Below are 130,913 nucleotides of genomic sequence, written 5' to 3' on the forward strand. Positions count from 1 at the left end.
TTCACCCTGTGTCAGCTAAGCTTTCTAAAGAAATAAACAAACAAACCATAACAGATTGAAAGATACTTTTCCTCTACCGCAATCAGCTTGTGGCTAGAATGCTTTGTATATGCTCTGATGCGCTGAGCTTTCTCACTTACATTTGGTGTGTAATTCAGTGAAAGAAAATATCTCTGATGATGTTTTGGAAAGAGGTTTGTTATAAGCAGTGTAAAAGATTTGTTTGTGCAGAGATTTCTTCCCTGCTCTTTGCTAATGAAAATAAGCTGCGTAGGGCAACTTCCATTCTCACATGTAATATCATTTTGATGATGTCAAGGGGAGGGGGCTATGTGTGCTAGGAAATTAGGGTGGCCCTCTACACATTAGTTTGAGTTCACTTGCCTCCTTCTTTTATTGACATAATAAAATTACACATGGTATGTGAATGTGGTTAATATATATTCAGGGATATATGCAAAAATGCATATGTTTCTATATGCTGGAGTCCTTTTCAACATGGCTGTTTGCCATTGTTGCAATGCCCCCCCTGTGGTGCCCTCTCGGCTCAGCACCTAGGGTGGGCGAACCGGCCACACTCCCCTAAATTCGCCTCTGCTTACAGTGTTATCCTGCTGGGTTCAAGAGAGCTTACATCTATGTGAATGGGATTGCTGGCTTATCTTACCTTAGCTACTAAAGGTATAGGGACCCCTGACCATTAGGTCCAGTCGTGGCTGACTCTGGGGTTGCAGCACTCATCTCGCTTTATTGGCCGAGGAAACCGGCGTACAGCTTCCGGATCATGTGGCCAGCGTGACTTAGCCGCTTCTGGCAAACCAGAGCAGCACACGGAAACACCATTTACCTTTCCGCCAGAGCGGTACCTATTTATCTACTTGCACTTTGACGTGCTTTCAAACTGCTAGGTTGGCAGGAGCCGGGACCGAGCAACCGGAGCTCACCCCGTTGCGGGGATTCGAACCGCCGACCTTCTGATCGGCAAGTCCTAGGCTCTGTGGTTTAACCCACAGTGCCACCCGCTACCTTAGCTACTAGGTCACCTTTATTGTGACCTTTGATTCCTTACCCAAGCAGACATCCCAGTTGCGACAAAAGTACTCTTCATATTTCCCATAAAACATCACTTATAATGAAGGAGGTGGTGTAGTGCAGGGAAAAAACTCCGCTCCCCACCTCAGATTAAAATGCAAGTGAAGAATTCCTTTCTGGCACCATCACTCATGAGCGACATTAAGTCTGTAGCAACCTCTCATCTTCTCCATTGACCCTGAAGGCTGCTGCATAAAATAACCTTTCTCAGTATACTGATAATCTCTGCAATAAAATATGTGTGCGTACTCTAGTGTATGAATTCCATTGTATCTGGGTTTTTTCCTGTCACAAACACCAAGCAGCTGATGAATTGTGAGCTAACCCTGGCTTATGGATCTGGTGTGGCATTTTTATTATTGCCTCTAATAGCATTTTCTACTTATACCATTGTTTCCCCCCCTTAACCTAGATGTTATCTTTTTATATTGTGTCCAAGCCTGTAATTTTATATCTCTAAAATGGTATTCTCTGGGAAAACAGATTTCTATAGCGGTCAAACTAGCCTCTTCATCAGGGCTCTATGCAAAAATGTCGAACGCCTCTTTGCATGACTAAAGGGCACTGGTTGCCACAGAAACTACTACCTGTAGATACTTTCAGAAGGCAGGCTAAAAGGGGTAGATGTACCCATTGGAGGTGAGGTCATTGGTGAGTGTAAGAGAACAATAGAACAGGCCAGTCTTGTCTTGTCTTGTCTTAGAATGGAATGGGAAGAGACACAGAGCCTTGACTTGCTTACTTGCTTTCTGTGCTAAATCTAAAGTTGTGGTTTTGACCCCCAGCCAAAACCTAATGAGGAAGCAAGACTTATTAGAGTGCTAATGTTGTGACCCCTTCCATCTTATGTTCAGCCTGTGTATATGCATGTAAATGAAGCCATAAATCACAAAGACACCAGTCTCCAGTGCCCTTCATGCCAAGGAAATGAAGCCAACGGTATTTGTTAGCAGCCCCAAAATATCACAGAGACTGAGGTGCATGTAACAATATATGGGCAGGTTCCTAGTGTCAGGTTCCAATGTTTATTTTCCATTGGGACTTTGAACAGTAGTTATTGCTGTTTTGTAGGGTCTCATAGGGACTCGTGTGTCAATATACATTGTTGTTTGTCTTGTACTCGGCTTATTATAACCCTTTCTTATGGAGATAGGCAGGAGAGGAATCTCTTAAATAAATAAATAAAATCCAACAGCATTTGTCTTCATCTTATGGATGATGTTATCTAATGATGGGCCCTCCAAAATTCCAGATGTACCCATTTGTTTTCTGTTTATAGAAATCTCCTAGGCAATTTCTGGGCATGGTTGGAACAGTTTTGTATCCTGGTCATGGTTTTTTTGTTATTAAATCTCCAAACATAGACATTCGGCAGCTCTTTAACATGGATTTCAGGTCAGCACAAAGTCATAAATGACATTTTATATTGCACAATTCATATTGATATACAGTAAATGCTTGTTCTAGTGCCCTAATACAATAGTTTATATGTGCAATTTCACTTCTGTCTACAGCAAAAAGTGCTAATCTTTCTGATTATGACATATGATATGCAATATGGAGAGATGCAATAACATATTGCAATTACATTAACAAAACGAATCTATAGTCTTAATTTGCTGACCTGGTATAATACTGACAGAGGATTGAAAATGTAGCAGAAAAGATTAAACTGCCTGTCAGGATTTTTATTTTTGAAACGTTTCCCTTTTCATTTTGCAGATCTTTTAGAGGGTTTCGTCTGAAGTTTTAATGTCACAATGAACTAGAAGTGAAGCCAGCCATCTATTTAGAATTGACTTCATCATTAAGGTTGCTGCTAAAACCAAAAGATAAAGTTATGTTGAGAATATTTTCTAGTCCACCATTCCCAATGGTATTATAGTGCAGCAAGTATGATTTTATAGGCACCATAATCATAACAATGCTGTCTGGAGGACTGAGAGCTCACCTTACGATACTTCAACATTAGAAAACGGACAGGAAGTCTTTCCAAATAGATGAGACCGCATGATGCAAAATTCGACATTCACATTGCCATGTCTTTGAACTTTGTTCTCTATCAGATACAATTTCCTTGGCTGTGTTATATAGCAATATGGCAGTTAGCAGAGCTCTCCATACCCTGCACCATGAGAATATTGAAAGCCTTCGAGTATGACACAGTTTGGTGGGGTTCATTGAGAAAATTCAGCTGCCTGAGAAGTTATTTTTCAAAAATATGACAGGTTGAATTTGCTATTTGGCTTTTGAGGCACAAACCAAGTGTTTACATAGAATGGCTTGGGCATGTGCAGAGATATGCAGATATATTTCCTGTACTGAAAAATTAAGGCAGTGCATGGAAAACAAGGCCCTCTTTACATTGAAGCTGTGTACACACCATACATTTAAAGCATATTTAAAGCACGCCCCTAGTGAATACTGGGAACTGTTGTTTACCTGTTACAGAGTTCGAAGAACCTTTAACAAACTACAGTTTGAGGTAGTTTCTTTGATTCTTTGAGGTAGGGAAGTGCTTTTAATGTGCTTTAGATGGATGGTATGTATGTCACTTTGGGACACATTCACAACACACATTTAAAGCATTCTGATCCCATTTTAAACATTCACAGCTCCCCCCCCCCCAATTCTGGGAGCTGTTGTTTGTTAAAGACATGGAGAGTTATTAGGAGACCCCGAAGCGGGTTAGTCATGCTGGCCACATGACCCTGAAGCTGTACGCCGGCTCCCTCGGCCAATAAAGCGAGATGAGCGCCACAACCCCAGAGTCGGCCATGACTAGACCTAATGGTCAGGGGTCCCTTTACCTTTACCTTTTATCCCCACCACAGAGCTACAGTTCCCAGAATTCCCTGGAAAGAGGACTTGTTTGTTAAACCACTCTGAGAACTTCAGTTCTGTGAGAGGACTAGATATCTCCCAGCATCCTTCTGTTCTACAGTTAAACCAATGCTGCATTAATTCTACCATTTTGAGCTATTTCAATTGGTTTTGAATGACAAGAGGCACTGTGTTAGTGGCAGCCATGACTGAAACTGTCTGTGAACTAATTTTCTTCTTCACAGAATGCTGTGGGAAAAAATAGTTGTTTTCAGTTTTAACCCTCATAAATAACTATTTTTCTTTTGAGGGGGAGGTTCCTGCTTTTGATGGAATGTATTTGGGGGCAGGGGCAGGGAGGGGAGACAGGTAATTAGAACAAACCCTAGGGCCATTTCCTCTACTGAAGGAGTTTGAAGTGAATGCATGATTTCAGTAATGAAGGAAAACAGTTGTTGAGACTGGATGAGAAACTATCAGAGGAGCTAAATGATTCCTCTGCTTCCTTTTATTTTCTCATTTCTTTTAGACAATTTCCTGTGGCCTTTGAGACAAGGTGACAAGCTGCAGACAATGTGAGTAGCTAGCACTATCCAAGGCATTTTGGTGAGCCAACGAGAGACTATATTATATAAACACAATAATTGTGTTAAGCAGCAAATGCCTTTTCTCCTTCTTCCTATGCTTCCTACTCCAAGTTCAGCCTAGAGGATTAATTGTTCTCTGTGGAAGCATAAAACGGAAGGGGAAGCATTTAACATTCTCCACCAATTAGCCAGGAGAGCAGTAGTGAGCTCTGGACTGCAAAGCTTTGCCAGAGAATATTAGCTTTGCAGGGCTGTGCTTTGTGATTATCTTTTTTCCTTTTCTCTTAGTGGTGATGCCGTTTGCGGTACGCATTCCCTAGAAAGGTCTGCCTGTCATCCTACTCATTTTAGTTGGACTTTTTTATTTGCTGGAGCATTTTATGAACAGTGACTCTCTGACAGGCACGCTGACTCTAGGGGGCACAGGTCTCCTCAGCCCCCTCAGTATTTGTTTGAAGGGGGCCCAGCCCCACAATGCTGAAGGGGCACGGCGTGACATCACAGAAGGCTACACCATCCTGCGTGGTGTTGGGAGACATGTGCGACATGATAAATGTGCAATGTACACTGGCCTCCTCAGTCTTGGGGGCAAACCAGCACCTCTGCTGTCTGACTTTATTTACTGAGAACTTTTAAAAATCCTGTGTAATAGTTTTCCTTGCTGTTTTCCTCTGGCATTTTATCACTTTCATTTTTTGTTGTTGCTAGGATATATAGTTTGAAGTAGGGATGGATGGATCACTTTTGGTCCATTTCATTTTCACACAAGTTCATTCATAAATCTGCTCTGTGCAGTTTCCACATTAACTTGCATATATCTATCTATCTATCTATCTATCTATCTATCTATCTATCTATCTATCTGCACAACAATATTTTTTTAATTCATACATGATCACAAAGTACTATTCAAATAGTATTTTATTTTAATGTACACATTTCTAAGCATATTGGCCTGTTTACCACTTAATGCTAAATCATAGTTATTGTTAACCATAGTTAAAGCTGGTGTGTCTGACAAATGAGCGTGTAAACCTCACAGAATTACTAAGCGAGCAGTTTGATTTTTTTGGCCACTCTTTATTCACAGCTCTTAACCATAGTTAAGGAGGTCCATACTACCATGTAATGCTGACCTAGGGTTAATCTGAACTAAGGTTTATAAACCAACTACAAACCTTGGTTAATGAGCAACCTTTAACCATAGATAATACACCACAGTTAAGCTGACAGGCTGAGTTGAAACATAGCATTAAGCCTTGCATTAATACACCATAGTTTAAAATACCATTGTCTTCTGCAGACCAAGGGTGGATCTACATACAGGAAAAAACTTACTATAATTAAGTCAGAAATTAAATTGTTATAAGAAAAGAAAAGAAAAAACGCTATGAAAAAGCACATAGAAATTTGTTTTGCTCTTCAGAGCCATCTGGTGTTGCATGTTTATAACACATTCAAAATGCTGCTTTTTTTTTGCTAATGTAGCTGAGTCCCAGGTCATTGTATTTCTAAAATGTATTGAAATGCATTTTGGTATGCTTTTTAGGCTGAGACCTATGAACTTAGATGAATTTGGCCAAGTGAGAAAGCCAAAGGATGTTTATGTTCTGATTAACATATTATTCCAGGAGATCAGGTCAGTTGCATCAAAATTGAATTCCTCAAGCATACTTGCCTGAAGGAAAGGACAGCAGAAAGGTGTGTTTCAATTCTGTGCACAAATTTTATGTAAATTCTGCTTTGTAATAAATTTTGCTTTCAGTATTTCTGTTACCTGACATAAGAAATGACGGGGAAAATTATCTTGAATTAAAACCATGAAACTGTCTAGAACCAACTATTTATTTGTACAGGGTGCCTTTTTATACATCATCAACACTTTTGCCTGTGGCTAATTGTACAGGAAAAAGTACCAATGATGCCTCAAGCTGATGAAGCAATAACTCCCTTTCCACCATCATAAAAATGATTGGGCACCAGATTGAACAAAATAACAGGTATAATAATAATAATAATAGTAATAATAATTTATTATTTATACTCCACCCATCTGGCTGGGTTTCCCCAGCCACTCTGGGTGGCTTCCAACTGAATATTAAAAACAGTACAGCATCAAACATTAAAAACTTCCCTAAAGAGGGCTGCCTTCAGATGACTTTTAGAAGTAAAATAGTTGTTTATTGCTTTGACATCTGCTGGGAGGGCGTTCCACAGGGCATGCGCTACTACCGAGAAGGCCCTCTGCCTGGTTCCCTGTAACCTTACTTCTCGCAATGAGGGAACCGCCAGAAGGCCCTCGGCACTGGATCTCAGTGTCCGGGCTGAACGATGGGGGTGGAGACGCTCCTTCAGGTATACTGGACCGAGGCCATTTAGGGCTTTAAAGGTCAGCACCAACACTTTGAATTGTGCTCAGAAACGTACTGGGAGCCAATGCAGATCTCTCAGAACCGGTTTTATGTGGTCCCGGCGGCCACTCCCAGTCACCAGTCTAGCTGCCGCATTCTGGATTAATTGCAGTTTCCAGGTCACCTTCAAAGGTAGCCCCACGTAGAGCGCATTGCAGTAGTCCAAGCGGGAGATAACTAGAGCATGCACCACTCTGGCAAGACAGTCCGTGGGCAGGTAGGGAGCTGGTACCAGGTGGAGCTGGTAGACAGCTGCCCTGGACACAGAATTAACCTGTGTCTCCATGGACAGCTGTGAGTCCAAAATGACTCCCAGGCTTCACACCTGGTCCTTCAGGGGTACAGTTACCCCATTCAGGACCAGGGAATCCCCCACACCTGCCCGCCCCCTGTCCCCCAAAAACAGTACTTCTGTCTTGTCAAGATTCAACCTCAATCTGTTAGCTGCCATCCATCCTCCAACAGCCTCCAGGCACTCACACAGGACCTTCACCGCCTTCACTGGTTCTGATTTAAAGGAGAGGTAGAGCTGGGTGTCATCTGCATACTGATGAACACCCAGCCCAAAACCCCTGATGATCTCTCCCAGCGGCTTCATATAGATATTAAAAAATATAGGTATTAAAAAAAGGTTGTTCCGCAGAGGAACATTTAATCAGGCTGTGGAGATTATATGCCTAAATCACACAACAGAAATAGAGGAGTAACTATCTGGGCCATTAATTACAGCATCTGTTCCATAAGCATAATGAAGGTTTGTTTGTTTTGAAAAGAACACTTATCTGTTGCTATCTGTACAAGTGAGACCATGGGAATTGCATTCATTCCCATGTCCTTCAACAACATTGCTGCATAGTGGGAATTTTATTCTTCTTGCTGTTCTGAAAGATATCTAAGGCTGAATAAATCCACTTGGAGTCTAGCTTCTGTTGCATGAACACAAGATTCAGCTTAGCACACCTGTGCTTATTGTCTAATGCAAATACTACCTTTGTGTAGCTGTAGATCTTTAATATTCCAAGCGCCATCTCCAGTTGCACTATTTAGCAGAAATACCTTATGTATTCACAGAGAAGAGGGCCTTTTCTGTGGTGGTGCCTTGACTTTGAAATGCCCTCCTCAATCACCACCACCACCAACATCATCATAATTTTATTTGTATGCCGCCTTTCCATAGTTAGAACAATGCTCAAGGTGGCTTACAACATGACAAGATTTACATAATTACCAACATAACAAAAGTCAGAGACAATAAATAAAACACATCAAATGGAAAACACTTTCCACATAAATCATAAAATCTAAAACTAAAAATACAACATTAATATAAATTTGGACAACCAGCGCTGACATTACAGCTTAAGTTTTTCCTGGTTCTCCCCTTCAGTTTTTTTTTGTTTTGAGTCTGCCTCTTATTTTTGTTGTACGGTGCTGTGCTGTTTTTATATGGTATTCATAGTTTTATTTCTAAGGCTTACTGCATTACAGGTCCAGGCAATGTATATAAGGCACCAGCTGGAGCTGAGTGGATGCAGAGACAGCAGCTTGCAAAGCTCACTCAGCAAGGCCCTGGGAGCTCTCCAAGGTCCTGCAGGTGGTTGGGGTTCCTGGCTGGGCCTCTTGACATGATACCACTGGGTTTCCCCTGCAAGCCTTTTGCTCTTGTAGACCAGGACACCACTCCTCTTCTTCAGAACATGCCATCTTCTTGTAACCAGGTCTGATGCTTTAGGTTTGCCTCCAGTTTAGAGAGCAAAATCTGTATGGAGACAGTGTTAACTGAAAACTCACTCTGCTCTGCTCCCTTCACCATGCAATCAGTGAACCTACCGAGGGCATTTTTGAAAGGAAAACCAGATATCCTCAAATGGTTATTTTTGCTCAGAATATTGTCCTTGATGCTGTTTAGGAAGTTGTTAAGTTACTGCACATATGTTTACTAGAGTTCAAGGGATACAGCAGGTAGCTGGTAGCAAGATTTTCCTGCAAGTCCCGTGGAGCATATGATTCTTGTTTTGCCATAGTTAAAATTATAAACCAGGGAAAAACATTTTTTGGCCCGAGGGCTGCATTGACTCATGGCCAACCTGTATGGATTGCATGCCAAAGTAAGTGGATCAAAGGGGTGGGTCTAAAGCAGGCAGGCATAGGCAAACTCGGCCCTCCAGATGTTTTGAGACCACAATTCCCATCATCCCTGACCACTTGTCCTATTAGCTAGGGATGATGGGAGTTGCAGTCCCAAAACATCTGGAGGGCCGAGTTTGCCTATGCCTGGTCTAAAGCAACCACTTGCTGGTTCTCTTTCAGTAGTACAGTCGTACCTTGGAAGTCGAATGGAATCCATTCCGGAAGTCCGTTCAACTTCCAAAATGTTTGAAAACCAATGCACAGCTTCTGATTGGCAGCAGGAAGCTCCTGTAGCCAATCGGAAGCTACAGAAGCCTCATCGGATGTTCAACTTCCAAAAATCGTTCGAAAACCGGAACAATCACTTTCGGGTTTCAGTCGTTCAGGAGCCAATTTGTTCAGGAGCCAAGGCATTTGAGATCCAAGGTACGATTGTAGTATCACTCAAGGCAACTTCATGTCATTCTGTGCCATTGCAACATTTCTCAAAGATAACTTCACTTTTGCTAGTGTCCTGCATTGCTTGCATGGCAAAGCAACTCCTCTCTAAGCTGGAGATGTGATGAGATTGTTGGGATTCGCAGGATACTGGATAAGTCTGCAGGCTTCAACAGGATGATGCAATACTATGCTGGGTCAGAGTGACTCAGCAGGAGTGTGATTAGTGTAATTGGCTATCACCTGTTTTAAAAGGAAAGCCTGTTTAACAGGTGGTGTGGTGGTTGTGCTGTAGTGTGGTGGTTGTGCTGTAGTGTGGTGGTGCTGTGGTGGAGAGTATTCGTTTGTAAGTACTCTGTATGGACTGTTTCTTTTGTAAATGCCTGTATATAACTCACATTAAAAAGGACTGCACTGAAAAACCTGGAACTCTTAGTGCTTTGCTGAAAACGCCGCGTGGAATACGCGACAGGGTTATGGGCCCAGCACGCTTCCGCTGCGCAAGAGTACAGGTGGCAGTTATCTAGCCGTGGGTGCTGGAGGTGAGCTGCAGGGATGGAGCAGTCCAGAACTGGCGTGTTGCTGGAGAAGCTGACGGCCATGAACTACAGCACCTGGTCGGTCCGCATGCAACACTTCCTCAAGCGTGAGGGCCTGTGGAAAGTGGTGGAAGAGCCACCGCAGCCCCCTGAGGAGGATGAAAAGGATGAGAAAGCTTTGGCTACGATCATCCTTGGAGTGGACGACAGCCAGCTAGTCTACGTAGCTGATAAGGTGACGGCAAGTGAGGCGTGGAATGCGCTCAAGGCTGTCCATGTGCGAGAGACAGCTGGCTCACTGATAACACTGACCAGGAGACTGTACCGGTGTCGGAAGAAACCGGGGGACTCCCTGGTAAACCACCTAAAATTCCTAACAGGCTGTTTCCAGGAGCTAGCCTTAAGAGGGAGGCCTGTGGGGGAAGAGGACAAAGTCTTTATAGTCCTGAGTTCCCTTGACGACAGCTATGATATGCTGGTCAACTCCCTCGAGTCTGTAGAGACTGATAAGCTGACTCTGGAGTACGTGACCGGACGGTTGTATGCAGAGGAGGACAGGCGTGCAGAGCGAAAGATGACCTCAGCCCAGCTGTTGGAGCATCCCAGAGGGAACAACAGCCGGGAAGAGCAGAGGTGTCGGGAGCCGGAGAAACAGCCAGGAGGAGCTGCTGCAGACCAGCCGGTGGTCAACAAAGTAAAAAGGTGTTTTTGCTGCAAGTCCAGTGGACATCTGCTTCGGGACTGCCCGAGGAAACAACAAAAACAGCAGAAACACAGGAGGCAGCAGAGAGAGTCTACCGCTTGGGTGTCTGCAGATGGTCAAGAAAATGAGGAACTGTGGGTTCTGGACAGTGGAGCTTCTCAAACCTTTTGTAAAAGAAAAGGATTGCTAACTGATACTAGGGCTTCAAACAAAAAACATGTAAGTCTTGCTACGGGCCAGAAAGCTAATGTGGTTTGTGAGGGGGAGGTTGTGTTCCCACAGCTGGGACACACATTCAGGAATGTGTTGTGTGTGCCTAGTTTGCAAAACAATCTCCTGAGCATTCCTGATTTGGCAAAAGCAGGCTTTGAAGTAAATTTTGTGGGAGATCAGTGCCAGATAAAGCAAAATGGGGCAGTGTTGGCAAATGCTAACCTTAGAACTAATATGTATGTACTGCAGTGTGAATCTAAGGTTGCAAATGTGCAAAATGTCCCAACCCATGATATGTGTATTCATCTCCTGCACAGGCGTTTGGCTCATGCTAGCTATAAGGTGCTAAACAAAACATTGGAGTTGTGTGGGGGGATGAAAAACATAAAAAGTTGTGATAATTACTTAGACTGCAATATCTGCAAGGAGGTTAAAAGCAGGGCTTGCCCAGTAGCAAGAGCAAGCCAGAGAGAAACAAAAAAACCACTGGAGTTGATTCATGCTGATGTAACTGGTCCTTTTCCACCTAGTGTCTCCCACAACAAGTATTGTTTAATCCTAGTGGATGATTTTTCTAGATTTGGCTGGGTCTATCCATTAAAGCAAAAGTCTGACGTTGCCCAAACTTTGAAGTTCTGGGTAAGAAGGGTAGAAAGGCAACTTGGTGAAAAGGTGTCCTCTATTCAATCAGACAGGGGAGGGGAGTTTATGGCAAGCTCCCTAAGAAACTGGTTGCGTGCCCAAGGGATTAAACATAGGCTTACCAATGTGGCCACGCCTCAGGAGAACGGAGTAGCAGAGCGTAGAGGAGGTGTCTTGCAGACACAAATGAAAGCATTGTTAGCAGATGCAAATCTTCCAATTAAGTACTGGGCTGAGAGTATTAAGACCGCGAATTATATTGGGAATCGCTTGTGGTCAAGGGTACTAGATGACATACCCTATAAAATTCTCTATAACAAAAGTCCCAGTTTGCAACATTTAAGAATCTTTGGGACAAAGGCATGGGTTGACATACCTGTGAAAAACCGAAGAAAAGGTGGGAAAAGGGCACAGCAGTTGCTATTTCTTGGGTATGAAAGTGGTACGAAAGCCTACAGGTTTGAAGATGATAAAAACCTTTTGAGTTATAGTCGATCAGCCAGCTTTAATGAGCAAAGAAATTGGCCCAAGATACATGCAAACCTGCTGCCAGAAAAAGTTTTACTGCCGAGCATACCTGATAAGGCAGCTGAAACAAAGTTAAGAATTGGCAGCACTCCCAGAGAAACTGAAAGGGAGGAAGTAAAGGTTGAGCATTTTTCTCCAGCTGCTAGAATGGAGCAGGGGAGAGAAGAAAGTGCAACAGGGACAGGAGGAGGTAGATCTCCAGAGTCAATCCACCCCAAAAGCAGTCCTGAAAGTAGCCCAGGGGGTGAGATTAATGAACCAAGGAGGTCTGCAAGAAGTAATAAAGGTCAACCTCCAGACCGTTATGGGTTCCCAGCCACCATAAACCAGGTTTGTGTAACTGAACCAGAAAACTTTGAAGAAGTGCAAGAGTTACCTACTCTAGAGAAAGAGGCATGGTTAAAGGCAATGCAGGCAGAGTATAACTCTCTGCTAAACAACAATGTGTTTGTACCTACAGAATTGCCTAAAGGTAAAAAGCCCATAAGCTGTAAGTGGGTTTTTAAAGTGAAAAAGCTGGCTGATGGTAGTTGTCAGAGGAAAGCCAGGTTGGTTGCACGGGGCTTTACACAGAGGAAAATGATACATTATGATGAAGTGTTTGCCCCAACAGCAAAGGCTGAAACAGTAAAATCAGTTTTAGCAATGGCAAGTCTGAGAGGGTTAAAAGTTAATCATTTTGATGTTGCCTCAGCATATTTAAATGCTCCTATTGACGCCGAGGTATATTTACAGCAAATACCAGGTTATGAGCTAGAAAAGGACAGCATGGTGTTAAAACTGCAAAGGGCACTATACGGTTTACACCAAAGTGCACGTCTATGGCATGAATGCATAGACACAACTTTGAAAAAGATGGGATTCAAACAAAGCCTGGCTGATTCCTGTTTATATTCAGCAATGGTGCAAGGAAGTGTTTGTTATTTACTTTTGTATGTTGATGATATCTGTCTAATAACAACTGCACAAAAGCAAGTGTCTTGGTTTATAAACAGCCTAGGTAACAAATACAAACTGAAGTATTTGGGGGAGATTCAGAATTACTTAGGAGTAGAGGTTCAGAGAAATGAAGAGGGTGTTTACTCTATGAGTCAAAAGGGAAAAATCGAAAAGTTACTGAAGACATATGGAATGGAGAGGACAAATGAGGTTGACACTCCCATAACTACCCAGTACAAAAATGAACCAGAAGGGCAAAAATGTGAGAATGCAACAGCGTTTCATTCTCTGTTGGGTTCTCTGTTATATTTAAGTTGTTGGACAAGACCCGACATAACATTGGCAGTGCACATGTTAAGCCAAAGAAGTGCAGACCCGGCTCAGAGAGATTGGGTAGCACTTAAAAGAATCCTAAGGTATCTGAAAGGCACAAAAGATTACAAACTGGTGCTGGATACAGGATATGATCAGCAAATGTATGCATACACTGATGCCAGCTGGGGAGACAGAGAAAATGGAAAGTCTACCACTGGCTATGCCATATATATTGGAAATGCCCTGGTTCAGTGGAAATCCCAGAAACAAACATTTGTTGCCACAAGTACTTGTGAAGCAGAGTACTCAGCCATAAGCGAATGTGTATCACAAATAGAGTGGTTTGCTTGCCTAACAAAAGAGCTTGGAATACCTTCTGAAATGCCAATCACTGTGCTAAGTGACAACATGGCTGCACAACAACTTGCTAACCAACAGAACTTTAAGAGCAAGAGTAAACATATTGCGATAAGATACGGAAATGTGAAAAATGCTTTGGAAAGAAATGTGTTAAAGGTACAGCACTGTAACACAAAATGTAATGTGGCAGATTTGTATACAAAATGTTTGGATGCTCCTAAATTTCGAGACTTAAGAGAATTATTGGGTCTCAAGCCTTTGACTTAAGGAGGAGTGTTGGGATTCGCAGGATACTGGATAAGTCTGCAGGCTTCAACAGGATGATGCAATACTATGCTGGGTCAGAGTGACTCAGCAGGAGTGTGATTAGTGTAATTGGCTATCACCTGTTTTAAAAGGAAAGCCTGTTTAACAGGTGGTGTGGTGGTTGTGCTGTAGTGTGGTGGTTGTGCTGTAGTGTGGTGGTGCTGTGGTGGAGAGTATTCGTTTGTAAGTACTCTGTATGGACTGTTTCTTTTGTAAATGCCTGTATATAACTCACATTAAAAAGGACTGCACTGAAAAACCTGGAACTCTTAGTGCTTTGCTGAAAACGCCGCGTGGAATACGCGACAGAGATGTCATGGGCAACAGCCACTGTCTCATCAATTGCTAGTGAACAGAGCACAAATTCAGATGCACTAGCTTTCAGAGACCCTTGTGTCAGCAGTATTGCTAATTACCCAACACAATGTCAGAAAGTTTTGTCTGAGACTGGCATGATTGCATTTGCATCAACATTCATTCCTTTACGAAATCTCCTTCTATACGTAAACTCAATATCTTTTCAGTGATAACAGAGCACTGGCTTTGCCTTCATTTGGTTTGTGGGAAACAGTCACCAAATGCACCAATAGAACTGAAGAAGGGGCAATGCTAGAAGCAATTCATCACCTGTTGTGAGCCACACACTGTCAATCAACCATATAGACATACACATCCATATAAATGAAAAGATGTCGCTAAATTGCAATCTGCTATAATACGTTTCCTTGATGTTCAAAAGGAAATTGTTTTCTGACATCTAGATTTTACCTTTTATCTCAAGAGTAAGAAATTGGAGCAGGCTGACATGCAAGCAAATAATTTTGGAGTCTTATAGCTTTTCTTCCAAACAATGTGCTGGTTCTCCCAGAGGTCAAACAGTGAGCCAAATGAAATGCAGATCGATGATCTGTTTTTCATTTGGCATGCGAATGTGCTAAGGGAGGGTGACTTTAAATCCCCTCACATTGCAATTTGGGGAATTCACAGTCCAAATATTTCAGCTGTTGCTAGAATGCTTTGAGGTTAAAGGAAATTGTTATTGTTTCACTGCACATTTCATAGCCCACATACAAGAAAGGGCTTTGTATTGCTTTCTAATGGGACTTTAGTGCCCTCAGAAACACTAGAATGACAGTCCTGAATATGCTCAGCATAATCGATGCCAATAATGCTGTGAGTCTTTTCACCATGGACATTTGTATGGCAAACTGGTCTAAGGCCACTCATGTAGGCAACAAAACAGCCAATGGATACTAATATCTTTCCACATTACTGAGGTAGAGCTGTTGCTGTATTGCTGATTTTTTAAAATAAAAAAATAGCCCTATTTATCTTTGATACGCAATGCAGCAGAACAATATGTAACAGATCTATCTCCCTCAATATTTGAAATACTATATGTTTGCTGATTTCTGGGTTAGCCTCTTCTGAGGCTACTTTTTCCTACTTCCTTTCATGACACTGTGCTATAATGTATCTCCTGCCAATGTGCCAAAGACACATATCATTGCTTAGTTTAATGAACAAAGAATGGATATCAAGAGAAAAAAAGCAAGTTTCAGCCTAGCACGATATTGAAAACTTTTATTCATCTGTGGAAAAATTAAAGAAGGGCCTGATGTATTTTAATCTTTATTTGGGATTTGATATGTTCTGTCACATAATGTCTCTGTCACAGAGATGCCTATTTTGGAACATCTCTCTTGAAATAGGTACTTAGCCAAGAATCTCTTGAGTAGCTGAATCCAATCTTTATATTCACCGAATGGTCTTTTGGTAACCTTTGTCTAGAGCTGGAGGAGCCAATGTAGGTTGCTGAAATACAACTCCCAACAGCCTCAGTCAGCATGGCTGCTGGTCAGTTGGGAGTTGTAATCTAGCAGTATCTCAATTAGTGCTGAGATAGAAACATGTGTGACTAGGATGCATACTGAATTGGAATATCCTGAGATTCTTTCTTGGCTGTCCCTATGAAATCTTTGCTTGCCTTCTGACTAGCTTCCTTCCTTATGGCTTCATCACCACCTTGGTCTACGGATGTAGTAAAATGATATGGGAATGAAATAATAAAGTCCTGAGATTGCAGAATAGACTCTACTGATTCAGACTGCAGTCTCCTTGATCATCCCTATCAACCATATTATTAGAAACCATTTATAACACACTTGTCATTTTTCCAAATGCTCTGATGCTCTAATTCGGGAGTAAATTTAGCTTGGCTCGAGAGTGTGTAGTCAGCTACACACTCTCGACCCAAGCTAAATTTACTCCGGAATTATAATTCCATTAGTCCTGAAATGTTAGCTGTCAACATTAATGCGGAAAAATAATTTCTATTTAATGCCAACATATGCTCTGATACTTTAACTTGAAAAATATAACAAGGTCACCCCAGATTAACTTCTGAAAATCTTGTATGTTCTTCTGATCAAACTTTTTGAATGTCATTCTGCTATTACTTTGACATTTATTTTTAAAGAGTTTAGGAAAACAACATGCTAAAATATAGGAGATATAATGTATAGAAAATAAATCACAGTATCTAGATATAAACAAAGTGCAAAATCTTATGTATGTGGTACCTTATCAATATCCCCCTTCATCTCAATATATTGATGTGAAAAAACAAAACAAATTTTTATTTGTGTGCTAATTGTTTAAATCTGGTCTGGAAATATGGACATAAAATTACGCACACATTTGTTTTTGCATTAAATTTTTATATGCATGACTGAAAACCAAATTTTAATATGAATCAGACTCATAGCTGTTCATGGTGTTTAGCTGCAAGTATTAAGTATTAGTATAAAAATAATTTAAAACATTTAAGACCTCTACTGCAAATATCTCTCAGCATTATGACTAGAAATCAAAATCAATTTAACAACAACAACTTTGCTTTTTTATTCATATCCCACCCATCTGGCTGGGTTTCCCCAGCCACTCTGGACAGCTTACAACATATATAAAAACACAACAAAACATCAATAAATAAATAAAACACCAATAAATAAATAAATAGAAACCACCACCACCACCACCACCAACAAACAGTTTACAGTTATACTCAAATTAAAATAACCACCAACCCCAACTAAACATTTAATCAACAACAACCCGACAAAAACATTTAAAATATTGATTTATTTTCCATCTTTCTAACGCTTACACCACTTAAAAACAAATGAAGGCATAATATCACAATAAAACAACAGTGTCAAACAAAAGACATAAAAATGCAAAATGAAGGAGACAGGCACAAGGGAGAAAAACCAGCTCTTCTGATAAAAGGACACTGCCCAGCAGGGCAAAAAACCAGCCGGAATAATAATAATAAAAAAAGGCTTTACCAGCTTTCAGAAGACAGAAAGAGAGGTAAGAAATGCAAGTCTCATCACCCTTAGACTCTTTGAACAACATTATATACATACTGTATATTTTAAAACACACACACACACACACACACACACACACACACACACACACATTAAAACTGTACTTACAAAACACTGAAGCCATTGTGTTTTCACATTCCCCTGTTTAGCTTTGGTTATTTTAACAGTGACATGTTAGAATGAAAATGAGTTTTCCATTTATTGTGTGGTCATTGCTTAAAACAAACAAAATGATGGCAACAGCCATGTGCATACTTGCCGACTCTGGTTACGAAGTCAGCAAGTATTTCTTCCTGTGGTTTATGAACTGCATAAAGCTTGGGCGTCCCACTTTCTAACACATCAATTTGTGCTAATTACCAGTAATAAATAGTAAGGTATGTGGTGGCAGATGTCAATGTAATAAAGACGAAGCCATTTTTTAAATTAACAATCTACCCGAATTAATTATGAGCAAGCTACATCACAGCAATATAAACCACACTTTCAAACTTGGTCTGGGTTTTATAAGTCATGACCTCTGAAAATTCAATTACTTCTTATTGTAATTGCTCAAGGAAAAGAGATGTTAATTGCTTTCCCTTGTGATATGGAGGGCAATAGCTCATCTTAAAGACCATCTGACCAATATCCCCATTTCATCTCTTGCTTTATTTTTGTGACCATTATTATTGTAAGATGTTAGAAATGCAATTATTAATAGGAAAAGAAACCAGTTTACTACAGAACAATGTGTAGAATTAAAGGTGGCATATAGTAGAGAAAGCAATGACAAACCTAGATAGCATATTAAAAAGTAGAGACATCACCTTGCCAACAAAGGTCCGTATAGTAAAAGCTATGGTTTTCCCAGTAGTGATGTATGGAACTGAGAGTTGGACCATAAAGAAGGCTGATCACGAAGAATTGATGCTTTTGAATTACGGTGCTGGAGGAGACTCTTGAGAGTCCCATGGACTGCAAGAAGATAAAACCTATCCATTCTGAAGGAAATCAGCCCTGAGTGCTCACTGGAAGGACAGATCCTGAAGCTGAGGCTCCAATACTTTGGCCACCTCATGAGAAGAGAAAACTCCCTGGAAAAGATCCTGATGTTGGGAAAGATGGAGGGCACAAGGAGAAGGGGACGACAGAGGACGAGATGGTTGGACAGTGATCTTGAAGCGATCAGCATGAGTTTGACCAAACTGTGGGAGGCAGTGGAAGACAGAAGTGCCTGGTGTGCTCTGGTCCATGGGGTCACAAAGAGTCGGACACGAGTAAACGACTAAACAACAGCATAGTAGAGAAACTGCAGAGAATGGTGTTGTAACTTGAGGATACTTTTGTGTTGTTGGCATCTCTCTGTCTCAATAGACAATGTACACCTCCAGGGGCGAAGTCAAACTGTTGGGTTGGCAGCACCGAAGTGACCTCCTGGGCCACAAGCCTGGGCAATGTTCATGAAGGCCCTGGGCTGCCCAGACAACAAGACCTGCCTCTTGGCCTCACTGATGTGTTCCAAAGGAAAGCAGAGCAATACGTTTGGCACCAGTTTCGCTGTAGGAGTTGCCGGAAGGAGTTGTACAAGGCGTCATCCAATTGTCTTAGGGACTATGCTCTTGATTTGTGTAGGGTTTACTCCTTAGTCTTTTATTCTCCCAAAGATATCACACAAGGCAGCAGAGGGTACTTCCACAATCACAACCAGGGTTTGTGATTCAAGGACCCGCCACCCGCCTGCTTGGGGATAAGAAAGACGTAAGGGCACAGTATATAAGGTTAATGGGCTAGAAAAGGCCACAACTTTATTGATTACAGCATGTGAGAGGTATTGGCTTAGGCATTGGATAAACAACAGAGCTTGACTCCACCCCCTCAGGGAGGGGTGAGTCTAACAAGGGTTAACCACCAGTAGGGGGAGCCTGTTGATGCAAATACAACTGTAAGCTCTCCCCTGATGTCACCGGGGGTCATGCCATGGCCCCCAGCCACCAGCAGGGCATCAGACAGGATCCACGACCGCCAGATTCCTTTAATGGAATACTCGTTGAAACCCGGCAGCACAATGAGGGGAAAGAGCTGCCGTGGCCGCATTTGAGCGGCTAAACCCCGCCCCCAAGCTTCCCTACAATTGGAAGACTGACTGGGGAGCGTGGCACGGCAGCAATGACGGCAAGCAGGGGCCGGAACGCGAAGTGCAGGAACGGCTCCAGATCACAACCCTTCCCCTCTGGGAGGAGGAGAGGCTTTTTCTTTTATCATGCTGGGGACCTACATTAGGAGATGAAGCTATTCCTCCAGGCTGCCCACACCCAACACAAATATGGCAGCTGGGTACAGCTGTTAGGGACAAAGAGGGCATGGGGCCAACAAATATGCCTCTGCTCTCCCTGTTGCGAAACTGTCATCACATGAGCGTGGTTCTTAAAGTTGCCATGTGCCTATAAAAAACTTCAAAGGGAGACTGTAGCATGGAGCTGCCAAACTGGAATTCATTAGCAAATCTGGCACTCTAGAATTTGAGTTCAACAAGTCCCATGGGGCAAGATCACAACAGAAAATTGCTGCCTCACTTTAGGTGAAACAATAAATAAATAAAAAAATCCTTTCCGTAGCACCTTAGAGACCAACTTAGTTAGTTTTTGGTATGAGCTTTCGTGTGCATGCACACTTCTTCAGATACCACGAAAGCTCATACCATCATACCAAGATGCACACGAAAGCTCATACCAATAACTAACTAAGTTGGTCTCTATTTATTTTGTTTCGACTATGGCAGACCAACACGGCTACCTATCTGTCTCTTTAGGTGCTTATTTTTAGTATTATGATGCCCTCCCATTTGTTTTCTTGCTCACGATGGTTTTGTAAACACTGGTGCTAATTAGGATTTATAAGGTGTTTAAAATTTGGTTGAGTTTTTATGTGATGTTGCATTGTTTTGAACATGTTCGCCTCACTTGCTTCTTTGTGCTGTTTTAATGAATTAAGTCCACAGAACTGGATAACTTGGCCCACCCTATCTCGAGTCAGTTGGGCAGGACACTACTTTGAATTTCACCTTCCCCATAGTTCTTTGTGATAAAATTTCAGTACAAAATAATTATTCGCTACAGATTCTGTGTAATGGGAGTATCAGAGGCTCACAACTCCTGCACGTAAGGGTGGAGCATTAATTCAATACAGCATGCATTTAAAACTGAATCTATCAAATTTGCACAATCAGAAACAATTTTGTTGCTGTTGTTGCATTATGTATCTTGTGTTTTCATACTCTAAACCACCCTGTGATCTTCAGATGATGGGTGGTATATAAATCTTAATATGAATAAGAATAACCTACCTGACAGGGATCATGTGAGGATAAAGTGGAGGTGGAACAACAGAGGGTAAGCTCCTTGGATGTAAATGAAATAAATGAAGTGAATTCACTTTCATTGTGTTAGCGTACCCTAGAATACTCTTGGGAAATCACTAGCTTATTGAATGCTCTTGAATTCCTGCTTCGTTTCTTTCCTCATAAGGCAAATTCTTATATTTTCTTAGTAGTTCAGAACATAATCAACCAACAGCAAGAAATACATAACACTAAGAGTTTCATTGGCAGTAAAAACCACCAAGCTTATTGTAGCTATATTTAGTGAGGAACATATCTTTCCATGTGTCCCAGAATGCCATAGAAAGGGATTTATCTAATACTAGTCTTGCTCAGAACAGATCCACGCAAATTAATGAACCTAAGTTAGTTGTGTTCATTAACGTCAATGGATCTACTCTGTGTAGGACTAGCATTTGATACGACCCAAAATAAAAACATGTTTGTGTGTACAAGACGTGGATTGCATTCAGTCAAGTCCTACTCAGGCTGACCTACTGAAATGTATGAACCTAGGTTAGTTGTGTTTATTAACATCTGTGAGTTGACTCTGAAACTGCATACCCATCATTCTAGATTCAGGTAGGTAGCTGTGTTGGTTTGATGCAATAAAAATAAATAAAAATAAAAATTGTCCAGTAGCACCTTACAGACCAACTAAGTTTGTTCTGGTATAAGCTTTCGTGTGCATTCACACAAAATGGTATCTGAAGAAGTGTGCATGCACACGAAAGCTTATACCAGAACAAACTTAGTTGGTCTATAAGGTGCTACTGGACAATTTTTTTTAAAAAAAAATATTTTTATTTCGACTGCATACCCATCACTTATTTAAAGCACGTGACTTATTTAAAGCATGTGACTTCCCTAAATAATCCTTGGAACTGTAGTTCCTTATTGGTGCCCTGTGAGAGGCAAGCTACAGTTCTCAGGATTCTTTGGGGGAAGTAATGTGAGTTAAAGGTATGCAGCTTGAGTAGGTCTAGCATTAAAATACAGCTCTATGCTTCTAGTTCTGTCTCTTTCCCCTCATTCAGCTTATCTTGTGCTGTTTCATTTTATAAGAGCATTTGCTTTGAGGACAGCTATCATTAAAATGAAATAATGTATGTGAATGAAAGAAAAGGACAGAAGGCCACTCAGTAACCCCTGATTTCTTAAAATTATGTTGTTCACATTAGATTGCTATCGGCTGGTTTTATGTTACTGCTGTTGTTGTTAAGAGCTTAAAGGCATTCAAGGAAAACAAGCAGAGCCTATAATAAAATGTTGCATTGTCAAGCATTCCTGTTCAGGATTCTTGCCAGACAGCCTGACATACCCTTTTCCCTAGGATATTTCGTTCCATTTCCCCTTACTTTGGTTTTAGTTCCCTCACAACATTCCAATGGTTCTTACTGAGCTCTTTTAGGGTGCTCCTGTTTCACCTCTCATTATTTTTTTGAACTTCTGCAAGTCTTGGGATTCTGATGATACCACCCTTTGTGTGTGGATGGTACAATTTCACCAGACTTGGAGCTCACACCCACATTTAAAGCATTCTTATGCAACTAGAACAGTTGTGGCTTCTGCCAAGAATTCTAGGAACTGTAGTTTTCAAAGTGTGCTGACCTCACAGAGTTACAGTTCCTAGTATTCTGAAACAACAGTTGCCAGGATTTGCCATGACTGTTAAAGTGGTACAAGAACGCTTTAAATTTATGCTGCATTTAGTCTGTTGCTAGTATATATCTGTTGTGGGGTCTCTTTGGCCCTTCAATGTTGTTGAACTACAACTCCCATCAGCCTCAGCAGGAAGAGATGATGGACACTGCAGTTCAGCATCATCTAGAGGAGCAAAGGTTCCCCACAGATAGTAAATAAAATAAAGCTAGCCTTCCTGAAGTATGGATAACTGAAACTCTGAAGTAGATTTCATAAGACATAACTACATTGCTCTAGCAGGAACCCAATAATAAAGGTCATTTTGTTTACTAAGGAGTCATCATTAAAAGCACAATGCCGTGCTTGTCTGCTCAGATGTCATAAGAACAGCCCCTCTGGATCAGTGCAAAGCCACATCCAATTCAATATCCTGTTCTCACAGTGGCTGGCCAGCCAGATGCCTAAGGGAAGCCAACAAGGCAGACATAAGTACCCACTCGTGCTACCCCAACAACTGGTATTCAAGGGCATATTATCTCCACTACTGGAGGTAGCACACAACCATGCTGGCTAGTAGACATTGGTGGGTTTATCCTCTATGGTTTTGACTAATCCCCTTTTAATGCTATCCAAACTGGTGGTAGGAAAGCTTAACTATGCACTGTGTGAAATGAAATACTTCATTTTATCTGCCCTGCCATTCAACTCCATCCACCTTTCCTATGGCATGCATAATTTTATACACCTCCAAGTCCCATTGAGTTGAGTAAGAGTTAATCTCAGGTAAAGGGATGCGGGTGGCGCTGTGGGTTAAACCACAGAGCCTAGGGCTTGCCGATCAGAGGGTTGGTGGTTTGAATCCCCACGACGGGGTGAGCGCCCGTTGCTCGGTCCCTGCTCCTGCCAATCTAGTAGTTCAAAAGCACATCAAAGTGCGAGTAAATAAATAGGTACCGCTCCAGCGGGAAGGTAAACGGCATTTCCGTGTGCTGCTCTGGTTCGCCAGAAGCGGCTTAGTCATGCTGGCCACATGACCTGGAAGCTGTACGCCGGCTCCCTCGGCCAATAAAGCGAGATGAGCGCTGCAACCCCAGAGTTGGCCACTACCGGACCTAATGATCAGGGGTCCTTTACCTTTTTAAATGTGATTGCAGATTTAAAGTTGTGTTGACATTAATGAGACCCCCCCCCCAGTGAGTGAATGTAGGGTTGCTACGTAAGTCCTAACAGTATCACAGGCACGATTGCTGCTTCAACATATTTGAAGAAATGTGTGGAATATTCATATCTAATCAAAACCAGGGAAGAGTTTCTCTATTTGCATATTTTACCAAACCAGTTTAGGATTTCAAAAGATGCTGTAATGAAGTTTTAGAATTGGCACTCTTATCAAAAAAACATTTTGGATCTAAAAGCTTACAAAAATATTTGTTTCACTTTCAAAACATATACACCCTAATATATTAATATCAGTCTTCTTTTGAAATATAATGATGTTGTTGTGTTACTCCATGTAGTCTTTGAAGATCTGATCCAAACGTGTTACTGCCTGTTTCATCTGTGGAACACATGGCTTGGAAAAAATACTCCTTTTGGAATCCAAATACTTTTTCCAGTAAATAATACTTCACAATACATTATGCCTCAAAGTGGAGTTTATAGCTACTTCAAATATGTTATGAATTGGTGTATACCCTCATAAGTGACATCAAAGTCTTTAATTTCAAATAAGGCCAGTAGAGTCTGAAAGCCATCAGCATATATCTGCTCTTGAAAAAGTCAACTGGTGTTTATGAGAGAAATCCTGGTCTAGTTCCTAGTTAATGACGATATAGTTTTTGCAAGATTTGGGTGAACGTGGTGAAAGAGAGCTATTGTCAAAGGAGCTTGGTATAGGAAGCTATAGAACAAACAATGGCTGAATTTTAAGTGCAGCAGAGCAGATGGTCCAGCTCTAAGCTCTCAAAGTTGACAGAAATGAATACCCCTCAAAATTGGGTGAAAATACTTCTGGAGAAGACTTCTTGCTGACATTAACTAGGCTGATGCTCTCAGTCAGAGTGGTGTGCGTCCCTTTGTGATGGTGTTGTTTCACACCAGCCCCAATCTCTGCTGAGCAGTGGCAAGATTCCAGGGAGTTCCAGGCGCTCACCTAGGGCTTGTGTTTCCTTTGGAATTCAGGCACAGCAGAGACCATAGTGTCTTTAAGATAGGTGGTTTTATTTACACACATCTACGCCTGAGCCTATTGTGGAAAGAGTTCAGAGCATTCACACCTCAAGAGGGGTTTGCTTCCTGCAGGAGTGCAGCATTAGATTCAAAGGCAGTAAAGCAGCTATCTCTGTGTCTCTTGTAACAGCCTGCTCCAATCAGCCTGCATGACTTCTGCTTCCCTTCTTCCCTGAAACCCTTGCCAACACAGCTTCCCTTTCTGCTTACATTATTGCCCACCCCCCTAATTCTGAGAACCTCCTCCTCTGTGCCCAGAGTCATTTGCCTTGTTGATGGCAGCCTTTGTTGCTTAATGGCTTATTCCCGGCCAGCTACATCAAGCTAGTTATCCTAAACTTAATCCAGCAGTGATTGGCACAGTTTTAATCAAACCTTGATTAATCCCAACTTTTACTAATCCCAGGAATCATGGATGCCCCTGCACCAACAAACTCTGCAGCCTGAACACATAAACGGTATGTTACTTTCCCTTTCCATACTAATTTAGAGTGAGGGTAAAACATCAGTCCTTTCTGATACCACCATACGCTCAAATTGGATTGGCTAACTGGCAATGTGATGTCATCATGTTTCATATATGATTCCTGATTATTTGGAATTGAAGAGGGGGAGACCATGAAAAAGAAAATGGATTTGAGCAATAGCAAAAAAAGAGGCATTATTAAGAGGCAGTTCAGAGGCCTGAAAATATTTCTTTCCCCTTGAAGATTCGGCAGCCTGATTCTACATTTTTGGATTAAGGTGGCATGATCTTGTGTTTTTTCCCTGCCAAATATGAAAAACATATTCCACATGGAGAACCAAATGTACAGTTTCTCTCTCTCTTGTTCTTCTGGTCTTCAGTAAAAAAAAAAAAAGCAAGCAAGCTCCAGAGATAAACCTAAACTGACAGATTTCTCCTTCTCTTCTTTCTAAAGTACCTTGCCCACAAAGGTGTATTAGCAATTGGGTGGTAGCTATTTAAATCCTCAGGACTCATAGAGGGTGTCTTGATGAGGGAGGTATACCATTGCCTCTTTCAAAGTGGCAGGCACTGCCCACTCCTGCAAGGAAGCCTTTAATCCCCCTTTGGAGCCACCCAATCAACTACCTTGGGCGAGGTTGTGCAGGCTGGGATAGGCATGGGTTGACAGAGCACGTATTTGGCCCCACCATTTGAACTTGCTGGACTGGGAAACATTTCGTCTTGAATGAGAACACTTTCAACTAACAAATATTATTTTTGGCTCACAGTATTTGTTATTTTCACTTGCCTCTTTTTTTAAATATACCAAAAGGTATATATTTAAAAATACTCTGTGGGACAGGATGTCAGAACATGGTGTTCTGAACTAAATGAAGGGATGGGGACGAGGTACAACATAAACAAACTGACAGAGACCTGATAAGTTGTTTATTATATATCAGAAATTGAAAAAGGGCCTATCCTTTAAAATAAGATAAAATTCTATTAGCAATTCTAAAACTTAAGCTAATACTGTCATTATGGTGTTACAAAGTGAAACAGACACAGCCTGCTCCTTTTTATTATTAAAACTTGATTCCTCTCCACTTTCTGAGGCATACTGCCTTTCATTCTTTGTTCATCTAGTACTGGCTCACATTGAGACCCCTTTTCTAAAGCAATTTGAGTTTAACTTGATCATACATTCCACAGACAAGTAATGGAGCCCAAGGAGACTCTAAAATTTCCCAAACTTGCTGTTATGTACTTTGCCCTGTTAGAAATGTCTAGCAATAAATTTCCTGCTTGTTCGTGGTGATGGACGGAATTCCAGTCTACATATTGTCACGTTCTGTTTGACAAACAGCTTCATCCAGGTCCTTGTCTCCTTGAAAGCCACAATTGCATACCCAGGCGCATGAAACCTGCAACCTGGTGTGTGGTCAGTCAAGGGTAGAAATAAGACGGGGTGCTGGTATTGGGTTGAAATAGGCTACAACTTTATTCATTACAAATGTAAGCAGGCCTAGGCAAAGCATTAGGTGTGTATCCAGTATCAAGCAACCTACCTGCTGGTTGATCTGTAGGGTGGGTTGACCCTGGGTTGAGAATCACCCCTTGACATACATCAAGTGGGATGATCCTGTCAGGGCTGTCACTGTATCTAATGACAATCAGAGCAGGAGGCTCTCGGGTGTGGCCCACCTTTATAGAAATTATGCAGAACTGGTGGAAGTCAAGTCTGTGGCAGCAAACCCAACCCCAGCACCTTCTGATTTGCCTATTTGAATAGGCTTTCATGCCAGAACCATGTTTGAAGGCTCAAGCATCCCCCAACTGTGTGTGTGTGAAGAAAATGGCCCCCAAGACAGTAGCAACGGAAATGGATCCACCACTGTACCTTGTTGGACAATCAGTTCAGAAATCTGGGCTAGCACTTGTAGACTTAATGATTTAATCCAAGGCCAGGGATGGGGAGACCTGTGACACACCAGATATTGCTGATCTCAAACTCCCATCAGCCCCAGTCAGCAAAGGCAATGGTCAGGGATGATAGCGATTGGAGTTCAACATCTGGAGGACCAGAGCACCTCTATCTCTGTGCTAGAAGCAAGATGCATCCATTCCACAGTCAGAGATACAGCTTCTAGAGACCCTGTTGAGGATGCTGAACTCTGAATTATAACAATTTTATTTTACAGATTTATTAAATGCTTGCCAGAAGTTATTGAAACAGTGATAAAATACAAGGTGATAAAATACAACAAAACCATTTCTAAGAACTCATAAAAGCAATAAAACCATTTTTTGTAGTTCTACAATAAATATTTCATACACTTCAGGGGAAGTCTTTTTAAACAACAATATCTACAATAGCCCTCTAAATGTTAAGCTGCTAGGTGTCTGTCTAATTTCAGCTGGTAATTGATTCCAACAGGGCTGGAGCTGCAACAGTAAAAGCCAGGTATTTAGGGCATGCTAAGCACACACATGTGCTACTCTCAGCAGTGCCCCATCTGACAAGTGCAGTTGCTAGGCAAGGATATATGGAATGAGGCATCCTTTAGGTAAACTGACTCTACCTCTAGAAATTTACACACACACACACACACACACACACACGTTAAAAAGGCATTCATCAAAGGCAAAAACAAATAAACCAGACAGTGATTTTTCAGGGACATGAACCAAAACAAAGGACTGTCCTTGGACAACAGAGACAGTTTTACTGTAGGTAATGAATATTCAAAGTTGTTTGAAAGCAGCTTGAAAATTGTACCTTCATAATTCACTGCACGGCTTTAATTTGTTGCTTTTTTAACCACAGTAGTAATTTTTCCAGCTGTATGAGCCAACACACTTGAAAAATACTTAAAAAAACTAATTATAATTCATCTAATTATTTATATGGTTACAATAATAGAAAAATAAGCACAATTTATCTGTCACAACATGCTTAGAATATCCATAAAAACTGATACTGTTAAGTACATTTTAGTTGTTTATTTGGCATGTAATGCCATTAATGTATTTTATTAAAAATTATTTGAGGTTTATGCTAATAAAGTATACCACAAGCTGCATACACAGTCCAATTTTTCATCAGAGATCTCCACATTAAAATTCCTTCTTCCATTTTTTAAAAAATCAGTTAGAACTGTTTCTGCATTCCTTGATCAAGAATTAACAGACTTTAGAGAGCAGGCTGTTTTTTTTAGTTCAGATAGTAAAAGCTTTTCAAATATTGCTAAACCTTTGCTTACGTCTGCATCTCTCATGGCATGCTGTAAACAACCTCTAATTTGTAAATATTGTAAAAAGGGTATTTTCTCCCATTTATTTGGTAATACAATAAATAATCCCATGTGGCAGAAAGTCATCTATCTCATCATTGGCACCACCCACTTGAATGCCAGGCAGAGGGCCAATGGGCAAGCAATTATTGCTCCATCTTCTCTCCACCACTGTAGTCTGGGCTTGAGTGAGAAACAGGTCAGCCATCAAGCAGGCTGCAATGGCAAAACAAGGAGCAGGCTTTATCAGTGCGCTCCCTACAAGAGAATGGGCCCTTGGCAGATGCCAACCTATGGTGACCATTGGCACCAGCCCTGAAAGAAAGCTGGCCCGTTCTTTTCATCTGACTTAACGTGTTGTTAGAAACCATTTTGCAAAGTGGGGTCTTCTGAAACTACCAGTAAGGGCTGTCTAACAGATGTTGCAGAAATTTCCCTGCAAAGAATTACGGCAAGAGGCAATGAGGGAATTTGATTTTTAAATTATGGAAACAGGATGCAACATTGTTAAAAGCTTGGCACGGTGGAATGTACACAGTGAATCCTTCTCATATTACCATAGGAAACAGAATCTGTGGTCTTGATAATAAAAGGTTTGGTTTGGTTTCCATTCAAGCCACTCAGATTTCATATTGAGATTTTGGCTCTGAATGTTATCCTGTGTCAAAGGAGGCCATTCCTTTCAGGGCGGTGGAAATACATTGGTTCATTTGGGATGTAATGCTATACCATAATTTAGAATGTGAGTGAGCAGAAGGGAGCATTTGGCTATCACATTCCACCCTCTTCTCTCCTCCTACGCCATAGTGGCTAAGCTGAAGAGTTCAGAAACATCCACCCTCTGTTTAGATTGTGGTTTAGGGAAACAAAGCAGGGCTGAACCGTGGCTTATGACCTTGGCATGTTAACAAACCATAGTTCAAAACAGGGATAGTCAATGTCACTACCCTTCAGATGTTGTTAGACTGCATAACTCCTACTAGTTCTAGTCAGTAAGGGATAATGAGAGTTGCACTGTAGTTCAGCAACATCCAGAGAGCACCACACTGGCTAACCAATTAACTTCCTCCAGTCTGAAGAGAATGATACATTCCCACTTAGCTGAAAACAGAAAGCAGACAGCTGAAGGGCTGTGCCTTTAGCCTAGCCCTCACCATTGTGGGGCTCCTTCCAACTTCCTGTGTTGTGGTGTAACTTTTGCAGCAGGAAGCCTTTTCTACTTATGGAGGCTCCTCTCATGTTTTAAGAACCCTGGATGAGTAAGGGCTTGCCCACTCTTCTGCTTGTCCTGTGCCTTGAAAGAATGGGTCCCAGTGGTTTTCCGTTTGATCAGCGCTTTCTAGGCATGGGTCTGAGTGATTTGCCTTGCTCTTTTCCCAGGGAAAACCTGCTCTTTAGTGCTAAATCAGAGCAAACGTCAATCTGGAGAAAATCCAAATTGCTGTTTGCTCTGAATGAGCACTAAAGAGCAGTTTTACCCAGGGGAAAGTGGCAGGACAGGTGTGTGTGTGTGTGGCTAAGCCATTAGGCTCTTAATCATGACTTTTCGTGAGTACAAATGTTTCCTGATTGTTACAATAGAATTTGAGGGGGACACACGAGGAGGCACATGATGATGCGGGATGAGGCTAAAAAGCAGAACATCACAACCTTTTCCTACTAACCTTCCTGGCTGAAACACTGGAATAAGGTGTACATCAATCCATGGAGGAGGGGTAGCAGGTAAGGGAACAGTTATTCTAGTGAATTCCACTTTTGGAATAACGGTAGTCTCTTACTGACATATTATGGGCCCCAGATGGAGATTTTTGCCAAATATGACCTTTCCTCCCCTTTTTTATTTTAAATATATCAAGTTGTCAGATATATAATATAACACACCATCAACTTTCTCAGATGCACTTAATAATGAAATTAGTTCAACAGACTTGTACAATCGTACCTCAGTCTAAGAACAGTCTTGTTAATGAACTATTTGGGCAACACACTGCGCAAAACTAGAAGAAGGTGTTCCGGCTAGCGAACTTTGCCCTGGAAGACTAATGGAAGCCGACCGCTGGAAGGGCACCGGCACCAGGAAGCCTCAGTGGGGAAGACGTGCCTCAGTTTAAGAACGTTTTCAGTGTAAGAACGGGCTTCCAGAATGAATTAAGTTCGTAAACAGAGGTTCCACTGTATTTTAAAAAGATTTATCTGTGTGAATGACTTGATGATCAGAACTCTTCATGATTCCGCAGCATTCTAAAGTATTCTCATTTCTCCCCCACTCAGTTTTAAATACACTCCTAAAGACAAATTATGAGCCTGTGCTTTTGTTTCTGTTTTACTAATATGGCACTTTCAATTATTTTCATGCTTGCTAAAAGGACAAAGGTCTTGCCCTGTTTTATGGATTTAATTACATACTGTAACAAATTTTAGAGCAAAAAAAATATGTTTTATATCTGTGCAACAAAAGTGACCTCATAATGAAACTATAGATAATCCTCTTCTCTAGCAATTAACTTGAAGAAGGCTTTTAGCTCATTTTTAGAAGTATTTTTAATTGTTTTCAATATAACATTAACATTCCATCAAATAAGTGTGTAGGTTTATGTTACATTATTATTATTATTATTATTATTATTATTATTATTATTATTATTATTAAAATGCCTAATTATAAGGTGTGATTTTCCTGGAGAGTCTAGCTGGGGAGAGAAGATTAACCCTTGCCCCAACCATGATATTAGGCTTGGAAAAAACTTTTCTGCTGCAGCCAAATTAATTATGTGTGAAGATCACTGTGCATGGGGAAGGGAGAGGTATAGCTACCTCTCTAAATGTGCCTTCTCACATCAGATGCTCACACACCACAATTAGGATTGATAAAGCCTTCTGTTGGCTCCAACTTTGCTGCATACCGGATCAAGAGAACACAGGTTTGAAATAATGCCACCAGGAACAAACCATCTTATGGGTGGCACAGAATGAGAAGGGATGTTCCTGAAGTCCAATTTTGTGTACAAAACTGCAACCCCCAACAAATACAGTCCATTAAAATGTTGTTTGCCCAGCATAGGAAAGCTGTTGCCAAATGATATTGGATTAGACTTACTAGCAGATTTATGGCTCTGTGGAGGCACTTAAACTGTGGATTTAGCTGCCAGGCTGTAATATTAGGTAGAAAGCTAGCAAAGCATAGCTGCCAAGTGTCTAAGGAAAGTCCTGCTGGATTAGACCAGCACCCTGTTCTTAGATGCCTATGGGAACCCCACAACCAGTACCTAAGTGCAGCAGCACTCCCCACTGTTTGTGTCCCCACCATGAGAGGCAATTTCCATTGGCAAAGTCCTTCATGCTTAGCAAGCACTGAGAGGTTAGCTTCTGAAGCTATGGCCTTTGCACATGCCAGTGTTCTAAATGCTTTCTTGCGATGTTTACATCTTGGAAAAACACATTAAGAGATAACGGTAAAGGTAAGGTAAGGTAAAGGACCCCTGGACAGTTAAGTCCAGTCAAAGGTGATTATGGGGTTGTGGTGCTCATCTCGCTTTCAGGCCGAGGGAGCTGGCGTTTGTCCACAGACAGTTTCTGGGTCATGTGGCCAGCATGACTAAACTGCTTATGGTGGAATGGAACACTTATATTCTCATGGTAGTGACTTGACTAATACCATCCTATGACCTCTTGACAAAAATAGATCATAGAATCATAGAATCATAGAGTTGGAAGAGACCACAAGGGCCATCGAGTCCAACCCCCTGCCAAGCAGGAAACACCATCAGAGCACTCCTGACATATGATTGTCAAGCCTCTGCTTAAAGACCTCCAAAAAAGGAGACTCCACCACACTCCTTGGCAGCAAATTCCACTGCCGAACAGCTCTTACTGAACTTAGACCTTGGACCAAGGGAGTCCAGTTCTCTAGACTAGTATCACACTGTCTCTTTTCTGTTTTTGCACAGTAAGTAACAGACTAAGTTAGAAACAAGAACAAAAAAGTTATGGAAAATAGATGAGTAAACAATCACTTGTGCGCAAAGGAAATCTGCCACCACTCTCTATGGCAGCACATCATACACCCTGCTAAGGAGAAACGTTAGTCTGCTGAAATCTATCCTATTTCAGAAGTCATGAACATCTGGAGAATTCACCCAACTTCATGTAATGGTTTTGAATGGCAAGTGCACAATGCAGTTGAGTAAAGTACGTTTTCTTCTCTCTTAATGTGTTGTAGATTTATAAATTGAATTCTCGGGTGTAATCATTTATACATGCCAAACATCTCATCAGTCTGGACTTCCTCCACAGTAAGGCCTGTAAGTTCTGTATTTTCCTTCCAGAATAGCATATGTTTTGACTTAATATGGGTGTTTTCAGTGAAAAGTACTAATTGTTTATACAGAGTCTAAGGCTTAAGCCTAACGTAAAGGTTACAGAGTGTTACAGTGGGTAGCTGGGACTAGTAGTTCTTGATAAAATGCAGAGTCCAAGATTTCAGTTTATTGTCATAAATACTGCGCTTTCCAAGTTACATTCATTTCTAAAGAGCGCCACATATTTCATTTTTATATTTAAGACTGCTTTTGTACTTTATGTCCAGTCTCACTCAACATCTCAGTCCTTATGGCTCTGAGACAAGCCATAGCTCTGAGAAAAGTGGTCTCAGCATGTCCATGTATAAATAAGAATGTCTGTGTTGGGGTGTACAGCAACCACATGATTTGCCTTCAGAAGCAGCCCAATCTGTTTCAGATCTGGTCTGTGTCATTCTGAATTGATTCACTGTTTGGGTCTGAATCTGATCTGTCAAATCTGAACCTCTGTTTATGATGGGGAAGCTTGAAATGGCTAAAATGATCTTCTCCTTTTCAGATGAGTGGAGAAAATTTGTAGGCAAAAAACCCCCAACAACATTCCAGAGTGGGTTAATACCACCAAATTTCAGTGAGATCATTTGGGGGCTTCAATGCAGAAAAGCAGGGGGGGGGCAGAATGAAAACAAGTGAATTTGAGTGTTATTTATTATTTAGGAAAGAAGCAGGCCACCCCAGTAGAGTAGGTCCGCAACTTATACTTGGCTCTCACAGACAAAACTCAGAGGAAATGGCAACCCATGTGCAGATCAACTCTACACTCCAGCAACTTTCTCTGAAATCAGTGTACTGTAATTGGAGTGTGTTAGGAAAACAATTCACTGTGACTAAAAGTAAGACCTGCTCAACAAAATCTCCGAGCTCTCCACCCCTCTCCTCTAGTCTCTACCTTCTTCTCCCTAGATAATATTTTACCAGTCAGGTTGCTTAATACTGATATACAGAAATCTGATAATATACTGGAAGTTGATTCAGGTCCAACCATTCTTATGTGTATTGAATCACGTCTCAGTTGCAATTCACACACTATATTTTGTTCTGTTCTATTAGCATTGGAGATGCTTATACCTCTGCATTTCTGGGAAAATGTAACATAGTAGCACACTAATTCACTCGTGTTCTGGTTGATGTACTGGGGATCCCATTTTAGTTGGGACCTATGCAATAAATCCTTTTGCATTGTTTGTTTTCTGAGAATGTCAATGAATGAACAACTCTGGCATCTTTAGTTGTTAATAATTATTATTAATATTATTATTATTATTTGTGCCCCATCCATCTGACTGGGTCGCCCCAGTCACAATAGTTTTGCATATACCATTCCATCACATGTATAAATCATATTTCTGTGATTACTCTGTAAAGACTATTCACTCACAATAATTTATGACAGTAACAAGTCCCACCACCCTGCCACGGTGGAGCTTTCTTGTGAAATATCCCCATGGGGCCAGATTTCTAGTTGAACAATAAAAATCCTCCTAACATTTCGGAGAATATGACTGAAGCCAGATTCTACCATTCTTGTCTTCACAAGGTATACCTTACTGTTGAGTGGAACAGCAGCAATACCTGGTCCTTATTTGGTATTGGATAGTTCTGTCTGTTTTGTATTATCTCATGGAGCTATTCAATCACAGTGTAATTGTCTTTGCAAAGTCTTTCAGTAACGCAGCCCTTGCTGTTGTAATGGTGTCTGCCTGATTTACTATCTTCTTGTAGTATGTACAAATATTATCCAAACACAGTGCTTCAGTAATATACAGAATTGGCATTTCATCAATGTCACATAAATGGAAGGTCATTTGTGAGATGTTCATTTCTCTCCCTAGACTGTTAGTGGTGAAGAAATGAATCTTTTAAGCTCCCTGCAGAGTGACTCACTGCACCAACTCAAAATATGTTATGGAAAGATAAGAGGTTCGGGTTCTTTTTGTGCTTCAATGGAGAAGCACCCAAGGTGCAGAGTAATATGAGATGACATTTTTAGGTGACTTTACTTGTTCTGGTGCCGTGCGTACTATTAGAGGAAACATTTTTTTCTTGTTTCTTCAGAATAAGTGTCCTTTAAAAAACCCTTATTCCCTAGATTCTCAAAATAAAGTAAAGCTGCCTTGCTGTTGATGAACTTGCTTCCATTCATGTCTTGTTATGTCTCTGCTGTTAACTTGTATAGCTGACCCTACATCTATTAATATATACCTGGGATGGGGAACTTCCATCAGCCCCAGACAGCATGGCCAATGGTTAGGGAGGATGAGGGTTGAACTAGCCACCCCTGGTCTATATTATATTGTATACTGTCAATTGAGCAATATCCTGGGAGCAGAGCAAATTGTCCTGGTTACTTGAGATCCAAAATACAACATCATGTGCACTGAATATTGTAGCTGCATTATTGAGGAGACTACAGTGGTCTTCACATGTTACACTCAATGAGTGTGCAGTCTGTGTAGCTGTGTACCTAATTGTTCAGGTGTACACTCATACAGGCTCCATCTAAACTATACATTTAAAGCCATAACATAGCACTTTAAAATAATTCTGGAAACTGTAGTTTGGTAAGGGAGCAGAGAGTTGTTAGCTGACCCCTATGCCCCTCACAGAGGTACAATTCCAAAAGTTCTCTGGGAAGATGAGTTGACTGTTAAACCCTGAGTCCAATGCCCATCAGTCCAAGTCAGCATGGACAAAGGTTAGGGATGATGGGAACTGTTGCCTAGCAACATCTGGATGGCCATAGGGTTCCTAACTCTGCCATAAATAATCTGAGTTTACTTAATGACTGCCCCAACAACCCTATCTGTGTGCTGCTGCTATGCTGGTTTTTAAGATGCATTGTGATATTGATTTACTGTGGATTATTTTATGAGTTTTGTTTTTAATTTTCTTGTGAATTATGTTTTTATTTCAGGCTGCCTTGAGTGGGATTTCATCTTAGCAAAGTCCAATTAACTAGACAGATAAATGGACTGAGAGCTTTCTCAGAAGTCATTGTGTGCCTATGTAGTTTGTTGTGGAGTTTGTTGCGTAGACTGTCTTTGCCCAGTGAAAAGGATGCAGGCTGCTGTAACTACCTGGCCAGGTTCTTCTGCCAACACTGGGACTTTAAAGGGAAAAAGTGCATCAGTGCTGCTGATCAGCATCTATCTGCTGGGGAAGCAGGATAGTGCGTTGGGAAGGTGACAGAAACAACTGTTGGTGCTGAAACACCTGTTGCAACATTTTGTTGTGGTGAAGAGAACAGATTGCCTGGACAGCAGTTGCCATCTTCTTTTCCCAAGGCCCCAGGGATCCTGGCACTTGCCCAGTTATGCAACATACTTGGGTTCTTCTATAGTTGGCCAGGACAGCCTTCAGTCTTTTCTCCCTCCTTCCTGGGCCTGTAACAATAGGAGATGGCAGGGAGTTTGTAGGCTGCCAGCAATTTCTGGTTCTAGTTTGGTAGGCCACCTTGGAGCAGACCTATTTTAGGGGAAATAATTTCAGAACAAACTTCCAAGTGTACTTTTTAGTTCAAATTACATGGTACCATGAAACTCCCTTTCCCCCACCTGCATAGCCTTGTTATTGTGTGTTAAGATTCCCTTTTCCCTCCCCTGAGCTCCATCCCCGTACTGTATTATTATGGAATAGAGGTAATTACCATTATAATTCTGTCAACACCATGCTGTATTAGACTGGCATAGGGGTATTTATAATGTCCCTATCAGCTTGATAGGTCTCTTGCAGGTTTACATGAAGGTACAAGCAGGCTTAAGAGGCCTACATTTCGAATTGGCTCATATTCTGCACAGTTCTTTTGCTGCTGTGCTGTTCCCTTCTAACAAATGCATATGGTGTAGACAGCTCAAAAGGATCACGTGGGGAAATTGTCCTTATGCATAAAACCACATAGAATGAAGACCCTGACTATTCAACAAAAGGTGGAGAGTGTGCTCCTTTATAATATTAGCCACTGAAGCGGCAACTTCCAAAATATACCAGTAAGTTATGGTGACAACTGAATGGTATTCTATTATTATTCTGAAATTATGGTGCAAACACTAGTCCATGTTACTCATAATTTGGTAGATGACATTCTAATCTGAGGCAAAATTGAATTTGTGCCCTGGGATGGTTCTTGGAACACTGCATCAAGATGTATTTTATTGACTTGTAAATTGAATGTAAAAGGCCGTTCTTGCTTTTTAAAGGTCTAGTGTGATTTTTCACAGCACTTATTTCAGTGGCTGAATTCCAAGTTTGCCCGTGCTTGCATGCTTTTAAGTGCACCCCTTTATGGGACTTTTATTGATGTCAGTCGCACTTATGCTTGGAGCCCTTTCATGCATACCATTTGTAGTACTGTACTATACGTGCTGAGGGTTTATTTGTTTATTTTTCTGCATGCTTCCACACAACAGTGCTATCATCCCATCACTGCTCTGTAATACTGCAATCATCAAAGCACTTTCCCTTCTATTCAATAAAATAAAAACCAAAAAACAACAGCCAACCTTTGTGAGAGCTCTTAAAGGGTTCCATGATATTTTCATTGTGTGGAAGGTGCCTTGTGCAATTTCCCACATTTTGTGTCATTCAGAGTTGAAGCAAATTCCATTTCATGCCTCCGTCCCCCTCTCAATGAGAATTGTCGCCCCAAATATTTGGAAGATGCCAAGTTGGGAAACACTGGCCTACTTCACTCAAGGCTATCCCTTTGTAATACATTTGGAAGGAAACTAGAAAATTGTATGGTTAGGCATGACCTCTATAACTAAATAAGAGTATTTGTACACAATCCAGTACAAACGTAAAGCTCGGTATTCATAAAGTTACGTTCATTGATTTCAGTGCTGGAGTGCAGCTTTGGAACTAATATTTCCCACCCCCACCCCCATGACTCCAATGCAGTGGAACAACCTTAAATCTTAGTAATTCAGCTTGTTGTTTCTTTTTAGTTTGGCAGTTAAATGAAATAGCACTCCAGGCTGGCTCAGTGATCTGCCTGTTCCCATCTTCCACCCCAACTACTGTGTGAGGCAGAGCTGTAGCAGTGACCCTGCAGCTAAATAAAGCCCCATTGGGCTGAGGTACAGAGTTAGGATTGCTCCCCAGTGGCATAGCGTGGGGGGTGCAGGGGGGGCCGGCTGCACCGGGCGCAACATCTGGGGGGCGCGTGCTCGCACTCACAGCTCTCTGCCCCTACCTGGCTCACTCACTCTCTCTCACTCAGTGCTGGCTGTGCGAATCCGATCCGAGCCGCCAGGTCGCCGCCCACTGTGGGGGGGGGGGTGCCAGGCGTGTGGTGCGGAGAGAGAGCGAGGGACTATCTAGGGAGGGGGCGCAAATGGGGAGGGGGCGCAAATTACTTGCCTTGCCCCGGGTGCTGACAACCCACGCTACGCCACTGTTGCTCCCTAAGTAGAAAATAAAATTAGCATTAAAGCTCTAGTTCTACACAAATAACTATTTCCGTCAAACGCCTGTTGAATTAAAAATTAATAGCAGACCTGCTTTCTGTTCTGTGAAATGGCACATTGGAATAACATACCTCCGTTGTGACAGCCAGAACATAGTGTTTCTTCTTTTTTCGAAACACAAGCTGCTGTAGTGAACTTCCTTTCCACGCTATTGAACTAATATGGATTTTTTAAAATAAAAAAACCTTTATTAAAGTAACCATATGTGTACAAAGAGGCCAGATTCTGATTATGTTAGTTGAACTTAGATCCCATTGGAATTAATGGAAGGACTTAGTCATAACTTCAGTCCCATTGATTTTAATGGGAACTGAGTGCTACTCACTCAGTCCATAAAAATACTATGCTGAGAAACCATCTTGATTATTTCACTTGTTACGTCTAACAATGACCTGATGTTATTAATTTCTATGTCTACAGACACAGTTTAAGAACTGGAAGTCAAGGAATTTATTTCCACCACTTTCTCCTTATCATAGATGCTAGGGGACATAGAGTTGAAAGAGGAAATAGAAAAGAACACTACCCTTTCAACTTCCTCCATTACTGCTATGCAGTTTTCAAGGGGCGAAAAGTTAGCCAACCTCACCAGTTGATAGTGGGGGTTCATGTTTTAGCTCTCAATGCCTACAGCTACTCCTAGGCCTGTCCTCCAAGACCAGTATCACCTTTAGTAGTGCTGAAATGGTGGCCAAAGCAAAAAAAGAAGTCACATTGGTACCACAAGACTGTGGTTTGTTTTGCCCTAATGAACCAGAATTGCTAGGCAGCCTTAAATGATGGCTCATTGTTGGCTTATGAATCTCGGCTTATTAGAGCAGAACAAACTACACTCAGTGCTTTGGACATAATGTTAAGCTATCCCATTCCTTGTTTGTTTACCTGCTCAAGCCATGGGAGAAGTGAAGTGAGAGCAATTAGGCTGCATGTCTTAGCACACAGCTTGTGCACAATATGGCTTATTGAGCCATCCTTATCATTCTTAGCTTATCTTTCTATTAAACAATGGTGCATGCAGCATCAATTGATGACATATCATTTGCTGTGAGTGGGTGTGTAAATCCCAAACATTAATAATTATAGCAGCTTAGTAAACACTGTGGTGTGTTTCCTAGTCTTTCTCACGCTTAGCATGCATGGCTCGGTTCTTTGCGATGGAAGTCTGTCAACAAATGAGCTCACTGAAATGAACTAAAAGGCTCGTGTTGACATAATGAGTTTGGGATAATTTCCAGTCCGCATCACATAGGCAGCAGAAATTAACAGAAGTAATCTAAGACAGTTAGCTTCATTTAGGCCCCAACCTAAAAAAAAAGGGAGGCTAACTCTCAGAACATCATTGTCTAGGTATATAATGGGGTCATTCTTACATTGTAAGCCTCTGGGCAAACCATTGTTTATATTATTTTAATTTACCCTTTAAAATCTTTAACAAGGAAAAAAAATATCCAGCTGCTTTGAAGCATTTGACATGCTTCCCCAACAAACGCATGTAATATATTTAAAAGCATACAAAATCCCTTAGGAAATGATTTCTCATAATCAGGAATTTCCTTGCAAGACGTTGCTCAACTGTTCTTCTTAAGTAATAATTCTGTTATGTATGGAGGAGTGCATGCTTCCATTTCCTCATTAGAAACATCTTTCTTTTGTTGCCTGTCTTTGATTGTGAAACAAGAATCGATGAATTATTCCAGGCATGATGCATCCCACATTGCTTTTTAAATCCATGGTCTCATCTCTTGTTGACTTCCAGTGGGCTGCTACTAACCTGTCAAGGTGCTCATCTTCACTGGGAATAGGGTCGAATCATGAGGTGCACCTGACTGCCACAGGCCATATGATCTATAACAACAACAACAACAACAATTTATTATTTATACCCCACCCATCTGGCTGAGATTCCCAAGACACTCCCAATCGAGTGTTAAAAACAAAACAACACTAAATATTAAAAACTTCCCTAAACAGGGCTGCCTTCAGATGTCTTTTAAAAATAGGATAGCTGATTATTTCCTTGACATCTTAGGGGAGGGTGTTCCACAGGGTGGGCGCTACTACCAAGAAGGCCCTCTGTCTGGTTCCCTGTAACCTCACTTCTCACAAGGAGGGAACCGCCAGAAGACCCTTGGCGCTGGATCTCAGTGTCCGGGCTGAATGATGGGGGAAGAGACACTCCTTCAGATATACTTGGCAGAGGCCATTTAGGGCTTTAAAGGTCAGCACCAACACTTTGAATTGTGCTCAGAAACATACTAGGAGCCAATGCAGATCTCTCAGGACTTGTGTTATATGGTACCGGTGGCCACTCCCAGTCACCAGTCTAGCTGCCGCATTCTAGATTAATTGCAGTTTCCAGGTCACCTTCAAAGGTAGCCCCACGTAGAGCGCATTGCAGTAGTCCAAGCGGGAGATAACTAGAGCATGCACCACTCTGGTGAGACAGTCCGCAGGCAGGTAGGGTCTCAGCCTTTGTACCAGATGGAGCTGGTAGACAGCCGCCCTGGACAAAGAATTGACCTGCGCTTCCATGGACAGCTGTGAGTCCAAAATGACACCTAGGTTGCACACCTGGTCCTTCAGGGGCACAGCTACCCCATTCAGGACCAGGGAGTCCCCCCACCCGTCCCCCCTCTGTCCCCCCATAGGTTTCATGATGTGCTGATTCCCCAGTGCATCCACAGAGATGCATGGACAGGAATGACCGGGACCAGCTCATATTGCAAAAATTGTACAGTCAGCTTCTAGGGCTGTTCTAGAGGGGGAGGGGAATGTAAAATGGAAATAATAGTGACTTACACACCCACCCACCTGGCTTAATTGCCAAGGCGACTTCCAAGTGGTTTACATGTGTAAAGCCAATTACAGACAGCCACACATAATTAAAATATTCAGTTAAACAATTTCATCAGATCATGAAAATAAATACCTACAATTAAAATGATCAATAAAACAAGCCCCCCAAAACAACACTTTTAAAGCAGTTAAAACAGTAAGTAAAACCATACAGATGGGTATTTAAGGTCAGGAGACTCTCTGCAATGCAGGAATCTTTTGCCCAATGTGGGGCTCGAACCCACGACCCATGAGTCAATCATGTTTGAAAATCATACTTGGATCCTCTGCATGGAAGCTCTTTCCTTGTCTATAGATGTGCAGAGGATAATAGATCATTTCAATGTGAAGAAAATAGACTTAATAAGTGCTGCACACATCCTATTGTGCAGAAAACATAAAAATTAAAAAGCTGCAACCCTAACAAGTCAAAATGTTATCAGTCACCACTGCATGGATATGCCCTCCCCCACTTTTTTTTAAAAAAAGTTAATAGTCTCCTGGCCTTTGACAGAGGGAGTTTATAAAACTGAAGGGGACCCATCTTTTACAATACATATGAAGTTCAAGACAACTCTTTAATTTGGGGTTCAATTGTTTATTACTGAAGGCTCAATGCTGCACTGAAGTTCAGCAGAAAAAAGGGGAACAAAACCCAAGTTTTGATGAATGGATGTTTGACTCTTCCACACTAGATGCTGCTTCAAGCTACACTGGATAAATGCCATGTGCCCTTTAAAAAAAGATCTTTAGACGCTTTAGTAAGAAGGACAAAAAATGATCCAAGAGAGAAGAGTCAGTTTTGAAGCAAAGTGTAAATTGCCTAGCACATTCCAAATGACATCCGGTACCTTTTAAAAACTTTGCATCATTGGTATGTCTCTATTTAAGCCCATCTGCCCATGCTATTTAAGTTGGCTTCAAGAGAGGAAAAAATCCATTACTGATGCCAGCTAACGGAGTTTTATAAAGTCAGGAACTCTTCTAGTGCCTTTTGATCTCATCCCTGCTCTTGTTTAGACTGCTAGAAATTAAATAATCTTAAAACACTGGGTGTTTCCCCCCCTTAAGTACTGAGGGTTCTCAGTGAAGCATTGGAAGTCTCAGTTCAATTGGATCTTGGCATTAGCAGAGACCTATAATGACCTTAAAACCTCTTCTTTCTTTTTTTTAAAAGCAAGCTGTTTCTTCATTGAATAAACACTTAACTGTGTACACCATCTCTTCATTCTAGCCCACTAATGAGGAATCTGCAGCCCTCTAGATGTTGAGAGACTCCAACTACCCTCCTACAGTAAAATAGACAGCTCTTTTGTGTTTGCTGGGGATCTCTGCAGCTTCACCGTCATAATACTAAATAGGATCTTATGTCTGGTACATCATACATATGCCTCATTTCAGCTATTGTTTTGAAAAAAATGCATCCCTGGCTTATGAGGATAGTTTTTTGAATGTTAAGAGACGTCTTTTAGAAATTAAGGGGCTTTCAAGAATCTAGTACTGCAAATTGGGATCTCCAGTACAAAGAAAATATGGCCGCCAGGACAAGCTAAACATTCCATAGGATGTTGCCCTGCTCTTCAGTGTTCATGAGGTATTTTTTGGCTATTTTCAAGGCACCTCGATGCCTGAGAAGTACAATATTTTAAGTTTTCCTCAATTTTTGTTTTTAATCCATTTTTTCTTGTGCCATTTTACTGTGATAATTTCCCCGCACCTTTCTAGAATCATGCACCTTCTTGCAAAATTTGCCTCAAAATGTATCCTTGCCTTTCATATGCTTTGTATCGGCTCTATGCCTCGCCACCTGTTTTTCATTTCCCTTCACTCTCTGTGATCTTTATGTGTCTTGTCTGATTTTAACTGTGAGCCTGTGGGGGCGATGACTATGTGACAATTAACTTTTGTACAGTGCCTAGTCTTCTAGGCGCTTGATAACTATATATATGATTATTATTGCCTCATAAAAGCAGCTAGCACTCCAGCGGAAAGCCCGCCAAGCCGCATATGGGATGGCATGGTGAATTGTGGGAGTTTCACTCTGGAGGGTTCTGCACACTTTAATCAGACCCAAATTTGAAGATTGTGGGAATAGAATTTCTATTGGCAATCAGGAATTTGAGTTCATAAACAGAAAAAGCTGTGCATGGGATGGAGAGAGGCTGTGTGTTTGTGCGTGAGTTTTCCCCCCTTTACATCGACAAAGTTGGGATGGGGGCGGCAGGGTGAGAATTCAGTTGCCAGCCAGGAAGATATGTCTCTGTTTAAGCCCATCTGCTTAATAGACATTACATTGTGAGTCCGGTGTAGCATGGCAGAGTATAAATCAACAAATAATGAAGAGCATTCTGGATGTAAAAATATTAACCCAAGTGCTGTCAGTAACAGAACTTTTGGATCCAGCAGATCTTGGGCTTTCCTGGCTGAGCTGGAGCTACGCAAGTGTAAATCCCTCACCATCGCCAGATATACTCTAGCATAAGTCCCTCACACTAGTTGAGCTTAACCGGAGACTCTTCTGTATCTCACTTCATTAAGTCGGGATGCAATAACCTGAACCAGGCTACTTATTACGCCAAGATAGGATCATTCGAAAACAGACAGTGACCTCACCGAAGTCAGCCAGAGTTTCAGAAGCCAAGGAAACACTGCATAAATAAGTCAGGAAAGAGATGAGGAACAGCACATGGCATCTCCCTGTTCAAAGATATGAACCAGAGTATAAAGGGTTTTCACCCTGCCCTTGACGGCAATAATTCTTGAAGCATCATGAAACCTACATAAAAGTGCTAGTTAATAATAGCATTTTCTTTCTTCCAAGTTTGATTGCATGATTAAAGCTGGTGTCCCTTGCTGCACAGAAGGAGACCTGCTCAGTGGTTAGATATATCATAAAAGAGATGCTGTGTCATAAAACAAAGTTTTCACTTCTGCATGAGATTTATCATTACCAGCAAAAAGCAGCTAATAAAACTCCAGTGATTGTTCATTACCACATGCATAGCAATAAATAGTGTAAAACAAATGGTGGCTTAACTTCAAATTAGTGTAGAACTAAATAAAATCTTCCAAAGTGCTGTACAGGTGTTTTAAAAAATGAGTACTATCATGTACGGGTGTAGATTTTATTTGGTTGCAATTGACAATCATTTGTTTTGGAATCAGATTTCTATGGTGTGTGAAGTCACTGCTTCCAGACCTAAGATGCAATGAATCATAAAAGCACTAAATTATTCTGCTGCAAAATGAATGCCCTGCTTCTTTCAGCCCCCCCCCCCCCGCTCTTTCGTTAAGGCTCTGCAACTTCTGCAATGTGGGCTTATATTTTGCAGTAGAAAGATACCAGTTCTATACATCTTAATCAAATGGAAAGGGAAAACTGAATGGCTGGCTACCTTTACTGCAAAACTAAAAATATAATTGGAAAAGCATAGCCAACAACCCCGGGCATCTTCTTTCTTTGGAAACAATAGGAAATAAATATATTCCCCTATGCTTCATGTGTTTCCCTAGGTACATTGGGAAAGAGCAGTTTATTTGCAGGAAATAAATCCTTGAACCTGTTGTTAAAAAGTTGATGTGGACCTTAAGCAGTGAATTTCTTCCATTATGTCAAGAAATTTGATTGACTGTGACCAGGGGAAGCTAGAGACTCCGTATGCAATCCTTATGGCTGAAAAGGAAAGAAAATTAGTGTGGACTCGGAACCACTGCCAAACCAGGCAGAGATCATGGAGAAGGCCCCTGCAACTCCACAGCAGGGTGGATCCACTGTGCATGACTGGTGTTTTCCCTTCACTGTCGGAGGCAGTATGCCTCTGAATAGCAGTAGCTGGGAATCATGAGTGGGAGCTGGAGAATGGAAGGGGAGAGTTGGGGAAAAGTGGAGGACTGGCAGTGGGGTTGGCAAGCAGAACCTAGGAATCACAAATGGGAAGAGTGCTGTTCTTATGGGCTTCCCATCGGCATCTGGTTGGCCACTGTGACAACAGGATTCTAGCCTGATCCAGCAGGCTCTTCATGTGTTCTTATTTGGATTTCCTACGTGCCTTTCACCAACCCATGGTGTGTTTACAACAATATAAAAATGGATAATTAAAATCTAATAAAATATAGGTTCTGTGCACACTGGACTTTTGAACTCATGAGGGTGGGCTTGGGGCCAGTGAACATGATGACTATTCTTCATGCATTTATTGGGCATTTGAACAGCACTTCAGAATCAAAGAGTTGCACTTTAGCCTCCTGTTGTAATATTGGAGGAGATCTAGGAGGGATGCTACCTTTTGGAATGGATGTTACCTTTTTAATATATTCTTTTTCATATTCTGCAATGCAGACTGATTTGATTTTGTGGAGAGAGACGTGCCAATTCCACAAACCATAATCCACTAGAAAGAGAAAATTGAGTAACCAGCGACATTTACTGTAGAGCCATAAATATCACATAGAGAAAAAAAAGCGTAGCCAGCTGGCATCAGTGACTCTACTTTCTTTGGAAGCAAACGCATGAATATTTCCCCTTCTCTTTATTCCATGGGGATGGAATTTAAAGGAGAATGACTGTATGATACATACCAGTGGTTTTGTTATGAATTTTCTTCATTATGAGTTTGCTCAATTGACTAAAGCAAGGGGGAACCCAAATTCTTTGTATCTGACCAGTATCAGCCTCTTCCTGTATTTTGAGGGTTCCCTAAATTGTAACTAATCTTCAGCCGTAGAGATCCTTAACCCAGCAAGGACAATCCATTAAGGGAAACACATTATTTCATTAACTGCAGACTTTTGCTCTACCAGCCCCAATGGAAACCAGTAACCACTGGACTGTATATTTAACATCACCTATTCTGATTCTAAGTCGCTAAGCCGCTAAGCCGTTAATAGCCGCTAAGCCGCTAATAGCCGCTAAGCCGCTAATAGCCGCTAAGCCACTAATAGCCGTGCTTCGCAAGACAAAAAAACCGCAAGACGAAGAGACTCGCAGAACGGATTAATTTCGTCTTGCGAGGCACCACTGTATATATCTACAGTGCCACTGAAATAACTGTTTCTTTTGGCCACTTAAGCAGTATATAGATTAGAATATTTTATTATGACAAATCCCTGGCAACTCTTACTGTTTGGCTGACAAGGTCACCTTGTTCTGCAAAGTACTGTAAGTTCAGAAAAGTGCCACCATTTTACATACTTTTTAACCTTATTTTGAGAACTTGCAAGCAGTGCCGGATTTATGCATAGGCTAAGTAGGCTGAAGCCTAGAAACTCTAAATCTAGGGGGCCTCGCCAGCCCACCCGCTCCCCATTGGGCAGTCTCCCCTCTCCCAAAATTGCAAACCTAAGACTTTATGCAAGGACAGGGCAACTTGGGCCCAGCAACTGTGAGACTCAGGGCTAGCCCGTGGGGCTCAGTTTGAAGCAGTGGGGCCCAACTTGATTTTTTTTTTGGTAGGGCCCCAGTTCACACCCAAAGTCTGCAAAATCTTATAGATATAAATAAAATCCATCTAGATTGTCCTGGTGTGTGGGCAAATTGGGCCCCGCTGGGCCCAATTTGGCCCAATTGCTCTGATTGCCTTAAGGTCAGCCTTGATGAGACTGTGCAGGGGCTGGACTGACAAGCCCTGCAACTTCTAGGTCGCTGGTATCACTATTCAGAGTACAGACTCAAGGACTTGTTACGGAAATAAAGAGGGGGCACTTATTGGAAATCAGTTTTGTCACCTCCCACCCCCGCCAAATCCTGGGATGATGAGCCCAGCCAGCTTTTATCCACAGTCTCATAAGCACTACACTACAGCACGGTCATAAACCTGTATGTTCAACTGCTGAAATATACACCCAATATATACCAATGGAGATTTATGTTACTGCTTTATGAATGAACACTGTGTTTTATGAATGGACTCTGTATTTTGATAATTACCTAAGAGCCACCAATAGGGAGCTCTAGAATCTGACAGCAAAACAACTGGGTACTACCAAACAGCAACCCCTATTGCAAAAAGCAGGTAACCAGCTCAGCCTTTGCACTGTTGACTGAACAACCCCTGCTGTGCAGATAATAGAGAAAGCTCGTAAATTGCATCCAGGCCAGGATGCACAAAGTGGCACTAATAAAGAAAAGTTCCAAGGTGGCAACAGAAAGCAAATTAAAAATGCTTTTGCAGTTAATCAGAACTATCCAGCAATATAAAGTTATAGGAAAACTGGTGCTATTAACAGTAACCCTTCTAGTTGCTTAATTTATTCGGACATGTGATGCTAATCCCCCCCCAAGAGTTAAATGACAACTCATCAGAGGCAGCTACAGTGGCAAATGGCAACAAAATATCTGTGAAAGGAGGAGGAGGAGGTTTGCTCAAGTGTGTTGCAGGTAGAAACACTGTTTGTAATGAAGTGAGAGCAGTAGTTTACAGTGGTGCCTCACAAGACGAAAAGAATCCGTTCTGTGATTCTCTTCGTCTAGCGGTTTTTTCGTCTTGCGAAGCAAGCCCATTGACGGATTAGCGGATTAGCGCTATTAGCGGCTTTTAGCGGCTTTTAGCGGCTTATCTGCTGATCGGATCAGCTGATAAGCGGCTTAGCGGCTTAGAAAAAGGGGGGGAGGGGAAAAATCCAGCAGGAACTCGCAAGACATTGTCGTCATGCGAAGCAAGCCCATAGGAAATTCGTTTTGCGAAGCACCTCCAAAACGGAAAACTCTTTTGTCTAGCGAGTTTTCCGTCTTGCGAGGCATTCGTCTAGCGGGGCACCACTGTACTTGCTCAAATTAACAAATAGGAAAGTTCTGAGAATTTATATGCTAGATTAAAATTGATTAATTCATTGAGAAGGGGGTTGTAAGAAAAACACTAGGGTCTAATATGAATAGTAGAGTGCCTGGTGGGCAATCTCATCCTGCAGACCAAATCACTCGTCAGGAGAGCTATGAGATTCAGGTGAGGGTCAGATGCCTTGTCAATCCCAGCAGGTATATAAGAGGATGACCCGGCCTGCCCAGGCCTGCGGAAGCCAAAATAGGTCTATTTGTGTAAGGCAAGCATGCTTGGGCTAAGTTAGAAAGGCAGGAGCTCTTTCCACTCAGTTTCCTCACTTCCTGAGTGCTCTCTCCAGTGGATAATTTTTCTAAAAGTAACACTCTGTACTCAAGGCAACTCTGGTTGCTTAATGACTATGAATCAATTCTCTTTTTTAAAAAACAAAACAAAACAACCCAAACACTTCAGATAATTGATTTAGTACATCTTCCAATACTTGATCAAGAAACAGCTCTTCACACCTCTTAAGTGTATTGGAGTGATGCTTATCTCATTTTAATAGTGGCAGAACTGAAGTAATTGATGCTAGACTTTTGTATCGATGTCTGCTGCTAAATAAGGCAAAGAGTACAGGTCTTGCATTATGCTATTCTTTTATTAGCTCAAGACAGAAATATGCTAAGTTTCTTATATAACAGAAGCCAAATATAGGTGAAAACATTTGAGTAGCTGAACAAAGATGTGGGAGGTTTATGTTAAAGGTACTGTTAGATGTGCCATTAATGAGTGATTTGCAACTTTGTTTATTTAAATCCCATTTGTAAATGGAAGAACCAGCACTATTCTGTAACCATCATCATCTGCAATGGGAATAGCAAATGAGACTTTGACAGATGTCTTTCCTTTTGCACCTCGGTTTGCACTCCTCAGGCATGAGCTAGGGGCCAAATTAGACCTAATGATAATCTTGTTAACAAAAATGTGCATTATGTAAATAGCCACAAGGAAGCCTGAGCAAGATTTGGAATAATGGGAGGTAAGGAGTGGGACTGATCTATTTTTTCCTCCATGCTGGGGTCCTAGCAAAGGACAATAGTTCAGCAGAAGCAGAAGACTCCACAAGATGTCATGGGAAACCGCCATCATCGTGTGACCCAGGTAAGGCAGGCGTTGGCATGAATGCAATGGTGGATTGGCACCTTCCTGTTTTGATACAGGTGGTGAAATGGGTCGGGTTGCTGCTGCACTTAGTATAGTCAGTATTAAGGCAGAAGAACTAATGATCTGAATTGGTATGTTCCACATTTTGGAAGGTGCTGTTTGCATACCAAGGAAAGTTCCCATTCATACCAATAATGCTTCTCTTTACATCAGTTATGGGAAATCTTTGGGCCCCCAGATGTTGCTGAATTGCAACTCCCATCAGTCCCAGCAAGTGAGGCCAGTGGCTAGGAATGATTAGAGTTGTATTTCAGCAGCATTTGGAGAACCACAGACTTCTCAGCTCTGCTTTAACTACAAACAACTACTTTACAGAGGCGATTTTTGTTGGGACCATGGGGGGGGGGAAGTAAACTTCCCATTTTCCACTTTCATAATCTCAGACTGCTCAGGCTCCCCCATAGCTGCTATTTATGTTTAAAACTCTCCTTGTTAAAAAAAGAGAGATTGTCTTGTGATATGTTATTGGTGCACTGCCCTGCCCCAATGCTTGGGGGAGAGTTAAGGTAATGTGTGAGTATTATTAGTGTGCCTGGAGATAAGACAATAATGCCATCAATGTCTTCTTGAAATGATTCCACAAGTGATTCAGTTCACTTAAAAGATCCTGCTGTTCCTGACTGCTAGCTGTAGCCCTGAGAGTGCTTTGCTGATATCACTGCGGTTCTGAATTACATTTGAGAAGTGCATCTGGCATCATCAGCGCCGGCAGCTACTCCAAGAGCATTGCCTGTAGGAAAAATAATGGGGCCAGATAAAATGAGATCATGGATTCTGTTCAAACCAAGTCTCTGATTCCACTGGGATTTGGTATAGCTCATTAAACTATATCACTTGAGCTCCAGAGGGCATCCTCACTCAAGTTAGAATGCTACTATAGGGCTAAGACTTCCTCCCTGTAAAATGTATATAGGATTTTAACCTAAACCATGCCTGTAAATCACTGGAGACAGCAGTTGCTTCCAAATAGCTCAGGCTCAGGATACCATTTTCCAGACAGAAACAGAGGAAGGACCAGATGACTAAATGCAAATGCATTGTAAACAATAGGAATCAGTGCCGCCATCAGATAGAAGAAGCATAGTCACCTGTCTTACAGGAACATCATTATCTTGTTGTTTATCCATTATATGGCTACATGAACTCAGACTGAGGTCACTTGATCCTGAATAGCTATTACTGGGATCCTCTGCATACCCTGTGACTCATTTAGAATGGTATATGAGGAACGCTATGTCTAAATAGGTCCAACAAGAATACCCTGAAAAGAAATGAACAGAATCCCTTCCACTGCTTATTGTAAGAAGCTGGTGCTGCAGATCCAACTATTGATTATTGTATTTCATTGTAAAGTGCTTTGGGATGATATGTAATAAGGTATGGTTAGCATATGGAGTATTGCATTCATGGGATAAAGTTCATAAATCTCAATTCTCAATGAATGATCAGTTCTCAAGACCTACACAATAAGGGTTTATCAAAAGGGGTAACTTTAGAGTCCATGTTAAGAACTGATAGGACTACTAGACATTCAATGCTGTATTTACATCTGTATTTACAAAGCTTCTGTTTTTTTATCATGCTATTCCATACAAAACATTTCCCTTGGACTTGTTATGTTTTGGATAGACAGCTTAAACACAATGTTCCTTGCTGGTTTAAGTGACAAAAAGGATTCATCTGTATTTCTATAAGTGTTTTCATCAGCATTTCCCTGACTCTTAAAAACTGTAGATGTAAATTAGTACTACTTATGAGTAATAGTTCTACTTAAATGTCTACTTTGAGAACCACATCTGTTGGTAATGTATGAACTGACAGCTGATTTCCATTTCCTTATATAAGACCTTAGTGATAGCCTCAAATTGCAAGCAACAGCCTTATCTTAAACAACAAAAGCAGAGAGTTGTCCGATTTCAAAGTAGGAAATGTTACCTTTGGATCCTAGGTTTGTATTTTTACACTATGCAAACTTTTTATGTCATGTTAGAAGGATTTATGATAACCAAATGGTCTCCTTACAAGACAGTCTTTGGGAGCAACAAATATCTTGTGCTATAGGGCCAAGTGATTTAAAGTTTTATAGGAGAACAATACCAGGTATTTAATCTGTACTGGTGTTTTATTCCTCCTTAAATTTGTGATTCTGCTCATATTGAAGCATAAAAGACATTAGTATATTATGTTGGTGCAAGGAAGAATCTATATGTAGAAAAAATAATTCCCTTGATGACAAGATCCAGGTTTGGGGCAAGTATTCTTTAGTTAGAGAACTCCAGCAGAGATTTAAAATCATGGAACATGCAGCAAAGTGTGGAAATATAGACTGCTGGACCTTTAAAATATGCCCTTCTGAGTTCCAAAACATCCCTCTTCCTCTATCATAGAAAAAGGCCAGGCATTTGGAAAGCTAAAAAGTGGTTTACTTACAAACAAAAGGTCAGATTCATGTGCCTTTCCATACAGTATTCAGAAAAATTGTACAGGCAGTAAAACTCTGCTTAATTACAGTGGTGAAAGTTCCTAAATTATTGGTATAAGACCTCAAGAGTCGCGTGTTTGATCCATGTGGTTTGAAATGCAGCAACCTGTTGAGGCCTCCTCCACAGTGTGTTAAAACCAGATACTATTAGAGAATCTACAGTTGCTAAATGTGGGAAATTATCCAGCTTTGTTTCTGAGGAAATATGAAACAGCTTGCAATCCAGGAGATCATGTCTAAGTTCCTTTACACATTCGTTGCTTTGGGGGCATTTCTGTGACATTGTTGTTTCTCACACTCTTGGGCATCTTCTTTTGTTTTAGTGTTTTGTTTGAGGGTTGTTTTATTTCTCTGCTTTGTACAGTACTTTATTGCACTGGCTTTTATATGGCTTGTTTGATGGCTTGTGTCTTTATTACGGTATGGTTTTATTGTGTTTTCATCTGTAAATAAGTATCCTGTATATGTTGCCAACACGTGTGGCTAACTCTTTTCAGCTAAAGGAATGCATTGACAGCTGGTCACCTTTCTTAGGGTCATGTGCCAGTAGTGAGTGTGACCCACGTATGTATGCATATATACACTCTTGCACACATGCAGAGACATGAGTGCGCACAGCATTTTCTGCACCGGCCTCCCAACCATCACTGTGGTGGGGGAGCTGTAAATGCTGCCTTTTAGTACACCCAAACCATTGTACATTTGTAGGGGAACTTGATAGGGCCGCTGTTTTATAGCTTGCTGTTTTTACTTAAAATGCACCTTTGCTTTTATAATACCTCATTTAAAAAATCAATTTCATGCGACATGAATTTTTCTTTGGTATGTTCTGATAAAGCTTTAAAGCATCCAATCAAACATTTAAGCAAATAATTTCTTTGAGGACAGCCATGTTGTCAATAGCTTACTTACTTATCAAACCTTTATTAGGCATTGTACAAATAAAACCATAAAAGAGGAAATAACATATAAAAGCTTTGAAATATATATAAAAGGCAGCAGTTGGCTACATACATATATATATATATACATATAAAATCAGTGGTTTTCGTTGTTAACCTGCTCCTTGGAGGACTGCTACCAAAAACTCGGCTACCCCCGCCGTTACCCTTTGGTCGACGTCGGATAGGCAGAATCCCACACATTCACCTTGCTGGGGTTCCAGACCACCCAAAAGAGGGGACAGCACGCGTTGACGTGGGATACTGTACAATGGGCAATGAAAGAGAATATGCTCTACAGTGTCCGGGACATTCATAGAACATCTGCAGAATCTCTTGTTTCTAGGAATGTTTTGATATCTTCCCCTGACAAATGCTGAGGGAAAAACATTCAAACGGGCCAGCATAAAAGCCCTACGTTGGGCTGGGATTATTAATTTAGTGACGTAATTGGCTCTGCTATCTAGGATATTTAAATCATAGAATATGGGGGAGCAAATTTTGTTTACAGCTGCCATAATATTTTGTCTCTCGACATCCTTTAGTCTAGTTAGGATATTATGGAAAATGTATTGCTCATTAGAATTGTACAGGGGCTCCAGCTCGATGCCTAAAGATTCAATCTTTTTTTCGAGGTACTGATACCATCTTGATTTATAGGAGTCTTTGAGCAAATCAGCGAGCAGACTTGATGGAGGGCAGCGAAAATGGCAGCGTAACCAGTACTTTATTGAGGTGGACCATGCCCAATATTCCATTGTGTGTATGCCTATTTCTGCACACATTGTTTCATATTTGATCACAGCTGGGAGTCCAAGAATACGTCTCAGAAAGCTGGAGTGAATCTTTTTTAAATCACTGTTATATGCTTCGACCCATAGCGGGATTCCATAGAATATCTGGGATTGCACTTTTGTTTGAAATATCTGATTGTTTGAAATATCACAAACTCTAGTCCATATCAAAACAAGCCGAGCAGATGCGAAGTTGGCTTGTTTAACTCCTTGTAGTCATGAACTTTCGGTGTGGGTAGTCATGAACTTTCGGTGTTGTGAGGCACAGATATTCTGCAGAAGGAAGTGTGCCTGCCTGCATTGGTTGTCATGAGCCCCATTCATACAATATGAACGTGTGGACAGGCCACATAGGAGCTGTATCTGCCCTTCTCTCTCCTTTATTCTTGGCAGCAAAGCCAACATGCATACAAGGACTTGCTGAAAGCATTCATCACTCACCTGACCTCTGGTCAGTCATGTCACAGCTGCTCTGATTCTCCCTCTAGTGCATTTGTTCCATGCTACCCTCACTGTCACTTCCCCTGTCCAGAAAGCAATGGGAATGCAACCAACTAGACATTAGATGGGAAGCAGTGCCCGCAGTTTGCCACCCACTTTTACAAAACACACACACACACACACACACACACACACACACACACAAAACCCACCACACACCCTACAACAACCCACTTTCCAAAATCATAAAGCGAGATGCTATCTGCATACAACTTGTAAGCGTAAAGGTTGTGCATTCCCAATTTTAGATAAAAGTGGAGCTGGTTGGCTGGCATCCACAGCTCTAGACAGATTGTGTTAAGAACATTGCAGGCAAATGAAAATGGTGCTCATTGACGTATGGGATAGGTACAAAAATATATTAGAGTTTAAAACTCCATTTTGGCTGTCGCCATTGGAGGTAATGAGTGTTAAGAAGATCAATATGACGGGGAACTGGATTACATATGAGAATTTAATTATAAAAGAAGGAAATAAATGGAAATTGAAACCATATGATGAAGTTAAAGAATATGTGTATGATTGGTTACATTACTTCCAAGTGAATGCGATGTTTAAAAAAGAGTTGCTGGAAAGAGGCTTTCAAGATGAAAAATCTAGATTTCAAAAAGAAATCGTGAATAATGATGGTAAAATTTTATTTAGAATGTACAAATTATTACTTGAGTGGCATACTAAGGATGAAGAGGTTAAAGTTGCAATGATTCAATGGGCCAAAGATTTTGGTTATAATATTCAATTTGATGACTGGATAAGATTGTGGAAAGAAGGAATGAAATTTACTGCATGTACTACAATAAAAGAAAATGTTATGAAAATGTTATATAGATGGTATGTTACACCAGTAAAACTTGGAAAGATGTATAAAGTCAGTAATAAATGTTGGAAATGTCAGGAGAAAGAAGGAACATTTTATCATATGTGGTGGTAATGTAAAAAAATGAAAGGTTTCTGGGAAATGATTTATAATGAATTGAAAAAAATGTTGAAATCTACTTTTGTTAAGAAACTAGAAGCTTTTCTGTTAGGAATACTAAGAAATGACATAAAACAGAAGGATGAGAAGTTGTTTCTATATGCAGTAACAGCGGCAAGAATCTTGGTGGCACAAAAATGGAAACAGGAAGAAATCCCGATGAAAGAAGAATGGAGAATGAAGTTGATGGAATACTCAGAATTAGACAAACTAACGGGGAGAATTCGGAACCGGCGAGACCAAAGATTTACCGAAGACTGGAAAAAATTTACAGAGTATATCAATAATATATGTGAAGGACAATTATCGTTTGTAGGCTTTCAAGAAGCTCTGTGATAATAATGGAAAGAAATATTGTTTTATAATAATTGTTAAGATTAATCTGGTTAAAACAAAAAACAATACAGATGGAAGAAATGTGAATAATTGTGATAACATGGAAAATTTCCAGATAGGCTGAAGGAAGTCTCAAGGTGGAAAGATTAGAATTGGATGTATATTTTGAAGGGAATGTTTTTCCTTTATTGTTATATTTGAAAATTTTATATAAAAAAAAAGGAAAATGGTGCTCAAACACTAAAGCCCAGGATGCAGAGGAAAATGGAAATGTCTATATGCCCCAGGAGGCTTAGGTTTCTGTTTCTTGAGCAGCCTTCTCAGTGTTAGATGGCAAGCTATTTTTGAAACCGAAGTGACTTTCAACAGCAATTTTGCCAGTGAGGTAGTAGGGATTCGCTACTCAACAAAAGCAAGTCAAAAATTACGCTGAGCCCTTGGGCTCACTTAAAGTAGCTATTTGGATTCTGTCCCATGAAAATTGCTACTCCATTATGGTGAACTAAATGGGCTAGACCTATTATAAGTATGATGAGGGAACACAATGGAAAACATCCAAGATACATCAAAACTTCCATCTGGAGATAAGCAAATTAATACCAGCTTTTTAAATATAGATTGTAGATAGGGGTCACCTTCCTCTGTTGGGGAAGTGCTGGAATTCTCACAGCAGATCCAACTTAGTTCCCAATTTTGATTACATAAGTGATACTTTTATTGACTGAAATTTTGAAGAGCAATCATTATGAGTCCACTGATATAAATCTGCATTGTTTTATAATTATCATTATTTATTAAATTTCTATACCGCCGTTCATCCGAGAATCACAGGGTGGCTTACAATATAAAAAAAACCAAAAATACATAGCATATGGTAAACAAAAACAGTAAGCTCTATAGTTTAAAAGGCCATGATTGTCTCATTAGCCAAAGGCCTGGGAGAAGAGGAATGTTTTTGGCTGGTGCCTAAAGATATGCAACAAAGGGGCCAGGCAAGCCTCCCTGAGGAGAGTATACCACTACAGCAAAGAAATCCAGAATCTACCAGACATTTCTTTTCTGCTTGTTTAGTTTTCCTCCCCCCACCCCATTCACCAACAGCTAGCATTCCATGGCCACTGATCATGCTCAGTGCTCATTGGACTATTTTTTTTGTTATTTCCAGCCTCTCACTTCTGTAGAATTTGGGGTTCCCCTCACGACTGCTATTGTCTCCCTCTCGAGTGTGGAGCAGCTGGAAGCGCGAAAAGGGGTGAGATTCCCGCCACGTCCTGCTTAAATCTGGCAGGCCACACATCACAGAGCAATTGTCTTGGTTGCCTGGGCAGTGACGCAGCGGGAATCCCCCCCCAATTGCGCAGGGCTGACTACTCCCATGCGCACATGAAGGCATCATGAGTGCCCTCAACCCCACCTCCTCCTAAGGCGGAAGTGGCCTTGTCTCCCTCTCGAGTGTGGATGGTGTCGTTAGGCTACACTTAGAGGGAATTATGGTAATGCAGTGGTACCTCGGGTTAAGTACTTAATTCATTCCGGAGGTCCATACTTAACCTGAAACTGTTCTTAACCTGAAGCACCACTTTAGCTAATGGGGCCTCCTGCTGCTGCTGCACCGCCGGAGCACAATTTCTGTTCTCAACCTGAAGCAAAGTTCTTAACCTGAAGCACTATTTCTGGGTTAGCGGAGTCTATAACCTGAAGCGTATGTAACCCAAGGCGTATGTAACCCGAGGTACCACTGTACTTAGTCAAACACCAGAGAGGAATAGGCTGGAGATTAAATGCAAGTTTCCTTTACACAGAGTGACACAACACACAAAGGCAACATATAAAATAGGCAAAGAAAATGGAAATTCAGAAACACTGGCATAGGGAGAGCAAAAGCTGGAGAAGTTAACTGTACATGAACACGCTGCTTTTATAGATAACCCAAATTGCAATCTTCAGCCTCCAAGAGATAAGGAAGCCCATTGCTCTTTAAGGCAAGTGCCCTATTTTTATGCTAGAGGTACTTGAAGCTTTTTACATCTCTAAAGCATCCTCAGTGTCAACGCTTTTAAGATCACCAAAGAAAAAATTGCAAGAAGAGATCAATGGTGCAGATAGGGCACTTGAGCAGCTTTTAAGTACCAGTTCCACAGGGTTTATTTCTGATTGTTAGTATTCAAATCTGACTTGTATGTGGAAAGAAACTTTTTCAAGGCCAACCAATGGCACAGCAGTCAAATTTATATTGCTGCAATAATGCTATTGACAAAAATGGTCGTTCTCGAAGAAATTATTTGCTTAAATGTTTGATTGACTGTTTTAAAGCTTTGTCAGAAGATACCAAAGAAAAATTCATGTCGCATGAAATTGATTTTTTTAAATGAGGTATTATAAAAGCAAAGGTGCATTTTAAGTAACACAGCAAGCTATAAAACAGCGGCCCTATCAAGTTCCCCTACAAATGTACAATGGTTTGGGTGTACTAATTGGTTTGTGCATCCAAGCATGGCTCATTTTCTTAAAGCATTAAATGCTTCAGTGAATCATCTGTCCCAGTCCACATTCAGAGATAAATGTAACCTTTGATGAACTAATGAAACAGAATAAGGCTGGAATTTCCTCACCCTTTTGGGATGTAGAGGAAATGTTATTCAGGGTATATTTTAGTAGGGATGATAAAGTGTTTTGAAAACACAACTGTTGTTGTAAACGGAGCTTCAAGCAGTGGGTGTGGTTATGGGGTTATAGTTCTTTAGGGGTGTGTCAGGAAGGCATGGACAGTTTTGAGTTTAGAGACAGAGAATCATAGAAAAGTCCTGTTCATACTTGCATTTGCACACTCACTTTTCCATGCTAGTCATGGGACTCGGCTACACTTGTCATTTTATAACGTTAGAACTGCGTTATAAACATGTGACACCAGATGGCACGGTAGAGCAGCCAAAAATCGCCTATGAGATTTTACATTAGGAGTTTTTTTCTTACAGCGATTTATGAATAGCGTTTTATTTTCTGTGTGTAATTCCAGCCATGGTTTCACTTAGTGTTGTGTGCAAATGAAGTCAGGCTTCAATGTTACCTGATTTCCACTCCAGATTCATGTAATTCTTATACAGGGTTTCCAGAGTTCCAGACTGATCAATTTCCCATTTATAACGGATTAAATACATTTGATTTATTAAGATTATTTTCACTCCACTGGGATGTTCACATTTAAGCATGTTTTGGGAGTTAAGTGTGAACTGGGGCACTGGCAGTGCAATCCAATGCATGTCTACTCAGAAATGAAAATACATATAGGATTCACATGAGAAAACATATAGGATTGCAACGTGACATTAATTATCTCTTAACCCTGCGTACAACAGATACAACTGTAAAATTTGGTTTCCAGCTTAATTCCTAATTCTGAAAATGCCTTAATATATCAGCCCTTAAAATATCAGAATTGTTATTTTGTGGGCAGTGATCTGGAGATGCTAGAAAGATTTATAGCAATTGTCATCCTTCCATAAGTTGCATGATGGATTTCATGTCATCTGGGTGCCATGCTTAGCTTCCATAAAAGGACTTTGTTCACAAAAAAGCTTTTCTGTGAGAGGCTTATATTTTAAAATACAAGTGTGTGTGTGTGTGTGCGCGTGCGTGCGTACACACACACACACACACACACCATCATAAGATGAATGAGGTGTTTCAAAACTCCCAGATCTCTCTTAAATGATATATATCACCAGTCTACACTTTCATGCATTTGGTCAGGTCCTTTGAAAGACTCCAGAAGTGAAAAGCATCTGAGAAGAGTAGGAGGAAAAATTGTTCAAAGACAGTTTAAAACTGTGCTTAAGAACAAATTGCTATCAGGTGTCTATTGCGCACACAGTTCCCTGTTTCCCATCATTTATGTACTCCATGCAGACACACAGTTGTGCAGGATTTGCATGATATCAGCCTTTATTATTTAGGGAGTGGAACTGTGTTCATGAGGCATCAGAGTTACTGGGCATCATCTGTATGGTGGGCTCATATCTTCCACGAAGCTGTCATGGTTGATTCTAAGAGGAAATATATTTTACTTATAAAAATTCTTGCCCAGCCTTCACTAGAAGGCCCCAGCCTATGCTTATTCAGTAGACTACCTTGCCCATGGATAGGGCTGGGAGGGGGACAGTGCTGGGCAAGGTGGTAGGGTTGTGTGTGTGTGTGTGTAACAAGTGCCATCAGAATAATCACATCAGTGCCCTTATGTGATTATCACCACTTGTTTCTGAATGCCTAAACAGAGCTACAGTCTCCAAATGCCTAGCATTCTAGTACCAGTGGATTGATATTGTATTCAGATAGAAAGTTTATTGGGGGTGGGGCAGGGGATTCATATTAGCTCTTTTACCATTTAATTGCCATATTTTAAAGCGGAGTTGGACATTCAAGGTTGCTACCTTTCATCCAATGCACACTTACCTAAGAGTTAATGTGATTCAACCAAGCAAGACTTGCTTCTCAGTTGATGTGCATGAGATCGTTCTGCTGTGCTTATGTTCAAATTTTAAATCTTTTTTTTTTTAATAACTTTTGGCTTGCATTGTCTATTGTCCATCCTAAATGGGTGCTTGGTTTGGGTAACCTGGTGGTTGGGAGTGGCACTAGCAATAGGATTATGAAATTTGAACCTAATATTTAGATGAAGTGTCCGGAACGAATTCCAAAGTATAAGGAAGGGGACTAGATCCAAAGTAGTAAAGAAGTAGGCAGAGAACTTTACATGATGTCATGCTTTTTACTCTTTGGAAAAACTCTGGTTTGGGTGGTCTTTTAGGTCTGAGGTGGTAGATGTTGAGCTGTGGTGGGGACTGTCAAGTACAATTTATTCTGCCCTTGCATAATTGTTAGGGATGGCCAATCTTGTCGGTAATTGTTTCTCTCCATTTCTCATTTTTCCCCGAACTTCACTTCTCTATGCCAGTTTGCAAATTTTTTTTATTCATAAAATTCTCATGAAAATTCATCAGCATTGTAATTTCTCCCAACACACAATTTTTCATATGCAATATTGCATAATAATTTAAGACTGCCACCCCATCTCAGGAATCACCATGCTTGAGTTTGGCAATGATATCTTGAGAGGCAGACAGACAGACCACTTTCCAAAATAAATAGTAAGCCCAAAATGTATGTGTTTTCTTTTTATTCTTCAGCCATTTTTTAAAAAATGAAGTTTATAATGAAAGTAACTTCTAAGGACTGTGAGCTGAAATGACTAAGTATCAAAGAGAGCTTTCTTTTATCGCCCTTGGCCTTTCTTTAAAAAAGATTAGCCCTTTAATTGGCCTTTCTCTTTCATTTAATGATTTGAGAAATTGAGATTCAAGTACAGTCAAATAAAGTGATTTTCAATTTCAAGTATTGACACATAATTGTTCATGACTAATATTATCCATGGTAGCAAATGACATTTAAGGATCTGGCAGTGTCATGTTTGATTTTCATTGTGCACAACACATTTCAATTTACTCTAATACTGTGAGATCTTATATGGTAAACTGTCAACAGCATCAAGATGTATGACAGGCAATATGTTGAGATATGGGATCAGGGATACACACACACTATAAATACGATTTATCTGTGATTTATAACTAGTTACTCTCAATAAATCTGACACATCCCAGCTGATGAGTATAAATATTTCCTTGTCCACTGAACTATACTGTTTACTCCTTTTGGTCAATGAGTTTCAAAATAAGATAGCTTAGCTCAGGGTTTTATTAGGATCTAATACAATCTGGAAATATTCAGGAAGTTCTTAGTAGCATGTGCTCCTTTGCCAGAAATGTCATTTTCCATTTTAGTAAACTGATTGCAGGGCAATTACGGTATTAACTTTTCATTCATTAAAATGTATATATTGAAGATTTTGAAATATTCGCTAACTTGTATTAATTGCAGATATGCTATCAGACTGCCAAGGACTGGCACAACCATATAAAGTATTCTATACTAGAAATGCCAAAAGTTGCGGCCTTGATTCCTGGCAGCCTGAGCAGGTTCTGCATTGGGTGCTGGTGCAAGAGCATTGATCAAGCACCCTTGTTATTCTGTGGTCCTGTGGTGTACATAAAAAAAATCTTATGAAGCACCAGCAGATAAGTCAATAATCCACAGCTGCCTCCTCCAGCTCCCAATATAGCCCAAGCTTTAGTTCAACAGCCCACAGTACAGAATTATTCTCCTCCTGTTTGTTGTGGGGGAGGAAGGGAAAGGAGAATGTTAGCCTCTTTGAGACTCCTTAGGGTAGTGATAAAGCAGGATATCAAATCCAAACTCTTCTTCGGGAACAAGGGCTGATGCCAGACTCTCAAAACCACATTGACTGTAAGCCTGACGATATATTTGGTGTGTTAGTAAGGTTCTTATTGCCTATTTGCAGGCCAGCTTTACAATAAAAGTCCTGTGGTGGATCAGGAATTTATTAAGTTGCAGGAAGCATGGAGTAGAAATAAATTGACAGCTCTCTGGATAGAGGGAGGTAGAAGGTGGAGTCCACAAATAATTGGTATTGTTGTCTGACTCTTCGTGACCCCATGGACCAGAGCACGCCAGGCACTCCTGTCTTCCACTGCCTCCCGCAGTTTGGTCAAACTCATGCTGGTAGCTTCGAGAACACTGTCCAACCATCTCGTCCTCTGTCATCCCCTTCTCCTGGTGCCCTCAATCTTTCCCAACATCAGGGTCTTTTCCAGGGAGTCTTCTCTTCTCATGAGGTGGCCACAGTATTGGAGTCTTAGCTTCAGGATCTGTCCTTCCAGTGAGCACTCAGGGCTGATTTCCTTAAAAATGGATAGGTTTTATCTTCTTGCAGTCTATGGGACTCTCAAGACTCTCCTCCAGCACCATAATTCAAAAGCATCAATTCTTCAGCGATCGGCCTTCTTTATGGTCCAGCTCTCACTTCCATTCATCACTACTGGGAAAACCATAGCTTTCACTATACGGACTTTTGTTGGCAAGGTGATGTCTCTGCTTTTTAGAATTGGTATTAGGACCTGTAATAATGTGGCTTGATAGACCCCAAATGGCAATGCAGTCCAAAAGTGTGGGGCCCCTGCAGAAAAGGCCCCTCAACAATCTAACTGTTCTTATAGCTGAGAAGGGCTTCTGTTGCTAAACTTAAAATTGTGGGGAGGCTGATTTATGGGAAGACCATGAAGTAATTTCTCCCAAGTGTTCATTAAGAGTTATTTCCATTGAACACAGGTGGACATACTGTTACTTCTGCATTAACATGCATAGAAGGATATTGCATAGGGAAATTTATCACATGTAGTTTGTCAGGCACTTTTTGTACTTTACATTTTAATATTTCCCATGAACATTTATTTGAAGCAGCTGGTATCACAGCGGCAGGTTTCCTAGATTCTGAATCTTATTTTTACTTTTTTTATACAATCCTCAGTTTTATTTTTGAGATATAGTTGTGGTTTGCTTTTATCTAGTTTTAAGGCTTTTTATTGAATGTTGCTGTTTGCATAAAAACTGTAAAAATCCAAACTGCTTAGAGATTCCCTCCCCCCTGTATTAAGCAACTCCAGCAACTACACAATTATCTCTTATTAAAAGAAAGTATTAAATGTTCTAAAGACCACTAGCTTTCATTTCTTAGAACTCATGGTTCTGTTCATAATAAGAGGCTGTAAAAATTTAGAAGCCTTATTAAATATCGCCTTGATTTCATGCCATTAGTTTTTGTAGTAATTAGACTATGAAACTATTAAACATATTAAACTATGACTGTCAATACGTGTGGATCAAAGTGCATTGCTGGATGTAGTATTAATAGCTCCAAAAGGGATCGGAAGGTACAAACCAACGAAGTCTGTAATTATAAGCAATTAGAAGCATTAGGGATAAAATATATTATAAGGAGGAGCAACAAACAAGTTAGATAATGAACTCCTATACTTTTGATTTATCGAGGATGTGTGTTTGTTAGAAGACACTCTGAAAGAGATTGGAAGCTCGTATTTACTATGCACCATTCATTATGCAGTAGATCTCTTAATGGTGCGATTCCATGCTCAAATGATACGTTCATAGAAAACACAAGATGGATTCAAGCATCTCAGCATGGCTGGTAGCAGAAGCAGCAATTGTTCCTACTGAGACAACACTTTCCATCTGTTTCAGATGTGGCTATTCTATTATTTTTGTGCTAGTAAGCAAAAGGAGATTGGTGGATCTGACAATATTCTGAGTCATTGAAAGCCAAGGTTTGCAGCGAGACTGTTAAAGTATATCAACAGATCTGGACATAATTGAGTCTGTCTGATGCAACAGTCTCTTGACTTAAAGAATGTATGCAAATTAAACTGCCCTAAAGGTAGAATGGGGAATGTAAAACTTTGCTAAAGAAAAGAGGTGATTACAACATGAATGAGATAAATAATCAGTGTCTGTGAAACCACCAGAAGGCAAATATTTAATTAGTAGAAACCATTTGCCATTATATTTGCAATAAAAAGTAGATATGGATATTCAGTGGTCCCACCTCTCATTTCACTACCCACCCAACTTTTGGGTTCTAGGTGAAGACAGATTTATAGAATGTGGAAGTATATTGGAAGCAGACTCTGTTTAATTCTAATTTCATCTCCACTGAGGCTGCCCATTCTATTTTTGCAGAGGAAGCATTGGGAATGTAAAGAGAAGGCAGAACTCCTTGTCCAGTTTGCTTCTCCTATCCAAACTGCGGTGAATCATAAAAAGGGGTAGGAACAAATTTTATGCTTCATGGAAACCCTGGGGAAAGTATGCAATAATAGGCTAGGAGGAAGCAGTGTAAATATGACCTGGGCAAGATTGCCTCTCTCTTTCTCCCTCCTGCACATATGAATAGCTCAAGTTGCACTGGTTATCTGCAGCTACGCTGTGCAGAAAACAAATTGGCATTCTTTTTTTCTACATAATGTGCCACATCCAACACTTGAAGATTGTGATTTCTAAATTGGCAGTGAAGGGGTAATAATCAGAACAAGTGGAACCTGGACATATTATTTTCTCATTGAATTTCTGTTAGCCTTTCCCCTCTTGAGCTTCAGCCTAAACTTGTTAAGGCAGGATTTTTAGTGTCTTTGCTGTGAAGCTAAGGAGCTACTTTGCCATCATGGATCAATTCTGATTAAAGCTTTTTTGGGCCATTCAAGCTGGGAAGCTGATAGGAAGCTATGGTTAAGGACCTAGAGAGAATTGGTTTTTTAAGTAATATATCTCTCTTCATCCACAGATGCTTAGGTGTCTGAGAGATGATGCACTGATAAATAGAAAACCTTGGCACTGACTGATGAAACTTTCACAATATTAGCTGTCATATTTACACATTCATGCTCTATACTCCAACATAATCAGCTTGATGATTTAGAATACATTTTTTCTATTGGATTGGGGGAGGGAACTTTTCAGAGGAGTAGCTTCAGGGCTTTTTTCCAGCTGGAACTCACCAGAACTCAGTTCCGCCACCTCTCAGGTAGGTGCCATTGCCATTATAAGAGAACAAGGGAGGTGTTCGTGGTGAGTTCTGGCACATATTTTTCTATAAAAATAAGCACTGAGTAGCTATGTTAGACTTTTGCCGCAAAAACAACAACTTTATGGCACCTTAAAGACTTAAGAGCAGTATCCACTTACTTGTGCCATCTGTGTAAGGATTTCTTTTTGCACAACAAAACTTTCCTCACTCTCCTCCTGATACGCACATTCACACCCTCCCCAGACCTGCTCTGGAGCATTGGAGAAAACCCCAGGGGACATTCTGGGCATGTACACAGGAAGGAGAAAGGGGCAAGGTCCTTTTCCACAAAAGGAAATCCTTGGACCAATGGGACTTTACTTGGTGTTGGATAAAAGCTGAATGCCTTTGTTATGCATCTGTTCTGAGAAAAGTGATCTCAAATCCAGAGAAGTTCTGATTTCCCCAGCTTTGTTCAAAGCTCTTCTGTAGAGTTTCTGTGCTTCAGCCTATATCTTCCTTATTCACCACATTTCTCTTATTGTAACACTACAAACAGCCAAATTTCTGTGAACCGTCTTGAGACCTGTGGGTATAGAGCGGTATATAAATTCAAACAACAACATACTGAAGTGTGTAGGATAGTGTGAGTTTTCTTCTAGCCCTTGCATAAGGGTACATTGAACAGCAGTGATGCTTTTTATCCTTCTGTCCATGGCTTTTCAGAACTATGCCATGCCATTCTGTGGTTGGTACAAAACATCTATATTTTAAAGAAGTGTTATGTAAGTTTAAAGAATACAATCCAGCCAAAAAAACCACACATTAATGTCCCATTACTACATTATAGAGATATACACATGAGTTTAACTCTACCGTTAAACTCTACGAATAGGAATTAAAGTGCTTAAAATTTTGTTGGATCACATACTGTGTATTTATAGTCATTTGTTTGTCTAGTAGTCTCCTATTTTCTTCCATTTATTTTGTGCATTTGACAATAATTTGGACATATCCCCCCTCCTTTAGTATGCTTAATGGATTTGTTGAATCCAGGCCTAAATAAGTAAATTGAGCATAAATCAATATTAAAATATACAGGGTCATCTATACAAGTAGGCAAAGTGCACTTCCAGTGTATTTTTCTTTGTATGGAATCTTCAGGCATTTCTTTATGCTACATCCAGTCACCATGGGAAAGTATGTAAGCGGTGAAAGTCTTGCTTTAGGGAAATAGTAATGTCAGCCCTGCTCCATTTTCCCTTCTGACGTGCACCCCACACGCTTGGTTCAGCTAAGCAGATCCCTTTTAAACAAGCATCTAGATTAACTTTTCTTTCTGCAGCTATCTGTAAATTTGGGACACTTCTCCAGCAAAGATTTGTAAAGGAAAAAAAAGGATACTTGAAAAGCTATGCAAATTGCTGTCCAGTGGTAGGTTAGTTTCTGATACTTGTCATTAGTGTCATCACAGCCATTATCCAGGGACATTTGCAGAGATACAATCTTCATGGCAATCACATTTGAAATTGCAGCACTATCTGGGGGAACAAATTCATTTCACAGCATCTGTATTGGCTCTCTTAATGCTAGGATAATGTGATATCTCTGCAACATAAGTGCTGCCTTAGGTGAAGATACTTGGATATTCCACAATGAATAAATGAATAAGTTATACATTTGTTCTGTGGACTGCCCTTAGACCTCTGAGTATAGAGAGGCATATAAAAAACACAAAAACACAGAGAAAGACCCTATTCTATGGTTTAGCGCAGGCTTCCTCAAACTCGGCCCTCCAGATGTTTTGAGACTACAATTCCCATCATCCCTGACCACTGGTCCTGCTAGCTAGGGATCATGGGAGTTGTAGGCCAAAAATATCTTGAACGGCTGAGTATGAGGAAGCCTGGTTTAAGCATGTGCCTATTTATACACATTGAGTCATCAAGATTTGTGTTGGAATTTAATTAATTTGGGCTTGCATGTGTCTTTGCTTCACTGACTCTTTAGAACTAATTTAATTACTTGTGGCCTTTTGTTGTCAAGTCATTATTGTATATAAACTGTATTTGACATCAGAGCAAGGTATTTAGTTTATTTGTGTGGGAAGCATCCTTAAGAAGGCCTCTTAATCTTTCCATAAAGGCAATAACATCATTTTTCTCTAGTAGATGCAATTAGTTTAATCTGCTCTCTTATATCACAACATCATTAGCTGAATGTGAAAAATGGTTCTTTAATTGTTAATCCCTCCTCTTCTCAACCCCATCCTTAAAGAGAGATGTCTTTGTTTAAGCCAAGAATGCATCATAGTATTGTCAGTTGGACTGGAAACAGGCTTGCTTTGTGTGTATTGTAAGGAATTTTATGATATAACCCAAGGAGCAGGGCTTTTCTTAGCCGGAACTTGCCGGAACTCAGTCTGGCACCTCACAGGTGGGCAACATTGCTATTCTAAGAGAATGGGGGAGGTGTTTATGGTGAGTTCCGGCACATCTTTTTCTAGAAAAATAGCACTGCCAAAGGTAAAAGGTAAAGGACATCTGGATGGTTAAGTCCAGTCAAAGGTGACTATGGGCTGCAGTGCTCATCTCGCTTCAGGCTGAAGGAGCCAGTATCTGTCCACAGACAGCTTTCCTGGTCATGTGGCCAGCATGACTAAACCGCTTCTGGTGCGATGGGACACTATGACAGAAACCAGAGCACACAGAAACACTGTTTACCTTCCCGCTGCAGCGGTACCTATTTATCAACTTGCAGTGGTATGCTTTCAAACTGCCTGGTTGGCAGAAGTTGGGACAGAGCAACAGGAGATCACCCCATTGTACGGATTGAACTGCTGACCTTCCGATCAGCAAGCCCAAGATGCTCATGGGTTTACACCACAGCTCCACCCACTCCCTGGACCTGTAAATGACAGAACTATTCACATAAACCAATATTTGAGGTAAAAAGGCTATGTTAACTCAAGTCCCAGTTATGTAACTTCACTTAGGAGCAGCCTCGAGTATACTATCTGATATTGCATGGTGTGTGTGAAGAATGTGTGGATGACATTTCTGTGCTATGCTGCTATCAATAAATAGCAGGAAGGCATCTTTACAGCATGGAATAAGGTGCCTGTGCATGGGAGGGAAGAAGTTGATTATTTGATTTGATATTTGCATACCGCTTTTCCAACAAATGCTGAGCACAAAAAGGTAAAAGTAAAGGGACCCCTGACCATTAGGTCCAGTCGTGGCCGACTCTGGGGTTGTGGTGCTCATCTCGCTTTATTGGCTGAGGGAGCTGGCATACAGCTTCTGGGTCATGTGGCCAGCATGACTAAGTTGCTTCTGGCGAACCAGAGCAGTGCACGGAAATGCCGTTTACCTTCCCGCCGGAGCGGTACCTATTTATCTACTTGCACTTTGACGTGCTTTCGAACTGCTAGGTTGGCAGGAGCAGGGACCAAGAAACGGGAGCTCACTCTGTCGCGGAGATTTGAACCACCAACCTTCTGATCGGCAAGCCCTAGGCTCTGTGGTCTAACCCACAGCGCCACCCGCGTCCCATGCATTGAGCACAAAGCAGCTCACAATAATCACAATACCATTAAAAACAATAGTAGCAATCACTAAAATATGAAACACAGTAATGTATAAAGTAAACAATGACAACAATTTTACAAAATTTTACAAAAACAATTGATACGATTCAATAAAGTCATAGTAACTATCGGAAAGAGCTACTGAGCCCTGGGCTGGATAGTATCCTCTCTCTGGGAAGGGTCGTCTTCTTCCCTCAGCGCAACAGGCAGCACATTCCCAGGCAGCAAGATCTTTCATGGTTTTTAATCTTGACTTCTTTTTCACTATGTGTGGATCCACAGATGTGCCTTCGGGTGGGAGTTCTTGGTATAGTTCTTGCTGCAGTCATTGTAGGTGTGGGTGTCAGTCCATTTGTGGAACCATGAGTAATGGCCCCTCTTGGGCTTGGCTCCCAGTTGCTCCATTGGTGCGGAGGGTTGGATGAGGAGGTCTGGCAGAGGAGACTCCCATCAAAGAAAGTGGAGGAGACACTCTGCTGGTAGGGGTGATAGTTGAGAGCCAGTGTGGTGTAGTGGTTAAGAGCGGTAGACTCATAATCTGGTGAACCGGGTTCGCGTCTCCGCTCTTCCACATGCACCTGCTGGGTGACCTTGGGCTAGTTACAATTCTTTGAAGTCTCTCAGCCCCACTCACCTCACAGAGTGTTTGTTGTGGGGGAGGAAGGGAAAGGAGAATGTTAGCCGCTTTGAGACTCCTTCAGGTAGTGATAAAGCGGGATATCAAATCCAAACTCCTCCTCCTCTTCTTCTACTGGAGCAGGTGGGCAAAGGCTGGTTAGTAAGGCAACTGGCACTAGTGGCAAGGGAACGTGGCTTGGCACTGAGATGTAGCCAGAAATTCATCAGGGTTGAGAGATCATATATTGTTGTCCATCACAAGATAGCTGGGGGTGTAAGCTTCAAGGTTGTGCCAACCTTGAGAAGGTGCTTAGCCAATCTTTTCAAAACAGTTGATTTAGATTTCATCTTCAATAGTGTGTCCACTTTCTTAGAAGAGATGTCACTTTAATGATTAACACATTTATTATGCCATAAATCTTTGTAAGTGTAAGAAGGTATTCATTTTGTTTAGCTCACAGCCTGAAAAATATAAATGAGAACTGGCTTTCATTTGTCTCAAGGTTTTGGTGAGGTGGATTATAAATCTAAATAAACGAAGCTTAGCTCATCTGGCAGCTCTCAGGACCACTTCCATCTGGCCTGCTCATCCCCCCCCCCCATAGACTGAGATCAAGGGAGCTAGAGGTAATAACATGTGAATGCCAAGTCATAAGGAAAAGGTAGGATGCAATGGATTATGTAATGATGTGGACCCAAATGGGTTGAGAATCATACAGAAAAGGTGATAAATTGTATAGAAGTAGCTTGTGTATGTGTGAGGAAATGCCCCACCAGATCAGACCAGAAATGTGCCACAAAAAGTCACATTCAGTTTATATTGTAGCTAAAGAAATACCTGTACATCCTCGTGTATCTCTAAAAGTATAAGTAGTATTTGTCAAGGACAAACAAAGCAGTTGAATGACCCTTACAAAGCAAAGCAGCACACCTAGTTTTATAACTCTTCAGACCAGAAAGCCACAGTTTGTCTACAAGGTTGAACACAAGCTTGAAAGGCAGCAAATGAATTAGAGTGCTTCTAGAGGCGGGCTTAATACTGCAAAGATGTCATTTAAAAAAAGGCAAATGTCATAATTAGCAGTAGGTATATACTAATATTATTTCCTGCCAAAAAGGTGGATCTGGAATAAATGGGAAAAATATGAGCTGGCATTTTGATGCAGACAATATTGTATGGATGCTATTAAAAAATCTGCATGCATGAACTTCACCAATCTCATAATAAACACCTGTCTGGAAACACCTATGATTCCACTGAATTAAATGGCAATTTATATGAGCTACACACATAATCTAATGATTTCTAAATGATTCTCACATGCCTATTTTGCATTCAAGCACTTGGATTAAAAATAATAATCCCTCAACTCCCTGAACTACTCCAGAACTGCAGGTGAAACAAAATTCCATGTATCTTCATTCGTCTGTCCTTACAGGAGCAATCTATGTCTACAAACAACAGCTTATTTCATTAGCTTTTGTGTGGTTTCCTTGTGCTAATTAAGATCAATAATTTATTTCTGTTACCTTGTGTTTTAAATTCTTTCTTCTATTAAAATAGTTCATGTGTTAATGCTGAATTCCAAAAATTCTGCATCCTAAATATGGTGGGCACATAGATATTTGGAATGGGCTTTGCTAGGCGTTCTTCTAATGCATTGCACTGAATATAATTGTTTCATGCATATATTCCTGAATTGCAGGGGGTTGGACTAGATGATCCTTCCAACGCTAAAATTCTATGAATGTGAATTCCTTAAGGAATGGATATTCTGTTTCAGTAGGGATTAAACTGTGAGTTTAAACAAATCTTCCTGAATAGCCACTAGGGAAGCCTTAATCCTTTGTTGTGAGAATTAATCACATTAATGAAGTTTGTGGTAGCCTACAAAACTGCAGGTTCGGTTTGTAGTGGAAGAATCATGCTGGTGCAAACCGGGACTGATGGGGCAGAGGGCAGGGAAGGCAATGGTAGGGGTGGAGTAAACTAATTTTCGTTTTGTCCCTATCCTTTTTCCCCTCTTGAGGTCTTTGAGGGCACAAAGAAGGCAAAGGCAGAAGAAGCTGACAGCCAGCACTTACTCCTGGGTTAGTTGTAACAAGGCAGGTAGGCAGGAACTAGCTGAGGACAGATTGTAGTTGGTGGGACAGTGGTCCATTGACCAGCCTCCACTGAAAAGGATAGACATATTCAATTTAACTACTGAGCTGCCACAGGAAGCACTTAACCATTGCAAGCAAAGTAGAGTTGCCAACTGACTGGGGGGCGGGGCGGAGAATCTAGTTTGCTTCTGTGCCTTTAAATAACAGTTTGATGTTTGGAATCAGCAGGTGAAGCTTTGCACAGCACAGGGATAAACATATTCCAAAATTGTATACCAAGCTTCTATTTAGCTATAGAGGCCAGCTGAATAGTTGACAACTCTAGAGCAGAGAGAGTGTGAGTCAAGAGCTGGACCTTATCTTACGATGCACTTCTTAAAGTCAAAGCTCAAACCAGGCACATGTTAGATAAAAAAGCACAGAAGTCCTTCTGCCGAGCCATTACTATATGTGTCAGGTATCTTTGGAATTTGAACCATAAATCAGTTTTATCCTTACCAGTATTTGCTTGCTGATGCAAACCCACTCAGTTCCCATTATACATTTGTGTATATTCCCGCTCTCAATTTCTCAGAAGTTGGAAGGAGCCATTGGTTTGTTTTTACACAGAAGTTTTTGTTGGAAAGCATTTTGGAAAGCATACTGTCCATAGCCCACTGTCATAAAAGCTATGCCACTACATCTTGTGCCCTGTACTGGATTAAACCAGTTACATCCTTGCATGGGACAGCTGCAAATTTCTGCATTGCAAGGGGTTGGACTAGATGATCCTCAGGGTCCCTTCCAACTCTCTGCTTCCATGAATATCCCATAGCCCAAGCACATGAGGCAATATCTTCTGGTAGATCAGTGTGGGTGTCAAGTGGAAGGCAGGCTTACACTAGCAGTAACCAACCGGTCCAATGCACTTGTTTGCTGTCAGATGAATGGTACTTAAACACTGGTGATGGGAGAGCATCTTCTATGGTACCTGAGGGCAGTAGGCAATGGGTTTTTTGGGTGGTGGGTTGAAGGCTATGTATCAAAAAACGAAACAACCCAGCCCTGTCCTCCAACAGTGGGAAATGGCTGGAGTGCTTACAAAGAATAGACAGATGGTTCCTGTCCATCTATCATCTGAGGCTATTGCCTCACCTTGCCCACTGGTAGGGCCAGCTCCGTCTGCTGCTCTTTTCAACCACTTCCTCTGGAAAAAGCCCACCTAAGTGTTTGAGGTTTTCAGCCTTAGTGTCTCCCCTTCTCTTGGACTCCCCCCACCATGAAGGTGACACCAGATCTCTCCCAAGTGAGATCTGTCTCATCCCCCGTGGCTTGACGTAGCTCAGCCTCGTGAAGATGTCAGGGGCTAAGCATTTTTATATGGAAACCTCAGAGCGAGTGCCAGACCGAGGGAACAATCCGCTCCTTAGCTCTGAGGATATTTGGGGTTAAAGCGCTTCCAAGGGAAGCACATCTGCGCCGTTCCGCGGAGACCGAAGCCCATCTCGTTAAATCTTTGGAAAGCGCGGGGAGTGGGTCTGTTTATTGTCACTTGTGTGGTGGAAAAACTGTCTCTCCCGTCTCCCTGGCCCGCTCCTTCCCGCCAGGTGTATGTTGCTTGGCCTCTGGCAGCGCCTGCCTGACTGGAAAAGAGACAGCGGAGAGAACTCTCCCCCGCCTCACAGGAGAGTTGGAGGGCTCGTCGAGGGCGCGCGGGAGCGAGCCGACAAGAAGCGTGACGCTCGCGCCCGCTGAAAGGGGCGGGAATGTGGGCGAGCCTAGGGGTCAAGGCAGCCGGAGCTGCCGCCTCAGTCCGCCCGCTTCGCGGGATGAGCGGGAAGCAGCTGGCGGAGCAGCCTGGGGGCGGCGGCGGCGGCTGCCATGAACGGACCAGGCGAGACACTGCGGACGGGAGCGGAGGAAGGAGCTGAGGTAAACAGCCTTCCCGCGCCCGGCAAACTTAGGTTTCAAGGGCGGCAGCAGCCGAGTGGTCCGGGCGGGAAGAAGCCCACAGTCGGGAAGGAGCTCTAGCCGTGTTACTTGGAAGTTCTCCCGTGTTCCTTGGGGGCTTCTTCCCGAGTCAGTGTGTTAAGGGGACGCTTCCCGCCCCGGTCTTTGAGGGCTGCAGGTGAGCACACGGCTTGGCTCCTCTTGCTCACAGGTAGCGGGACCCAGCCTGGCTTGACTGCAGCCCGGATAGCTCCCTCGGTTAGAGCGGGGCGCTGAGAATGCCGAGGTGGCCAGTTCCATCCCGGTGTGGGGCAGCTGCGTGTTCCTGCATTGCAGGGGGTTGGGCTGGATGATCCTCGGGGTCCCTTCCAACGGGATGATTCTATGACGCTCAACTTTGCCCGAGCGCGCGTGTGAATTTAAAACTCTCGGATGAATGGAGGTGGCCACCGGATTGCAGCCTCTTATCTGAGACTAAGCCCCAGTAGTGCTGAGAGTTAGCTCAGTGGCAGAGCGAGCCCATCCTGGGAAAAGCTGCGGGCAGGATCCCTGCATTGCAGAGGGCTGGGCTGGATGACCCTCGGGGTCCTTTCCAGCTCTGCCATTCTGTGATCTGCTTTGCATGCATGGAGAGCTTGCCAGTCAGTGCAGGCAACACTAGATGGATCAATGGTCCGGCTCGGTAAAGGCTGCTTTGTGAGAGATGCGGAACACTGTCTCTGCACATTAGTGTTGGCCACTTCTCCTGTTTCTCGTCCCCATTTCCCACCCGCAAACCCAGATAATTTCTCTCTGCGCCCTCCAGCTTCCTTTCCCCATAACTTATTGCCATCTGTTCGTCGACAACCTCCTACGTTTCTCAACATCATGATCTTTCCATGGTTAATCGCTTTCTCATCAGCCTTATTCCTTCCCCACTGTTCATCTCACTTCTCCATTACTTAGCCTTTTCCCCAAGTTCTCCTTAACTTTTGTATAGTTACACCTTTCTTAGCACGACACAGCCACAGGATTGCCGCAATACGATTCAGCTAGTGGATTCCGAATTCCTTACTGATTTTCCCCATCTCCTCAGAATTATGACCCCCTTTCCTTCTTTCCCCTTTCTTCTTATCCTCCCTTTCCCCTCTCCATACTAAATGATTCCTATTGATCCTTCACTCCCTCATCAGTAACTGCCCATCGCTTTAGCCTCCAGTTATACCTATTATCTTGTGGTATGTATTAGTTTTTGAAATATTCTGAGTCCTGTAAATTGAGTTGGTACTGGAGCATGTCATCCAACCATCCGCATCAGATTTCTTTCTTGAGGCTGCAATCTTGAGCCCCCTTACCTGGGAGTAAGCTCCATTGATTACATTGGGATTTACTTTTGAGAAAACTTTCACATGATTGCTCTTTTCTGGCCACATCAGTTTGGCTGGGATTGGTGCATACCTTCTAGGTAACCTGTCTGGTTGGTGGAATAGCAGCTTAGAATATTGCTAAGAATATTGCTAGCATATGTTATGTGCAGTGATTGTTTTCTGGGGACATTCAAGGGTACGCAGTACTGGCACATTTCCCCACCTCCTGCAAACGTTAAAAGTGTGGCAACTTCATGGTGAGTACTGGCACATACTTTACTTTAAAGCACTGGTTATGTGCAATTCAGTGGTGCTATGTCCAGAAATAAGAATGTCTGTTGAATGGCATACCATGGAGCTTCTTAATATAATGGGTGTCTTGCAACCTGATTGTGTATGTGTATGGCAAATGACACAAAACAAAGGGTGTCTTTGAAAATGATAATAGGAAAAGCTTTTGAAGCTCCTATATAGCCAGATCAAATGAGAAACAACCTACATTTCAAGAAAGGTAACCTATGTAACTCATCCACAGACTTCACAAGTGATATGTTTTATACAGAAGCAATCCCTGCATAATGATTATTTTTATGTTGCTGCTTTACTTGCCTTTAATTGTTTAAGGTTGCATGCTTGCATACTTCAACTTATGCTCCCCCGTAAGTTGAAATGCTAGAAACAAAACATTTTTTTCTCTCCTTATCAGTCAACTGTGGGCTGTAAGTGCTCTGTGCTAGGAAGCGCACCACTGCATTCAGGACAGTGCCTGATATGTTCCTGGAGAGAAATAAATGCTTAGTACTAAGTGTATTTGTATCAGAACTCTCCCACTACTGAATTGGCAAACTTGCACCTGAATTATATACTGTAATTTCCATTGACGTTGCACTCCTAATCAAAGCATGTTGAGGCTTGCATATTATAGTGATTATCTCCTGGAAGTCCTACTCTTAAACTGACCTAATCAAAGCGGAATCATGTATATTGCAATCATTATGGCCCAGAAGGGGAGCTAATTAGTCAGAATCTACTCAGCTGATTGATCTTATTATTTAAATACAGATAATATCAGCTCTTCACCAGCAATTTATAGCTTAAAATTCAGAAAGTTGAATAATATTGCTGTATTTTGCAAGGAATTATCAGGGAGTGCATTGAATATGTAGGCTGAGAAATGAGGAAGGAATGATTGTGCAAATGGCCAGTCAACTCATCAATGAGATTCTCCTGGGTCACTTACCCTTGTTTGGAGAAATGCACGACAACGCTCATCCAGCATTACCATAGGGTTTCTGTGTTTTCATTGTGTATTTTTTTTTAAAAAAATACAGTAAATACTAAAATTGATATGTGTGTGTGTATATCTTACCGCTGATTTCATTTTTTTAAAAAAACAATCAATCAAGAATATTCCATATGGTACAGTTACCTCAAGGGGAATTTGAGAAGCAAGTTTTATAACTAAATAAGTAAATAAATTTGGCATCATTCTCTCTGTTTTCCTACAACTGTAAAGCATGGTGTTTCTCCTGCATTTATATATGCTTTTGAAAATGTATATTTTGCAGTACCTACTCAGACCCCTAAATAGGCTCTAGGAGATAAATTTGGTCTACTGTGCTTTTACCTCACTTTCCCTGAAGTTTTGTTGATGAATGAGGAGCAGGGTGTTGTGGTGGATGGCTTCTTTTTAAAGCAAATTCTTTTCCTGTGGGAATGGTTGCTGTGAATAGTGCTCTAATCCCCTTCATCTCTCAAGGCAGTGTATAATGTTATAGGTATTGGGTGCCAGAGTTTGTGGGTGCAAGGCACCCATGCTCCCTAGATTTAGTTAGAATTTAACAAGAGAAGGTCACAGATGTTTGATATAGCAGTGCTAAAAGACAGGCTAAATGAGTTTTTTTCTGATCAGGAGATAACTTGGCAGTAGAGCCATCATGTAAAACAGAAGGAAGATAATGGGTGATTAACAAAGCAGTTACTCTCTGCCAAAGAGGGGTGGAAACCTTTCTTCAACTTTGTGTTAGCGGGCAGAGAAAAGAAAGGTTTTAGGATTTCAGTTTGCTTGATGTAGGCTGGGGAGAAATCCTTTCAGTCTGATAGCTGCAACAAGGAAGAGGAAGGAGGGTAAAAAGCACCATGTGGACTGACAAGGACAGGCTTTAACCAAGAGAGAGAGAGAGAGAGCATGGCTGATTTCCCTGTTCTTGGACCCAAGCCTGCTGTGCCTATGGGGGAAGGAAGAGACCCTCCTGGAATGTGAATGCTGTGCACTCCCTCCTTCTAAACTCAGGTTGTATATATGTGTAAATAAACCATGTATCATAAAGACACCACAGTCTCCACTGTGCCCCATAGTCCAAAAGGAAACACAAACCCTGGATAAAGTGTGCCTGCAACCCCTGGAATCTCACACCACTCGTGGAGATTGGGGTGATGTGTAACAATATAGTATGATACCTCTTGCATGGTCATTTGGTGAATGGAGGGTCTAAGAGCATCCTATGAAGGGACTGTGTAAATACAACTGTATGTATGTTATGTAGTCTACTGGAAAGGTAGACTTATGCATTTATGCACATGCATAAATGCAAATCATGTATATTCTCTCATTTGTTCACACCCCCATGTGTAGGATACACACTAAGCACTGCATAAACCATGTTAAGTGTCTCCCAAGGTTGTGTTAATGTTTAAGGTGCCCCGAGGCTAGTTGGATGTTTTGCTGCAAAAGACTAACAAACTTATTGTAGCATAAGCTTTCATGGACTTAAGCCCACCTCGTGCATCTGATGAAGTGGGCTTAGGTCCACAACAACTTATGCCATAATAAATATGTTAGTCTTTAAGGAGCCACAAGACTCATTGATTGATCTGTGTGGTGGGAGAGACAGCATGGCACATTTTGTTCAGTTGCATCCACAGGAAACCGGATGAATAGAATACCTCTACTCAATTGATATGTCATATATGTTTTTGCCATGGGTAAGCAGGTTAATTAATTTTTAGGAGTTTTGAACAATGTGAATTATTCTGAAAGATTCAATAAAAAAATGTGTTTAGTATTTCAAAACATTTACTCAGCCAATAGGGTCGCCATTATGGTCTAGTTTCAGCTCCTAGATTAGCTGAATTATTTAGACCTGCGATTTTACTGCATATATTAAACAATCCACTTATGCCTCAGCCAATGTATGATAGTATTTCAATGTATTGTTTAAGGTAAGATTAAGTCCTAGTTTTATACCCCGAGAGATCATACATATAAATATAAACAAGAAATACATCAGTTTCTTGGGAGCCAATCAATCAAAGCAGAACATGCTCACGTACGCTGACTCTTCAAGGAACCCTTGGCTATTCAAGATGTGTACTACAAATGCAGTAGAATGCATTGATTTGGTCATTCCAATATATCAGCACACCATTATTTATATGAAAATTGTTTTTTATTCTATTTCCCCTGTCTCTATGTTCTCAACATATGTAGGTGTTTGAGCAGCATGAGCAGCCCAAAGTTTCCCAAATACTGATTTCTGCCAACTAATAATAGATTTATTTTTCTAAAAAAGTCTCATCCAGCTAATTTCCATGAAGACACAGTCTTGTTGAACACACATTAACTGTTGAACCCATTTAGTTATAATACAAGCTGGGTTCAACCATCACTATGAATAATTCAAGTATAGTTTTGAGGCTCATGGTAATTTTTTGCAAGATGAAAAGTGTGGTGAAATTATTCTAATTATATAGAAGAATTGTATCCCACCTTTAAAGTATTTCAGATTGTTTTCAATTTACATTTTCAAATCCTTATGATTTACTTAACATAAACTTGCAAACGCAGGGATGGATCCAGACTTGCCCTTTGAGTGCAAGGGCTTCTTCTGTTCATTGGAAAGGATGCTCAAGCTCTTGGTGGATGAAGGAGAGGTTTATGTCAATTTTGGCAACTTTCCACCTGCAGCTCTGCTCATCACTTCCCACCCTGCCCCCAAACTTCCGGAACAGATTTTTGGGAATTGCAGGGGATGCAAAGAGGATGAAGAACTAGAATATGACCTCCCTGCTTCCTCTAACAAGTAGTGTCTTGTGGGTTGGGGATTAAACCCAAAGTCTAAGTATGATAATATTGCTAACCAGTTCCCCGACTAGTAGCAAGTCCAAGGATAATGCTACAGAGTTTAGTTTTACCTGGATGAAAGAGAACACTGTAGACTTAGGTTATCTTTGTATTACTTATTTTATTTACAAAGGTGAACAGGTCATAGTAAAAGTAAATAAAATCATTCAGCTACTGATCTTGCATCAGAATCCCAAAGGCAGCAGTGTTTTGCCCACTTCCCCGCTTCCCTCAAAAACTACTGCTAGTCCAGCTAAGCTCACAGTTATAAACCTCACATATCTTCCTTTGAATTCAGAGTCATACAGCAAAGACTCCTATTTGGAAGGATTCCCAAGACTGGAAACAAATTCCAGCCACGAAACTTCTCATATGTGCCTGACTGATGTGTGACCAATCTTGTGAGACAAAACCATCAGACAGATGTATTCACAACGAGACAGTTAAACATATGTAAAAGTAAGATACAGTTATGTATCTATCTTCTCCATATGTTCTCGATTTTGACTTCTATTACCTGATTGCTCATTTAAATAGTGTTTTGTGAGTTGTTTTTTAAAAAAATGTCACAGATTAGGTTCAGGATAGTTTTTTCTTTTTTCTTTTTAAAGCAAGCTAAAGGTTTACTTGTATAATCAGACTCTCTGCATTAGTGAAATGTGAATATTGGGGGAAATGAAATTTACATTAGCTAGCATGCAAGTGGGACCTGCAACAAAATGTTGCAGCAGGGTGGACTGCTGCTGTCCAGGATTCTAGCCACTCCACTCTATTCCACCTGCCTCTGGTTTTTTGTTTTCCCTTCCAAAAGTAAGCATTTCATGGTCACTGTCCACACTTGGTTATCAGTGAATTGGTTTTAGGAAGTTCCACAATAGATTTTTACCTTAGAGAGGATGAAGATGACAACGATGATGATTATCAAACTTTGAGTAGTTCTTTATTGTGTATGTGGATAGGGCCCTTGTGGCCACACAAGCAACATCAACCACAGCTTGAATATCAATTTCAGCTAAATTCTTTAGTTGAAAAATGAGAGCTTTCAGATATATTGCTGTATACTTTTTGGGGAAAAAGAAATGCCCTTTAGTAGTAAATTCTGTTCCTACTTAAGTATTTCTCAACTTTGGTTTCAAGATTTCAAATGTGACACATGCTTTGTTTACATGTGTCTCAGTTGCTGCCTCCACCCTTGCTCAGTCCTGTCTTTTTCCCCACTGTTTCATTGGCACTAGGGCCTATCTATGCGTGAACACCTAAACGTATATAATACTCCATATGTGTGACCCATGTAATTCCAAATTATGCACAGGCTCCACTGCAAATGACCAAGTGAATATGTAGAGGACAGGGCTAGTGAATACAATTTGACTTTCCTTTTTGTGCATCCCCCACCCCCCGACTGTGTGAACAGTGGGATTTACTTCAAGGTAAGTATGCATGGGCTTGCAACCATAATTAGTTAGTTAGCTGCTCTGAAATACTGTGCCACATCACACCTCAAAAGAGTTGTGCAGATGCAATGACTATTACATAAATGTTGGAGTTTCTGCAGTGTATGTCAGCTGAGTTGAGCAATATATTGCCATTTCCTACATTTTAAATAGTTTTTTTTTTTTAATTTAATGTCTTACAGATGCCTGGTGTTTTCCTGATATGTTTTGAATGCTGAGTTTGCCTTTCTAACAATGAATAGTTCAAAACCATCAGCGTTGCTTGGAACTGGTGTATTCTCCAATACTACCTGTCCCACGGAAAAGAAGATCTCTGTGTTTTTTTCCGTCATCTTCATGACAGTGGGGATTTTATCCAACAGCCTTGCAATAGCAATTCTCATGAAGGCGTACCAGAGGTTCAGACAGAAATCAAAAGCATCTTTTTTGCTTCTTGCTAGTGGCTTGGTTATCACAGACCTGTTGGGCCACCTCATCAACGGAACCATTGCAGTATTTGTATATGCCTCTGACAAAGACTGGATTCGATTTAACCAGTCAAATGTTCTCTGCAGCATTTTTGGCATCTGCATGGTGTTCTTTGGACTATGTCCCCTTTTTCTGGGCAGTGTGATGGCTGTTGAACGCTGCATTGGAGTCACCAAGCCGATATTTCATTCAACAAAAATGACTTCTAAACATGTAAAGATTATGTTGACTATGGTATGTCTCTTTGCCATTTTCATAGCTTTACTGCCTATACTTCAGCTAAGACCTTATCAAATCCAGGCGTCAAGGACCTGGTGTTTCTATAAAACTGAGCAAATTGAAGACTGGGAAGACAGATTTTACCTCTTACTTTTTTCATGCTTGGGTTTACTGGCCCTTGGTATTTCATTTTTGTGCAATGCTGTCACGGGGATTACACTTCTAAGAGTCAAATTTAAAAGTCAACATAGACAAGGCAGATCTCACCATTTTGAAATGATCATTCAGCTCTTGGCTATAATGTGTGTCTCCTGCATTTGCTGGAGTCCATTCCTGGTAAGAGGTTAATTATTTTGCCAGTTTTTTAACTGCATGTTTAATGTATGGTGTTCCTCATTTTTAGCCACATGTTTTATTAAAATGCATAATGGACAACAGAAATGGATGCTCCTGATATTAGAACTCACATTATTGTTTTCAGTAGCATAGTCCTAGTGGAACGCAGGTCTTTGTATTTATAAATACCATATAGTTTTCACTATGAATCTGATCTAGCCCAAATTTAGATCCCATTGTATGTGGTGTAAAAGTTATTATTTGACTAGATTGCATTTGCTATATATGTCTTCGAGATCAGTTTGTGCAATGCCTTAGGACAGGCATAGGCAAACTCTGGCCCTCCAGATGTTTTGGAACTACAATTCCGATCATCCGTAGGTAACAGGACCAGTGGTCAGGGATGATGGGAATTGTAGTCTCAAAACATCTGGAGGGCCGGAGTTTGCCCATGCCTGCCTTAGGATCTTTGATAATGTCCTTTTCCACTTATGGTAGGGTTGCCATATTTCAAAAAGTGAAAATCAGGATACAAAAGTTGTTGATCTATTTTGGCAAAATCGCAAGAAATTGGTGATTTTGAGCTGTTTTAAAGGAAAATTATCAAAAACGACATTGCCGACATGGATTGCCATATGTACGGATTTCCAGATTTTCCCATACATTTTTGCTGATTTATGCCTGGACACTTCTTCCGACTGCAGTATTCTGGGTATGCCTGGGAAATTCCAGACATATGGCAACCCTAACTTATGGTGTCTATGGTGAATGAACATGTAGAATGGGGTTCAGGGGAATGGAATGGGATTGCACACATTGTCTCTGGCCAAACCTACTCATGCTCATTTGAATAGTGGGAGAAGCCATCATCATGCAGCTGTACTTGTGTTAGGCTTCCCTTCACCTTGCTTTTTCAGTTGTATTCCAAGAGGCTGTACTACGAACTTCAAATGAATATTGGTCGGGTGTGGGTTCTGCTGCCACAGTCTCATCCCACTGCAGTGTGTTCTCTCAAAGCAGGCAATGTCTCAAAAGGGTGTTAAAGACTAAATGTCAAACAGCTGCACAAGTCTGTGGATTGCATGCCTGCTTTATTTATTACCGCTGAGGTTTTTGGCAGAAGGAAAACTGGTAAAATACATAGGTACAACAGAAACAGTCAGTGCACATTAAATTCAACAACTTGGTTATAGGACTGCATCATTGGGTAGACTAGCATCAGATCAGCAATATTTTTTTTCAGATGAAAATACTGTATTTAAAGGGATCCAAGAAACAAAAGTAGCTGCGGAATGCACGAAAACATAAAGACTGATATTGCAGCAATGCAGTAAGTTAAAGTTGTGTGAATAGTTTGGTAATCCATATCACTATGACTAAAGCAGAATGGTGTAAGAATGCATAATGGGACTGGTTACAATGTTTATTTATAGAGTGCCTTCATTTACTTTTTCTTTGTATACGTATGAGTGATAGACAGATATAGGTTACATTATACTCTTTATTTATATGTGTGAAATTTGCAATACTTTAGTGCTTTTTGGTTGTTGCAGAAATTCAGTGTTTACTAATTCATATCACATTTAGCAGTGCTTTACAGTGCTGGAGTGTCAACAACAGCAAGACACCCATAGTCAAATCTAACTTACAAATATTCATGTTGTGTACCTGGCTTGGGAATGATATAAGCAGGATCAACATGGACGCGAAAATTAAACTGATATGAAAAAGGCCCCCTCTTATTATAGTTCAAAGCAGAAACATTTCATTAATTACAGTGTACATTCAACAAGAGATCAAAATGAAGCTAAGGCTGCGAACAAAACAATGAATGTGATGTAACAGAAGCCTGTTTTTCATTTAGCTATGCGTATTTCTCCTGGAATGCTATGGTCTGAGTTAATATGCACTAGTCACCTCTTCTTTCTCTCTTTTTTTTTCTTGAACTGATTCCATTTTTTCTGAACTGATTCTGAAAAGAGACAGTAGATACTCTTAAGGATTAGAGTTTAACCATTATATGAGACTTTTTTTTTTAATTAAAGTGCAATTTAGCATAATAGGATGGAGTCTGTTCAAGCAACTTCTTACACACTGGCTTTGAGTAAGGCTTCTGTGCCTCCTTTTATACGCAAAATGAGAATAGCTGTAATATATCACACAGGTTATACAAAAATAAAGCAGCTAGCCTAATTTAATGGACTTGTTTCTTTTTTTTTAAAAAAAGTTTTATTCGATTTTTTAAGAGAGATACAAAGATTACAGTGGTACCTCGGGTTACATATGCTTCAGGTTACATATGCTTCAGGTTACAGACTCCGCTAACCCAGAAATATTACCTCGGGTTAAGAACTTTGCTTAAATCGTGCTCTGGCGGCGCAGCAGCAGCAGGAGGCCCCATTAGCTAAAGTGGTGCTTCAGGTTAAGAACAGTTTCAGGTTAAGTATGGACCTCCGGAACGAATTAAGTACTTAACCCGAGGTACCACTGTACAAATATTTAGGGTAAGAATTAATAATTACATTATATTTACAATGTCAAACTGTTTTAGACAGACTTAAATGGGATGCTATAGATTGAGGAATCTGGAAAAACACCTTGCTTTAAAAAGACAAGCTGGAGATTAAAATTTATGACACTGTTAAATTGAAATACAATGGGCCCAAGAGGGATTCTGGAACCTCTACAGAATGGATGTGTCCAATACTCTGACTGTCTGCCATACATAATTGGCACAAAGCTTTAAAAGCTTCTATTAAATTTAACTGGACTTCCAAGTAAATGAGATGAAAGCTATGAAACCTGTTGTATACAGTTCAGTATTGTTTATCTTTCCCTTCTACTCACCCCAAAAGTGAAGGCAACTGGCAACTGCATTCTTCCTTTCCCAAAAGAAATTACCATAATATTTTAGTTCCCTGTGTGTCACAACCAAAGAGGCAAGACTCAAAAAGTTTAAATGAACTGGGCTATGTTTGTTCATATATTAAACTGAAAATAGATGTAGGCAGAGAAACCAAGATGTGGGGTTTAACTAATAACAAAACCTTGCCTAGGCCCAAGGGTAGTTCTTCCTCTATTGCCTCCCCCCTTTCAGGTGAGGTCCCTCAACTCCAAGCATGGATTACAGGTTTACAAAAATGTGCTCCATAACCATGGCAGCAGGTCCCACAGCTCTGAATGTGGTGCTTGAGACCACAGCCTTCCTCTGTAATAGTGCCTAAGAGTGCTCACCAAACCTTAACTACATCATAATTTCCTGCATCTACCTGCCAGTGTGGCCAATTAACTTATTTAATGACTCCCCCTGCCCGCCACTAAGTACACCCACCACATCAGTACAGAGTAGATGAAAGAAGCCCACCATCTCAGCCAATCAGCTGATGAGCAAAGAAAATCCTGCTTGGTTCTACAAAAGGTGATCAGCAAAAGCAAGCACTGCCTGTTGGGTGGTAGGGTGAGCGGTCTGCTAAACTGGAGGGCAGGGGTTAAATAGCCCTCACATCAATCCTGCCCCCTCCCCAGCATTGCTGCAGCATTAATCTGTATGCTGAAGCTACTTGCCAGTCCCCTTCATTTCCTGAGCGGCCGCAAAAGCTTCTCAGTGCCACAACTGCTTAGGGTCCCGACAGGCATGGGATTCTTCCAACCCAGGTATGAAATCACCCAAACAATTTGATTCTCCAGGGTCAAAGAGAACCAAGAGAGCTATGAACCAAATTTCAGTGACCTATGGTGCTAGAAGTTGTGGAATTATGTACATCTTAAGCAGTTGCAGTTTTTCTTTTGGAAGCTGTTCATATATCCCATTTTGCAAATAGTCCTTTCTGTATATATTTTAAATTAGAAGAACTGGCAAATCTGCCTTGCTATGAAATCGGGCTGGTTATTTTTCAAGGCCTGTCCTCATGTATTCACAATTAACAAATTATATTTACTGTGCATGGAGTCATGGTGATGATGACTCTTCAATCTGCAAGGCTTATTGTGTGAACTGGTTCTTAATTTCAGTTCAATTTATTGTGATGGTGATGGACTTTAGTAATGCATGCACCTAAGCAGCTTTCTATTTAATGCTAGAATGCTTAACATTTGGGCTAGGGTGGCAGCTGTCGTCTTTACTTATTTATGGCTACAAACTACAAATCACTGCAGCTACAAACTACAAATCACTTCAACTGGCTTCATTCTATTGATTTCAAAGGGGATTAAACCTATTAAGGACAAATTCTCATTTTAAGCAGTTTGAAATTCATAGTCTGTATCCTCCATGGATGGCTATGACAGGCTTATTTTGAGCACAAGAAAATGATAATCTAGATTTATGCCCATAATTATTTTCACAGAAGTGAGTGGGAATACTTGTGAATGCAGACTCTCACACACCTGCAGAAATCTATAGAGGATTGTGATCCTATTTGTATTTTTCTTTTGGAAGTTATTATCTTGAATTGTGAGTCACATTTGCTTTATTTCAAACAACTCAAAAGGCACCACACCATTTCCCATTGCTGTATTACTTTAACTTTAGTTGGAGAGTAATGAGGTGTGTGTAGACAATGAAAATAAAAATACTGTCAAAAGTTATTGAGAATTCAGCATTACTGGACCGAAGGAGACTAGACCATATCAGAAACAGGAACTTTTGTGCTGGATGATAACACACCATAACTTCAAATAATCTTCTGTCAGGAAAATAGAATTGGTGAGAGGCAAATAATTCAGTGTTTAGGAAGCAAGAACAAAGGAGCCCAAGAGGAAAGAATGTCCTCTAAGTCTTTTTACAATTCCAACCGTGCACCATTGTTAGTTTTCTCTGTGGGTATAACTGCATGCAGGAATATTTTGGTGATATGCAAATTACTTGAGTAACAAGGTTCGTTTAGGTTCTTTCCTACTTCTAAGTACGCAGTTGCTTTGCAAGTTGCTCCTCCTAGGGTGGGATTTGCTGACTTTTCTTGATGGGTTCATGAGCAAAGTAGCTGATACAGTTACTGAGTCTAGGTGCAGGGAGATCTGCAGAAATAATCATTATTCAGTTTTCCTGTATTGCACTTTTTTAACATGTCTGTGGAGCTCATTGGAAATCAGCATCAGCACAGTTGGTGGGATGTAGTGTGTGTGGAAAGGGGAGTAGTGAAATTAGTAGTGCTTGATCCACTCTCTTTAAAAAGCAGTCCATGCACCTGCTGTCTTAAGTGGATTGGTTTGGGGCCATATTTTTCAGAAGTTATAGGATTATCCCTGGATTGGGGAAGTTGAAATTACAGCTTGATAGGAGCCGTTTGAGGGGGATGTCACGTGGACGACACTACTTAAAAGGGAAACACAAATACACAGTAAACCCAGGTGTAGACAAACCCTTAGAGGCTTCACATAGGAACACAAGATGCTAGCACTAGCTCAGTGCTGTTAACACTGACAGGCAGCAGTTCTTCAGGCTTCACAGAGTTTACTAAGCTAAGATAGATATAGGGTCACTTAAGAGCTATCTATAAAAAGGAATTGTACCATTAACCAAACCACTTAAAAGGAACAGGAACCTCTTTGGCAGCCCTGAGTTTGTTGATACACAAAAGGGACTTGTATTAAATGATAGGTTTATTTTTTTTTTACCCCCTTGGAACCTGGTTTGTTCTACTTATTTTCTCTCACCTTCCTTATATAGGTACCTTTTTTGACAACATGACACACATGGGTTGAACTCATGAACATAGCCTTTTTCCTACCCTGGGAGAATGGGTGCGGCAAGGCCAAGCAGGATTGCAATCTTGCCTTTAGCACACATTGGTTGGTGGTTTTGTACAATGAAGGTTATTGAATCAAACTAACATCTATAATAAATAATGTAATCTCCAATGATAAGAAATAGAACCTGGTGAAGCTTGCACATTACAATATTAGACAAGTCAGAAAGATCTGGGTTCTATATTTGTTTTTGCTTTTCTGTTAATGTTGACATGCTAATGTGGCAATAATGCCAATGCTGATAAAACTTTTTTTTTGAAAGGGGAATCAAGATTTAAAGCTGAAAGTCTAAATTTGCTTACTTTTGGGGTCTTCTGCCGCTGGCCAGCTTATTAGGGGTGCATAGCAGAATTGAAAATGTACCTAGCAGTAGTCTTCAGCTGCTTAGAATGAGCACAGCAGTGATGTTTTCAATACTTTCTCCTTAACTACAAGGGTATTAGACATTCATTATGATTTTCAAATTAAAAGCAAAGTTCAATGAACTCCAAACAGATGTCTTCCGGCTAAGATATTTTTAAAAAATGCTTTGTGTACCATCATGTTGTCTGGCAACTTCAAATCTGCGCATCTAGGTTTTTTAAAAAAACAGAAATGAATTTGCAAACAATGTTATATGAGCTAATTGTCAAATGTTGTTACTCTTATTTAATATTTCGGTATTCTTTCTTTTGACTGTGAAGTCATTGGGAATGACATTCGTTTTTAATATGCTATCTGTGTAGGATAAGAGTAAAATGGGGTTTCAGCTGAAGGATTCATTTAAAGTAGAGGTCCTAAGCAAGTCTTATATGGATGTTTTGTTGAAATCAGAAGGTCTCCCCAGTAAATGTGTGTTAGGTATATTTTATGTTGATTCATTTCCAGTTATGGGATTGTTGTATTTGTCCATGTAAACTATCCTGCAATCACTGCTGGCCATCAGTTGAAGGAAATGTAGTGGCATACCCACTCAAAGAGGTCCATTAATTGGGATTTGTGCATGTGTTTGGTGGCTTAGTGCTTGGAACTGGACTTCATATCTTGTCATGTAATCCTGAAAGGTTCTCTTCCAGATTTCATATGTGAGCTGATTTATTTTCTTGTGTTATTTTGAAATGTCACATGCAGAATTCCATAATGTTTATAATAGTACTGTTTTGTTATCTAAACAGCCCTGTTCCTATTTTATTTCTCTTTCCCACTGATCTGTTAAAAGCAGTTTTATTTCACGATATGGTTCCATCTGACTCATTTTTGGGGGGAAACTAATACCTCCATTTGTAGGAAGACTGGAGAGCTCGTTGACTAATACTTTAGTGTTTTGGTGTTTTTTCATGGGAGATATTCCTGTAACAAAGTTAAGAGAATGAAAATGCCCCGAAGTCACAAGAAATGGAGATTTCTATTTCTTTTGAATTCTGTGTAGAAAATATAATCAGAAGAAGAAGAAGAAACCTTCTCATTACAAGTCTTTTCTTACTTTGTTATTTTGAAGTGTCCCAAGAGCTCTTGTGCATCAGCAGTTATTTAGTTGGGATTGCAGAGAGAGAAAGAGAGAGAGACAGAATAATATGGTGGTGGAATGGAAAAGAATGCATTTGAGGAAAGATCTTATTCAACTATTCAACATTGCTCTTTTGTGAGAGGACCTATTTTTAAAAAGGGAAAAACCCATTAATTTGAGATGAGAAAACCCCAAAAGTAATTACTACTATCATTTCTACTATGTGGTTTAGATTAATATTTCTAACAAAATCCTAATTATGTGCTGCCTATTAGGAAGTGAACTTTATTTCTGACCAAAGGAGGGAATCTTTTATGTCAAAACTCTGCAGGGTCTGACACTTTCTACTTGTGGTTTTCAAAGATTACTATCACTCATGTTCTCTTATTACTTTTTCACGCCTTGTTTCTTCCCAACTTTTTAGAAAAAGAGAAATGGTCCCATTTGTTGTTATTAATAATTCCTAGTCTCACTGGAAAGTGAAGATAAATTGTACTTGGAATACATTTCCTAACAGAAGGAGAATTTCTTTACAATTCTTAATAATGGATAATTTGGCATTAGTTATGGAATATTATTTTATTTTTTGTATGGTCCTGTCTTGTCAATATCTGATGGCTTTGGACTAGTAATAATTGTAAATCAGGTGACTTACTAGTTCACCCCTCCTCCTCTTCTTAAACTACAAATGACTGTGGATAGGTAGACAGCTACAACAGTTGTGGACTAATGACCTTTGTAGTCCTATTTATATGCAATTTCCTTCCAAAATTGCCTAATTTAATGAACCTAACTTAGTTCATTATTTTATTATTTTCAATAGATAAGCTGTGAGTAGAATTTAGTTGGACATCACCCAATATATCCCACTGAAACCTATGAGATTTAAATGTGCTTAACTTTAGCTGGTATCCTAAGGGTGTGGTTCAAACCCCTCTGTGCTGGATTTGGAGGTATCCCTCTGCCCAACCTTGCTGGGCCCTGCCTGCAAAGTGAAGTTGGCATTATTCTACTGATGTGAAACACCACACCCACCCACATTATGTTCACTGAACATGTGGGTGGGCAGAAATGCTGCTGCTGCTGGGATGCCTAATGTGCCAGTCAGTGGAAAGACCTAACACAACACATTCTGGGTAGGGGGATTGGCTGAGCTGAGCTGGGATTCATTGGATCCTGAGCTCGACCCCGCTGCCATAATTTTTGCTCTGCTAGTTTATTGCTCTGCTAGGTAGGATTGCACCCTAAATAAGTGTTACCTGATGGGCATAGATATTCCACTAGTGCCAAAGAATTCATGCCCTGGCTCATGGGATGTCTCAGTCTCTGAAATGAAGGTTAAGATGTTGTCTGAGTAGGTTTAATTTTTTTCCTAGACCAAGCTTTCTTTCACCAGCTTGTGTAATCTGAAAGAATGTAAATTGGATATTTTATACTATTTCTCCTCAGAGAGTAGAAATGTTAAATTATGCTATTTTTAATGAGACAATTAAAATGCTAACTATATTCCCACCAGTAATTTTAGATAGCCAATGGAGCAAAATTGTTGATTTTACTGCGAGTGCCTGCATGAGGAATAAATAAAATTGCACATTTTTTTTGCACTTCCCAGTTATAAATTTACCAGCATGCTACAGCTGGCCTATATACAACTGAAAGTTTACCAGTAGAAATATATTATTACTGTAATTTCTTGCCATTGCTAGTTAGCTCTCCCTGCACTAGGAAGTAAAAACTGAATGGAAGAAACATGAGTAACATACTGTTTATACGAGTTATGTGTATTTGTTGCACTAAGGCATGCCTCTGGTGGGAAGACACATGACTTATTCCTATCTATGAATATTTGGAGAATCTATATTTGGGATAGTGGGAAACGAGAAGTCCAGTTTTGGACAATGTTGTAGCCTTAGTTCTGGGCATTGCAAATTAGCCATTTGCCGAAAGGGTTGTAAGGACTCTTATCTCTTGTTAGCTTTTCCTTCCAGGTTGAGAGCTTCCAGATTATTTTGTTTGTTCGTTCATGTGCTCACCAAAATGACTTTAAATTATGAAGACTAGGGTAGTCGGATTTTGCTTTATTGTTCCAGTTGTGCTTTCTTATAATTAACCTTCCTGGTTAATTGAAGGCTTCCAGGCTTTGCTATAGTGTTATCTGAAGGGAAGAGAGAAGGGGCTGTGTGTATGCAGGCACAAGGTTGCTCATATTTTGGATGATACTACTTAGTATCAAATAGTGTAGAAAAACACTAAGGCTACTTAGTGTTTTTCTGTGCAATTTGAGTCTATTCTTGTGCCACTAAGCTACACTGTAATAAGCTACTGGACACAGGAGTAAAGAAGTAAGACACAAGGAATGAGTTTGAAATGCAGTGGTACCTTGTGTTACGTACTTAATCTGTTCCGGAGGTCCGTTCGTAACTGGAAACCGCTCATAACATGAGGCGTGCTTTCACTAATGGTGCCTCCCGCTGCTGCTGCTACGCCGCTGGAGTGTGACTTCCGCTCGCATCCCAGGGCAAAGTTCGCAACAAGGGGCATCTACTTCTGAGTTAGTGGAGCGCATAACCCGAAGCATTCGTAAGGGGGATGGTACATAACACAAGGCACCACTGTATGGTGTAGGAGGTAGTGTCCAATTAGAACTTGGGAGACTAGGGTTCAAATATGCACTCGGCCATGAAGCTCACTGCCCCTCAGACTAATCTGAGAGTTTTATCCCTACAGAGTTGTTGTGGGAATTAAATGGGATTTGGGAGAACCATGTACTGTATTCCACCTTGAGCTCCTTGGAGAAAAAGGCGTGATATAAATCCAGCCATACCTTGGTTCTCGAACAGAACGTATTACGGGAGTCTGTTTTACTCCAGGAACTGTTTGAAAACCAAGGTGCAGCTTCTGATTGGTTGCAGGAGCGTCCTGCAGCCAATCAGAAGCTGCGGAAGTCACATTGGACATTCGGCTTTCGTAAATCGTTCGAAAACCAGAACACTCACTTCCAGGTTTCGATCATTGGGGATCCAAGGCATTTGAGATCCAAGGTACAACTGTACAATGAATAGGTAGGACCACATTTTATTTAAACTACATCTACAGTGTTGGTGGTTATTTTAATTTGGGTATAACTGTAAATGTCTTCTTCTTCTTCTCCTCCTTCTTCTTCTCCTCTATTAATTTATTGGTTTATTTATAATCTGTATAAGATATTCTGTTTTTTAATGTTTGATGTTCTATTACGTTTTTATATATGCTGTAAGCTACCCAGAGTGGCTGGAGAAACTTAGATAGGTTGGATTAATTTTTTAAAACAACAACAACAACAACAGCAACAACAACAACAATAATTCAACCTAAACACCAACCCCCTCTGAACCCAATACAGACTAGGTGAAAAAACCTGCTTACCTGTGGAGGGTTGCAAAACACTCCTACTCAGCTATAAAGTGACTGGCTATCTTCAGTGCTATTTTTCTAGAAAAAGAGGAGCTGGAACTCACCATGAACACCTCCTTTGTTCTCTTAGAATGGCAATGGCGCCCACCTGAGAGGTTCTGGCTGAAAATAAAGCACTGATTATCCTATATTAAAATAGAGGATGGGTTGGGTAAGACAAATGTCCCAAAGAGGCAATTTAGGGGCCTGGTCAAAGCTTAAAAAGCCAATGATCCTCGCCCCCAGACGATAGTCTCTCCATCCAGAAAAATGCTCCCAGGCACAGAGTTTCACAGCTGGCAGGAGTGGACTTAGATAATTACATACTATCTGTATGGCAGTGCCAGAAAACATGAGCTGATCCATAAGAACATGTATATGGAATCATGGTTTGGATGTGATGCCTATTCAAAGCTACTCTCAAGTATGGGGCAACACATTCAGGGGTGTTTTATGCACTGAATTCTGAACTTTCATGACTAAACAGGATGTGGCCATAGACGTGTGCATACTCTAAGGAATGATTTGTAGTTTGCCTTGCAGTCTTTTTGGAAATCTCAACTTTGCACTCTCACAAATCTGGCAGTCAGCTCAGAGCCATCACGTCAAACGGATTCACTGCGCTAGCATCTTGATGAAACTTGCACACAGATTTGCCAGCTATTTTCCCTTGGTCTCAATCAGTCCTTATTGCCTAAGACTAAACATAAATATTTTTCTCAGATGCAATGCTTCAATGATTTAAGCAGTTATACCCTAATGAAATTATAACTCTTAACTCTAAAGGCCCTGCTATTTCGTTGCATTTAGTAGAAGTAATGGGATTTTAAAGCCAATAGCCTGTGTTTATCTGTTTGTCTTTTTTCAAACTGATTTTGATCTGATGTGATCAAAGCTGGTGTGTGGCTAATCTAACTGTTCTGCATGGACTGTAGCTGAAGTTAGTCATGATGAGCTGCTTTTAAAACTAATGGAATAAGCTAATCATGATTAATGGGATTCTAAATGGATTGGGCTAATTTAAGTGCCCAGAAAGGTTATCCAAAGCAGGCTTTCAATTTTCAAATAGTTATATGGATTTTAATTTGAATCCCATCTCCTTATTCTTTTGAAATCCACCTGGATAGATCTCTACATCACTTCATTGTGTTCCAAGGATTTGAGTTACTCAGCCATGAACTATAAATGTGTTCTGACTCATTATCTTTTTGTGCCACTGCAGGCATTGGTTATGGGAAAATATATTGCTGATGGGGGACTTTGCAAACATAGCCTTGTTTTCCTTTCTCTCTAAGCACCTTCTTGAACATTCTTACATTGGTAGCAGAGAATATTAAATGGCTTCACCACATGAGAAGAGTTGATTTAAGAGAGTTTTGCATTTGTCAGTGGCTAGAAAAAAAATCACCGCTTTTGTAATTTACTTTGGGAATTACTTTCTAATGCTATGAATTTATTGATTGTAGTAATAGTACATCAACCCATTTTCTGTTCCCACTTAAATGCATTGGTCCTCAGCAACTAATTTATTTTTTTGAAAGATGTGGCATCAACACCCGTCACCATGGCAAGGTCCCCTAGAATTGACAGGTGTCTTGGCACATCTGTGCTTAGTGACAAACACAGAACACCCAATGTAGGTGTCACTGAGGGGAATTTAATGTGGCCACTTGGCACTACCCACAATTCTTGCCAGATAAGACCATGGCAATGGAGCTCATCATTTGAGAAGAGCCAAACATAATAATAATAATAATAATAGTAATAATAATAATAATAAAAAAATAAATTTATTATCTGTACCCTCCCATCTGGCTGGGTTTCCCCAGCCACTCTGGGCAGCTTCCAACAAAGATTAAAAATACATTAAAATGTCACACATTAAAAACTTCCCTGAACAGGGCTGCCTTCAGATGTCTTCTAAATGTCAGGTAGTTGTTTATCTCTTTGACATCTGATGGGAGGGCGTTCCACAGGACGGGCACCACTGCTGAGAAGGCCCTCTGTCTGGTTCCCTGTAGCTTTGCTTCTCGCAATGAGGGAACTGCCAGAAGGCCCTCGGAGCTGGACCTCAGGGTCTGTGCAGAACGATGGGGGTGGAGACGCTCCCTCAGCTATACTGGGCCGAGGCTGTTTACGGCATATATTAATATGCCTTTCCTAATAATCATAGGATGCAAATTAGTACAAATCTATTTTCTTCAGCACTAATGGAATGGAAACGTAATTCAATTAAAAGAGACTATTATTACTGGTGTAATTTTAATTTAAAATTCTTGGATTTCAGGGCAAAAAGCATGTTGCTTTTTAAGATAACCAGAACATACCTGAACCCATGTCCAAGAGAAGCATTAAACATGATATATTGAATTCCAATTAATTCTAAATGGTTGAACACATAAGATTCCTCACTTTAATGGAAACAGATGAATTTTAAGATTAGTTGAATAAACAAGGAGTTGAGTGGTTCACGGGAAGGTTATAAATCTTTATGCAATAAATAAATCAGCTTCTGCTTCTTTATGTGACATCTCAAATCACAAATCTTCATTTGGAGCCATATTAGGATGTAACAGATTCTCATGTACACAGATGGTTATACATAGAATGGAATGCCTAGCCATTCCTATATTACGTTGGCGATATCTGTTCAGGATATCATTTCAAATGATATCATTTTTGAATTGTATACTAATTTTAACTCTTAGTAAGAGTAATTAGGTTTTGCATGATTAAGTACTAATTGGTAAAATGAGGTTTGTAGCATGGAATTTTGAGTAAATAAAATGGGAAATGCTCCACTAAGAAAGGTAGCATGCAGAAATCAAAGGAGTTAGCGAATTTTAGGTGGGTCAAAGAAGGTACCTAGTAGATGCAGGTTTGGAGAGAAGCAGGTTTGGGGAAACTGGGAAAGCTGTTTATGCTAGCACACAGCTTGGTCCTTTCTCTAATGCCAGTACCCAGCCAACCTCCTCCCAATCTGCTTAATTCTCTGGCCTATTTTTGTTTGCATCAAAATTCATTGGTATGTGACTGTTCACTCCTTTAACATCATGCTTTTCCATCCCTCCACCAACTTCCAGGAAGATCTAGTGAGTCTATTTATTTTGTTTCGACCTGTTTGTATTCCACCTAACTCATTAGTTTTCAGATATTCAGCAGTTTTCATTATTCTGAAAGCAAATTATAACAAAGTCTTTAGAATGAAAGATGATTAATACGGCTATATTAGATGATGTGTTCTGATATCTAATAGAATTTATTTCCATTTGCAGGTGACCATGGCCAATATTGGAATAAATGAAAATCATTCCCAGGAATCCTGTGAAACAATCCTATTCGCTCTCCGAATGGCGACGTGGAATCAAATTTTAGATCCATGGGTATACATTCTCCTGAGAAAAGCTGTTCTTAAAAAACTCTACAAGATTGCCAGGAGATTTTGTGGTGTGCATTTTATTAACTTGCATACATGGGAACTTAGCTCCATTAAAAATTCTTTGAAAGTTGCTGCAGTTTCTGATTCACCAAGCAGTTCCAAGAAAACGAATCAGCAGCTACTCGGTTCAGCAGTGCAATAAAATGAAGCACGTAGAATGATGAAATGAATGGGCAATGGTAGTTAAGCTGCTCAAAAATTGGTACAGTGTGAATGGGCTGGGGTTTTTTCACCTCTTCAAAACAGGAAAGCTGGCCCATTTCTGGAAATGTAACAATATGGAGCTGCTGGTTACCTTCCAAAGACTGCTATTTATGTGACCGGCCCATCAAACCTGGGGCTGAAGACTTGTGACTCTATAACATAACAGAACGTTAAGCATATAAGATGATGCTGGCAGCTTTGGAAATACTTTTGAATGAAAGAATATTGTTCAATGTTCTTAGAAAAAAGAAAAGAAGCAAACAAACACCTTATTGTTGAAAGTGGCACTGAATTTGTTTGTTAAGTGTAACTTTGAAGATGCACCTTGCCTTGCAAGTATAACTGTTCCACATTTTCTTGAAAATGTAGCACTCAAATCTGAAATGCATGCGTTGTAGAAGGTCAATTTCTTCAGGAAGGGACTCAAGACCTTGCAAGCTGAACTTCTCACAACTTAAAAAAAGAAGTCCACATATAAAAGGAGCTAGAAACAAACCTACAAGAGTCGATACACTTATTTAACTGTTACAATCCAGGAAATCTACCCTGCTACATTAAAGGCTAATAATTCACCAGATATTACAGCACATTTACCTTTCAATTATAACCACGTGATTATGAAAACAACTTCTTAAGTATGGTGAAACTTCAAAAATGTATTTACATATTAAAAAAAACACCACTTGTGACATATGTGCCAAATGTTAATTTTGATCATTCAGACTAAGGTCAGAATCAAGTATGTAGCAATATTCAGGTGTGGGTTGATGTTTCTTAAAAAAACAAAAAGTGGTTGATACAAATATGAGAATTGCAGCACACTTGGGTTGAGCTAAAATAGTAATAATTGTAGCACAGAATTATGTAGATTGAATTTAAAAGAAAATAGTGGTGCAGAGCATACTGAGCTTGGCAAATCCTTTGATTAGCCAATGTTTCAGCAAGAGGTTGGAAGAGAAACTAGATAGGATGAAGGGAGTGTGGTTTCCATTCCATAAGCAAAATATTTTACAGAGACTTGGGAAAGGTTTTATTAAGAATGTAATAACCTGTCTGCTTAATAATCAGCCTTAAATTTCTGAGATCTAGTATCATATTGTTTAAGATACCAGGCCCATGCAGTACTGCATAAATATTTCAAGCCCCATAACATTCCTAGGATCTCAGGCAACTAAGTGCCTAGGTTTTTTTCTGCCTTGTATATGCTTTCACAGGTTTGTTTGTTTTTTAATGGAAAAAGAGTAGTGATGGGTAAAGCAGAGATGTTAAATCTGTTCCCACCATTTGTCTGTAAGCAAAAGTAATTTGTGAGTAAAATACTCAGAAACATTTGTGGGTATTCCTACAGAAGTCACAAGCCAGGCCTGTGATAGCTTCTCTCTCTCTCTCTCTCTCTCTCTCTCTCTCTCTCTCTCTCTCTCTCTCTTTTGTAAAAGAAAAAGAAAATATGCCTGAAATAGTACCACTTGATGCTACTGCTGCTATCACTATTACTCCTCCTGCTCTTGAACCTTGCACAGTGCTGTACAGAAATAGCATCCTGCAAAAGGCTTATAGACTACACTAGACAAACGAAACGAGTTTTGCAGAGCTTAGGGCCAAACAATTTAAGACATGTAATATCAAATGGAGCCCACCAAGCATTTATTGTGTCCTTGTCAGGTGACTTCCTGTTTTTGTATCCAAACAGGCAGCATAACTGATGTGACCAGGAGCTTTAATTACCTTTTATCTCTGAATGCTGGTGGGTTGTATTTGCTCTGGTTAGACACCTGCCTTTGTGGCTCCTACAAGTTGTGCAGGCGTAGTAAAGATGCAGTGACAGGGTTAATAGAAGGTGGAGAAAATAGCATTTTGTAAAAAAACACATACCATTGAATTGTCATATGAAGGGGTCATTAGCACTTCTATCACAGGCCCTGGGACACACTAGCACTTCTATCACAGGCCCTGGGACACACTAGGCTTTATTTTTTGATAGATTACAATAGGGCCTTAATACCAAATCAATGCTAGCACTCTGTATGGTGCCACTGAAATAACTCGGTGAGTCAAATGTAAAATTGGACATTTTTTTGTACAGGTCACAATGTCGGCATTTAATAACTTCCTTCAGTTTTTCATCCTTCTGGGCAAGAAGTTTGCTTCAATGACAGCAGACTGATGTTCAACCATACAATTGTAGAAATGCTTGACTAACAAAAAAAAGAGAACATTATTTTGTCATGTGAATAAATGTTATGTAGATATTTTTCTTTGTGGCTAATGGTTTTTAAAAAATGTATGTATATTTGTTTTCTTCTATGTATTGATACAGAATGAATGTAAGATGCAGTGCCTCATTTAAACTTATTGCCATGTGACTAGAGCAATGATTCTTTTGGAGTGGTTCTCAAGTGCTGAGAAAAGTCTGTGCTGTGAAAGTCATAAGTATTAGAAACAGTCTGGGTAGCTTGTATGGTTTACAGATTTAAAGTTGTTCACTATGTGCTTGTAAATAAAGTTTGCTTCTTTTGAAGCTTTGTCCTTGGACAAAAAAAGAGAGAGTAGTATTTAATTTATGTACCGTTTCACATTTCAAGAGAACTCTCTAAGCATTCTACAAAATCACTATAAGAAATACAATACAGCTTTCACATTCAAAACCATACTACTACCAGCCACCACCACCATTTTACATTTTCAGTAATGTAACTTGTAACTAAATGCTTTTAAACACACCATTCTCCTGTCTGTTCCTATGTATCTAGGTAGAATGCTATCTCATCTGTCACTGAAATTTGTTTCTGTATCTTCCTAGTCTATGTATACAATCCTGTATTCTGAAGAAATTTGTCTTCATGGGCATTGATAGGAAATACTGTGTTTGGAATATATCACCTCAGACCACTTGTGGAATCTTACAATGCTCCTTTATGCAAATAATTCTCATATAGGAAACTTCACATACTAGAGCCTAGCATTTTCCCTTGATTTACTAGTTTCCTGTGCACAGGAATTTATTTCAAATGGAGGACAATTTGATGCTCTGAAGCACCACTTGCTTTAGTGGGAATTTGGCATAGTTATGCACAGTAACCTCTCTTGCTTTAAGTTTCTTCTTCTTTGGCAATCACTTGTAGCCGAGTAAGATTGTCTTCCATGAACATGGTCTTAACAGTGAGTCTGTAAGTGACTGTGGAGGCCAATACTGAATCCACACATCCTTCCACAGTGGGGACATCGGTTCTGGGTGGGAGTAGATCACAGAGAGGGTTTGCCACACATGCCTTCCTCTTAGCTCGTTTCTCCTTTTCGCCCTGAGTTCTGCTTCTTCAAAGTCCATTGATGCCTTTTGTAAAGGCTATTCTCCAACTGGTGTACTCTCAGGCCAATGTTTATCAGTTATCAGTGCTTATGTTACATTTTTAAAGATTTGCCTTGAGAGCATCTTTAAACCTCTTTTGTTGTCCACTGGTATTTCCATTCTTGAGTTGGGAATAGAATAGTTGCTTTGGAAGACGATAATCAGGCATCTGAGCAACATTACCAGTCCAATGGAGTTGATGTTGAAGATTCATTGCTTCGACACTGGTGATCTTTGCTTCTTCCAGTACACTGACATTAGTTCACCTGCCTTCCCAAGGGATGTGCTTTCAGTTTATGGGTCAAATGAAATGACATGCAGGTTTTCTGAAGCTACAGCTTTGCAGCACAATCAAAGCTCAAGATCTATGAAAACGTTTGGATTCAGTGGGTCTTGGGCTCTCCTCACTGTACACCCACCTCCCTAAATTTAAATCAGTGTGAGACTGGTTTAGATTCTCCCATTGACTCCACTGCCACTATTTCATGTGCATTTTGTGCAAGCAGTATGTATGTGTTTGTCATCTTTCTGTCAGAGAGGCAACTCTGTTAGCCTATTGCAGCAAAACCAACAAGCACTTTAAAGATGCACGGATGCATTATGACTTAACCTGTCATTGATTAGGGCCTATTTCAATAGCTGCAGAATGACTAGAAGCATCTCTCTGGCAGAGTTCTTTCCTATCACCAGCCAACTGATGCTTTTAACTGGAAATACTAGTGCTTAAACCTGGGACTGTCTGCATGGATATGTACTGTGACAGGACAATGCTAAACTACAGGTGCACATCAAGCTAAAGAAAAAGGTCACTAGTTGAAAGCGAAACAACTTGCTTCATTTTAGCACAGTGAATGATAGCTCTTCGCATAACAAATTGTAGTTGAGACTCATGTTTGCCATATGAAACTGATGCGTAATCATTTCATGGTGACTCGTCTACAGCCAAAAACAACCAGTGAATCTGCTATAAATCTCATCAAAAGAAAGAAAATCAGAAAACACATGTGTTGAAAAATATTCTCTGTAGTAGTTCCATGAAAGATTGAGTAAATATAATCAAGTGTTTTATATACACTTCCGTATATCACGCAGGGCCAAATTAGCTGAGATGCCATCGACAGAATTAGCTATTGTGCAAGAGGCTTTTTGAAAGTAACAGCAAGTGTATGGGGGCCTGCTCCAGATTGGGACCCTGGCAGGACCCAGATCTGTATCTGGACCCCTACACTTGGCTTGCGATTGGAAGAAAATTTCCCATTCATTCCTATGGATATTTTTCTGATGCAAATAGGAAGCCCAGTATGGATCAGTACCACTGCAGAGGGAAACTCTACCTCCCTGCAAGGAGCCCAATCTGCATATTCAGTGTGTATTCAGAGAGAACCATATCCCACTTCTCGTTGTGTTTCTTGTGACTGAATCACCCACTCCTTAGATCTCCCTACCGGAGGTGTACACCTTGGTAGACAACACCATGTTGTCCCTCAAGAGCAGTGGCGTAGCATGGGGGGTGCGGGGGGGTTGGCCGCACTGGGTGCAACATCTGGGGGTTAGGGTTAGGGGGCACAAATCCACGGGTTAGGGGGCGCAAATTACTTGCCTTGCCCCGGGTGCTGACAACCCACGCTACGCCACTGCTCAAGAGGTTTTTTCTCATGAAGTATTCTTGTCCTTAGAGGGATGCTGTCTTTTCCTGAGATCCTCATTCTCCATGGCAGAAGACCCATCACCCTGGGAGTAGGATGCTGTTATGACAGTTTGAAGGCCTTGTAAGAAACCTCTCAGCTTCTCCAAGTCCTTGGTGTTAAGATTACCTGAGAGTCAGGAACCCATTTAACTGAATACTCATCTATGATTTTGTCTGGCTGGCAGATAGGACAGTAGAATACACTGGCTAAGCCTCACATCTTTGCTGGCTTCCTACCTTCATAACAGTTTTATTATTCAGAAATCTTTACTTGCAAAGCTAAGTTATGAAGACCAAGGGTAGGAAGTTTCACAGTTGCTGAACTTATTTCTTGCTCTGTTGCTGAACTCACACAGGTGCTTAATGTGCCTGCCTGCCTAAACTGTTTACCTCAACATTTTGTTATTGCAACCAAGATGCTTCAACAGCTGAGGTTCCCCTCATGGACGTCGAACTTGACAATGATAATACAGCATGTCTGGCTTGACTGCATATGAGAGAAGTTCTTGAAACCAATATCACAAAACATCTGGGTGGGGGGAGGGGAGGGCAGCTGGATTTGATGAAAACTGGCTAATAGCAAAAGCTCTTCTCTCTGACAAATCTCATCTACATATTTTCCGTGTGGAGTGAAACCAGATGGGGAAATGGTAGAGAGCCAACGATTGTATTCTTTATGGATTAAAAAAAATATTTGACTGATTCCATGGTTGGAGACAAATCACACTGATGAGGCTCAGATTGTCCTTGGTGACATAAGAAATCTGTAAGGTAATTATATAATACTATTATCTGCATTAGAACACGATCAGGTTAATGAATAAAGAAAAAAGATAATAGTAACAAGAACAGCTGATTTTAAGTACTTAGCCATCCTTGAAATATTTTACTGGAACACCTAATCATCATTTCTGCTCTTCTTTCCCCCTGTGTACATGTACCTTTGTCACGTTTCCAAACAAGGAAGACTCAAGAAAGATTGTGCTTGGTACAATCCTTCATTCAGTGTACTGGACCTTGAGTAGAAGTTTTCAAATTTCCCAGTAGTCCCATTCTCATAACTGATCTAATAGCATTCCAGGGAAGATATCATTCATACAACTACACAAAGTTAACTTTTACAGTAAGCCCCAGTGACCATTCACAATTGGCTTTTAAAAAACACAACCACATGACCTGAATATCAGAAGGTGGTGAAATCACCAGGGCAGTTTCTGGGAACAATGAGCCTCAGTTTTAAAAAAGGAAGCGGAATTGCTTAATTTATTAACGGGGGAATCATATAATGTGTTTTACCCAATGTCTCCATTGTGGCAGATTTCATTTATTTCTTTTAGGAATGGTTTCAAGTGGTGATGGTCTCTCTGTGGGTTGGAAAGGTGACAGAAGTTCAAGAAAATGTGCACTTGGTGGATTGCTCTAGTTTTTGCACTGTACACAGCTCAGCTACCATGTTTGGGGTCAAGACAAAGCTCCCAGCCTTTATTTATCTTGGTGTACAGCAAGGGTAGGAAATCACAGTAGATTAATTACCTCCTCCACAAATATAATGTTGTGAATTATAGGGAATGTTGCTATACTCCCAATATGAATCAGATGAAGGTTTTTGCTATAATCTCTCAAAGGAAATTTACTCAGGTTACCCAATTATTTCTCATTTGTGTGTTGGAATATGCTCGATAATTTTGCAGATCTTGCTTCTAAATGTCCCTGTGAACCACAACTATCCAGGAATCCATCTTCCATTTGAACTAAACGTGTAAGCTGCAGTCACTTCACAGTCAACCTGAGATGTGCACATTTGACACAGCCATTGCTCATGGACAGATGACAGCATCATGAATCAGAGTTGGGGATGCTGCATGTGCATGGAAACCAAACAGATAATGAGTGAAGACATCCCTCCTTTGGTGTGTACAGGGACATGACCTGAAACCCAGTGGGGGCGAAGGTAGAGGGATGACCTCACTGCATTTTAAGCCACTAATGTTTGCATAGCTTTGAGCTAGCTTCATAAATGTTTTTATGATTTCTTTCACTTCTCCTGTTAGACAGATTGGTTCTGTTTTCTTTAAAGAGTCCATGGTCAGTCTGAAAACAACACAACACAACAACACAACAACACAGCACAGCACAACACAACACAGTGATTTCCCTGGCATCAGCCTCATTGCCTTGTAGGCGGCAGATGTAAACAGTTTCATTTGCTCATGCTTTTAATGAACAGTGATAATGATTTTTATTGCCTCTGCTGAAATTTACTGTTGTATTGTTTCATTGCTGCAATATTATTTTGCCTTTTACTGATTTTCTGCTCTTTTAGTGGTGTTCTGTAATACTCTTATGCTTATTTTATTGCTTTAGAATTAATTCATAAGTGTAGATTAAAAATAAAAATAGGGATGTAACTGTCTCCATTCTCTCTCGTTATGAGAGAGAGAGAGAGACTTTCTCCCCCTTTCTGACTTTGTCCAACCTGTCAATTTCTTGTTTCTTCCTGCACACACCTTTCCTCATGCTCCAATTGCGTTGCTTTCTCCAAGCTCTGATGGCTTTCCAATGGAGAGGAATTTCTAACTATGTCCTAATTAGCTTCTATTTAGAAAGCATTAAACGGCCATCCTAGACTATTAATATAAAATGAATGGTAACTCAGGAGCCCATACACTCAGTTAATATCTGTTTCCCACAATGAAATGAAAGTAATATGACACAACAGTGCTTAAGGTTGTAGTCAACTAACTTTTACTCTGAAATTAATGACTATAACAAACGTTAGTCCATTAATTTCATTGGTTCTACTCTGAGTAAAACCCAGTTGATTAGAACCCTATATCTGCTACAAAAATTAAGTGAATAAATTATATAATTTGCCTGAAGAGCTTTCAACAAGGAAAAGAAAAGAAAAGAAAAGAAAAGAAAAGAAAAGAAAAGAAAAGAAAAGAAAAGAAAAGAAAAGAAAAGAAACCTCCAGTGACACATGCTACTCTTTGGAAACTAATAGGAGAAAACTGCTAGTTTTCTATTTCTTAAAATATTATATTTTTATTTGGGGTTATGGTTTGGAGGGAAGGCTCTGAGGGTGATTGGTAGAACTTACCTTCCTCTAATTCTGTAATATGCTGAAATTTATTTGTATCTTTGCATTATGATCCTCCACAGTTGTTTATTGTTTATATTTTGTAAAAATCAATAAAATAAAAAAATATTTTTAAAGGCTGAACTGATGTAGGCAAAACAAGGAATCGAAAGAAAATATGGCTATAAAGCACTTACAAATTTTCATAGCTTTGGAAACAACTTGGTTAGAAGCTGGCTAGTTCCAAGGAGATCCACCCCCGATTTAGTCAATTTACTGAGAACACAAGACTCCCAGTTCTGAGGCCATATAAATATGACATCAATGCATAATTCAGTGCCGTGTGATTTATTGAAGCTTTATGAAGGTTCTCACACACCAAGGATTAGAATAATGGAATCCCAGTGCTTAAAGTTACCAGAAGGTTATCACATTTATTTGCTTATCTCAATGTAGGCCCAAGCTTCCTGCACACCAACAGTTTAACCCGCTTGACCCTGGCCACAGATGCATTGCAGACAGGGAGTTGGAATAAACAAGCACGGCAGGCCACAGTGTTTGAAGAGCAAATAATTTCAGATGACTCAGGCAAATAAATACCCTGAGGCACACACTAAAGGGTAAGGTAAGCAGCTGGTCTGATCCAACACTGGCACAACACATAGAGAGCAATCCAAACACAAGACTGCTGAGATAAATGGGTTAGGTTTCCAGCAGAGTCCCACCTCCTGGTTCCTACAGGAGCTAAGAGTAGTGGATCTTACGCCCGTGTAAGCCTTGAAAAATTCAAGCAGCACATTTTCACAGTGCTGGTTGTGACCATCAACAATTTGCTTTTCCTTTACGGAAAATATTCAGCTTGCTGCTGCTGCTGCTGAATAGTCACATGTTTTCTGAAACACTGCCCTCCCTGAATTGCATTCCTGAATTTACAACTTGCTGGAGAGGGCAAACAGCTCTGTCACAAAGGCATGCTATTCTTAGGTGATAGCTATGTTCATTCCATGATCAGAAAGTGCGCACACCTTCAGTACTGGAGGTGGAATTTGGGTGGGAAGGTTGTGAGAATTTCTTCTGAGATGCCATGGCATCATCCAGTGATCACTATTCATTTCAAAACCTATGGCGCAAATTCTGAAGTTCAGCTCATGCTGCCTTTTAGCAGCCCTTTTTAAAGCTATCTGCAGAAATCTCTTTATTTGGATAATGAACTTTCCACTTTTATTTTTTCATCCCAGAATATGGGTGTGATCCACAAAAGTGCATTACTAGGAGGAAGCTATTATGAGCCCAGGTAAACCTACAGGCCATGCAACTACCAATGGAACTGTCTGTTTCCTGAAGAGGCATTTTCCTGATACTCACGAAACCTCCTGGTGAGTAACAGAGCAAAGTGGGTAACAGTCATAGGAAGAGAAAAAGTGAAATAGCTTTTCTCTTTTACTAGCAATGGTTTCCAATATAGGGCCTTTGAATGAAATATAGAAATGCTCCCCAAATTAAAATTTCTGGAATAGCCAAAACAGCTTTTACAGTACAATCCTATACATTTGTACTCAAACTCAATGACATATGGTATATTTCCAGGTAAATAAATACTGGATGGAGCCCTTCATTTTTTTAAAAAAAAATTCAGTCACTTCTCTTTTTAAATGCAGTAAGACTATATGAAGAGGAGCTGTGCTGGATCAGACCAAAGGCCCATCCAGTCCAACATTCTGTTCTCACAATGGCCAGATGCCTATGGAAAACCCACAAACAGAACTCGTGATTTCCAGCAAATCACATAATTCTGTGGTGCTCACCATCATAGCATACCAACTTTCATTCCTGTTTACTTTGTCCTGTGTAGCTGCCGGAGATCTGTGCACTTACAATAGAAAATGCAACTCCATACATGTCAGATGTGGAGAATCCTCTCTTCCCCCAATAGCATCAAAGGCCAGAAGAACAAGCAAGTTCATATTTATGGGTTTTATTCAGTCATCTGGTTGCAAGACAGAGAATCCATGCTTCCATGCAAGGGAGAGGTTGCCTACTCTGAGCCCCTCCTCTTCTGCCCCCCAACAACATCCTGAGTTCCTATGGAAAGTCCCAGGAGTCACACGCCTCTGTATTCTCTGTTCTTGAATGCAAAGTGATTGAGGAGCCCTTGGAGAAACAGGCTCTCCCAGACTCTCCAATGAGGTCTCTGCTGCTTCCTCTGTCACTTCCCCCTCCTCCTCCACTATCTCGTAACTTGGCAGTTTCATTCAATTGTAATTCAACCCTGTCTCCTTCTCCTCTTGAAACTGATGGAGACAAGGGAGGGGGCAAATCTTCCTACTCACCTTCCTCTTCCGAGAGGAGCTGAGGACACAGAGGGGAATCTTCCCAGCCTTCCTGTTCAGTCCAGCCCCTGACAATACAACACCCTCACATTCATAAACTGGACACCTGCAATCTGTGCTTGGTTTGACTGGGGAAAGTTACATTGCAGGGACTGTGGATGCACTACATCAGCTTCTGCATATCTAAAAAGCTTTGACAGAGGGCACTCAACTGGAGTGTTTGTTAGTCATTTATATACACTTGACATTAGGACTCTAATATCGTGGATGATGGTAAAGAGTCAGCAATTGGTTGGTACATTGTAGCCTTTGGAAACAACTCTGTTGAGCTTTCTTTAATAGCTTTTGTCATTAGAAAACCACAGGGCCAAACTACACTTTGGCTTAGATTCAGAGATGACTTGTAGAAGGCAAGGCAGCACTGCCAAATTCTTCTAATTTACCCATCCTACGGCGGTCCCCTGTCACCCATTGCACATCATCCAGAGAGTCCCTCAAGCCTGTTAAAATCTAGCAATCGAATTCAGGAAGCATGAAATACAGCATTTGAAAGAAAAAGTACACACATTCAGTTCATTCAAGGGATTCCAAATAAATAGGTTTATTATTAGCTTTTTGCAGTCTTTTTCAAAAGCTTTCCCCCTCCCAAAGGCACAATCAGTTTCCTTTCAATGCCACTTAAAATGATCAGTTTCAGTTCAAAGAAATGTACATTACAGCAAATACTGTTAAATGATGAAATGAAACACAGATGCGTGATACGATCACTCAAGCAAGGTGCTTTCGGAAAGAAAACAAATGATATGAAAAATCTGTGCTACCTTTTTAATACTTTTCAGTGAAATGAATTTGTAAATGGTCATCTTGCAACTTATTTTCCAGCTGATAATGTTTTTTTCTGTCAGTTATCACTAAAGATATGCAATTCCAACGGAGTATACATTCATTAGGACTGTGGGCATATGCAATCATTTAGGCTCTGATCTTTTACACACTTGTTTGGAAGTAAGATCTTACTGAAATCAATGGAACTCGCTTGCAAATGCCATTAAGCACTTCCCCCCTACTGCCATCTTTCTGCTTTTAATTTTACGGAGTCATTCGTAAAGTGAAGCATGCCTGGGCCAAGTTCCTTTGGCTCCCTCATTTTAAGTAACTGCTGTGTTTCTTGGAATGAAAACACTCTGAGGGAAAATGGCATCGGATATTGCTCATACTGACGTCATGAAAGCAATTACTAATTAACCAGCAATTCATCACAGTGCATTTAGTGACCAAGAGGTGTTCCCTTATATCTGCTTCAAGACACTGTACAGAGGAACAGAAAATAGCTGTCTGAAGAAAACACAGCACCCAAAATTCATAAAGAGAATTTTCAGCCAGTCCACTTATTTATTTATTCCTTCAGGTTGTGTGTGGGTGGGGGACCAGAACTGCAGCAGCTCTCCAGTTCCCCAAATTCCATGTGTTCATCTGAAGGTTTAAAAGAGTCTGCACACATACAAGCTGTATGTGCACAGAGTTTCTCAACGTGATCTGAAACCCCGAAAAGTCAGTCTAATCTTCTGGCTGAACACTATTATGCTCCCCTCCCATAATTCTATCTCATGGATTCACTGAGTGTGTGTGATGCTTGTGTTGTGTTTAGGCACAATAAATGAACAGGCACAGTCCCCGGAATCACCCTTGAACAAAAATAAACCCTTCAGCAAGCCTGTATTTTAGAGCCCTACCACACACACGTGCGCGCGCGCGCGCGCGCGCACACACACACACACACTTTATGCATGGGCACAATAAGCAATTACAGTTCAAATCAACTGTCAGCTGAACATGGGCTCCTGAGATATACAAAATTGTTTCAGTTGTACCCTGGCCAGACATCTTTCATAAAGGGAGAGAAGCTCGCTCTGTGTTATATGTATTTTATAGCCTTTTCCATCCCATCCCCAGTTATGAGTCTATTTAGGGAGTCATCAGATTAATACAAACTTAATTAAATACAAACTATGATTTTATGCATCACCATAATTTTTCCTAAGAAGAGCTGAGTAATAGCTTGCACAAAACAGCAATTTGAGTTCATGAAAGAGTAAGAAAACCCATGCAGGGTGTTACCCTGAAAATACATAGAATGTAGAAAATACATAGAAAGACATAGAATGAACATGGCAATCGACTATGACTTCCTCAGAAGTCCATTTGCAGGAAACACAATTAGGATAGGATTGGCAAAAATGTAGCAGACAATGTTATTTTTTCACCATAGCACCTCATAAATACAGTATTAGTGTAATTTGCATTACTTAATTTGCAGGATCAAAGTGTCAAGAAGTCTATTATTTTAATCCAAGAGGCATGGACTCTGTTTAAAAAATCATTCTTAGCTTATTCATTTAAGCATGAAGAATAAGGAGGCTAGCCTATTTTAGGATTTAATAACACTAATAATTGCCTGGTCTTTCATGTCATTCAAAATCTGTGATTCATTGTGGGCTAAAGGACACATGTATACGGTTTAAGCAATACATTTTGTTTATATAATTAATTGAGATATTCTGATGCCACTCCTCAGTCAAACTTTCAGGGCTGTTTTTAACAAAGGAATGAAACTTTGAACATATAACAATAGTAAACGAAAAGCTCAAGTCAAAAGCGGCGATTTAAAACAGCAGAGCAGATAAAACAAAACCCACAATTACTAGAACAGCAGATGATAATAATAATAAAAACCCTGAGAAAGAGGAGAAGGCTTTTTTCTGGTGCTGAAAAGGCACCAGAGATAGTGTCAAAAGAGGTCGTTTCATGCACTGATCACTACTGAGAAGGTCATTCCATTATCATTACCTGCCTAACTTCAGATGATGAGCTGATGCACTGCTACGGATGACTGTTGGACTTGTGAGGTAGAAGGTGATCTTTCCAGACCTTGGGTGTTTGAGGCTTTATTAACAACCACCAACTAATCAAATTGCTTGGTTTATAAGATGTTCAAAGCACACGACGGCAAGGAAGAATGTATGCTAGCCCTTCAGGTTATGGGTAATTGGGCAACACCACTTTGAAAGTTTTGAAGAAAAAAATTAAGTTGATACAGATGGGATTGTGTTTGATTCATCTATGTTATATGTCTGAAGGCTTTCTGCCAGCTGTGTGGTCACAAACTTGGGAGCATATTGTTGGGAAGGATTGCAACTCACAGACCCCCATCGCCTGGTGTTTTCTTCACACTAGATATCAGTACAGAAGCACTGGTTTTATTTACCACCACAGCTAGCTCACATTTATGTCAAATCAAAGTTCAAAAATATGTCATGCAAGTTGGCTTTTGAGCTCTAGAAAACAGGTAATACAGATTATAACCCATTTGCTTCTCCACGTATGATAAAGTACTGAAAACATTCTCCGCAGAGCATCAGGATACCTTAAAAGGAGTGCTGGATGCCTAGGCAATCTCCAGGAAGCAGAATGGAAACCAGGACTCAAAATGATACATTCATTTCTGGGCTCAAGAAGTGGCCGGCTAACATTTTATAATAACCCCTGGGTTTTCAAGAGCTGTGTGGCAGAAATAGGTTTGGCAGCTGTGGCCTTCTTCTGTCATTACAAGGCTAAGAAGGAAGAGGTGGTTTATTAGTTTTCTGTGCCACTTATCTGAAAAAACAATCACCCCAAATGGCTTAGAGCATTTCAAGAACTCATTTGCCATAAATCAATTACCCGAATGTAGTAGCATTACCCAAATATGAAAAAATGTAATGCAAAATACTGAACTACCTTCCCAATGATAAAAGGACACTAATCCCAAATCATAATAGAACTTGAGAAACCTTCCTAATAAGGAAGGAAGTGGCAGCTTGAGACTGCTGCTACCATTATCCTTTCCCAGAGTGCCTGTGGGAATGATACTAGTGTGTTCATGCATACTAGCACTATTCCTGGAAGAAAGGTGATGGCAGCAGCCAGGACCGTGCTGCTGCTGCTGCTGCATCACCACCAAATTCATTGTCAAAGCCAGCAGCTTTTAAAAGTCTTAAAATGAAAAAAAACAAACCAAATTCCAAACCATTTTAAATAAAAGAAGAAAGGAAGTGTAACGCAAGACTCTGTCTGCCAACATAAGTAAGCCCCTCATCTTTACCTGAATCACTTGGCCCTTCCTTTTGTTTCATTTCTAGAGTTCAGCTGAAATATCCCCTCAAATCTGGCCAAACTTCCTGTGAAGAAACTATACAGTCAAACCTCGGTTCCTAAACACCCCTGTTTTGGAACATTCTGGCTCCCGAACGGCAAAAACCTGGAAGTAAGTGTTCCGGTTTTCGAACGTTTTTCAGAAGCTGAATCTCCAATGAGGCTTCCGCTTGAGTGCAGGAAGCTCCTACAGCCAACCGGAAGCCCTGCCTCGGTTGTCGGACATTTTGGAAGCTGAATGGGCTTCTGGAATGGATTATGTTCGACAACCAAGGTTTGACTGTGTCTTTACTTAAGGCTAAAAGGACTACTAGCTTAGAGCAACAAATATAATATGAGTAAGTTACACATTGTGCTATAATAAAACACCTGGGCTTGAAATGGTGCATGCGGTAAAACTGTATTTGATTTGGCCTCAGCCCTCTGCGAGAGAGATAATGAAACAGGGGGCTGACTCCCAACAAGAGCGATGTTAGGCTTGCTAAGGAGAGAGACACAGTTCGCAGTTAGCTGCACCAAAAGAGAATATTTTGGGTATTTTATACAGTTGAGGATCGGGTGGCCATGAACCCTATTTTACAGAGGATTCTGCTATCTGAAGGTGTCCTGTATGTGAACAGCTGCCAGGTCCAAGTCCAATTCAAAGATAAAGAGCCATAGGGAGGGAGAGCAAGGAGGCATATTGTCTTTATATGGAAATGTAAAATGGTTAGGTGCTTGACTCTGACGGCCAGCCAAACAATTTTATAATTGGATTCTGTGCGTGTCTATAGTATCAGTTTTCCCATCACAGCCATGTTTTTAAATTGAACTAACAAGCTAAGGGATGTGAGATTGGACAATGCACTAATGATAATATGCTATGTAATTAACTTGGCTGTGATGCAAGCTGCTGAAATCTTCTTGCACACTGATGAAAGCTGGTAGATCCTTTGGACAAGCATGAGGATATCATGGCTCAGGGGAGACATGAAATCTAGTCCAGTTGCTATAGAGAAAACAATTGTAAATCCCCTTCGGAAGTGTGACTATTTCTTGGCATTTAAATGTCACATGGAGCCTTTTGCTATGATGAATCTTGTGCAACGGAGAATATTATTGAGGAATAGGCTCTATTAAACATAGCTGGACTTTGAGTAATACATACAGGGATAGTTAGCTGGGTCAGGCCAAAGCAATCTTTTCAGCTCTCCAAGACCCACTAATTTTTGTAGTGGCAGGAAAAACATCAAATAAAGTAGGCATGGCTCTGTGCCCTGATGAGGATGCACATCATCCCTCACCACTCATCAGACTGATTTGGAATCTGATTGGAACTTTGGAAGGCAGTGATTTGCATAACCATAAGCTGAATAAATGTTGTTGCATCGTTCCTTAATCTTATTAATGGGAAAGGCACAGCTTGCATTCCTGTTTCAGTGCTGGACTGAGCATGTGTGCATGTCGAATTTTCATACGTGAGGGCATGCAGGCCTCAGAAGTTGAAAAATGGTGGATGTGGCCATGAGGTCAAAAAGCATTGGCTACTTTATATGGGATCAGGATGGCACTTACCAAACTTGAGGGTTCAAAATGGTAATTAAGAATGCTGAGCTATACTCATTACATGTAAGCAAGTCCCAATGAACTTAGTGGGACTCGCATCTGAGTAGACACTCATAGGATTGCATTGTTAAGGAGTCTTGGAAAGAAATTGTCTTGCTGTGAATGATATTTGCCATCTCCCAACCAGCTGTTGCCTAATAAAATATGTTTTAAAAAGTTTTAAAATATGGAGCTAAAATAAGAGGGGGATTGGATGTGCATGCTGCTTTTAAACTGTTTTGATGGAGAAGGTGTTAAGCATCCTGGGACTTGGTTTCAAAAGGATTCAAAATGAATTCAGTCTGGTATTGGCAGCCTTGGTTGAATGAGTAGCATGCCATTTGGCCAGCAGCTGACTTTCCTTTGCAGTGTAGTTTTCGGTTTGCTGTAATGGTATACTGGAAAGATACTGGAAAGACCTTGGACTTACTGAGTCAGTGTGGTTAAAAAAATATATCCACAGGCATTTTTTTTAGTGGAAACCATGTTTGTAGAATAAGTTTCTGTTAACATTCGCCTACTTTTTTGTTTGTTTGCAAATTCTCTTTCCCCTGCTTTTGGCATTTTACTGGAAAGTGAATTCTGTGGTTTAGAACTGTTATGAACTTTCTTCTCTAAAGAAGGACTGGCCATAATTTTCTGCATTCACTGAACTACTTGTTCAAGCCACTCAGTTTGAAGGTGAGGTGGGTAATGGGTGAATCAGTTTCTCATTTTTCTTAAGTCCAGTTCTCCACATCAGTTTGTAAATTCCATTTTTTAAAAAACACATGAACAGAGTGACCCCTCCCCAAATATACACATTTTGTGTGTGCATGTTTGCCACTGATACATCTTAGCAAGCAATTTTCCCCAAGGCATTTTGTATGCTTGCTCTCTCATCTTTTCACAAAAACTGGAAAACTGGAAGCTAAGGCTGATGCTCCATAATCAGTAATGATGTTGTGCAATGACACACATTGTGCTTGCTTATACAAACCCACACTTTTCCTTGGCCTTCCAGGTCCAAAACTGCATAGGGAGGATGAAGTGCCTGGGACCAGAGAAAATGCCCCACATTGTCTGGGTCCTGTATTGCCTTATGAAGCATCTAATTATCAATGTGTTGCTACTGGAATCCTCCTGTGAGTTGGCCTATGCATTTGTTACTTACATCAGCAACAAGATAAACCAATCAAAATACTCTAAGGCTACAATCTTATAAGTCCCACTAAGCTCAGCTTCTGAAGTATAAGACTTTATTACAGAAGATAGACTCCCAACACACATTTAATGCACATGGCTACAGTTCCTGGGAATCTTTGGGAGAAGTAATGAGCTTTAAGCGTGCATTGGATATGCTCTAAAATGTATGGCTTGGATCTACCCAATATTTGTTTCAAAAATGTGCACCAGTATGAAGGTTCATTATTAATAGTTTTCAATTTATCTTTTATTGAATTCTCAAATGATTATTACTCTTAATTCACTGTTTTAAGATTTAGTGGCTGCAGTAACACATTTTAAAGATTTCCTCGCTTTGCTTCTCTTCCCTTCTTTGTTTTATTTGAGTGATTGAATTGTCACTAGTCATTTATTTAATTATATTTGTATATTCCTTGATAGCAGACTTCTCAGTGCTGTTTAGAGGACATAAAACATATCCAAACAATTGAAAGCAGCAATAAATAAACTATAAATAATAAAGCAGACCAGCCATATCAAACATGAGTTTGGATTAAAATTTTAAACCAAGAGTTAACAAAAAGGCTTTTGCCTGGGTTTACGTGTCTTTGACATTCCTTGTCCTCTAAAATAAAAGAAATAAAAGAAGAAGAAATGAAGACAGCCATGTTGGCTTTGGTTCATAAATCAGCTCTTATTTCCATTTACAATTAGTTACATAAACCTTTTAACAAATTATCTTTAGTTGCATGTTCAACATTGTTAAGAATAATTTGATTGCATTGTTTTCCCTGAATTACTGTAAACTTGAAGATGACTCCAAAAGCTATGATGTACAAACAAGTAATCACAATGGTATGTACACTCCTTCTTACGACATTTTGAATTGCTTGTACTGTGGAAACCACAATAACTTGGAAGGTCAGGTTTGCTTTGCCTTTACCATTCTAACTGATTCCATCCCACTAGTCCAATTTGTACCAATTTCCTACATGAGCCATGGGGAGATATAATGAAGAACATGGGGCAGAATACAACATGCTATATTTCCCTTGATATGCACTGAGATGCTTTCTTTCTATGAAACTGATGCTGTCAGTAACATCCCTAAGTCAACCATTTGTGAAGGTTAAACCATGCATTTTTTCTGCTTCACTGTATCAAACACAGCCCACTGGAAGCAAAACAACATACAAGTAATCAAGCAGAAATAAAACCAATTGTTAAATCCTTTTGCAGTGCTGTGGGTCTTTTGAACTGCTGGACTTTATATGCTTAGCAAGGAACTTAAGACAGGAAATAAACTTCAAGTCCCGACTAAATACAGTGATCAATGAGAAGAAACGCCATGGTGCATCTGCAGCAGCAGAACAGGATGCCTTCATCTGCCCCAACTGCAACAAAACATGACTGTCCTGTGCTGGTCTCTACAGCCACAGCAGGCTCTGTAACTCTCAAATGCTCTCAAAGGCACACCTCTCCATTGTCTCCCAAAACAGAGGATGCCAACAATGAGACCTTGGTCACATCCACACTATACTTTTTCAGCACTATGTTACCACTTTAAACAGTCATGGCTTCCGCCAAAGAATTCTGGAACTGCAGTTTGTTTGGGGTGCTGAGTGTTGTTAGAAGACCCATAGTTACCTCACAGAGCTACAATTTCCAGAGTTCCCTGTGAAGAAGGAATGATTATGAAACCATGTTGGGAAAGGCGAAGGGCTATGAGCACTAAAGCATCAATTGCCCACAATGAGCTTAGTCAAGACAAATCAGCAAACAATAATTCATACAGATAATGCATGTTCTAGGATCACGTCAATACAAGTGAGCTGTCTTTCTTCTCCTCTGCTCTTTTCTTCCATGCCTTGAAAGTTAGAACATCATATTAGTTGGCACACTCAGTCACAATGAGCAAGGACATATTGCTTTGTCTTGTGTGTACTTATTAATCCAGTTCTGGGGTATCCACTAATAGTTCAGGATTTAATATCAGTTTAAATTAACATCTGATTGAGAGAGTTCAATTAAGCTCACAAAATAATGGCCAGAAATTATGGCACTATAGACTATTACAAAACAGATGGCACGAAAATTACTTTGGATGTTCAGCGCAGCAGTAATGTTCCATTTTAGTTCCCTAGGAAGAACAAGAACACAGCACAATAGCTGGAGCGGTCAGAAGTTCCTTGTCAGAAAATGATTGCTAAAAGATAAGAGAATATGAAGTGTCTGGCAACAGTACCAAGGAAGAGCTGGGCACACTCAAGAGCAGGGCCTACTAAGAGCATCTTAGAATCATAGAAGTGTAGAGTTGGAAAGGACCACAAGGGTCCAATGTCCCGCAATGCAGGAATCGTTTACCCAACATGGACCCCAAGATTGAGAGTCTCATGCTCTACCATCTGTGCTATCTTGCCCAGGGCCTACTCTGGGTTCTTTGGAGCCCCTTGGACAAGATGCTCTCAATGATCCTCACTCTCTGAATGACCCATCCTCTTTCTCTCCATGCGTTAGTCCTCTCCCTGTGGCCCCAATTTTCACACCTGCTCATAGACAGGAGGCAAGGCAGGTGAAGGACAATGCACCATCTCCTCACTCTTGTCACTACTTGCATTGTTGCAGAGGACAAGTGAGCAACAGCAACAGTTAAGAGAAGAAGGAAGAGGAGCAGCGCCAAGAAAACCCAGGGATCAGCAGTGAATTGGTGTGGGTCTTAGCAGGAGCCTAACATCACTTCTGATCTTCCTTTAGGACACCTGACAGCTTGGAACAGGTACTGGATTCAGTAAATAGGGTTGTATTGGGACCCGTTATGCCCATAGATTCTTTGGGAAGCCTTGGGCAAATCATAACGATCAGCTCAACATCTGCACAATGGAAATGGAGAACTGCTAAATCACAGAGTTCTGTCACATCAAAAGCAGTTCCCAGGTAGTTACACTGGGAAAAGATTGTAAAGGAACAGGATTGGAGCCTGAGTTGCTCAAGTGGGAGATGAATGTGGGTTCTCCGTGGTAAGAATCTCCAAGTTTTCTTTACGTGCCAAATGTTTTCATTTTATGATTCTTCTGAAGCATGCACAAGGGCAATTCAAGAACACCATCTGGAAAAGGCAGTGACATTTATTCTGTTAAAAAGCTTGAAGTTTCGACACTAATATTGTTTTGTTTAGAGTTAAGTAACAGGAGGTCAATTATAGGTTCCTGGTAACCAGGCCATCAGTTAAAAGACAAGAATCAAAACATCAGTGAGTCTTTGCAGTGCCAGGCCTAAACATGCATAACAACCAAAATCCACATCTTCCTATTCTAAAACAAATACATTTTAAAAACATGAGAACAGCTGAGACAGATAGAATTGGCTGGGCTGTAATTTGCACTGGGATCAGACTTCATAACAGAGAATAGGATAAGTTGGGTCTGAAACAAGAACGATAAATTTCAGCGGCTAGAAGAGTTTACACAGATTTTTCTGTAATTCTCCGGATACATAGATCATTGTTATCCAGTGTCCATAATGGATATAGCTAGTATCCAGATTTCAACTCTCTTTAAATAATAAGTTCCCAGTTTTCTAGAAAGTTAAGCTGGACAACAGCTTTTTGAAATAGGAAATGTATTAGAAGATGTAAGCTTTGGCTTAAACTGGATATTTTCCCTGGCCTTGTTGGTTTCAACTAGATATCATATTAAACATTTTTATATGGCATTGTGGGAGGAATTCCTAAGAGCAGGAGAGCATCTCCAGTCTTGTGGTTCATTCCTGAATAGCAGTGATGAGAGCCAGTTTTCTTGCAAGATATCTTTGTGTTTTGCAGAGATTATTAAAGTGTGTAGAGCCAGAATTAAAAAGAGAGAGAATATACTTTATCTTTCCAGCTTGCCACTTGCAAATATTACCTACTTTCAACAGATCATCAATGTGGTCCTAAGTATGCTTGCTGACAAAAGAACTGCGTTCAATGTCCCTGGTCAATGCACTTATTGCAGCCTAATCCTAATGGTCATTTTATTTTAAGCATATGACTAATGTGAATCAAAACACACTATATGGCTTCCATTGGTGTGAATAGTTTTTATTTCAAAGCAATGAGCATGGGATTATATATATATATATATATATATATATATATATATATATATATATGGCTTTCTTGTATTCCAGCAGGATTTCAGTATTGCACAGTTTTGATACGGTGTTCACAGTATCCAGTTATTGGTTAGAAGATGGAGCAGAGAGCATGCACTGACAGTTCTCTTACAATGACCTCAGCTCAACAAGAAATTTAGTAGGTGACCGTGAAAAAATATTTTGTTACTAGGGAATGGTGAATCTGTTAGTTTTAGTTTCTCTCCATTTCTCAGTATTTCCAGGCTTAAGGTCTGTTCTCCACATTTCCAGACTGCTGTGGCTATTATTATTATTATTACCACCATCATTATTATCATTATGATTATTATAGCACACCTGAAAATTCATCAGCATTTCAGTGCAAATTTCTCCTAAATACAAACATTTTTGTATGCATTTTTGTCTAAGTGCATGCTTCTGCACTTATATGCAGCCAGATATAAGGCTTTAAAAAAATGCTCTTTTCACAAATATATACACGCTTTATCCCATGATAAGCATTTTTGGACACATTTTGTGGCTGAATAACTTTATTGGAAGATTCAGACAAGTGCAGATTTTGAAGGATGGCTGTATTATGGTTTGCATATTTTTTTTGGAAAGGGTGAATTAGATAGGTTCACTTTCAACTGCAAACTGAATTGAATTTCTCCCCTCTGCCTAGCCGATACTCAGCCAATAAAACTGACAAAATTTGGGAGGAACACCCCAACACATTGCTTGGAAGCAGAGGCTTCAGACACCTAAGAGCTTTGCAATAACAATTGGTCCAGCATGCATGCCAAAATTTCATTTGAAAAAAGAAACGGTTAGATTTCTAACACAATAAGGGATTTTGCAGTGTGATTTTTCTGCACCAAAATACCTGCTGGAAATTAAATTAGTACAAGATAACTATTTGTTTAGTATAATATTTTATTTAGTTTCTTCCACTTAGTTGAGACCTACTTATTGTACCAGATGTTTTCCTGGGATGTAAAAAGATCAAATAAATTATGAGATGCTAATGTTTCCGTTTCTCCAGTAGCCTTGTGAATGCCAGTACTTTTCGGGCATTTTAACCTCTGTTTACCACACTTTCCCCTTCTGGAATATCAGTCCTTTCTTGCTTCCTTTATTTAGTTCTCAGTGTTTTTCTTCAACTTCACACCTCTCTGTCTGAATAGGTCTTCCTGTTATGCTTTACCACTGCCATGAACTCAATAACTGGACATCTGAATGCACTTTCTAACTTCACCTTTAAAAGTTGTCAGCAGCCTCTCTAACCTTTATCTGTGCTTATTCTATTTGGATGAGTTACACAAAAATAATCAGCGTAATCTAAGTTGGTGGAAAGGCAGAAAGCAACTATTAAACCTTTGTACTTTTGATACAATTATGTTCAGTTTATATCCTGTGAGTCTATGGCCAGCCCTATCATTAGGCAAAGTGGCATCAGATGTGGAAGGATAGCAGTGGAGGTTCCCCTGACCCAGTTGATCCTCCTGAGCTCCCTAGGCATCACCTTATGTTGGAGGACAGAGCTGCATGTGCCATGCAGCCTTTCATGCACCCCATAAGTACCCTGCTACTCTCATGTGTATTAGGTAAAGGTAAAGGGACCCCTGACAGGTCCAGTCACAGATGACTCTGGGGTTGCGGCGCTCATCTCACTTTACTGGCCGAGGGAACCGGCGTACAGCTTCCGGGTCATGTGGCCAGCATGACTAAGCTGCTTCTGGTGAACCAGAGCAGCACACGGAAACGCTGTTTACCTTCCCACCAGAGGGGTACCTATTTATTTACTTGCACTTTGTGCTTTCAAACTGCTAGGTTGGCAGGAGCAGGGACCGAGCAGTGGGAGCTCACCCCATCACGGGGATTCAAACTGCCAACCTTCTGATCGGTAAGCCCTAGGCTCTGTGGTTTAACCCACAGCGCCACCCATGTCCCTTCTCATGTGTATTAGAGGACCACAATTCAATTGCCATTCCAGCTGGCTCATGAATGTGGAATGGGAAGGTGCCACATTATCTTTTGCCTCAGACAGCAAAATGTCTTGGGCCGGCCATGTGTGATTCTGTAAGATTGATTGACTTCATCATTCACTGTGAATGTGCAGGAATATTAGGTACACATTCAATTCAACGCGAATGAAAGGCACAAAAGATACAATCCTATCCACACTTACTTTGGAGCAAGCAATCCTATACAATGCAGTTCTACACATGTCGACTCAGAAGTCCCTTTGAGTTCCCAAGTGTGTAATATTTCATCCTGAAAGATTTTAGCCTGAAATTGGTTTATCTTGCTGCTGGGTCATCATCCCCTTTTTGTATCATTTCTCCCATGTTAAAAGGAGACGCCATTATGGTTGTCTGAAACAGAGCTTGTCTGATATAGATAATTTTGCAGAGATATCACTACCATTCAAGAACTGGCAACACACACAGACGCACAGTTTCTGTTTTTGAGTCAAAATATTATTGGATTTTAAATAACAATTCTAATGACCTATGAGGGGAAAACTGGATTTGGTAATAGAAATGAAAACTTGGTACTGAAAAGTTATAAGCACTTCTGGTTCAAGTATCTGGAGTTCAGAGTTCTGACCTCTGAAAGAACTAAACACACAATTATACAAGAAGACAGACTTGGTTCCCATGGCTGCTTCTGTGAAGTCCATGATTTAAAAAGGAATGCAGACATGGTTATGCAAGTTCCAACCTTTATAAATTACCCATGATTTTTTTGTGCCCAGAAGGCATATCCATCAGAAAGAAGGTGTCTTAGCTGTGTCTTCTGGAAATAATTTGTCGGAGATGTTATTTTACTGAAAACTGAGAGTTCTTGCATCCAGTACGGATGGGTAGATTGATTTTGATATAGTTCTATGTTTTCATTTTTAAATAACCCACAAAAGCAATGCTTAATCCCTTATAGAATCACTTAATCACTTTCATCACTTCTTCAGTCATAGGCAAATACACATACACCCTTCATTGAGGAAAACATTAGATCTATTAAATGAAGCAGTCATTTTGAAAGAATCTAAATTACCCTCCAGTTGAGTACACTTTGTGTGTTCCTGGGCAAATAAATTGTTTTACTGATCATGGGCAAATGGAGAATCTGTATGCCAAAAAACCAAAAACAAATCTGTATTTCCTTTTTAAAAATTCTGAAGTAAAATAGGAGACTTGCTGCGAATGTACAGGCATAGATGACACTTTCTCAGCATAGGAAAGATGAAAATGAAGAATACAGTGGTGCTCCACAAGACGAATGCCTCGCAAGATGAAAAACCCGCTAGACGAAAGGGTTTTCCGTTTTTCGATGTGCTTCGCAAGACGAATTTCCCTATGGGCTTGCTTCGCAAAACAAAAAAGTCTTGCGAGTCTTGCGATTTTTTCCCCTCCCCCCCTTTTCTAAGCCGCTAAGCCGCTAATAGCCTTTTAGCCGCTAAGCCACTAAGCCTTTAATAGCTGCTAAACCGCTAAACCGCTAATAGCGCTAATCCGCTAATCCGCTAATAGGGTTGCTTCGCAAGACGAAAAAACCGCTAGACGAAGAGACTCGTGGAACGGATTAATTTCGTCTTGCGAGGCACCACTGTACTGTGTTGCAGACTTAGCAATCCCATCTGATACAGGCCTAATAAATTGACAAGTCTTTAATGTTCTTAAAGAAAAAAACAATTTTTTTATTTAGTCTATTTATAAACTGCTTATTAGCCAAAGATCGTGACATGCTTTGCAATAATAATAAAAAAGAAAGTAGTCAAAATAGATGGCTATATAGTAAGCATGATATCAAATGATATACATTAAGAAAAATCTAAGTATACATTATTCATATCCATCAACATCTTATCCATAAAGCTAAGATAAGAGAAAATTAGTAGGGAGCATGAAACAAACGCTCAACCAGCATAAAAACACATTATTTACACAATCACTCACACAGTCTCACCATCCAGTCCTGCAACCACTGCAACCATTCATTACTTCAGACAGTATTTCTGACAATCAACCACTTATACCCAAATTACTAACAGTCACCTCTTCTACAACCCAGACACCTTAGCTGCCACACTATTATCCTTTGTACACAGGAGAATTACAGGCTCTACGCATCTCTGTCGCGCTGAGTCATGGGCCACAATCAGTGAAAATGAACCCAACAGTTCCATTACACAGTTATATGACTGCAAGATATTGCTTGGCCATTGTCTCAGGTTATTTATGCTTTTCTTTTCGTGCTGCTGTAATAATATACAGTGCATTCGCTGCTAGCAGCTGCAATTAACTAGGAATGAAGGGCAAGTTGTTTCTGACAAGGCAAAAGCAGACCACAATGTGTATGTTTCCATAACACTTTCCCCTAGCCAAGGTGCCTTTTAGAGTAGCTGGCAAATGCATAGCCCTCTCCCCCTGGAATGACGCCACTTTTTGATTATGGTCTGCAGGCAAGTGAGGTTAGAATCCCCCTGAAAGGAAGGTTAGAGCTCTGTTCAGTGTCTGGACAGAAATCACTTGTATGCTGCCTTTAGTTCATTGGAAGAAAGGCTGAACATAACTAGAATAAATAATAACAACAAAATATTTACTATGTGCACATGGGTAAGTACAAAACATGCAACCCATTTTACAGTAACAGGGTGAAGTAACACCTTGTTCTCCCTGTATCTCACTCCCCAATATCATGCTAGGAAACATCCAAAGTATCAAAAGAAACAGATGACAGGCTCTCAGAATCTGTCTTCCCAATACAAACGGAAGAGCTAAGCTCAAGCTATTAGGATGATTACCTCCAATTCACACCTCACATGGAATATTTGCTACCTGCTTATAGGCATTAGTGGCAAACTAGTGGAGGATAAGTCTATCAATGGTTACTGGCCACAATTTCAAGGTTCTACCTCCACTATTGGAGAAAGTACCACATTTTTTCTGTGTATAAGATGATGTTTTATTATTAAAAAATATTAAAAATTGGGGGTCGTCTTATACATGGATAGTGCAGAGGGGGGAACGGGCGATCGGTGGCAGTCGTGAGCAGAAGATTGTCAGTGGTGATTGGGCAGGTGAATGGTGGCTGCCGCAAGGCCTGCTAGTGATTGGCTGCTGCTGCGGCAATTGGGCGTGTGATTGGTGGCTGCTGCAAGGCTTGCTGGTAATTGGCTGCTGCTGCAGCAATTGGGCATGTGATTGGTGGCTGCCGCAAAGGCTTGTTGGCAATTGGCTGCTGCTGCGGCAATTGGGCGGGTGATTAGTGGCTGCGGCAAGGCCTGCTGGCAATTGGCTGCTGCTGTGGCAAATGGGTGGGTGATTGGTGACTGCGGCAATTTGGCGTGCGATTGGCAGCTGCTGGTGGCGAGTGGGAAGATGATTGGTGGCTTCGGTGAGGTGTGCAATTGGGGTTGTCTTATACACGAGGGTGTGTCATGCACGAAAAAATATGGTATGTCTCTTATTACCAGTTGTTTGCTTTCAGAAGTGGTAAGAGGGCTGTTGTGCTCAGGTCCTGTTCATGGGCTTTAGACAAGCATCTCTTCAGCCCCTGTGACATAGGATGCTGGGTTAAAAAAAGGCATTGGCTCTATCCAGAAGGTCATACCCTCCAACATTTCTCCAACAAAAATAAGAACATCCTATTCCATACCCTCCAAAATTTCTCAGATGAAAATAAGGATGTCCTAGGGAAAAGTGGGACATTCCAGGATCAAACTGGGATGGCTTCTGTAAATCTGGGACTGTCCCTGAAAAATAGGAACACTCGGAGGGTCTGGAAGGTTTTTCTTTTGTTCTTATCTATAATTCAACTGGGATCTGCACAAAGCCTGTCTGGTTGGTTCACATGGTAGATGTAGAGATTCCTACCCTTGCACAGATCACACAGGAGAAAGTGTGGTGTTGTCAGCCTCCCGCTATATTGTATATTGTATATTCTTTTCTTTGGCTGGCTTGTTTTAATGCACAACTGGGAAAAAGCACAGAAAATCAGAAATCAAGATGGCAGACCACGTCCTGCATGGAGAGCTCTTATGTTTCCTTAGATGACAAGATAACATAGTGATATAATGGTACTTGAGTGGCAAGGCATGTTATCACAAGAACCCTTGCCGTGCTCTCACTAAAGGCAGATGCATGGGGAGGATTGCATCAATGGTGTCCATGGGCTGAGGACATGTGGGCTGCCCTCTGTTGTAAACTGGAGAATAAGATCAAAGTCTGTAAGAAAAGAAAGTGCAATTTAATAACAGAAAGTGGGATGAGCCTGGCCATTTCATGAAGAGGCAGGCAGAAATCTCCATGGTGATAACATCTCTGTATTTTCTACTACATCCTGTATTCATGTTATATAGCTGGGAGCTATCTTACATAAGGCCTTCCCCAATTGACACAAATCTGTGATTTTAGCTCCACATGTATCCTATTGACTCATGTGGCAAAAATTGGCTAATGATGGATAGAACATTTTCCATTCCCCCTGAACTGGCAGGTGGTTCTAGCAGATTTGGGCTGCTGGTTCTTCCTTTTGCTTTCTTTAAGCAAACTGATAAAGGATCATTAAAAAACAATAGTTCTTAGCTATTGTTTATTAAAAGCACACAAAGGTTGCTTATGCAACATTTAAAAACATCACATTGTATATAGTTTGGTAAAAGGCAGGAAATCCCAAATATAGTGCAAGAACTTTGATTAGAATATTGTATGAGCTTTGCTAAATTGATTATGAAAACTTGCCCCTGATTGAAGCGGTCAAGTGGGCACGTATGGCGTGTGTTTGCTGAAACTCTCAAAGAAATCTGAAAGTTTGAGAAGATGGGTCTTCTCTTTGCAGAAGCCATGCTGATTCTTCCTCAGGAAGGCCAATACTTATAAGCATTTAGCTTTAATCATGTTACCCACCCGTTTGCTGAAGATCTTCAGATTTCCACCTTCACACAGCAGAATCAACCTGAGATTAGCTGTGTGACAATTTGCAGTGGCGACCAGAAAGGAACATCACCATCCAAATGTGTGACCAGCTTCCTCTCCCTGGTGGGAAGAAGGGATTCGCTGGTATAGTCATCTTCTTAATTAGAGCTACTTATCTTTCCATAGTCTTGGCATTGTTACATAACCCCCTATTCAGTTGTTTATGACTCTGCTGCTTTTTATGTTGGACTCAGATCTGGCTTTTGTCCCAGCTGTTCCACCTGCAGGTTTTCTTTTCCAGTTGTAATTATCACAGTGAGGTTGAGTTCACACATTTGTATGAAATGTGGGGTACTTGATAACTTGAATGCATGAAGCGGGTGCACAAATCACTCCATTTGGTGAGTAACTACAGATCATTGCCTTTCAGCACACCAGGAAAAATATCCGCAGATGGGAGCCATTCAGGGAAGTGAAAGGAAACAATGATAAGATGTTAGCGGCTTGGCTTATTACCAGAACTGTCGTTGCTGTAGCTTTGAAGTTAATGACAAAAGTGTCAGCTTAGTGAAGAATAAGAAACCTATAAAACTTAGTAGCACTTGTGCAGATCCCTTTAGGCAGTGTTTTCCCCCCCTAAAAAAAAATGTTTAGGGGTACTCTCATTTTCCTACACATATTGAAATACTGCCCCTCAAACTCAGATTCACGAAATGTTTAGGGGTATGTGTACCTTTGCACCCCCCCGAAAAAAGCACTACCTTTAGGTAGACAGAGATTGTAAACCACATGGGGTTTAAAAGAGGAGAACAAATTAGATCCTCTTGTGTAATCTATCCTTGGAACACTGTCCTTTCTCTTTGACTTGTTCCAGAAAAAAAGAGAATTTCTTCACAAAAATCAAATATTTAGTCCAAGATTGTGTGCAATCAAACTTTCCATAAAACAGTTTTTTTTAATTTACTGCCAGTTGTTTTCCTTCAGTCAGTCTCAATTTCTTCATCACAGTTTTAACAAAATAATTTTCATTACTATGGAAAATTGAGGGGAAAGGAAAATTAACACTCTCTTTAAAAGGGTGGTATTTGAAGAATAGCACCAGAGATAATCAGCTCAAGGAGGGAACTAAGGCCTGAAATATAGCAGGCAGGACTTGGGCCAGATTCTATTGATCAGACAAAGGCAGAGCAGAAGGTAGCATTCATCCCAGGGCCAGCCACTCTAGAGGCTTCAATATATGTCTTGCCATTCACAAGGGCCAATGTTGCACACCCCAAGCTTTTCTCAACCCAAGAAAGCCAGAGCCTGTGCTTACCTGAACACAGATAAGCCACCAGTGGGATGGATCTTGGACCACAATACCTCAAGGATCACCTCTCCCATCTAAACCAACACAGACTCTGTGTTCATCACCTGAGGCCCTTCTTCGTGTGCCTCCTCCATGTGAGGTCCAACATGAGAACGGACCTTTTCTGCAGTGGCAGTGGGATGTAATTTCTTACCAAAACTCTTTTTTGGTAAGAAATGAGGTAATGGTACTGTTGTTGTTGGCATCTGCCTGTCTCAAGAGACAATGGAGTGTACCTCCGGGGGTGCAGTTAGCAGAACCGAAGTGATCACCCTGGAGCACAAGCCTGAGCAGTGTGTATGGAGGTCCTGGGCTTCTTAGACAAGCCTCCTCCCTGGCTTCGCTGATGTGGTCCAAAGGAAAGCAGAGTGCTGTGAGCGCCAGCACAAAATGGCTGCCATGAACAGGAAAAAGAAGAAAAAGAAGAGGTGATGGTACTCTGTTCTGGTGGGCACTGTTTCTCACACACAATATACAGATCATTTATGTTTCAGTAGCATTGCATCCCCAACCCAATTGCTCTGGAAACTGTTTGGCAGACCCTTCAACACATAACTCAGCATGTGAAGCATTTGACTTGGATATGGATAGGTGGAATTCAAATCCTGGCTTGTCCACGGGTTTATTTATGTCTGAATAAGTCCGTCTCTTTCCACGTCAGTTCCTCATTAGGAAATATAGCTAGTCATCTGGAGCCTTCAGATAAGAAGCATAGATAAGTCTAAATCAATTAAGCAACTGGAATGCCACACACTTATACATTCTGGAAATGTTTGTCTGCAAGTAACAAAGTAAAAACAAAATCAAACCTTAAAATTCCCCCCATTAAGTTTTGCTTATTAAAACAGAATTTAATTGCTTTCATAAAAAAATAACACCACAGAACTGCAGTTTTAATTCAAACAGAATGTCTCATTTATATTTATGACAGCCACTTCTGTACAGAACCTCTCACCCAAGACATAAATGAAAGTTGTCAAAGAATTGTCAGCCAGTTTTTCTGAGCGTTTGCTTTAAAAGATGGTTGCTTTCAGAACTTGGTTAGTCGCTTCATTAAACAGGGTCTTTTCAGGGACAGACTTCCTTCAAGTACCAGGAAAGTCAGATAAAATCACAAAGGAGATGTTTGGTTGCAATGAGTTGTCACTGCAGAACATACCAGATTCGTTTCAGGAGCTGACTGCAAATCTCAGCCAAAACTAATATCCCATTTTGATCTGTCTTGTTCAAGCATTTGGGAAAGTCCCCACTTCTCCCTTCATCAGAGAAGTTACAGCATGGCAAGTACCAGTCACTGACATCTTCAGTAAGTGGCAGGGTCTCAGCATATTGTCAGGAGACATCGCTGATGCCTGGCTCTGGGTCCTTTTCTCTGGTGCTCAGTTTGGGTGGCCATGTGGTCTACTTTACAGAGGATAGTCCTCTAGTTGAAGACTGACAAATGAGAGTCTGCTATTTTAAGCCATCTATTTTAGGGGTGGGGAACGTTTTTGACTCAGTGGGCCAGATCCACAAGCCAAATTTGACAGCTCAGTGGGGCAAGCCACCCGTCTATCACATGATGTCATTAAAACATCAGGTGATGTTTTATATGCTATCCTGTTCACCTGTTAAAATCCCTTGCACAGAAGTGCACAAGCACCCAAAAAAGGAAAGATTGACCTCCAAAAGTTGTATGGAGATCAATCCTGCTTTCTGCATGGGTCAGTTCCATGCATCAATTCTCTGTGGCGAACTGGAGCATACAGCCGAACTGGGCAGGACTGAACCCCCTCCCCCCTATCAGATGATGAGTAGTTGATCCTATACTCTAGTTTTGAGGTGAAAAATCATAAGAAGGAGAGTAGGGGGTCACCAGAAGTCATAATAATAATAATAATAATAATAATAATAATAATAATAATAATAAATAACCCTTTATTGTCACTACACCACCCGTGTGCAGTGACATTAAACAAGCCCCCAAAATGGGATATAGTGCCTTTAAGATGATATGTTTCTCTGGACACAAGAAATAATTGCTAACATGCCAGCATAGCAGATATGAATGCTACAGAAAGACAGTTTTGTTGTTGTTGAAAACTTCAATTGTTTAAATGTTTTCTCCTCAAGCATGCATGTTTCCTGAGCTTTGAATGAATGGATTTCAATTGTGACAAAGATTTCCTGATAATGTCTCAACATGGTGAAATGTTCCAATGGTTGAGTGGTTTCTTTAATTTTCTGTCAACAGGATCATGCTTAAATAAAACAAGATAGGGCCTCCTGTCATGTAGCAACGTGAAAGGGAGTGAGACACATATTTGGATCTGAGCCGTTAGAAAGGCTTAAAATATTGCCAAGTTGATGCTAGCTTCGGGATGAACAATATTGCTCTGCAAAAGTTTCTGAGGCCCAGTAATAACAGGCACATTTCAACAGCATCACAGAGTGTAATCCATTGCTGATTATATTTTAAGGACAAAACAGAAATAAGGGACGTCTGCTCCAATTCCTTGGTAGGGATTATTTCAATCAACATAGGCAGTCTGCTGTGAAATGACAGGGACAACATGACACGTAAAAATGAAGAAACCACAGGGAGACCTACAAGCACAAAGCCAACTCTGTTTACTTCTGGTGTCACTAAGCAAAGCAGAGATTACGGATGGATTAACCAGTCCATATTTCAACAATTTCTAAGTACAAGAAGTAGGTGGTAATATATTCTTTTCTGAAATATGTTTACAAGAACACTGGGGTCCTTTTCACATGACTTTTGAGGGCAGTTTATAGTGTGACTCCATCCTGGGCTGCTGAAGAGATGTCAGAAGCCATGCCACATGACACATCATTTGGGTGGTCCTTCAGAGGATGGGCGTGATGTGCCTCATCTGATCAGCAGCTCATGAAATACAGTCGGGTACTTTCATCATCATCATCATCATCATCATCATCATCATCATCATCATCTTGTGAACTAGTGCAATTTATAAGCATTGAACTTATGTTGACATGGGGCAATATGAAAATATGGTGCATGGTCTGTTTTATTTCCATGCGTGTTTGATATCCAGGGCTGGATTTAGGTTTGATGAGGCCTTAAGCTCCTGAAGGTAAAGGGGGCCCTTTATATGTCCAGCTGTCCTTTGTCAACAACAAATTGACACTGTTTTTTGTGTTGAATATATGCTATATGGTAATTTATGGACCTAATAGGTATCTAAAGCCATTTCACATGTAGAATATAGGCACCCTATATATAGAAATGAGCAAACCAGTGATATTTTCGGGAGCAGGCTAGCAGGCGGGGCCCATTACTTACATCATAGCAGCCTACACAACACAAAACACTGTTGCTGTATGTAGGCTTTATTTTATTTGTTTTTTATCTTATATTTTGGAAATGTACATCCAGTTTTTCCCCCTTTAATTTTTTTGGGGCCCCCAAGAGAGTGTGGCCCTAAGCTATAGCTTGTTTATCTTATACATAAATCTGGCACTATTGATGTCACACTAAGCCAAACCATAGCTTAAACAAGCATATGGGAGGAAATCTCAGTTGCTTTGCTTATTCCTGGTTGCTTTGCGGCTGCACCATAGTTTGGTTTAGTATGTCATCTGAACCCAGGTTTTCTCTCTCTCTCTCTATGAGTTGTAACCATGGCTTGTCCTATGGTTTATGGTTCAACGTTTCTCAGGAGAGCTAAACCATGAACCTGCGTTCAGATAACATGCTGTGCAAAGGATGGCTTTACTTAGTGCATGGCAACCATGAAATGAACAGGGAGGAGCGAAGTAGATAGGAGCATTGTGCGTTTATTCTAAGTATTAGAACTTGTTCTAATGTCTTGTGATTTGACCATGCATGTTACAATAAAGTCACCTTTTGTTTCCATTTTAAAGAAAGATCCAAATCATACGGGGAAACTGCTTTGAAATAACCCAGTGCCTAAAGGCTTGGATTGGAAATACGTATTTTGGCAGGGAGATAGAAGTGATGGAAGTTGCTTTTCGTCTAAGCTACTCAAATATTGGCAAATATTCCCCAAGTCATTGCCATATGTCTATGCACAATAGAATCAATTTACATGTTGTTGTTTTTTTAAAAAATGTTCCTATTATTCTAAACACATTGCAGCTTTGTTTCTTAACGATCAACTACTGAATAAAAAAGCACTTAGGAGGTGAGTAGAGCAGCATTGATTGTTAGTCTTATACCACTGCTGTACATCAGGGATGGAAAACCTCTGATCCTGTCTGTAGTCTGGTCTCAACCTTCATCTTTCCTGCTTCACTCAAGCCCTTCTCCCAGCAGTGTATTACAGCAAATGGAGTACAAACAGAGAGACTTGGCAATAATGTGGAGTTGTCTGCAAGAAAATAAACATAGCCCATTGGAAGACTGATGGGGTAAGGAAAGAAAGTCAGGTTGCTGCCGTTTTTAAAACACCCTAGAGATTTTAGAATAGTTGTGCCTTCTCAAAGACAAAGCAAGAGAAAGAAAGAAGAAAATGATGTTGCAAAATGAGAGAAGGGGGATAGCTAGAGTGAGAGAAAGGGTGGCACCAAGAAAGAGAGAGAGGACATACACAGAGAGAAAGAAAAGTGATGTCCCCATCCATATTTAGCTAAGATGTCTCATGAGTCTTTTGTTCACCTGAAATGGGTGGACATCTTCCATATTTCACAATTACAAATGGTAATTTTATTTTTCATCCCACAAGAAAAAGGCTAAAGGATGAAGGGAAATAATTTCATCCATCATCCACTCTTTAAAACTGAACTGAAAGCTGGTATAAACAGCTGACAATGAACTTCACGAAAACAATCAGGCTGTGTGATTAGAAATGACTGTTTTCTGTCTAATCAGTGTCTGCTTGATGAAATGAGCTAAACAGGTTCGTTGGAGGCCTGAGAGGGAGAATATGAGAGGGAGAATCATGATTCACATGACATCATCTGTAGTGTTTTTCAGTGCTTGCTCTCATTGATCCCTGTGAAAACGCAATTCCACACTTGAAAGTGATAGGATATAGAAGTACAGAAGTGGGAGCCATTTTAATTGTGCCCCTAATGGCTGCTCATCAGAAGCGCTCCATTTATGTTGGTGAACTCAGCAAACACATTTTTCTCTCTTAGAGGCCAGGTGAGCCTTTTGCACTAAATAACCAGCAATAAAGGATCAACAGTACAGTGGTGCCTCGCAAGACGAAATTAATTCGTTCCGCAAGTTTTTTCTTCTTGTGAGTTTTTCGTCTTGCGAAGCACGGTTTCCCATAGGAATGCATTGAAAATCAATCAATGTGTTCCTATGGAGACCGTCCGGGGACAGAGGGGAAGCGCCGCGCGCCTTCACCTCTGTCCCCGGACCTTTTTAAAGCAAGGGGCGGCGGGGAGAAGATTGCTTCTCCCCGTTGCCTGCCCTGCAATCTCCGGGGACAGAGGGGAAGGCGCGCGCGCCTTTCCATCTGTCCCCGGACCTGTTTTAAAGCAAGGGAAGGGGCAGCGGGGAGAATCTTCTCCCCGTTGCCGCCCCTTGGTTCAAAAGGGGTCCGGGGACAGAGGGGAAGGTGCGCGCGCCTTCCCCTCTGTCCCCTCTTTTGAAGCAAGGGGCGGCGGGGAGAAGATCGCTTCTCCCCGTTGCCGCCCCTTGCTTCAAAAGAGGGGACAGAGGGGAAGACACGCTGCGCTTCCCCGCTATCCCCGGAGCTTGCGGGGCAAGCTTCGTTTTGCGAAGCAAGCCCATAGGGAAATGCGTCTTGCGAAGCGGCTAAGAAAACGAAAAACTCCTTCGTCTAGCGAGTTTTTCATTTTCCGAGGCGTTCGTCTTGCGGGGCACCACTGTATAAAAATAATGCTCACAGGGAAATGTGCAGCTGCCATTTTGGCCATCTTCCCACAGCAGTGCAAAAATAAGACAAAGAAAGAAAGAAAGAGTGCAAGAAGCCAATTATGCTACGCAACGTACACATCCCATCATATTACCAATAAAATAAATGTCAAAGAAGGAGCAAAAGAAGAAATGTACTGGACATGATGACTTATTAGAGATTTTCATCTAATGGTTTTGGAAGTCTGTGGGAAAGCAGTGAGAAGCTTCAAGTTGGTGTGTGTCC

General features: G+C 40.7%; 1 protein-coding gene across 3 annotated transcripts; it reads left to right on the forward strand.

The window, feature by feature from the left end:
* The first annotated feature begins 72,276 nt into the window (after positions 1-72,276).
* On the forward strand, positions 72,277-97,265 carry PTGFR (prostaglandin F receptor). Of its 3 annotated transcripts, XR_014527863.1 has the most exons (4): positions 72,277-72,777; positions 79,901-80,741; positions 94,683-96,966; positions 96,998-97,265. XR_014527863.1 is itself a non-coding variant. In XM_083510702.1 (3 exons), exons 2-3 carry the CDS (start codon positions 79,953-79,955, stop codon positions 94,986-94,988), a joined length of 1,095 nt encoding a protein of 364 aa, XP_083366828.1. In that variant the 5' UTR covers positions 72,277-72,777; positions 79,901-79,952; the 3' UTR covers positions 94,989-97,265. The 3 variants fall into 3 exon arrangements, 2 of the variants coding, with proteins under 2 accessions (XP_083366828.1, XP_083366829.1); XM_083510702.1 differs by having other exon boundaries at positions 94,683-97,265; XM_083510703.1 differs by lacking the exon at positions 72,277-72,777 and adding an exon at positions 72,817-72,973 and having other exon boundaries at positions 94,683-97,265.
* The last annotated feature ends 33,648 nt before the right edge of the window (positions 97,266-130,913 follow it).

The sequence above is a fragment of the Podarcis liolepis genome (assembly GCF_965112155.1).
Source record: "Podarcis liolepis genome assembly, chromosome: 6".
NCBI classification, from domain to species: domain Eukaryota; kingdom Metazoa; phylum Chordata; class Lepidosauria; order Squamata; family Lacertidae; genus Podarcis; species Podarcis liolepis.

Excerpts from the sequence above, each read along its gene's own strand:
- PTGFR (XM_083510702.1), top strand. The coding sequence starts at position 79,953 with ATGAATAGTTCAAAACCATCAGCGTTGCTTGGAACTGGTGTATTCTCC. Across the intron at positions 80,742-94,682 it reads TTTGCTGGAGTCCATTCCTG|GTGACCATGGCCAATATTGG; the intron begins GTAAGAGGTTAA and ends TTCCATTTGCAG.